The 109291-nt window shown below is 35.8% G+C and overlaps 23 protein-coding genes, 3 long non-coding RNA genes, 5 other non-coding genes and 4 pseudogenes across 44 annotated transcripts; 23 read left to right on the top strand and 12 right to left on the bottom strand.

Annotated features, from left to right (window-relative positions):
- The first annotated feature begins 1319 nt into the window (after positions 1–1319).
- LOC106361354 (GDP-L-galactose phosphorylase 1) lies at positions 1320–3609 on the top strand. The gene is made up of 6 exons (XM_013801091.3): positions 1320–1817; positions 1895–2019; positions 2100–2159; positions 2261–2503; positions 2581–3015; positions 3083–3609. Exons 1-6 carry the CDS (start codon positions 1706–1708, stop codon positions 3431–3433), a joined length of 1326 nt encoding a protein of 441 aa, XP_013656545.2. The 5' UTR covers positions 1320–1705; the 3' UTR covers positions 3434–3609.
- A 115-nt stretch (positions 3610–3724) lies between these two features.
- On the bottom strand, positions 3725–5129 carry LOC106361355 (small ubiquitin-related modifier 1). The gene is made up of 3 exons (XM_013801092.3): positions 4885–5129; positions 4125–4274; positions 3725–4042 (listed from the first exon to the last, which is right to left on the bottom strand). Exons 1-3 carry the CDS (start codon positions 4957–4959, stop codon positions 3962–3964), a joined length of 306 nt encoding a protein of 101 aa, XP_013656546.2. The 5' UTR covers positions 4960–5129; the 3' UTR covers positions 3725–3961.
- Positions 5130–5317: 188 nt separating this feature from the next.
- LOC106359907 (upstream activation factor subunit UAF30) lies at positions 5318–6043 on the top strand. 2 transcript variants are annotated; one of them, XM_013799528.3, is made up of 3 exons: positions 5318–5464; positions 5582–5773; positions 5866–6043. In XM_013799528.3, exons 2-3 carry the CDS (start codon positions 5600–5602, stop codon positions 6037–6039), a joined length of 348 nt encoding a protein of 115 aa, XP_013654982.1. In that variant the 5' UTR covers positions 5318–5464; positions 5582–5599; the 3' UTR covers positions 6040–6043. The 2 variants fall into 2 exon arrangements, with proteins under 2 accessions (XP_013654982.1, XP_013654983.1); XM_013799529.3 differs by having other exon boundaries at positions 5319–5464; positions 5585–5773.
- Positions 6044–6311: 268 nt separating this feature from the next.
- LOC106361353 (grpE protein homolog 2, mitochondrial-like) lies at positions 6312–7887 on the top strand. The gene is made up of 4 exons (XM_048737747.1): positions 6312–6568; positions 6712–7107; positions 7191–7493; positions 7589–7887. Exons 1-4 carry the CDS (start codon positions 6425–6427, stop codon positions 7685–7687), a joined length of 942 nt encoding a protein of 313 aa, XP_048593704.1. The 5' UTR covers positions 6312–6424; the 3' UTR covers positions 7688–7887.
- A 399-nt stretch (positions 7888–8286) lies between these two features.
- LOC106429462 (65-kDa microtubule-associated protein 2) lies at positions 8287–11360 on the top strand. Its single transcript, XM_013870207.3, has 10 exons — positions 8287–8466; positions 8817–8897; positions 8970–9173; positions 9253–9498; positions 9577–9792; positions 9868–10023; positions 10092–10403; positions 10485–10572; positions 10656–10804; positions 10876–11360. Exons 2-10 carry the CDS (start codon positions 8826–8828, stop codon positions 11179–11181), a joined length of 1749 nt encoding a protein of 582 aa, XP_013725661.2. The 5' UTR covers positions 8287–8466; positions 8817–8825; the 3' UTR covers positions 11182–11360.
- A 261-nt stretch (positions 11361–11621) lies between these two features.
- Positions 11622–15365, bottom strand: LOC106359049 (ethylene-responsive transcription factor ERF120). The gene is made up of 2 exons (XM_013798809.3): positions 13154–15365; positions 11622–13037 (listed from the first exon to the last, which is right to left on the bottom strand). Exons 1-2 carry the CDS (start codon positions 13425–13427, stop codon positions 12847–12849), a joined length of 465 nt encoding a protein of 154 aa, XP_013654263.1. The 5' UTR covers positions 13428–15365; the 3' UTR covers positions 11622–12846.
- A 2237-nt stretch (positions 15366–17602) lies between these two features.
- On the top strand, positions 17603–18999 carry LOC106359905 (V-type proton ATPase subunit e2). The gene is made up of 4 exons (XM_013799527.3): positions 17603–17747; positions 17859–17992; positions 18260–18307; positions 18681–18999. Exons 2-4 carry the CDS (start codon positions 17895–17897, stop codon positions 18745–18747), a joined length of 213 nt encoding a protein of 70 aa, XP_013654981.1. The 5' UTR covers positions 17603–17747; positions 17859–17894; the 3' UTR covers positions 18748–18999.
- A 521-nt stretch (positions 19000–19520) lies between these two features.
- Positions 19521–19593, bottom strand: TRNAA-AGC. The gene has a single exon. It is a non-coding gene; the product is annotated as a tRNA-Ala (tRNA).
- Positions 19594–24309: 4716 nt separating this feature from the next.
- On the top strand, positions 24310–27857 carry LOC125577061 (probable WRKY transcription factor 20). Of its 4 annotated transcripts, none has more exons than XM_048737749.1 (6): positions 24310–24687; positions 25681–25830; positions 26025–26496; positions 26609–26753; positions 26846–27001; positions 27184–27857. In XM_048737749.1, the coding sequence occupies exons 1-6, from the start codon at positions 24451–24453 to the stop codon at positions 27629–27631; spliced, it is 1608 nt and encodes a 535-aa protein (XP_048593706.1). In that variant the 5' UTR covers positions 24310–24450; the 3' UTR covers positions 27632–27857. The 4 variants fall into 4 exon arrangements, with proteins under 4 accessions (XP_048593706.1, XP_048593708.1, XP_048593710.1 ...); XM_048737751.1 differs by lacking the exon at positions 24310–24687 and adding an exon at positions 25226–25249; XM_048737753.1 differs by lacking the exon at positions 24310–24687 and adding an exon at positions 25257–25364.
- Positions 27858–28237: 380 nt separating this feature from the next.
- Positions 28238–33122, top strand: LOC106361348 (DEK domain-containing chromatin-associated protein 3). Of its 3 annotated transcripts, none has more exons than XM_013801082.3 (12): positions 28238–28375; positions 28932–29983; positions 30059–30092; positions 30287–30369; positions 30539–30598; positions 30676–30783; positions 30926–31006; positions 31087–31170; positions 31254–31737; positions 31912–32015; positions 32214–32244; positions 32346–33122. In XM_013801082.3, the coding sequence occupies exons 2-12, from the start codon at positions 28982–28984 to the stop codon at positions 32864–32866; spliced, it is 2592 nt and encodes an 863-aa protein (XP_013656536.2). In that variant the 5' UTR covers positions 28238–28375; positions 28932–28981; the 3' UTR covers positions 32867–33122. The 3 variants fall into 3 exon arrangements, with proteins under 3 accessions (XP_013656536.2, XP_013656537.2, XP_013656538.2); XM_013801083.3 differs by having other exon boundaries at positions 31915–32015; XM_013801084.3 differs by having other exon boundaries at positions 31921–32015.
- A 269-nt stretch (positions 33123–33391) lies between these two features.
- On the top strand, positions 33392–36183 carry LOC106361349 (uncharacterized WD repeat-containing protein C2A9.03). 2 transcript variants are annotated; one of them, XM_013801085.3, is made up of 10 exons: positions 33392–33642; positions 33945–34200; positions 34295–34381; positions 34472–34606; positions 34713–34823; positions 34900–34991; positions 35089–35194; positions 35268–35354; positions 35440–35823; positions 35921–36183. In XM_013801085.3, the coding sequence occupies exons 2-10, from the start codon at positions 33955–33957 to the stop codon at positions 35939–35941; spliced, it is 1269 nt and encodes a 422-aa protein (XP_013656539.2). In that variant the 5' UTR covers positions 33392–33642; positions 33945–33954; the 3' UTR covers positions 35942–36183. The 2 variants fall into 2 exon arrangements, with proteins under 2 accessions (XP_013656539.2, XP_013656540.2); XM_013801086.3 differs by having other exon boundaries at positions 33515–33642; positions 33936–34200.
- Positions 36184–40322: 4139 nt separating this feature from the next.
- LOC106429458 (gibberellic acid methyltransferase 1-like) lies at positions 40323–42359 on the top strand. The gene is made up of 3 exons (XM_048737754.1): positions 40323–40898; positions 41168–41452; positions 41762–42359. The coding sequence occupies exons 1-3, from the start codon at positions 40425–40427 to the stop codon at positions 42131–42133; spliced, it is 1131 nt and encodes a 376-aa protein (XP_048593711.1). The 5' UTR covers positions 40323–40424; the 3' UTR covers positions 42134–42359.
- Positions 42360–43704: 1345 nt separating this feature from the next.
- Positions 43705–43790, top strand: LOC125577477. The gene has a single exon (XR_007315891.1). It is a non-coding gene; the product is annotated as a small nucleolar RNA R12 (small nucleolar RNA).
- Positions 43791–44005: 215 nt separating this feature from the next.
- LOC125576950 lies at positions 44006–45637 on the top strand (annotated as a pseudogene).
- Positions 45638–45880: 243 nt separating this feature from the next.
- TRNAI-AAU lies at positions 45881–45954 on the top strand. The gene has a single exon. It is a non-coding gene; the product is annotated as a tRNA-Ile (tRNA).
- Positions 45955–46352: 398 nt separating this feature from the next.
- On the top strand, positions 46353–46439 carry LOC125577476. The gene has a single exon (XR_007315890.1). It is a non-coding gene; the product is annotated as a small nucleolar RNA R12 (small nucleolar RNA).
- A 202-nt stretch (positions 46440–46641) lies between these two features.
- Positions 46642–46736, top strand: LOC125577521 (annotated as a pseudogene).
- An 8912-nt stretch (positions 46737–55648) lies between these two features.
- On the top strand, positions 55649–59180 carry LOC106361347 (arginine--tRNA ligase, chloroplastic/mitochondrial). Its single transcript, XM_013801081.3, has 17 exons — positions 55649–55741; positions 55826–55965; positions 56052–56127; positions 56227–56334; positions 56424–56639; positions 56725–56805; positions 56937–57020; positions 57101–57205; positions 57289–57467; positions 57541–57625; positions 57711–57897; positions 57988–58057; positions 58144–58213; positions 58282–58371; positions 58519–58587; positions 58674–58772; positions 58881–59180. The coding sequence occupies exons 1-17, from the start codon at positions 55733–55735 to the stop codon at positions 58989–58991; spliced, it is 1779 nt and encodes a 592-aa protein (XP_013656535.2). The 5' UTR covers positions 55649–55732; the 3' UTR covers positions 58992–59180.
- Positions 59181–59411: 231 nt separating this feature from the next.
- Positions 59412–60351, bottom strand: LOC106359902 (annotated as a pseudogene).
- Positions 60352–60615: 264 nt separating this feature from the next.
- On the top strand, positions 60616–60687 carry TRNAP-UGG. The gene has a single exon. It is a non-coding gene; the product is annotated as a tRNA-Pro (tRNA).
- Positions 60688–60953: 266 nt separating this feature from the next.
- On the bottom strand, positions 60954–62189 carry LOC106361346. The gene is made up of 3 exons (XM_013801080.3): positions 62059–62189; positions 61561–61774; positions 60954–61354 (listed from the first exon to the last, which is right to left on the bottom strand). The coding sequence occupies exons 2-3, from the start codon at positions 61740–61742 to the stop codon at positions 61168–61170; spliced, it is 369 nt and encodes a 122-aa protein (XP_013656534.2). The 5' UTR covers positions 61743–61774; positions 62059–62189; the 3' UTR covers positions 60954–61167.
- Positions 62190–62784: 595 nt separating this feature from the next.
- Positions 62785–64715, bottom strand: LOC106359899 (galactinol synthase 5-like). The gene is made up of 4 exons (XM_013799525.3): positions 64383–64715; positions 63941–64264; positions 63719–63853; positions 62785–63633 (listed from the first exon to the last, which is right to left on the bottom strand). Exons 1-4 carry the CDS (start codon positions 64713–64715, stop codon positions 63412–63414), a joined length of 1014 nt encoding a protein of 337 aa, XP_013654979.2. The 3' UTR covers positions 62785–63411.
- Positions 64716–65384: 669 nt separating this feature from the next.
- On the bottom strand, positions 65385–68471 carry LOC106359898 (annotated as a pseudogene).
- A 1171-nt stretch (positions 68472–69642) lies between these two features.
- Positions 69643–72907, bottom strand: LOC106361344 (regulatory protein NPR1). 2 transcript variants are annotated; one of them, XM_022690048.2, is made up of 5 exons: positions 72047–72904; positions 71230–71971; positions 70879–71079; positions 70507–70798; positions 69643–70336 (listed from the first exon to the last, which is right to left on the bottom strand). In XM_022690048.2, the coding sequence occupies exons 1-4, from the start codon at positions 72605–72607 to the stop codon at positions 70521–70523; spliced, it is 1782 nt and encodes a 593-aa protein (XP_022545769.2). In that variant the 5' UTR covers positions 72608–72904; the 3' UTR covers positions 69643–70336; positions 70507–70520. The 2 variants fall into 2 exon arrangements, with proteins under 2 accessions (XP_022545769.2, XP_013656532.2); XM_013801078.3 differs by lacking the exon at positions 69643–70336 and having other exon boundaries at positions 70367–70798; positions 72047–72907.
- Positions 72908–74131: 1224 nt separating this feature from the next.
- Positions 74132–75813, top strand: LOC125577063. 3 transcript variants are annotated; one of them, XR_007315386.1, is made up of 4 exons: positions 74132–74322; positions 74418–74680; positions 74776–74923; positions 75009–75813. It is a non-coding gene; the product is annotated as an uncharacterized LOC125577063 (long non-coding RNA). The 3 variants fall into 3 exon arrangements; XR_007315387.1 differs by lacking the exon at positions 74132–74322 and having other exon boundaries at positions 74359–74680; positions 75009–75413; positions 75494–75813; XR_007315385.1 differs by having other exon boundaries at positions 74147–74680.
- Positions 75814–79253: 3440 nt separating this feature from the next.
- LOC125577064 (cytochrome P450 710A1-like) lies at positions 79254–80354 on the bottom strand. Its single transcript, XM_048737756.1, has one exon. It carries the CDS (start codon positions 80352–80354, stop codon positions 79497–79499), a length of 858 nt encoding a protein of 285 aa, XP_048593713.1. The 3' UTR covers positions 79254–79496.
- A 575-nt stretch (positions 80355–80929) lies between these two features.
- LOC125577065 (cyclin-dependent kinase inhibitor 3-like) lies at positions 80930–82602 on the top strand. The gene is made up of 2 exons (XM_048737757.1): positions 80930–81302; positions 81925–82602. The coding sequence occupies exons 1-2, from the start codon at positions 80930–80932 to the stop codon at positions 81966–81968; spliced, it is 417 nt and encodes a 138-aa protein (XP_048593714.1). The 3' UTR covers positions 81969–82602.
- A 2200-nt stretch (positions 82603–84802) lies between these two features.
- Positions 84803–87367, bottom strand: LOC125576951 (zinc finger MYM-type protein 1-like). The gene has a single exon (XM_048737505.1). It carries the CDS (start codon positions 87365–87367, stop codon positions 84803–84805), a length of 2565 nt encoding a protein of 854 aa, XP_048593462.1.
- A 2455-nt stretch (positions 87368–89822) lies between these two features.
- LOC106439642 (protein phosphatase 2C 56-like) lies at positions 89823–92106 on the top strand. Its single transcript, XM_013881137.2, has 4 exons — positions 89823–90893; positions 90976–91266; positions 91363–91468; positions 91531–92106. Exons 1-4 carry the CDS (start codon positions 90378–90380, stop codon positions 91887–91889), a joined length of 1272 nt encoding a protein of 423 aa, XP_013736591.2. The 5' UTR covers positions 89823–90377; the 3' UTR covers positions 91890–92106.
- Positions 92107–93741: 1635 nt separating this feature from the next.
- On the top strand, positions 93742–95492 carry LOC106373936. 3 transcript variants are annotated; one of them, XM_048737759.1, is made up of 6 exons: positions 93742–93947; positions 94122–94187; positions 94560–94664; positions 94759–94873; positions 94961–95078; positions 95173–95492. In XM_048737759.1, exons 2-6 carry the CDS (start codon positions 94178–94180, stop codon positions 95224–95226), a joined length of 402 nt encoding a protein of 133 aa, XP_048593716.1. In that variant the 5' UTR covers positions 93742–93947; positions 94122–94177; the 3' UTR covers positions 95227–95492. The 3 variants fall into 3 exon arrangements, with proteins under 3 accessions (XP_048593716.1, XP_048593717.1, XP_048593718.1); XM_048737760.1 differs by having other exon boundaries at positions 93897–93945; positions 94119–94187; XM_048737761.1 differs by having other exon boundaries at positions 93906–94049.
- Positions 95493–95667: 175 nt separating this feature from the next.
- LOC106373931 lies at positions 95668–96210 on the top strand. Its single transcript, XM_022697222.2, has 2 exons — positions 95668–95861; positions 95945–96210. The coding sequence occupies exons 1-2, from the start codon at positions 95736–95738 to the stop codon at positions 96005–96007; spliced, it is 189 nt and encodes a 62-aa protein (XP_022552943.1). The 5' UTR covers positions 95668–95735; the 3' UTR covers positions 96008–96210.
- Positions 96211–96439: 229 nt separating this feature from the next.
- On the bottom strand, positions 96440–97108 carry LOC106359896. The gene is made up of 2 exons (XR_007315388.1): positions 96960–97108; positions 96440–96882 (listed from the first exon to the last, which is right to left on the bottom strand). It is a non-coding gene; the product is annotated as an uncharacterized LOC106359896 (long non-coding RNA).
- A 244-nt stretch (positions 97109–97352) lies between these two features.
- Positions 97353–103562, top strand: LOC125577068. Its single transcript, XR_007315391.1, has 3 exons — positions 97353–99649; positions 99723–100878; positions 100959–103562. It is a non-coding gene; the product is annotated as an uncharacterized LOC125577068 (long non-coding RNA).
- Positions 103563–104276: 714 nt separating this feature from the next.
- Positions 104277–106549, top strand: LOC106373902 (glycosyltransferase BC10-like). Of its 2 annotated transcripts, none has more exons than XM_013814019.3 (9): positions 104277–104827; positions 105010–105209; positions 105286–105357; positions 105440–105530; positions 105609–105689; positions 105761–105823; positions 105923–106045; positions 106127–106165; positions 106237–106549. In XM_013814019.3, exons 1-9 carry the CDS (start codon positions 104462–104464, stop codon positions 106396–106398), a joined length of 1197 nt encoding a protein of 398 aa, XP_013669473.1. In that variant the 5' UTR covers positions 104277–104461; the 3' UTR covers positions 106399–106549. The 2 variants fall into 2 exon arrangements, with proteins under 2 accessions (XP_013669473.1, XP_013669477.1); XM_013814023.3 differs by having other exon boundaries at positions 104281–104827; positions 106230–106549.
- A 973-nt stretch (positions 106550–107522) lies between these two features.
- Positions 107523–108448, bottom strand: LOC106439633 (pathogenesis-related protein PR-1-like). Its single transcript, XM_013881125.3, has one exon. The coding sequence runs from the start codon at positions 108257–108259 to the stop codon at positions 107699–107701; it is 561 nt and encodes a 186-aa protein (XP_013736579.1). The 5' UTR covers positions 108260–108448; the 3' UTR covers positions 107523–107698.
- Between the last annotated feature and the right edge of the window lie 843 nt (positions 108449–109291).

Consider the following 109291-nt stretch of genomic DNA (forward strand, 5'->3'; position numbering starts at 1 on the left):
CAGTGCCAGTCTGCCCAAAGAGAAGGTGATTTTGATAGTAGGATCCAGATAAATTTCAGACAAAGAACCTGATTCCACACCAAGAAGCTCCTGAGACCAAGACCACCTTCATTCTTCGGGAGACACACAGTAGACCATGCAATCTTTGCAATTCCTTTCTTTTGCAGACTCCCAGACCAGAGGAAGCGAGAGCAGAGAGATTCAATACTCTTTATACAACCTTTGGGGAGGATAAAAGCCGATGTCCAGAAATTAACAATGCCAAATATCACCGTTTTGAGTAGTTGAAGGCGACCGGCGAAGGATAAGAGCTTGGCTGACCAGGAGTGAAAGCACGCAGAAATCCTATTCATGAGGGGAGCGTACTCCGAGATCTTTAATTTACGACTCATGAGAGGAAGGCCCAGATACCTTATAGGTAGCGTACCCGAGGGAAAACCGTAGCTTGCAATGGCTAAAGATTCCGGTTGTTGAAGACCTGCTGTAAAGATTTCCGTTTTTGAAGTGTTCATGTGTAGTCCAGACCAAGAGGCGAAGTCATCAAGGCACTCAGAGATCCCATGAAGGCTGTTACTGCTCCCGTCAAAGAACACCATAACATCGTCCGCAAACATAAGATGAGATAGCTTTAATTGCTCAGTTTTCGGATGATACCCTATGTTTCCTGAATCATAGCGAGACTGAAGTAGCCTAGATAGGCATTCCATTGCTAGGACAAAGAGATAGGGAGATAACGGATCTCCTTGCCGAATCCCTTTAGTGCTTTTGAAAAACCCATCCGAGACACCATTAACCGTTACTGAGAAGGAAGCAGTGGACAAACATTCCGAGATAAGTCTAATAAAGCTCTCAGGAATAGCAATGGCGCGCAGAGATGCGAGAATGAAATCCCAACGAACCGTATCAAAGGCTTTCCTAAGATCAACCTTGAGCATCCCTCGAGGAGTTATTGAGTGAGTGTTGTAGCCATTTACAAGGTCCGTCGCTAGAAGAACGACGTCCCGAGAGAAAAGCAGATTGAGACTTAGAGATCATGAGGGGAAGAATCTCAATTCAATTATTGTCGATTAACTAAGGTAACCTTACCAACAAAAAAAAACAAGATAAGATTAATAAATTTTGTGTACACGATTAGCATGATTTATGCCCATACTGCATAATGCACAAGTAGTACAAGTGTAGGAACCATACGGACAAAATAATTTCAAAGGAAAAAATAGATTTCAATAATAAAATAACGTCTTGACAAAAAACTGACAACCACATAAAAAAAAAAGATTTCTATAAAAATATATGTAATTTGTGTCGTTACTCATCTCCGGTTCACTCATCTCCTATCTATTTAAAGGAACCAATCTCTAAATCGGAACACACAACACATCGAAAGATCTCTCCACCTTTGTGTTCTGTTTTTGAGTGTGTCTGGTTTTATCTTCTCCGGCGAAAATTGGTGAACGGCATCACGGCTATACACGGGATACCAACGGGTGTTAGCTTTCATGTCCATCTTGTACGCAAGGAGGGTTGTTTAATCGAGACTAACCCTTTGCCGCACGGAGGACGTGGAGCTCTGCCGTCTGAAGGCGGCAGCCCTTCCGATCTCCTCTTTCTCGCCGGAGGCGGTTCCTCCTCCTTCTCCTCTTTTCTCTTCCTTTAGCTTTTAGGGTTTAGCTTTGTTTCTTCTTCTTTCTTTTTCTTTGTGAGAATGCTGAAAATCAAGAGAGTTCCGACCGTAGTGTCTAACTACCAAAAGGATGAAGCTTCGGATGAATCTGTCGGCTGTGGACGGAACTGCCTCGGAGCTTGTTGTCTTAACGGTACTTTCTTAAATCTAAAGCTTCCATTTTTTTGTTTTAAATTTTGCATGTTTGATTTAGTCTTTTTCTTTGTTCAGGTGCAAGGCTTCCGTTGTACTCTTGCAAGAAACTGGAAAACTCCGGCACCGGAGAGAAGCTTGTGATCAGCCACGAAGCTAGAGAGCCTCCTGTGGCTTTCCTGGAGTCCCTTGTCCTTGGAGAGGTAAACTCATATAATACATAGAGTTAACTTCAAATTATTTGGTTTGAGTGAGTCTAATCATTTTATAATGTTATGTTTAGTGGGAGGATAGGTTCCAAAGAGGACTCTTTCGCTACGATGTCACTGCCTGCGAAACCAAAGTAACTATCTTTCTTTTATCTTATGGTTGATGATCTCTGAAGGCTATCTTGTGTTTCACATTGTTCCTAAGATTGTCTGTTTTGCTGTTTTGTTGTTTTAGGTGATCCCGGGGAAGTATGGATTCGTTGCTCAGCTTAACGAAGGTCGTCACCTGAAGAAGAGACCCACCGAGTTCCGTGTGGACAAGGTTTTGCAGTCTTTTGATGGAAACAAGTTCAACTTCACTAAAGTTGGTCAAGAAGAGTTGCTCTTCCAGTTTGAAGCTGGTGAAGACTGCGAAGCTCAGTTCTTCCCCTGCATGCCTCTCGACGCTGAGAATTCTCCTAGTGTTGTTGCCATCAATGTAATGAACCTATGCAGAGACCTTGCCTTTTTTTTTGTCTAGCAGAAGAGTAACTCATTTATTGTTTTTAATAACAGGTTAGTCCAATCGAGTATGGTCATGTGCTGCTGATTCCTCGCGTTCTTGACTGCTTACCTCAGAGGATCGACCACAATAGCCTTTTGCTTGCACTTCACATGGCGGCAGAGGCAGCTAATCCTTACTTCAGACTCGGTTACAACAGCTTAGGTGCTTTTGCTACTATCAACCATCTTCACTTTCAGGCTTATTACTTGGCCATGCCTTTCCCATTAGAGAAAGCTCCTTCCAAGAAGATGATAACCACCGTTAGTGGTGTGAAGATCTCAGAGCTTGTGAATTACCCTGTGAGAAGTCTTCTCTTTGAAGGTGGAACTTCTATGCAAGACCTGTCTGATACTGTATCAGACGCCTGTGTTTGCCTCCAGGAGAACAACATCCCTTTCAACATTCTCATATCTGATTCTGGACGGCAGATCTTCTTGATGCCACAGGTACAACAGTTTGATCACTTGGGTTTTGAATCCATGGAATGAACAGTTTGAATGTTGTAAACTGCAGTGTTACGCAGAGAAGCAGGCTCTAGGTGAAGTGAGCCCCGAGTTGTTGGAAACGCAAGTGAACCCAGCTGTGTGGGAGATAAGTGGACACATGGTGCTGAAGAGGAAAGAGGATTACGAAGGAGCTTCTGAGGAGAACGCATGGAGGCTCCTTGCAGAAGCTTCTCTGTCAGAGGAAAGGTTCAAGGAGGTTAATGCTCTCATCTTTGAAGCCATAGGTTGTAGTAACCAAGAGGAGGAGCTTGAAGGAGTCTTAGTTCAACCTAGTGGAAGTGTTAACCAGACAGGCAACCGAACCCTTGGAGGTCCGATCACGAACGGGACTGCCTCTGAGTGCCTTGTTCTTCAGTGAACAACTGTGGCTCGTGGGTTTTTATGTGTAATTAGAGTCTACAATGCATAAATAAGCAAACTCTCTTGGTAGTTGCATTTGAAGCTTCCCAGTACTCTTTTTGTGATGGTTATGGGTGTTTTTATGTCCTAAACTTGGTTGTAAGTTTATGTTATGGATGATCTACGTTTATGGTTAGTCTTGTTTAAATTCGGGTAATTTATAGCCGTGGATGGTTATCTTTTGTTTTCAGCTAATTACTTGACATACAAGAAAGATTGAGATAATTGGATGTTTAAATTAACGCTTAGATTTAGACAATGGGATTAGATAACTTTAAGCGCAAATAGTTTTGGACATTAAGATCCAATATATTCAAATAAATATCAACCAAAGGTTATTTTTTAAAACCTTAATGACCATATTAGTTTTCTAAGGACAATGGTCATGAAGAAAAACAAGTCTGCAAATCCTAATGCTGCCGATTACTTCTTCACCATTCATATCACAACGATCTAATCGTGAAACCACTAAAGCAGGATAAGTGTGTCAGGCCATAGCAGCGCCACTACCACAGCCACCAGTCTGATGGAGCATGGCATCGATCTCATCACCGTCCTCCATGTCAAGCTGCGTAGTACCAAAGATTTAGCATTAGAAAAGCAGAAACTTTCAAGGGAATAATAATAGACCAGTAGATGGAATGTTTTACCTCGTCTGGAGTCTGCTCAGCACGCAGACGACGGCCATCGAACAAGAAGGCAATGGAGTTCATGTCCACTGATTGCCTGTCACAGTAAGCATTCATCAGCTTCTTTAGCTGAGTGCTTCTCTTGATCCTAAAGAACACCTCATTCCCATCCTACACACATAAAAACACACAATTCAAGAAAACAAAACATAGATTCTAATACTGAGCATATAAATAAAATTCCCATAAAGTGAAGCAGCACATACGACCAAACATCAAAACAATCACAAAACAATTTTAAAAAAAACTTAAAATCTGGAGACCACAATACTCATCATCTTCACAATGAAAGTTGCCATATACTCAAAAAAGGATTTAACTTTATTCCCAAATTATGACCAATTTTTAAAAAGATTTCAACTTTACCATTCTTGAACTGTAAAAACCTTCAGACAGCAACAAGCAACAACTCTATAAACAACCCATACCAACGGTTTCAGACATTTGATAAACAGTTCGCAAAAAAAAAGCAAAACACTCTGCTCAGGTCTAACAAACATCAATGGGTTTCGGATCTAAACCCAACAAAAGAATAGAACCCACTAAGACTTAACACTAGTAGAAACTAAACCCTTGAATGTCAAAACCAGAAAGGAGCAAACTTGGAAGCTAAAACCCTAAACACACATACACCTTCGAGACCTTGAAATCAGAAACTCAAACAGACAAAACACATACAAGAGGAAAAAGAAAGAAAGAAAGGAAGAGAGATGATTATTACCTGACCCTTGACCTTGAGATTGATGTGAGCTCCTCCGTCTCCTGGCTTCTTGTCTTCCTCCTGTGTTGCAGACATCTTTGCTTCTCTCCTTCCTCTGAACAACTTCGTGAGTGAGAGAACGCAGAGGAGAGTGAAGGTTCTGAAGATCAAAAGAAGGAAGACTGATGGCTGAGAGATTTATAATTAAAAATTAAAAATTAAAAATTGATTAAACTCCGAAAATTGCTTCGCCGCGCATTTGCACTTCCGCATCGGATTCCATATAAGTAGGGCATCTATCGGACGGTCAATATATTCTCTTTTTAATCCAACGGCTGGGACTGCCTTGAAATCCATTATCGGCCCAATAATCATTACAAGCCCAGCAAACGTATGGACGAAACCCTCTGCTTGGTTAGAAGGTTTTAAAAGATCTCCGCTTCGTCTTTTTTTTTTCTAACTTTCAATCAGACAGCCTGCAGCGTTTCAGACGCGAGGATTCTCCAACGTCACAGCGTTACAACATTCACTGTTACGGTGTAAAAGCTTTAGCTCGTTTGCATTGACTTGCTGCTTTCGAGTTTCACTCACCAATTACAGGGTAAGCTTTTAAGTTAAATTCACTTTCTCATCATTGCACACCAACTGTTCGATGAAATTCCCCAGAGGGAATCAGTGGTTAAATAACGTTTTTTTTTTTATTCTTTTTCCATTTCAGTAGTTGATTGGAATCAAGATGCAGCCTCAGAGGTTGAAGAAAGCAATAGTTGACAACCCTAAGAAGCTTGGGAATTTGATTGACCTCGTGAATCTTCCATCTACTCTACGTGACTTCCTTGGTCAGTCTCAGAGTTCTCGTCTGGGTTGTTTCATGCGTGTCTGGTCGTACATCAAGACCAACAATCTTCAGGTTAGAACATGTGATCAGTTAGTTACTTGCTTTTAGCCTTTTTTTTAATTTGTTTGTGTCATTGAGTGATTGGTTCTTTGTTTCTTTTAAAGGATCCAAAGAACAAGAATGTGGTGAACTGTGATGAAAAGCTGAAGAGCATTTTGCTTGGGAAGCCGCGAGTGGAGCTAGTCGATCTTCCTTCTCTTATCAAGTTGCATTTCACCACCAAAGCACCCAACTCGAATTCTCAAGAAAAAAGAATGCCATCCGTCTTTAAGTATTGAATTACATTGATATACATTTGGTTTATGTTTTGAATCTTTGCCTGTGACATATATTAAGAAAGATTGGTTCTTTTACAACATCCTGAAAAGCTTGCTTTAAAAAAAACAAGCACCCTGACTAATCACTGTGTTCACAAATCAGAAAGTTGCTTGATATAACAAGTAGTTGTCTCGCAAAAACATAGCCGATGATACAGGACATGTGTTTGGTCTAAAGAGGTGGACGAGTGAGTGCCTCTGATTCTAGAGAGTTCTCAAAACCTCGTAGCTGTTATATTGACGATAATACCCTCATAGCCCCAGCCCCACTCTCTTCTCCACGCTACGCATCTCTGTGAACTTTCTCTTCGCTTGAGCGTTGCTCTGTTCCTCTGTGCATTCCCTGATGCTGGCCTCGAGGATTCTCTCGCGAGTTTCCCGCAGCGCGGGCTTACGCTCCTCTCTCTCCGCCGCGGCTCTTCCGGCGAGGAACCAAGCTCCTATGTTCACTAGCCGGTATCACTCCCTGGTTAACAACTTCTCACAAAAGGTTAGATTTTGACCCATAATATTCACGATTCGTAGCGAATTTCGTTTAGGGTTTTGTTAGGGTTTAAGGGTTTATCCAATTGAACCCTAAAGTCAGTGTCTTTAGAAATGATTCTGATAGTGCTTTCTCTGATCTCATGGCAGCTTGTAGCAGCTCAGGTGCCTCTTGATTCGTTTTCACTTCAAAGGTTCTCTCTTTCTTCAACCTCCACCACGCCTGAATCACATGAAAAGGAGAGCAGCAACACTGAGGCCTCGAAGACAGCTGAGGCAAACGAGTCAGGTCCTGACTCAGAATCAAAAGCTTCTGCGGGGAAAGGTGCAGTTTCTGAATCAGATTCCGAGAGTGGTGATGATGGTGAGGAGATGTCAAAGGATGATTTGATGAAGCTCGTAGCTGAGAAGGAGGAGCTACTGTCTGTGAAGGAGGAAGAGATTAAGAAAATGAAAGATAAAGTTCTTCGCACTTACGCAGAGATGGAGAATGTAATGGACAGAACAAGGCGTGATGCTGAAAACACCAAGAAGTATGCCTTACAGGTTTGTCTACAAAAGAACTTGGCTTTCGTCATTATGATGAATGATAGTTCGCTGAGATTGTATATATGTGTGTGTATCTGCAGAATTTTGCAAAGAGCCTTTTGGATGTGGCGGATAACCTTGGAAGAGCTTCTTCTGTTGTCAAAGAAAGCTTCTCAAAGCTTGACGCCACCTCGAAAGATTCTGCTGCTGGAGCTGCTCCACTGTTAAAGACCCTTTTAGAAGGCGTGGAGATGACTGAGAAACAGCTAGCTGAAGTGTTTAAGAAATTTGGTATGGAGAAGTATGATCCTATCAACGAGCCGTTTGATCCAAACAGACATAACGCAATGTTCCAAGTCGCTGATGCTTCTAAGCCAGAAGGCACAGTTGCTCATGTCTTGAAGGTGAAATATATGAAGCTTCTTCTTTGTTTCTCCCCTTATTGCATATACAATATTCTTGTCACTAATTTTGTACTGGCTGGTGTAAAAATATGCAGGCTGGATACACGTTGTATGATCGAGTGATAAGACCAGCTGAGGTTGGTGTTACTCAGGGAGGAGAGAGCGAAGAAAACAAGAAAGAGTCTGATGCTTAAAAAAGAAGTCCATGAGTCTTTTGAGTTGTAGTTTTCTCTTGTCGTTTGTTTATTCATTGGATGAACAAAGATCTCCCATAAGTTGCTGGACATGGCACTTGCAACTTGCAAGGGAAGTTCTGCTTCTGTGTCTGTTTTTTTTTTAAATCTTCTTTCAAACATGATCTGCGCGAGGGAAAGTTACAGTTCTTCTACACACATTTCACCAACTCTCTTCGATAACTTTTTAGACACATGGCCTAATAAATAACACAACCAGAAGGACAGAAACTGAAAACAGAGTGAGATAAACCTACACTCTCTTCTTAAAACCCTCTCTATAGAAGTCTAGGATCATCTGCACTGTAGTCTTGTAAAGAGGCACATACATAATCTATCAGTCTTGTTACCAAAAAAAAAATGGTGTTAGAAACGAATGTATCAAATGATAGAAGAATGGTTCTTACAAAACTGTTTGTGGGTTGGGTCGGAATATTGAAGCCCATGAGGCCTGTCGAAGACATTCAGACATGAACATGAGTCAATGCCTGAAGCTCAGTGTACAGTAGCCACATCAGCACATAATGCGAAAACAGAGGAATCACTTTTTTTTGTTGTTTTCTTAATTCATTATTGAGTTCCGTAAAGTGGGTCCCACTTTTTCCCATTTCCCAACCTCCATAACTATAGTTTGAGACTATATACTAGTATTGAGCTCTATCTCTCTCTGAGCTTCAGATCTACTTGAAGAGAAGTGTAAAAGACCCAAGATAAACCCTTAGCTTCCAGTAACGATCTAGGTAAAGAAAACAATCATCCACTGTTTGATTCTTTTAGTTTGAATGTTGGATTCTTGCTTTGCTTTTCGATATCTATTGTCCTAGCTTGACATCTCCCACCTCTTTTCGAGCTTCTACTTGTGCCTAATCCCTATTTTAGCGTTTACCATGCTCGTTTCATGTGTCTTGCTAACAATGTGGGTTTGAGCTTCTTTAAGTTCAAGATTCTTTTTCTTTCTGAAAGTTACTAGCTTTGAATCTTCCAAGAGAGTGATTAGGTGTTTAGTTTCAGAAAAAAAGATTGCAACTTTGGTTTCTTTTACCTCAGTTCTTCACACAAAAAAAGCTTTTTGTGTGTTTGCTTTCTGCAGGAAACAAGAATGGCAGTGACAGAAGCAGATAATCCTCTTCTTGGAGAGATCACTTGTGGCACCTTACTCCAGAAGTTACAGGTAATTTTCCGGACCGCAGACTTAAAAAGTATGGTTCCATGAACTCATTGGAGAGAAAACTTTTTTTAACAGGAAATATGGGATGAAGTTGGTGAGAGTGATGAGGAACGAGACAAACTACTTCTCCAGATAGAGGAAGAGTGTCTCAACGTTTACAAGCATAAGGTTGAGCTTGCCGCAAAATCTCGCGCTGAGCTTCTTCAGACCTTGTCTGATGCCAATGTTGAACTCTCCAATCTCACAACCGCTCTTGGGGACAAAAGCTACATCGGCATTGTAAGTGTGTGTAGAGTCATTTAGATGTGTTTGTTTTTGAATAGAGTCATTTAGATGTGTGTTTGTTTTTTTATTGCAGCCAGATAAGACTTCAGGAACGATCAAAGAGCAGCTTTCTGCAATAGCACCTGCGCTTGAACAGCTCTGGCAACAGAAAGAGGAAAGGGTCCGGGAGTTTTCTAATGTGCAGTCACAGATTCAGAAGATCTGTGAAGAGATTGCTGGTGGTTTGAGCAATGGTCCACATGTGGTTGACGAGTCTGACTTGTCTCTGAAGAGGCTAGAGGACTACAAGAGCAAACTCCAAGAGCTCCAGAAAGAGAAGGTAAAAATATAAGTTGTGGTTTGGTGATTTTGTTTGTTTTTAGGACAGAATTAAAACTGCTTTTGTATTTTTGGACAGAGTGATCGGTTGAACAAGGTGCTTGAGTTTGTAAGCACAGTGCATGATCTATGTTCCGTCCTTGGTTTAGATTTCTTGAGCACTGTCACTGAAGTTCATCCGAGCTTAGATGAGTCAAATGGTGTTCATGCCAAAAGCATCAGCAATGAGACTCTATCAAGGTTGGCTACTACTGTATTGACTCTTAAAGAGGATAAGAAGCAAAGACTTGAGAAGGTTAGTTCTCTTACATGAGGCTGGTCAGTTTAGTCTGGACATATGTTTCAGTAATGAATCTTGGTTTATGTGCAGCTTCAAGAGCTAGCTACTCAGCTAACTGAACTATGGAATCTGATGGACACTCCTGATGAGGAAAGAGAGCTTTTTGATCATGTTACCTGTCACATTTCAGCTTCAGTTCATGAAGTAACCGTCTTTGGTGCTCTCGCACTTGATCTCATCGAGCAGGTATTGTGAATTTGTTATGCATTGACAATCAACCAATGCTTATAATATGTAACTGCATTTGTTTGAAGGCTGAGGTGGAAGTGGATAGGCTTGATAAGCTCAAAGCTAGCAGGATGAAGGAAATTGCATTCAAGAAACAAACCGAGCTTGAGGAGATATACGCTCGTGCTCACATAGAGATAAAGCCAGAGGTTGTTCGCGAGAGGATCATGTCGTTGATTGACGCTGGAAACACCGAACCTGCTGAGCTGCTAGCTGAGATGGATAGCCAGATAGCAAAGGCCAAGGAAGAAGCGTTTAGTAGGAAAGAGATTTTGGACCGAGTTGAGAAATGGATGTCAGCTTGTGAGGAAGAGAGCTGGCTTGAAGACTATAACCGGGTAAGTGCAATGAGAGGATCATAACAGTGTCAAACACACAAACACTTGTTAAGATATAAATGTGTTGTTTCTTGAAAACAGGATCAGAACAGGTATAGTGCAAGCAGAGGAGCACATTTGAATCTCAAGAGAGCTGAGAAAGCTAGGATCCTTGTCAGCAAGATTACAGGTAACTTGCAAGAGTCTCTCTATCATCTTTTTGGAGTCAAACTGAGACCTGAAGAGTTTATGATCTTTTTGTTTTGTGCAAAGCAATGGTTGACACATTGGTTACTAAAACCCGGGCATGGGAAGAGGATAACAGTATGTCCTTTGAGTACGATGGTGTTCCTCTACTAGCCATGTTAGATGAGTACACTATGCTTAGGCAGGAACGAGAAGAGGAGAAGCGGAGACTGAAGGTGAGTTTTCTTCATACTCTAGTCATCTGATTGTGAAACTGTAACTGACGTAGCTGTTTCCTATTTTACAGGAGCAGAAGAAGCAGCAAGAACAGCCGCACACAGAACAAGACTCAGCCTTTGGGTCAAAACCTAGCCCTGCAAGACCCGTGAGTGCCAAGAAACCGGTGGGAACACGAGCTAATGGAGGAGGAGGAGGAGGGGCTAACGAAACGCCTAGGCGCTTATCAATGAACTCAAACGGAAGCAAGTCCAAAAGAGACAGTCTCAACAAGCTGACTTCGCCTTCGAAACTAGTAGCTATCTCGAAAGAGGAAGCTGCAGCATCATCTCCTCCAGTCTCTTGTCCTGACCCAGTTCCAGCTTCTTCACCATGATAATATTCTCTAGTCATTTTGTTAGTTTGGTATTAACACTTGAGAGTAGAATGTTACGTAGATTTTTATGTCTCTGTATCATTGATCGACTCTTTTTTCTTCTTCTTCTTCCAAGCCTTTGGGAGAATGACTATACATTAAAGTGACCGGCTTAATGAAGAAAAACATTAGGGTTCTAATTGCAATTATATAATTTATATGGGGTCAAATCGTAATATTCTTAAATATGTGTGTAATTGAATAATGTAAGACTAAGACAGATGTTACGACATCGTTTGGCAAATTAGGAACAATTTTTTGTAGATTATAGAATGCAACCTTTTCGGATGTTTCAACGTGGTGTGATCAAAGTCGTTAGTTGTAGTCATGTGCTGCAGAGAAATCATGTCCATCAAGGTTGTTGTACATGTAGAACCGTTCGTCGATCCGAGTGTTATAGAGAGAGTTACTTCGTGGAATCGCTGTCCGTAAGTCTGTTTATCATGTTCGCACATGCTGCAATATAACATTTACTTAGGTCTTAACTGGTTGAAACACGACGGTTGCGGATGCGGTTACGGAAGTTTGCGTATGTGTGTGGTTGCAGTTTATAGCGTTATTATGCAATCTGAACGACTGGTACATCGGTTAGAAATTGTTACGTTCACGGGATATTTGTAACTGGTTGATTATGAGATATTGCATCGGTTTAATAATAAATTGCCAATATTCATATATTATACCATTATAAAAATATCAAAAACATGCTATTGTGATAAAATGTGTAATTATTAATATAATATAATTAATAGGATTATGTTTATTTTTTAACTTAGATCAAAGTTATAATTACAACAAAATTTGTCTTAAAGATTTATATTAAAAACTTTTAAAAGATTATTCTGTCTCGTTTATATATATTAATTTTTAAAAATTATAGTGAATACTCTTAGTTTAAAGTTTTTATAAAATAAATTAAGACACCGTTTGTGAATTTAAATTAAAATATATATATATATATATATATTTATAATATTTCCATTTTTTATTTTAAATTAAAAAATATTTTTATATTTATTTATCTATCTCCAGCCGTGCACAACCGCAAACGCTATCAAAACCAACTTTTGATTTTAAAAGGTTCAGAACAACTTAAACAATTTATAGCATTTTGATTGTTCCAAAACACCAACAAACATTACCAATCAGAAAAGCTGTGTTTGCGGGTGATAGCGGAGAAATCAGCCAGATTCTTAATCATTGTGTTATCATCTAAAATGAAAATGGCCTAAATACCCCTTTCTGCTTCCGCATACACATAATCAAAACTTGAAAATATAAATATAATCAATTTCTTATGTTATTCAAAACATTATAATGGAAAATATCAAATATTATTAAAAGGAAAGACATTTCTTATGATTAAAATAACTTGAAACAAAATAATATGAAAAGAATCATAAACTTAAAAAAAAACACAATATTTGATACATATCAAAATCTGATATATAAAATAAACATTTTCACTTCTCCTCCAACACCTTAAACTTCTTCTTTTTTTTTTGCTAAAAGATAACCTTCAACTTGATATAATAAAATACAGTATAACATAGTTTTTTTTATCAATGATTATATTTAGCTTATCATTTTTTTCTAAGCTAAATAATCAATAATCAAAAAAAAATATTAGTCATCTTCCACCGTCGTTTTGGTGTATGCTTCCTTTCCATTTCTTGTGCCACCTCTTGATGCCTTTCTTCTGACAAACCCAGCCGCCGCGTCATCATAAGCCCCAGCCGCCATTTCGGCTGTTGGAAACGTTCCAAGCCATCTCCTTTCTCTTGCACTCGGATCCCATATCTCCGCTGACCATTTACCTGACCGTTTATGAATGCACGTAAACTGTTAGAATATATTCAACATAACGTGTTGGAACGTAAGTTAATTACCGGCTGGAACATATATAAGTTATTGGATATATAATGTTATTTACCCGATGGCCTTTTCCTCACTCCTCTGTGCTTCTTCTCCTTATTTATCTCTCGGTGTTGTGGGAATGCGCAACCGTAGCAACCGGTGATACCGCAAAGAGAACAAGGGCCAGCATCCAAAGGTTGAAGAGCTTCGAAGGTCGATAATGAAGCAGTGTCACTTCCTGCGTTGGATATCACTTGACGCAGAGCAGAGACCATGATCACATGCTCTTGATCTCTTGTCAAATAAGGAGGTTTTTGATCGTAAGAGGGATCAATTTCTGAATAATCCATTTTCGTGGAGTCGAACTGAAAATGATCCAAAGTGTTCCTGTTTTTGGTTAAAAGGATCCAATAAAGTGTTGTGACGATTTGGAAAAACAGTGGAGAGAGGGCTTTATATAGAATACTAGGAAAGTGAAATATGTGTTTATATTTGAACCTTATCGATGTTTAGACACGCGTCATAGAACTGTTACATCATAAGTCGTTTATTTCTGTAATAAACGCGATTTTCAGAAGAAACATGATTATTTAGATTTATACGATCCACTTATTAATTAGAGTGTTGACTTTCCAGGTCAGCTTTTATGTCTAATAATGTAATCAGTTCGCCGAGTAAACCAATACACTCCTGATATAACACGTCGCATCATGCCATTGTATGCTATGGTTTATCAGTCTGTACTCTTTTTCTTTGCAGTCTGTACTCTATTTTTCAGTCTGTACTTTCCTTGGCGGCATCTGTATTTTTTGTTCAAATAAGGTTGCATTAACAAAATTGAAGTGTTTATTTATCATACATATCTCATAAAAATTCAGTGTTCTTTTTTTGTTGGATTGCAAATGCACAATTGTTTTTTTGAAAAGGATTGTTTTAATGTTAAAAAGTTGGATTTCATTTGTAATGATGATCTACGTACTTTCATTATGTTGAAACTATCAACTTAAAAAGAGAAAATATTTAAATGGTACGCTTCATCGATGTATCTCTTACAGCCAGTCAGCATTTGTGAATGATAGATTATTAGGGAAAAATGCTATTAACAACTGACATCGTTAATTTTTCCAATTAAGGCCCTTTTTCTTTTATGTAAATTGTAAAATAGGAGCTCAAATATTCAAATAGGCCAACCAAGATTAAACATTTTATATTTACTACCAAACCCATGATTATTCTCTCTATAATACTCGAGTTCAAAAAGCAACTAGCGACTGGTTATTGTATTAGAAGCTGGACTAGATCAGAAACCCATAAAGGCCCGATTCAGGGTTTTGTGTGAAATTTACAGATTTAGCATACACAATAAAGTGATCAAGCATGGAAGCAAACGTGTCGTAAGAGTCATGTCAAATGTAAGAAAGAAAACGAGAGAAGAGAAAAGAGTGTTGTCAATACAAGGAATGACATGTCGACCGGTGCATTCGTTTGTGTGCATGTCAGCCACGCACATGAATCATCATTTTTATTAGCTCATTTCGTTCTTATGACTCTAAAACACAACACACGAACACATTGCATTCAATCTAGAGAACAAGAAAAAAGCGAGATGGGTACGGCAACGGAGATAACGAAGAAAGACGCAATGGCTACGGTGGCTCCCTACGCTCCGGTCACTTTTCATTGCCGTGCTCGTGTTGACTTGGATGATAGACTTCCTAAACCATGTAATGAAAACGCCTTTCTCTTACATCCTAATTATTGCCAACATACGGATCTTTATATGTGTATATATTATAGGCTGATATGTGATATATCATATATCATCATCCCCCAAATTTGAAGAGGCACGATTATTTCACACCGACTGCATATCAGCATATTTGGATTCATGTGTGGTGTGTTTGTATGCAATTTATGCACGTGGGAATATTTTTGATGTTCATGATCTTATAGATATAGACCATGTTCGTTTACGTTTCGCGCGACTTGCGACTAAAGATTACGTTTGTTTATATGTTGCGCGACCTGCGACTTGCGACCTGCGACTAAAACTATGTTCGTTTACGACATCAAAACGATAACCGCGACTGGAATCGCACGACATCAAAATGAACAACAACCTGCGACATGCGACTTTGCGTCTAAACACATTTTTCTTAGCACACAAGCAGGCTCGTCGTAATACCTTAATAGAATGAGATGAGAGATTTGTGAATAATATTTTAAAGAATGAAAAGAGAATGTTTGTATTTTTAGACTTTGGGTGTCTCCTATATATATACAGTCGATTTATTTCTCATATTAATGACGCACAATATTTTACACAATAAATAATGAAATCGTTTAAAGGAAGATATTAAATGTGTATTGTCAAAAAAAGATTAGCATATGATATGATTTTAACTTGCGTAAGTAATCCATATTAGAAAGTTAAGTTATTAAAAACAAACAACCTAATTAGAAACATTAAAATATTTTGTAAGCAATGTAATAAATATGATATCAACATGCGCAAGTTTACCGTTTGAATAATAAAGAAAATTTTAAATATTTGTCTTAATTCTAAATCTTGCCCAAGGGTAAACTAAATCGATAAAATTTAATGATTTTAACTTGCGCAAGTAATTTATATTAGAAAGGTAAGTTATTAAAAACAAATTTTGTCAATAAGTTATTTTCATATTTAATGATTTCAACTTACGCAAGTAATTCATATTAGAAAGGTAAGTTATTAAAAACAAACAACCTAATTAGTAGGGGTGGGCACTTTATCCGATATCCAAAGTGGCACCCGAACCCGATTCGAAAAACCCGAACTGAAATCCGAATCGAAGTATCAAAATACCCGGACGAGTATTGAATAAGGAGAGATTGGATACCCAAATCCGAACGGATAATACCCGAACCCGAATGGATATCCAAAGATAACCGAACATATGTATAATTAACTTTATATTTCTAGTTTACATCTCTCATTTTATATAAAATATTTATATTGATACTACACATACTTTAAGTTCATATGATATACATACAATTACGGAAAAAAATGATTTTCTACTCACTTAAAATGCATGTCAAGTTTTTTATTTCAAAAATTAACAAAAAGTTACATCCAATTTTTTTTAAAAAATAACTAAATTAATGCCTTTTTAGTTTTAAAATGTTATATCCAAATCTATTAACCATTCAATCTATTAAAAATAAAAAAAATAGTTAACTGAAATTTATATTTTTAAATATAAGAAACTTGAGAAATGAAAATTTTAATTTTTTTTTTCAAAATCTAAATATCCGAACCTGATCCGAAATGACCGAATCCGAACTAAAAATACCCGCACCTGACCCGAAGTACAGAAATACCCGAACGGGTTCTACACCTCTATACCGAAATACCCGAAAATCCAAAATATCCGACCCGAACCCGAACGGGTACCCAAGGCTAAACTAAATCGATAATTATTATTCCCTAGCTATATATGGGCTTAACGAAATTGACAATAGTTTTGGGCTTGTCTACATAAGCGATTGATTAAAATAAATGAAAGATAAAATTCAAAGAAATCGACCAATAGAATTATAACAATTTTTCTGAGAAGCTCTATATTAATGTCATGTCAATAGAAATCACTAAAGTGACTTCTATTTTAATATATAGGGTAGGGGTGTTCAATCCGGATATCGGTTCGGTTTCGGTTCGGTTTTTTTCGGTTTTCAATATTTCGGTTAGTAAAATATAACTACCATTCTAAATCCATATTTACTTCGGTTCGGTTTATATACCGTCGGTTTTCGGTTTATTCGGTTTTATACCAAAAAACATAATTATTTTGTTTGAGATCATATTATATGAATTTTAGAGTCATATTGTCAACACAGTAATTTATTAAAAATATATTACATGTTCAAATAAATGAACAAAAAAGTGAAAATGCTTCTACCATCAAATAAAATAATCAAATCTATAACTAAAATCAAAGTTTGAAATTTTGAAAATAAAAATATGAAACAAAACAGAAACATGAAGACTAAAATAAATTATTGTTCATTAAAGTCATACTTTTTCAATTGAAAATTTTCTATTAATTATTGTCCATCAAATTTATAATCTTCATATTAATTTAGTGAAGACTAAAATAAATCAATAAAAGACTTAGAAAATAAGATGTCTGAATTGCGATGTATTGTTATTTAGTTATAGTTCAAGTGTTTTACAAATTGGTTTTTTATTACTATAAAATTATGGTAATAGTTATTAACACAAATTTAACTTATGTAACAAATAGATTTTCATGTATTGTTATAAAATAGATATATATTTACATGTTTCTATTTTTAATCGGTTTTGTTCGGTTTATTCGGTTTAATCGGTTATATACCAAACCATATCCAAATCCTACGGTTTTTATAAAATTATATCCATTCGGTTTATAATGTATATGGTATATACCAAAACCAAACCATATTGTCTATTTCAGTTCGGTACGGTTCGGTTTTACCATATTGAACAGCCCTAGAGGTATAGGATGACAAAAACACATACTATTTATCTGCTAGCAACTGACAAAATTGGCCCTCACAAAATCTGGGCCTGGCACGAAACAGAGCATTTGGGTGCGAACAAATATACGATCCTCAATTGACGTCTCCAGGAGCTCCAATTTGATTCTGTGAGATCTCTGACACTTTCTCCTCGTATTGCGATTATTAGCCTCTTTTTTTTTTGAGTCTGATCACATTGAATTCTATAACCTGAAACCACGTGTAATTTCTCGTCGCAGGAATAAGTGTCTTTGGGGGATCAGGATCAATCAGACATGGCTTTTCTTGTAACATCCGTAATATTCGCCGTGGTCGGCATCATTGCTTCGATTTTCACTAGAATCTGCTTCAACCAAGGCCCCTCCACCAATCTGTATGTTTTTTTTTTATCTCATCGCAATCTCTTAAGTAATATCATTGGCCTGTCGCTTTGTGTTTGATCTATTACTACTCCGTCAATGCCTAATGTGGTGGTTCTCCATTATCAATTGAACCGTTATTTTATATTTCTTTTGATAGTTTTCTTCAATGAGAATAATTAATGTCACATCTGGCTGCTTCATGTGTTCTGTTTTCTCCGTCTACTTCTTGGTTGGAGTAAAGATCTCTCAAGTCTTTTTTTTTTTTTTTAATGGAACAGGCTGCATTTTACCTTGGTCATTACAGCCACTGTCTGCTGTTGGATGATGTAAGTTTATTATGTTTCATTCACTCTTTTTTCCTTTTACTTGCTGCTATCCACTGGTTTGCATACTCCTTTGCTTTCACCTTTATCCAACTCTCTATCTCTCTCGTTTGATTTGCTCCTCACCTGAATCAACATTAACCATCAATAGAGACTTCTTCCAATTTTCTTCTGATGTAAACAGTTCTAGTTAGAAACTTGTCTTAAGTCGATGGATTAGGAGGATTAGTGTTTGAGAAAGTTCCACAACATGAACATTATCTATTGGTCTCTGACCAATGTCTTAACTTTTTTTTCTGTCTTGCGCAAATGTTCTTTAAGAAGATTCATTCATTATCTTATATCACTGCATCGTTTTCTTTCTTCATATTGGCAGGTGGGCAATCGTTTACATTGCGCAGATGAAGCCTCTCATTGTCCCAATCCTAAGCGAGGTGGAGTAGACACCCATCTCTACTCAAACAAGAACCTCCGTCTCCTCAAACTAGAGTACCTTACTCTTTCGGTGTATCTTCGTTAAACTTATCGGTTTCCCCTTTTGTAATTCGGTGTTGAACAAACAATACGTTTTTTTCCCCTATGTTAAATCTTGTTTCTCATTCATTTTTTAAACATTCTTCATTGTACTAAAAAAAGTCATGCCAGCGGGGAGTGAGTGTATCATTCTTGATAAAATAAAATAATCTTTGGAAGGATGCTACTCAGCCAATACATAACCCCAGTTCGATAGTCCTTGTAGCATAAGTAAACCTCACCTGAAACAATTGTGTTGTATAGACTTTCATCTGTGCTGCGAGTGTGAGTGTGATTCTAGGATCCATGTAATTGATCTTAGACATGCCCATGGCCACGGTTTTTCAAGTCCTTTGTCTCCAATGTCTCGTTCCATCTTGTTGATTGATATTCATTGTCTGTTGAGCTATCGTCTTCTCCCACCTGCAGGAATTTAACATCACAACATAATCTAGTTTTAAAGTTTTGGTTTAGTGAGAAGAAGTTTTTAATAGTTTGCAAGACTGAAAGTGTAGAGTAGATAGAGTATTTTTTTTTTTTTTTTTTTGTAACGGAGTAGATAGAGTACAGTAAGTAACAAACGTTTTGTAAAATGATACTTTTAGCAGGCCATTCTACGAAACTCATTGGCCCATTGACAAAAAAAATACTGTTTAAAATCTTTAGCACTATGAAGCCCATCAGAATGAGGACGAGTAAAAAATGGAGATGCGGGGTATCGATCCCCGTACCTCTCGCATGCTAAGCGAGCGCTCTACCATCTGAGCTACATCCCCATATTGCTTGAGATGATAAGTTAACCATATTTATGCTAGTCTTATTCTGTCCCAAAAATAATCGGCAGCACCGTCTTCTAGTGTTATTGTTTTGTGTACGTTTGTTTATAAGCTCAGTGCTTCCCTTCCAACGGTAAAAACTAGAAACAGGTACCAGTTTACGTTATTCCCGTGATCTTAGTTTGGTCATTACTACCCCAACTTGTTCCGAGAAGCGTGCGACTTTGTAGTTTCTGTTTCACAAAAATTTAGTCAGAGTGCACACCAACTGTATGATGAAATGTTTTCTGGAGAAAGTTTCTCCTCTTTCCCCATTGTGTCTGGTTTTTGCTTGAATGTTCTTTCTCACGATCATTTTCATCTCATTCATGTTTTACTTGACTAACAGATAAACCTTTGAATATTTGTAGCGAACGAAGCGTTGATTGTTCCATCTGATCTGGGATTAGAGGCATTGAGTATGTCGTTTTGCTATCCATCATCACCAAGAAAACTGGCGATGACGGTTGCTTTCTTTGCCTCAGGGGCAGCTCTTTTCGCCGTTGGAATGCATCTGTCGTATCTCAACGTTGCTCCTCAGCAAGCTCGTACTAAAGCCCGTAATGATTTTGTCAAAGAACGCCTCAGGCAGAAACAAGGCAAGTGATTTTTCAAGATTCAGGTCATGTCCCAGAGCATAAGCATTCTATTGTCTTCCTACTTTCAGCATTTCCAACTCTTTATCTGTATTCTCTCATCTCTTTGCTCTGTAGAGATTAAACAGAAATAAAAAAAGTAGTAAAAGTCTACAAAATCATTGTATTAATACAGCAAACGGTACACCAAGTTTGTCACTTGCAAAACCCGTTTCACAAAAAAAATTTTTTTATCTCACACAGTACATCAAAAGGAGGAAATGATTACAGATCTACAGAGGGTGAGAGAGAGAACCTAAGGCAAAAGAAAAGGAGAATCATTGGAGATTAGATCTTGGGTTTAGCTAAGGACTTGCAGAAAGAAGAGAAGGCTCCTCTGATTTCTTCATGGATGGGGAGAGCGAGAGAGAGTGTTAAAGGACAATGATGATCTTGAAACGACACATGAGGTCATCTGGAAAATGGCTTAGTGAGTTTTTTTAATTTGAAAGAGTCTCTCCACAAATACTATTTCGAGGCCATCGTGAGAAAGGATATGCTCCCAAGCTGTTCGATGCACTGAGTATTTGGATCCTGGTAATTGGCGTTTGACCTACGCGAGCGATACTAGAAGAAATTATCAAAGTATGATATGATCATTGATCTACTCTTTTCGGATAAAGTATATAGTAAGCTTCAGCTAATCATATAGTTTACAAAATAAAAATAATTATAAAAATAATAATTCATTCATACTATATAACCATATATTTCTAAATAAATATTGTTATCTCATTAATGCATCTTACCGATGATAATTCATACCTTCTCATATTTTATTATGAAAATCAAATTTTATATAAAACAAAATAAATCAAGTAAAATAACAGAAAATTAACGATGGTAATTGATGGTAAATATTAATGTGTCAAAACGTAGATTGTATATCATATTGTGAAATCTTATAAGATATTATATTCCAATTTATTTGGTTGTAAATATTTTCTTAACCTATATAAATAAAAATTAAAAACTAAATGACTAAAAATGAAAATTTCTTTGCAACAATATTTGACTAATAAAAAATATACAGAAATGTGTAAAATAAATACATAGTTTACAGTATAAATATATTTAAAATCTCTGCAAACCATGTCAAAGTTTTAGTATTTCGGTAATGAAAATACAATAGTACCAATTCCTACCAATAGGTCTTCCAAATCTTGACAACAAAAAAATCTTGGTAGCTGATTCGAATGGAACATAGAAACAATTATGAATTTCTTCTCCCAGAATTTGTAATCATATGCTTAAGAGTTAAGACCAAGCAAGAAATGGTTTAGAGATGCTCATATTTGTTCCTAACAAATAATAGAGTTTATTTTACTAAAACCAAGTATCACCTAGTAATAAACTTAAGAAATGAGACCAATGAACACCAGGAACAATATTCCCAACCCAGAAACACCATTTCCAATCCAACTGGATGGCTAATCTTTTTGATTGCCAGTTTTTCACCAAAGTTGAGATATTCTTTTTGGAAATTTGCAAAGGCCTTATAGCTGGCGAGAACCTCAAAAAGAGTAATGTATATTAGTTGTTAGATAAAAATTATTCAACTAAGAATTGACATAACAACTCAATCATGGTGATGTCATATAAGCAAAAATTCAAAACAAAAGTTACTTACAAACAAACTAACCAACAACTTAAATTAATAAAATAGTATATTTCATAAACATTTTTTGCAAAGGTAAACCTAAAATACAAATCATAAAATCGTATAAAAAATAATAATCTATATCACAAGTAAAGTACGGACGGGCCGACCCTAGTTACTAGTAAAACTTATCCGTGTAATAAAATCTCTAGTATAACAATTAAATTTCTAGTAAAACTTATCCGTGTAATTAAAACCCATTTGATATGTCTAAACTTTGATATGTCTAAACTTTGACATATAATGAATTGATGATTATGCAAGATACGTGAATATAAAGAAATTAGGTCTTTTAATATTGCAAAGAAGAATCATATGCCCTACAACTACAAGAAAATAAAATACTATTTTCTGTATCAATTTTACTTATTTTTAACATTCTGTTCTATTGGCATTTGATCTTTTCCAATAAGAGAAAATGTCTGCTATGTCGGTTTTTTCATCCTCTCTTAAGTGGGTATATTATAACAAAAAAAAAGCAGGAAAGAATCTATGGACAGCTTGTCGTGTGTGGAGGCAAGAAGTCTACCCAAATGTTCCTTTTGGGCATAATGATGTTTATATCCAACGGCTGCATTATATATATTTACATCCAATAATTAGCCAAGCAATAATCAATATTTAGCATTCGATGATAAATAGTCATTTTTAGTAACCCCTCAGAAGATGTTATCAGCTTTAGAACAGAAGTAAAGGTAGTTTACATGTGAAAATTTGAGTTTATCTCAAAACAGTTTTGTATGATTCTAAATTAAACGAACAGTTTAAACTGTATTTCTTCAGACTTCAAGTCATACTCCTTTCAAAAAAAAACTTACAAATGGCTTGTAATAGTATGATTCGGCTGTTAATTATAGTGTTAGTTTGGGGGGAAACAACGATAGTGCTAATTGGATCCAAATGCTCATGTTTTACAAATTGTTGACATTACTTTGGTTCCGAAAATATATGATCTGATCTTATTATTGTGACAGTAAAAAGTGAACATGTTATGTTTTCATTCTAATTTTCATTTGCAAAAATGACAGATGTTGTACAAAAACCTTTTGCATAAATTTAACATTCATTACAAAATATGAAATTGGTTTTGGTTCTGGTTCTTTCAATTCTTGAATAAAGTATATTTAATTTTATTTTTTCTCAAACTATAACATTTGTTATTTGTTAGCTTACTAAAAAAAAGAAACTTGATTAACTAAAATAAAGGAGGTTAAAAACAAAAAACAAAAAAAAAACGTAAAAAAGAAAAAACAATTGAATTGAAAGAGCGGTCTACAAAACATTGAAAGTTAGGATAACGCTGGTTCTGAGAATGTGTGATCTAATCTTATTATTGTGACAGTAAAAAGTGAATGCAGTTATGTTTTCAGTCTTATTTTCATTTGCAAAAGTGTCAGATGTTGTACAAAGGTTTTTTGAATGAATTTGACATTCATTACAAAATGTGAAATTGGTTTTAGTTCTTTTAATTCTTCAATAAAGTTTGTTTAATTTCATTTTTTTCTCAAACTATAACATTTTTTATTTGTTACCATACAAAGAAAAAAAAAGAAATTTGATTAACTAAAATAAAGGAGGTTAAAAACAAAAAAATAAAAAACAAAAAAAATAAACGTAAAAAGGCAAAACAATTGAACCGAAGAGCGGTCTAGAAATTTTTTAAAACACTAAAAGCTAGGATAATTCTGATTCCGAGAATGTATGATCTGATCTTGTTATTGTGACAGTAAAAAGTGAATGCAATTATGTTTGTAGTCTTATTTTGAGTTGCAAAAGTGACAGATGTTGTACAAATGTTTTTTGAATAAATTTAACATTCATTACAAATGTGAAATTGGTTTTAGTTCTTTTAATTCTTGAATAAAGTGTTTAATTTCATTTTTCTCAACCTATAACATTTGTTATTTGTTACCATGCTAAGAAAAAAAAGAATTCTGATTAAGTAAAATAAAAGAGGTTATAAAAATAAATAAACGTAAAAAGGCAAAAATAATTAAATTGAAAGAGTGGTTTAGAATTTTTTTTTTAAAAACACTGAAAGCTAGGAAAATTTTGGTTCCGAGAATTTGTAATCTGATTTTATTATTGTGACAGTGAAAAATGAATGCAGTTATGTTTTCATTCTAATTTTCATTTGCAAAAGCGACAAATGTTGAACAAATGCTTTTTGAATGAATTTAACATCTATTACAAAAAAGTGAAATTAGTTTTAGTTCTTTTAATTCCTGGACAAACCGTGTTTAATCTATTTTTTTCTGAAACTATAACATCTGTTATTTGTTGCCTTGCTAAGAAAAAAAAAAGAAAGAAATCTGATTAACTAAAATAAAGAAAAGGGGTTAAAGACAAAAACAAAATAAATAAACGTAAAGAGGTGTCTGAAGTCAATATTTTTCTGACAACATCTTCACTAACACACAAGAGAGAAGAAAGAGAACAAAAGCTCTCAATCCTCCGCCGTAGCTGAGCTTCCCTTTTCCTTCTTGCACTCTTCTCTCCCCCTCTCTAGATTTCCCCCCTGAAATGGACCTCCTCCCTCAAGCTAACAATGACCGGGAGGAACTTCAGGTCGATTGCTCGGCGACGGTAGATCCAACGGCGAGACACAATTCAGCCGGAGGAGGAGGAGGAGGAGCTAGGTACAAGCTCATGTCACCGGCAATGCTTCCGATCTCGAGGTCTACTACTAACATCACGATTCCTCCCGGGTTGAGTCCGACGTCGTTTCTTGAATCTCCTGTTTTCATCTCCAACATCAAGGTTAATCAGCAGCAGCTACTCTCTCTCTCTCTTGTCGAAAGCTCTCCGCTTTTCTCATCACTTTGGTGGTTTCGATTGGAAAAAATTAGGTTTTCTGATTGCATTTTTGGGAAATTAGGTTTATAAATTTGGAATTAGATTCAGTCAGCTTTCTCAGTATCCAAAAAAGAAGACAACTTTGTTTGGTTTTCTTGTTGCTTCAGTTCCGATTCGGACCATTGTTTCATGTTCCTAAGATTCTTGTAGTAGTGCTTAGTGGGGGGGGGGGGGAGGTTGTTAGTTGGGTCCGTTCTGTAATTTTGGTGCAGATGCGTCCTGTTTGCCCATAAGGAAATAACATTAGACTTGTGTTTCCATTTTTGTTTCTTACTCTTTTTGCAAGTGCTTTGCCCTTAGGTTAAGTGGCTTTGGCTCAGATTCTGATTCTTCACGTTACTAGACTCTCTGCATTTGTGTCCGTCCACATTGTTCTCTCGAATAAACCCTTTCTTTATATCATCTCACATTGGTACTCACTTGTTTTAATATAATATATACACATTGTTGATCTTCCCTGTGTTTGGTGCTGCTCTTTTTTTTTTTTCTCTTCTTTGTTAATTTTTTTTCCTGTTAGCTGTATAAGGAACTCCATTTTCTTGTTTAAGATATTGAATGATTCTGTTGGTGTGATAGTAAAAGTACTTTATATCATGTTCACCATCTAGAGCTTTAGCTTAATTTATGCACATATATCAAAGTGAAGTGATGATATGCTTAATTACATTTTGGCATCTATTAGTACATCTTCTGATTGAACAAGAGTTTTGCTTGTTACGAGTGGGTCCTTCCATTTGAGTTTTACATAAACATCATCCTTTTTTGATAATGGATCAGGTTCAGGTTTAAAAAAATCCGAATTTTCATACCATTTCAGAAAGAATGATTTTTTTTTTTGTGGTCTTTTGTTTATGTTTTATTCATGTTATTGATATGTGAACTTATTTTAATTTTCAGCCAGAGCCTTCCCCTACTACTGGTTCTCTGTTCAAGCCCCGGCCAGTGCATGTTAGCTCAAGTTCTTATACAGGTAGGGCATTCCATCAGAACACCTTCACCGAGCACAACTCCAGTGAATTTGAATTCAGGCCTCCTGCTTCCAATATGGTATTTTTCCACTTAAGTGCTCTTTGTAATGCTTATTATGGTATGTGTTGTTCATAGATTGGATACAATCTAAACTCCAGCCACTGGCTGATATTTGTTTAGAAAGGAACCTTATATCCACAAGCTGAAAGTTCTTATATTCCTTGCCTTTTGTTGCATGGTGGAGTTGTCTAAATCTATTTATTGATTTCAAGGTGTATTCAGAGCTTGACAAGCATAAAAGGGAGCCACCAGTACAATTTCAAGACCAGGGCCATGGATCCTCACACTCACCTGAGGCTGCAGCTTCCTCAAGTGAGCCAAGCCGGCCAACTCCTCCTGTTCAGACGCCACCAACGAGCTCAGATATCCCGGCCGGATCTGATCAAGAGGAATCAGTCCAGACGTCGCAAAACGAGTCCAGGGGAAGTGCCCCGCCGACGGTATTGGCTGATGATGGTTACAACTGGAGAAAGTATGGTCAAAAGCATGTCAAAGGGAGTGAGTTTCCACGGAGCTATTACAAATGTACACATCCTAACTGTGAAGTGAAGAAGTTATTTGAAACGTCTCATGATGGCCGTATCACCGATATTATCTACAAGGGTACACATGACCATCCTAAACCTCAACCTGGTCGCCGAAACTCTGGTGGTGTTGGTATGGCTGCACAAGAAGAAAGGGTGGGTGAGTATCCTCCAATGACTCGCCGAGATGGTGGTAACGTTATCTAAAACTTGAGAGAAGATTTGCACTTACTCCCCTTGACTATATCTGTTCCTTTTATTTCTGAGTACAGAGAAGGGAGTCTACAGCTTGTCTCAAGCCATTGAGCAAACTGGTAACCCTGAAGTAGCTTCTACAAATAACGATGGTGGAGACGCTGCAGCGTCAAATAGGAACAAAGATGACCCGGAGGACGATGATCCATATACAAAACGGAGGTATTTAGAATTTAAAGAAAGGATTCAGGTGCTTGCTTGCTTTGGAACCGTGATTTGACATGATGGAAACTTTGTTCTACGTTTTAATGCAGGAGGTTGGATGGGAACATAGAAATAACTCCACTAGTGAAACCTATCCGGGAGCCTCGGGTTGTTGTTCAAACCCTGAGTGAGGTTGACATACTTGATGATGGTTATAGGTGGCGTAAGTATGGGCAAAAAGTCGTCAGGGGAAACCCAAATCCAAGGTTCGTAGTTTAAGATGATAGCTAGAACAGTTTACTCTTTGTTTTCAAGGGCTAGTTGTTTGGTTTGAGCACAAAAGTTTTGATTGGTATCTTGGGAATGAGAGATAGTGATGTTGAGAGACTTAACATGTGTGTGATGGAGATGATATGTTTCGTAATGTTTCATCTGACATTTCTTGCAGGAGCTATTACAAGTGCACAGCTCCAGGATGCCCAGTGAGAAAACACGTGGAGAGAGCATCACATGATCCAAAAGCTGTAATAACAACATACGAAGGCAAACACAATCACGATGTTCCCACTTCAAAGTCTGGCAGCAGCAACCATCATGAAATCCAGCCTCGGTTCAGACCACCAGAGGAAACAGACACCATAAGCCTCAATCTCGGAGTTGGGATCTCGTCTAATGGTCCTAACGAGAACCAACAACTCGTCAACCAGACTCACCCAAATGGAGTCGGATTCAGGTTTGTTCATGCAGCTCCCGTTTCAACTTACTATGCTAGTATGAATCAGTATGGCCCTAGAGAAACCCAGAGCGAGACTCAAAACGGTGACATCTCGTCCCTGAACCATTCATCTTACCCGTATCCGCATAACAACATAGGGAGAATACAAACGGGTCCTTAGAAGACAAAAAGGAAACAACACTCTTCTTAGGTTTAGGAATGGAATGAAACATGGTTTCTATATGATTCCTCCATCACTGCAGAGGAGCTGATCTTGATTTATACTTATCTCCCACTATATAATATTTGTATTGTGTGTCACCTGTTTTGAATGTGCTGTAAAAACACACAAGATGTTAATGCTTTTATCAGTATAATACTACTATAAAAAAAAACTCTTTCTTCTTCGTCTTGGTAATGCATATAAGTACATGATAAGGTTATATGATTTCTCCAGATTGAACAAGTCATGATCTTCCACATGTTCAACACCTCTTGTTTTCTGTGCAATTTGTTAAAGACCAAAACCCGTTCCTACGGACAAAAGTCATTACCTTACCCACTGCGTGGTCTTGAAGCAGACAAGTACACAAGTTTTACCCATTTAGATAGGATAGTATGATTTGTCCTTTTTGGTCAAGAATCTATCGTCATCGATCCTCGAGATGCAAACTTTGGTGAAATCCAGACCATTCAACAAGTCTCTTTAAAGCATCGGATCTGGACGGTGATGCTTCCTCAGACATCCATCCGACGTGGCATTTAACTGTATTTAAAATTTGGTTTTGCGTCCGAATCCTTTTCATTTCTCTCTCTCTCTCTCTCTCCGCATAAACAAAGCAAAAAAAAAGCTATTTGGTTCTGTTCCGAAGAAAGGCAAAAGAAAAGTACAGTAAACTCAGTGCCTAGCGTTGAGACAAGTGAGGTGAGATTCCAAAGTCTTGTGCTTTTATAACCTTGTGGTTGCTGACTGTGTGTTTCGTGCTTTGTTTGAAGTCGCATGCTCCTTTGATTGTGTGAGACGAGAAGTTAGGGTTTCGTATGTGCTTCTTTTGATCTGTGAATTTCGATTTTGTGAGAATCTACTGCCTTTATGTTCCTGTTTGACGCTGTAAAGTTACCTGCAAAATGCACGAATTTGACTAATTTTGAGAGATTCAAGTGAAAAGAGATGAGATCTTTGTGTGTGTTTCTTTTTGATCTTCTTGTTCAGATCTAAAGTAGGAATAGGAGATAATTATGGAACACGCATGTGATCTAAACTAGATTTCTCTCACTGTTTCTTTTTGGCTTTTTTTAATTTTTTGTATATATGCCAAGTCAACGCGTTTCACAAGTTTTTAAAAATGGGATTGATGTTCTGTTTTTGCTACTGTTTGGGTGTAGTTTAAGTTCAGCAGATGATGAATTTGTTTATAAGGATCATTTGGTTTCTGCTATCTCACCAAAGTTGATAATCATGAACTTGGTTTCTCTTGCAGCCTTTGATATCACCGGGGAGTGGAAAAAGATCTACTGAACTGTTTTAACAATGGGGGAAGAAGATACAAAGGCAACCGTTGAGCCAACCGCAACAAATACTAGCTCTCTTGAAAAGTCATCAGAGGAGAAGGCTGGCGGTAAGGAAACACATGAAGAGCCGAAGAAGGATGAGGAGAAGGCGGCTGAACCAGAGAAAATGGAGATAGATGCTGAGTTAAAGAAAGATAAAGAGTTAGTGGTTAAGAGCAATGAAGACGATGCTGGGACTGATAAAATTGAAGAGGACGTTACTGTCACCAAAGATGAGGGTCAAGCAGAGGCTAACGAGATGGATGAAGATGCAAATGGACAGAAAGAGCAAACTGGTGATGGTGTTTCTGGAGGTGGTACTGTGGAAGATACTGTGATGAAGAAAAATGTGGAATCTGGAGATACTAACAATGCCACAGATGATGAAAAGCAAGAGAGTAAAGAAGCAGATCAGAAGAAAGCTGGGAAAGAATCAGAGGAGGACGTAATAAATGAAGGTGATAAGGCAAACGGAACAAAAGATGAGAAGGCAGGAGATATCAACGAGAAAGACGAAAAAGTGGAGACCGTTGATGAAAATAACAAGGAGGAGAATGTGAAGGAGCAGAATAAGGAGGATGATTTGGCTGAAGAAGGGAAAGAAGAGGAACATAAGGAAGTTGAAAAGGCAAAGGTGGAAGATGAAGAAAGAAGTGAGGATGAGAATGACAATGAACAAGTGGAGAGTAAACCTGCAAAGGAAGATGAGAAAGAAGAGAGGAATGATGATAAGGAAGATGAAAAAGCTGAGAGCGGTGATGATAAGGAAGAAGAGAAAGAGAAGAACAAGAGTTCTAAAAAGCGTGGGAAAGGAAAGAGTTCTGGTGAAAAGATTCGCAAGAAGACAAAGGATGAGGAAGAAAAAAAGGATTCAGAACCAAAGACTCCTTTCTCTGATCGCCCTGTGCGTGAGCGCAAATCTGTTGAGAGGCTTGTCGCAGTGATTGATACAGACTCTTCCAAAGAATTCCGTATCGAAAAGGTTTGCCAATACTTCCCTAAGCTGAGTAGAACTTCGTTGCTAGATGTGCTCATAATTATCTTTTGGATATTGCAGGGGCCAGGTGCATATCTCAAAGACATTCCCAGCGGTATGTTCATGCTATGTCAATATTCTTTTGAAATGTTTCTCGTTGAGTTTAGCAATTCCGCTGGTTCAGAAGCAAAGTTTCCTGCTAACCAAAATTAAAAATCATAAGCAACATTTAAATACCTTTATTGGTTCCATTTTGTTCATGTAATCTGTAGTTGAAACGAAATAGATAACTTGAACGTTTCTCTGTAGTTGCTTACAAGGTAACTAGGAAGAAGTCTGATGAGACTCTGAAGTTGCTGCACACCATTCTATTTGGTGGGAGGAGAGGGAAGGTGAGTGTCATATTTTTCCGCTCCAATAGTCTTAATTCTAAACTGTCAATCGCATGCATACTCTTGAGGGTTATCAGTAGCTGTTTGAACACAGGTTCTGTAGCTCTTTTGTTAGCATCAAGTCTGCTAATCATGTTTATGTATGGCTCATTACTTAATGTTTTAACAGGCTCCTCAGGTCAAGACAAACATATTGAGCTTCTCAGGTTTTGTATGGCATGGAAATGAGGTGTGCAACATCACACATGAACATTATTTTTATGTATACCTTTGCCTTGTGTATAATTGTGTCTTTGGTATTTGCAGGAAAAGGCAAAAGAAAAAATAAAAGAGAAGTTTGATAAATGTATCAAAGACAAACTGGTGGAGTTTTGCGAAATGTTTGACATACATGTTACCAAGGCTACAACAAAGGTCATTAATCTCTAAGCTCTTGTTCTTGAGATTCATTGTTTTCTTGCGTGAATAGTTAGGCTTCATGTGACCAAGTTATGATAATTCATTTCCCCATTGAATCAAATACGTCAACTTATTGTTGCATGTTTTCTCATCACAGGAAGATATCGTCACGAAACTGTTTGAGTTTTTGGAGAAACCTCATGCGAAAGGCGACGCTCCAGCTAGTGAGAAAGAGAAGGTATTTTTGTGTTGAAAACATTTTTTATTTAGAATTTACTTGTGCCTCTTGCATTCTCATTAAAGATTCTGCTGATACAGTCAAGTAAGGGAGCCAAACGCAAGAGAACTCCCAAGAAAAGCTCGCCTGCAGCTGTGACTTCATCCTCCAAACGATCAGCAAAGGTATGAATGCGTAGCTTAGAGTCTCAGTACTGCTTATCTTTAACTGTCCATCTCTGACTATATTATTTCCACTGCCTTTGCAGAGCCAACGAAAGTCTGAAGAAGGAACAAAGGCTGCCAAAAAGAGTTTAGCTCTTTCTGAAGATGAGTCTGAAGAGGAGAAAGAGGAAGAAAAACAAGAAAAGGAGCAGAAGAGTGCAGAAGAGGAGGAGAATGAAAATGGTATTCCCGATAAATCTGAGGATGAAGCACCTCAGCCTTCTGAAAGCGAGGAGAAAGATGAATCTGAGGAAGAGGAAACGCCGAAGAAGAAGAAGAAACGTGGTTCTAAACTATCAGCTGAGAAGAAAGAATCAGCAGGGAGAGCCAGGAACAAGAAAGCGTCTGTCGCTGCAAAAGCCAGTCCACCCGAGAAAGTTACACAGAAGCGATCATCAGCAAAACGAAAGAAGACAGATGATGACAGTGATACAAGTCCAAAGGCGTCCTCTAAGAGGAAGAAGTCTGAAAAAGCTACCAAGGCCTCCACCTCTACCCCTTCAAAGTCTGCATCAAAAGAGAAGCCAGGTTTGGATACTGTCCTCTTTTTCTTTATCTTCCACTAAGATGATTGCTTAGGTAGAATACATCATGTGTGGGAGAGTGTAGGGTACTTTGTTTGCAGAAGCTAGCCAAAGCTAATATTGCTGTCACTAATGTCTTTTAACACCATCTTAATCTGTGGGTTTGTGCCTATGCTAGAAGTTAAAGGAGCTGGAAAAGGGAAAGAAAAAACCAAAGGGCCAAGTGATAAAGTGCTGAAGAATGCAATCATTAAGATACTGAAAAGGGTCGACTTTAATACGGTGAGTTCATATCTCAGCCTTTAATATTCGAGACAGTTTTAACTACTACTTGGGATTCTTCAGAACAAACTTTTTGGTTGCATAAAAATTCCTGCATTTTCTGAAGGCTGATTAGAGTTTCTTGTAAAATATCTATACAAACTGTGAATTATCTACTTATATAGATAACCTTATAAGATCATTGTTGTTCTTCTACAGGCTACATTCACGGACATCATCAAAGAACTTGGTATGAACAGATTGGTTTCACTCTATCATTATTTTCTTCAGTGTTATCTTGTCAGATTCTGATTATGTATGGTAACACACATTGTTTCACCTATATTTCAGGGAAGGAGTTCAAAGATGATCTCACCCCAAGAAAGTTATCTATAAAGCTGATGATCCAAAGTGAGCTCACCAAATTAGCAGAAGAGGCTGAAGAAGAAAAGATAGAAGATGAGAAAGAAGAGGATGCAGAGAAGAAGAAAGCAGGAGGGTCTACTGGTACTGAGAAAGAGAAAGAAGAGGATGCAGAGAAGGAGAAAGCAGAAGGGTCTGCTGGTAGTGTGAAGGAGAAAGAAGAGGAAACAGTGAAGGAGAAAGCAGGAGGGTCTGCTGGTAGTGTGAAGGAGAAAGAAGAGGAAACAGTGAAGGAGAAAGCAGGAGGGTCTGCTGGTAGTGTGAAGGAGAAAGATGAGGAAACAGTGAAGGAGAAAGCAGGAGGGTCTGCTGGTAGTGTGAAGGAGAAAGATGAGGAAACAGTGAAGGAGAAAGCAGGAGGGTCTGCTGGTAGTGAGAAGGAGAAAGAAGAGGAAGCAGTGAAGGAGAAAGCAGGAGTGTCTGCTGATGGTGAGGAGGTGAAATCCTAAACTCCTTTCTGATCACATGGCACATACTGAGACTCTCTCCCCCTTAGCCTAAATGTTGTTGTATGATGCTTAGTAGACAGTCATCTGGCAAATGTATAAGATAAACCGTGGATGTAATCCTTTCTTGTTTTGTTTAGTCTGGACCAACTTTACTTTTGGTAAGAGACAAGAGGAAGAAGCATAGCCAAAAGAAAGATAGGTTGCTTCTATGTCTATACAATTTAACATAAAGCCTCCTTAGATGTCGTTTGATTTGTAAGGCTCTCCCTTTTCAGACATTGTCCAGTTTTCTCAGTACCCTTCTTCTGGTAGCAGAGGAAGCCAATGGTAATAAACGAATATTATTATCTAGATTCCCTTGCTGTTTTCATGTTTTTATTTGTATATTAAGATGTATATGCAAACTTGACTAAGGCACATCCGATCTAAAGAGACGACAACGTTTTTCAAGGCAAATCTGTTTTAAGCAACTTGGCTTGTGCAAGTAAAGATTGTGCCTGCTGGCTTCAGTTCACCTGTGCCTCTCTCATTCATTTGACTCTGTATGGAGAAGCAAATGCAACAACACGTGTGATGGTTTACCATTAAACAGATGTCTCAAAGGGCTTTTATATGGGCTTTCTTTCTCATGCAAACAAATCTATTTTCTTAGTCTTATCCTTGTACAGTTGGAAGTTAAATTACTTTGAAAGTTTCAAAAGAAAGAAAAACTTAGTGAAGCAAAGGAAGAAGAAGATCAGAACCTGAAACCACCTTCGAAGCATCAAGTCAACGAGGTATGTTTTTAGTTCTCCATCCTTTACCGAGTCTACTCGAATCTGCAGTTAGCTTCCGTGCTTTTGACTTTTCTTTGGAGCTTGACTTTGGTATACTTTAAGTCAAGGGATCCTTGTTAGTCCGTTTCTGCTTGATCCTAGTACTACTACTAACACTTTTTTTCTGCTAATATCATTTGTTGAAAATGGTTTTTGTTGGATCCTACACGACCATATCCTTGTGTTGCGTCTTGGAGACACCACAGATTTGGAACTGAACTGAACTGAACAAGGATTTCTCTTTTGATTCTGAGACTTTTCAGTCCTGTAAACATGTCTGGGCACCATGGTGAAGAAGCTGAAGATGAACATATGGAAGATGATGATACTTTGGGAGCAGATTTTGAGAATCTTATGTGTTCTGCTGATACAATTGCTTCTCATGCTCCTAACAGAAAGGACATTCAGGGAATCTCATGGGATAAACTTAGTCTCACCAGAGAAGAATACAGAAAAAGTAGGCTACAATCCTATAGAAACTATGAAAACATACCAAACTCAGGCGAGGCATCTGGGAAGGTCTGAAGAGTTACACATCATGTTTATCCATTGGTACACATACAAAACTTCTCCTTTGTATTCTCACTCTGATTCTGCACATTTGGAAAACCAGGACTGTCTAGATTCAGAGAAAGGAAGCTCTTTCTATATGTTCAAGAAGAATTTTAGATCTGTAACACCTACTATTCTCCATTTTCAGGTTTGTCAAATGTTACTTCTGCATCTATTCTCCATCTCTGAATATAAAAGATTGGTTGAATGTTTTGTTTTTTACTTTTCCTTTTTGCAGCTGAGGGAGTTGGTGTGGGCTACATCTAACCATGATGTTTACCTGATGTGCAACAACTCTATTACTCATTGGTCTACTTTAACAAGTAGTAGGGATGAGGTTCTTGATCTTGCTGGTCTAGTAACCCCATCTGAGGTGTGAGCTTTACTCATTTTCAGTTTCTACTAACTTGTGTCTCTCTTTTCTTTCTTCTTTCTTGATTTCTCAAAAGCCTATTTTTCTTTATATAACTTTTGTTCAGGAACATCCTGGAAGTTTGTTAGAAGGATTTTCAAAGACACAAGTCAGCAGTCTGGCAGTAAAAGATGGGATGGTTGTTGCTGGTGGGTTTTCTGGTGAACTCATTTGCAAGGTTAGTTTGATCTGTTTCATGCTTAGAAGCTGCTTTGAAATCATGTACTCATGTTTACTTCTTTGTCTGAATCCAGCATCTTGATAGACCTGGTGTGAGCTTCTGCTACCGCTTAACTAGTGAAGAAAACGCCATAACTAATTCTGTTAATATACACAGGAACTCCAGGTATCACTTCTCCTTGCTATATTGAATGTTTGGACCTTCTCAGTTTAGTAATGGACTCTAAACAAAAAAGTACTTCTTAATGAACTTTTGTGTATAGTGGTGCACTTCATTTCATGGCTTCAAGTAATGACGGTGGAGTCAGAAACTTTGATATGGAAACTTATCAGCTTGTCCAGCACTTCCATTATCCCTGGCCAGTGAATGTGAGTTTACGTCTCCTTTACCTTCTCACCATTTGATTGTTTTTTTTTGTGATTGAATTTGAAATTATGGCAGCATTCTTCGGTTAGTCCTGATGGGAAACTAGTAACAATCCTTGGAGATGACCCAGATGGTTTGTTGGTGGACTCCAACAACGGGGAGGTAGGTACTTCAACTTTTTTTGCAGCTACTTACTTTGTCTGAAGCATCAATGGAGTCTCATACTCTGTGTCTTTGAGTTTTCTAGACGGTGGGGAGGTTATATGGTCACTTGGACTATTCATTTGCATCAGCTTGGCATCCTGATGGAATGACCTTTGCCACGGGGAACCAGGACAAGACCTGCCGTGTGTGGGACGTAAGGAATCTGTCTAAATCTGTGGCAGTATTAAAGGGAAACCTCGGAGCCATCCGTTCTATCAAGTTCACTTCCGATGGTCAGTACATGGCCATGGCTGAGGCGGCAGACTTTGTCCACATTTACAACACCAAAACAGGATACATGAAAGAGCAAGAGATTGATTTCTTTGGGGAGATATCAGGAATCTCCTTCAGTCCTGACACTGAGTCTCTCTTCATTGGCGTATATGATAGATCATATGGTAGTCTTATGGAGTTTGCTCGAGAAAGGGTACACAATACGTTTCAGTTTCATATAAGCATCATACAACTTGGTGCATATGGCATGTCTTGTGTTTAAAACGTTGATTCTTCTTCTTCTTCTCCAGGTTTCTGGAATTGCATTGTGATCTCAGAGTTCTTGGAACATCTTCAATAGAGAGTTCTTGGAACATCTTCAATAGATTCTGCCTTGAAGGTTCTATATATGGTAGATTATAGAATCGTCGTTCCAAATAACAGATTACTCATTTCCAGTTCATGACATGTCGATTCTGTTAATGCATTGTGCTAAAAACTGTTCTGAGTTGATTGTATTATATCGTATTAGTATTCCAACAAAGTAAATGAAGAAGTGAGACTTGTGTTTTAATTCTATAAACCAAACTTATAGCCGAAATGTCACGTTGGTAGAGCAATAAAATAAGACTCCGGCATCAACTGAGACAAAATAACCGTTAGCTGCAATATTTACTGTATTATAATGAAGCATGACGTGGTCTTACATGCTCCTTCTTGATGGTTCTAGTGGTTTATGTGCACTCGTTCAGCAGGTGGTTCTTCTTCTTTGAGCTTGTTCAGCGTCTCATTATCTCGATTACTGAACTTTTGAATAGTTAGGTTTAGGGGGCTTTGAGATAAAGTTTTTTGGATTTCTCACTTAAAATTTATTACCTTTAAATTAGAGTGATCCAAATGTTTTATATTTTATTCATGTTCCTTTGAAACTTCCGATAGAGAGTTCAGAACTTCTCCAACGGAAAGTTTTAATAGTTTCTAATGATTTTAGAAAAAGAATAAAAATATAAAATTAGGAGAGAGAATACCCATAAATTTTTAATTAAGTCGACGTCAATTTTTTTTTTTAATTAAGTCTCTGTATGATATTTTATAAAAACTCATTTCTCCATGTGTTAGTATCTAATTAGTTGAACTATTTCATTTTAATTAAAATTTAATTATTTACTTATAATATTTTAAAGTAATAATAGTTTGGTGTTAGTAACCTCTTTTTAAGAATCCATTCGTTAATGTTGCTCTTATATTCACACAAGGTTTACCTAATAAGGCTTATGATCCATTAACTTTTACATAATCTCAATAAATTCAATCTCTTTGTTCAGGGCCGTCCCTGTAATACGTGAGACCCTAGGCAAGAAAAAAAACGGGGGCCTACACATTATTGTAGAACATAAAGCTTAGGATAATTTTTTTTTTTTTTTTAAAAGCTTAAGAGTAATGGAAAAAGAGGAAGAGAGCCAGAGATAAAAAATAGTCAATGAAAAAAGTTAAAAGAATAAATTTTACGTAGGTCCCATTTTAATTTTGTGTTGTTATCTTTTTCTGTTTTTCATTTGTACATTTTCATTATGTAACTGTAAATTGTGATAAAAAAACATTAGCTGCATAATTTTTTTTTTAAATGGAGGCCTTTGAAAAATGGGGGCCCTAGGCCTAGGTTTCATTGTGCTCTGTCCAAGAACGCCCCTGTCTTTGTTCATCGGTTCTTCGTATTTGAATAAATGGTTTCTACAACGGAGGGATGGTAAAAGCTGGTTTGTTTTCAAAAATCTTTTCTCAAGATTTAGGAGCTTAAAACATTACAAGTACAATCTTAACTTAGCTTTTGTCTAAACAAAGCTTCTAGCAAAAAAACAATTTAATAATATTTTTCCTTTATATAGTATTCTAGTTCTTATAAATTTGCATTATTTTATATGTATATCAAATTAGATTTAACTATTAGCTCAAGCGGTAAAGTATTGGTAGTTAGACTAGGGATTGCATCCCTCTGATCTTAGTAGACATGAGTCTAGTTCTCACCGACTTAAATCGCTTTATTTTGGTAGTTAGGCTTTTTTCTTACCTTCTTGTTTTGTTCGGGAATAACTTGAACCGAAATTTTGGTGATATTAATATAAATAACACGAATTAAGAATCTATGAAGTGACATTATACTAAACGCTTTCTCCATCAAAATCATAATTTCGGAAGCATTGATGATTTTGTAAAGCATCAAAGAAATTTTCCGTTTTTTTTTTGTTTTTTTCTAAATGAACACAACAATAAAGTTAATCACATTGCGGATTTCTTGTCGGTAGGTTATTAAAATACATGTATGTATATGTATATATTATATATATGTATGTAATTACATTGTTCTAAAATTTACGGGAAACCCAACCGAAAGTTTCTTAAGTAAAAAATTTTCGGTTGGGTTTCCCGTAAAGCTCAAAACCCTGCAATTACATACACATATATAATATATACATATAAATACATATATTTTAAGAGCCTACAAGTAAGAAACTCCTAAGATCACCCGCAACGGTATAGTTTGAGGGTCCTTAACACATAATCCTAGACTAATTGGAATAAAATAATATTAACAAAGCTCAGTTTGGTAAGGAGCAGTCCTAATCAAGAGGTTTTAAGGAGCAAATCTTTAGTGACGTGGCAAGATCTTTTCCGATCATCACCGGAGCTAACGTCTTCCGATCACTTATAGAAACCACTTTTAAAACTCATTAAAAGATTAGAATTGCTATAGAAACTTGAAATTTTTTTTTAAAAAAAATAACTTATAGAAACCACTTTTAAAATTGATTAAAAGATTAGAATTGCTATAGAAACTTGAAAAGAAAAAAAAAACTTATAGAAACCACTTTTAAAACTCATTAAAAGATTAAAATTGCTATAGAAACTTGAAAAAAAAATAACTTATAGAAACCACTTTTAAAATTGATTAAAAAATTAGAATTGCTATAGAAACTTGAAAAAAAATTAAAAAAAAATAACTTATAGAAACCACTTTTAAAACTCATTAAAAGATTAGAATTGCTATAGAAACTTGAAAAAAAAATAATAAAAAAATAACTTATAGAAACCACTTTTAAAACTAATTAAAAGATTAGAATTGCTATAGAAAATTGAAAAAAAAATTAATAAAATAACTTATAGAAACCACTTTTAAAATTTCTATTAAATCATGTTATAAATAAAAAAAATTAATTTCACTTTTTTAAAAAAAATATAATTTTCTTATTAATAAAGATTCCAAAAGTAAGACCCACTATTGGACTTATATATTGGATTAGGATCCTTAACTATTAAAAAAAAAATAGTAAAATAAGCTTAAGGACTTCATGGTAAGTCTCATCATTGCGGATGCTCTAATAAAGTTGCTGGGCATTCTAAATTTTTAATAAACATGTCATGTCATCCTAGTTGGTATTAAGCTTTGGATTAATCAAAAATATGAAACTGAACCAAAAATCATTATAGTAAACATGCGTATAAACATCATTTGTTTCATTATTTATCTATGTTTACGTTTGTGTTTGCATTAAAATTATTAAAATATGGAAATACAAACATAAGCACACAACATTTTTTTAATGGTGCTATAGTAAAATTGTCTTCACAGTCATTTTTTGGAAAACAAATCATAGTAATTATGATATGAACAAGTTATGATTTGCTTAAGAACTACGGAAAAGACCATCATTTTCCGTGCCATTTTATTCCGATCATCTCAAACTTGATCCACACTCTTGTGCAAATTTTCGGAACATTTTGTTATCTCTTGTGATATTTTATGATTTTATTGGTTGTCAATATATATATCGAAAGAAGAAAATAATCTTAAAGGACAGACAAAGACTGGTTTGTCAATAACCATATCTACTAGTATTTGTAGATACCAAAGGTAAAACGCAACTGCTAGTCTTTTATTCTTTTCTTTTGTCAGCCAACTACTAGTCCCTTTAGATTTAGAGACAGCGACGTATCTTCATTATGAATACTTTTTAATTTTTTGTCAACCTTCATGATGAATACTTAAAAATGTTGTTTGCTTAAGGTAAACATATCTGTTGCACGCTATAACCCATATGTAACCATTTACCAAATTAGCTAATTCTTCGAGATGTAGACTGAAGTAGCTGAACATTACAAAATGAACGGTGGAAAATCTCAGCTCTCAACAGTTTGATTCATTTAATTTATTCTCCTACTTGATTCACACTTTACAAATTTCATTGGTACATTTAAGACTTTTTCATAAGGTTTTCTTGCTTGTAGTATAAAAAGTTTTAAAAAATGTTATAGAAATGTCATAAAAGACCAATAATTACAAATTTAACTCCCGCAAGATTATAATTTGCATAAATGTATAAATCATATATTAGGTCTTACAAAGGTTAATAAAAGTTTAGTTTAGAATAGTTTTTTTTTTTTTTTGAAAAGAGCTTTCTTAGAATAGTTCTTGCGTATGTATAAACTTTATGGAATCATTTTATAAACCTAAAATTTGTGATATTTTAAAATTCATAGGTTTAGTGGTAATTTTTGGAAAAACAAAACAAAATAATGGTAATGTTTGGAATTGACCATATAGGTATATCTATATTTTTAGTGACGTGTATTGGATTAAAGTAAAAACGAATGGAAGCCTATGGTTGCGTAATGTTGCTGGCCGAGTATATATATATAGAGACGTTACGTTTGTTTCTCATGCATTTTCATTAAGACCAAATAGAGATTCCTCCTTCCTACTTAATAGTGGTTATTAACGTCAACAACAAAAACTTCTTAGCCATTTCACCATTAACTATGGATAATTCCATGAGCCTCGAGTCATTGCTCTCCATGCAAGGCGGAGACGGTGACGTCAGCTTCGACAAAAACAGCTTCGGTGCGGCCGCAGCGATAGCCTCGAGCGAACAAATGCTGACGTCAGCCATCCACTCCATGGAGCTCACCCAAGGAGTTCACATACAGATTGCCAATTTAGGCATCGGAGACGGAGGCCACACGTTTTCCATGGTGGACACGGTAGTTGAGGTGTTACGGCGGAAGCTGGCCGTGATTAACGGCGGAACCGAGCCAGAGTTTGAAGTCTACTTCTCCGACCTGCGCCTTTCGAATAGATTCTTCTCGTCGTTTCGACCGTTGGAAGACAGAGTTAACGACTGGGGGAAGAAGTACTACACCTATGGCACTTCCCTCCCGTTCTATATGAGGCTGTTTCCAAAAGGAGAGCTCCATGTTGTTGTGACCACGAGTGCCTTACAATGGCTCTCTCTGGTATATATATCTTTTGATTTAGTTTACTTTACTCTGAATAAAAAAACACATAGTATTTGAGTATCTATATATATATATATGTAATTAAAAATGCTAATAAAACGGAGCTTCTGATTGATTATTTATTATAAATGAAAACATCTAGTTGAAACTTAATATAATATAAAATCCATTAAATGTTAATGAACAATTTATAAAAAACAACAATTTATAAAGTCAGATCATTCCCAACCAAAAAGTGTATCATTATTTGATTTTGGATATGATAGATACCGAGAAAGGTGATGGAGAAAGGATCGAAAACATGGAATAAGGGAAGGGCGTGGATTCAAGGAGCAGAGCGAGAAGTTGTGGAGGCATACGCGGAGCAGTCACACAAAGACTTAGTCGAGTTCTTGAAATGTCGGAAAGAAGAAATTGTGGTAGGAGGAATGTTGTTTATGTTAATGGCTGGTCGACCTTCTGGCTTAGAGAGTCAAGTCAGTGATGACTCCCGTCTCAAGCTTATTTTCACAACTTTGATGGATCAAGCATGGCAAGATCTAGTAGATGAGGTAATAAGTGCACATCCTGGGGTCATAAACCTTTTTAATGCTCTATATTATACTCGCTTTTTTTATGTTTTGGTTAAAATTATAAAAATTAAGAATTTTTTTTTTTCAAAAAATAATTATTAATAATATAAATTTTAAGTGATTTAATCAATTATAAAGAATGCAATAAAATATTGTGTCAACTAATTTTCAATAAAGTCCAAATTATTTTAAAACATCAAATTTGAAACAACAAATCTCTTCTATGGAAAACATATATGTATCAAGTTGACAAATCATTTTATCATCTTTTTGGTGAGTTTGTAAAAGGGTTCAATAGAAGAGGATAGACGGGATGCTTTCAACATTCCGTTGTACCTTAGAAACACTGAGGAAGTCACGGCTGCGATAGAAAGTTGTGGTGGTTTCAAGATAGAGAAGATGGAGTTACTGAAAATAGCTGACCCTATGAATGCTAGACAACAAGAGTTTATTAAAGATCCGGATTCTTACGGTCGAGCCATGGCTAATTTGGTGCAAGCTGCTCAAATAAAGCGAAAGGTTGAGGCCTATCTCGGTCCTGACCTGACCAACACGTTTTACGAACGGTATGCAGTTCGAGCTGCTAACAACAAAGAATTTCTCACGAAGAATTCTTTCTATTCTATGATCGCTGTTTCAGCGATTCGGGTTTGGTATTAATACACATATGCTTATGTCTACAACATCGTTTGACGGATGCTAGCTGAAATAAGTGATTAGTAGACTGAAACCATATTGTATTTCAGATATATTATAGTGTTGTCCTTTACTTTATCACTCTACACTATGCATTGATGCAAACAGCGGGATATGTAATGTAATAAATCGGCAAACCCTCACACTAATTCTAATAATAATCCAACTATCCAATAGTTTCTAATAATAATCGAAACCTGTATAGGCCATATTTTTTGTGTTCGTCGTCGTATATATATCTTCTTTCCCTTCAGTTTTTTTTTGTTTCAACGAAGAACTAAACGGCATCGTATCTCGCCTCATTAATCTGTCTATTCCATCGATTATAGGTTTCTTTGTTCTATTATTTTATTTTCCCTCATGATAAAGGAAAACGTAATCGATGAAAATGAAATGAATAACACTTTGAATTGATGTCATGAAACAATAATTAAACTCTCACATGCCATGAGCTTGGCAGTAGAAAAGCTCAAGAACAGAGATGAGGATCCATGGGAGATTTTTCCGGAAAGTAACAGAGAAAAGAGGAGAAGATAACAAACTTTTACAATTTTCTTGACTAATTTCTAATCGTGGTCATCCCTCTTTCTATATAGCTTGTGCTCCTTTGTTTGCTAGTGCACCATAATACTAGATGTCCTCCACTTAGAGCATCTTTATCCCATATACCCTATTAAGGGTTTCTTATTTTTTTTATTTATTTTTTTAATTTCCGTTTCCTGATTTAAAAAAAAATTAAAAAGCGGACCAATCGCGGACTGCCACGTGTCGGTGGGGTCCGTGAACAGTCCAAAACACACACAGAAGACGTCTCTTATTCTACCTACTTTGCATACGTTTTTGTAAAACCTGGGCCCCCCACCGCTTTAGAGACGGTAAAAAGGACGCGATACAGATGCTCTTACAACCTTAAACGTGGCTTAGTAATTGCTTCACCATATTCCTATATCACCTTAGTCGTAGATTCGTTTATAACTTAGTGACAAAGCCGTGCACGCCATGTATTTAAAAAGGCTTTTGCTTGAAGCCCCCAATAAATATAGTTATTTTAGGGCCCCAATTTTTATAATATATATTGCAGTCTAGTGGTTAAGAGGTTTGTGTTTCTGAGCAGGTGGTCCCAGTCTAGTGGTCAATAAATATATTTTTTCTTTTAAGATTTGCCTTAGAGCATCTCCAATGTAAAACTCCATTTTTTCCTTCAAAATGGAGTAAAAGTGAAAATAGGGTAAAATTGCTCTAATCCTACTCTATTTTCCACTCCATAATGGAGTGATGAACAAACAAAAAAGAGATTACTCCATTTATGGAGTAAATTTCATTATGGAGTGAGATATGAAGTTGGGTTGGAGCATTTCTTACTCCATATTCACTTTTACTTCATTTTAGAGGAAAAAATGGAGTAGGGATGGAGATGCCGTAAGCGAGCTGTATTTTACCTGAGCAAGCCACTGCTTAGTGATATATAACTTAGTAAGTATTCGTTTATTGAAATTTTCGAAATATTTGTGGAGCTGTATGATGGTGGACTGGTGGTAAGGATGATGAAAGAAATCATTCGGATTCCCATTGATTTCCCTACGGGAAAGATGTGATCATAAACCAGCTACTTTTGACTCATCATCATCATCACTCCTATCATAAACCGGAAGCATGTTCTGTCTCAGATTAAAAAGTAAATAAATTAATATGGAATTGAGATAAACTGATGAGAAATCTTAGGTTGAGGAGCACAATCGATGAGCTTATGCTATACATGGATATGTATTCTTTAGGGTCCTACAGAACCCGGGCCAGATTGTGTTAATATGGTTCTTATTCGAAACTAATACCAACATGTCGGTATTTAACTTATTGGGTGTGGAGGAGCTTCTCTTGGATATCAGGTGGAAGGTTGAGAAAAAAAGAAGTTTACATCCTGCTCTCCACGCCAGATCACGCATCATTTTTGCTCTGTTGTGCCTGCACACAAAGACACCAAGTCAAAACAAACAGTTAGAGATTCTGGAATTTGTGTTGTCTCTTTTAGGAAAAGTGATTTGTCACTGACACATACGTATTCGAAAATGGATTTTTCAGTGACAAGAATGAATAAATGATCTTGATGTAGTTGTTGGATAGATTTGAACGATGCTTATCCCACCCAGTCGTATAACTGATACGCCTACATATGAATATATGGCTTAAAACATCTGTCTTATTGCAATTTTCCAGTCAATTGATCTTGAAAACCTAAAAGATTCGGAGATAGAAATAGTATTCGAGAAACTGGTCAAGATCTTCTTAGAACATAAACATATTGAATATAAGCAAAGGTGACTCAGATAGCCAACACCCTATTGAATATAAGCAAAGGGTGACCAAATAGAGATCCTCCTTCGTCCTTAAATAGTAGTAACATTAACAAAAAAAAATTCATATACATAAAATAAATTTCTCATGCTTCATTAAGACCAAACAGAGATCTGATTGGTTACTATAATGGAAATATACATAAATCTAGTTGAAACTATATATAAAATAAAATTCCTAGATCCATCAAATGTTACTGAACAATATATCAAAAGCAACAATTTACAAGTCTGAATATGATATCCTCTTGTGAGATATGTCCGAACCAACTTATTTTCTGTAACGAATTTGACCTTTTCATTTGTCTCCAAGGATCAAAAAGAGTATCATTATTTGATTTTTGGATATATAGATTCCGTAAAAAGTGAATGAGAAAGGATCGAAGACATGGAACAAGGGAATGGTGTGGATCAAGGAGCAGAGAAAGAAGTTGTGGAGGCATACGCGGAGCAGTCAGACAAAGACTTAGTCGAGTTCTTGAAATGTCGCAACGAAGAGATTGTGGTAGGAGGAGTGTTGTTTATGTTGATGGCTGGTCGGCCTTCTGGCTCAGTGAGCCAAGTCAGTGATCATGACTCCCGTCTCAGGCACATTTTCACAACTTTGATGGATCAAGCATGGCAAGATCTAGTAGATGAGGTAATAAGAACCTATCGTGACGTCATGTTTTCAAGTTATGAACCGTTGTAAAGTTATATATATGTATGGCATTGACAAATGAATTTTTCATTTTTTTTTATTAGTTTGTAAAAGGGTTTAATAGAAGAGGAGAAAAGAGATGGTTTCAACATTCCGGTGTACCTGAGAAACACCGAAGAGATAGCGGCTGGGATAGAAAGTTGTGGTGGTTTCAAGATAGAGAAGATGGAGATATTGAAAATAGCTGACCCTATGAATTCTAGACAGCAAGAGGTTATGAAAGATCCGGATTTTTACGGTCGAGCCATGGCTAATTTGGTTCAAGCTGGTCTAAAGCCAATGGTTGAGGCCTATCTCGGTCTTGACCTAACCAGCAAGTTATTCAAACGTTATGCAATTCGAGCTGCTAACAACGAAGAATTTCTCACGAAGAATTATTTCTATCATATGATCGCTGTTTCAGCGATTCGGGTTTGATATTATTTTATCTACACATACGCTTATGTCAAAGTTTATATGTACGGATGCTAGAAGAAATAAGTGATTATTAGACTGAAACCATTGTATTTCAGATATATTACAGTCTCTCTTACGTTATCATTACACGATGCATTGACGCAATCATGCAAACAGAGAAGTGCGCAAGATGAAATAAACCGGCACACCAATTCTAATAACAAAACAGAACTAATACATTTTCACACTATCAGAAAACGTAATGGCCTATTAGCTCAGTTGGTTAGAGCGTCGTGCTAATAACGCGAAGGTCACAGGTTCGAAACCTGTATTGGCCATATATTTTAAGTTTTTGGCTTTTTTTTTTCACAAAACGATTTCGTCATGTCTTAAAACAACTTCGTCCTATCACCTTATGTCACATATTGAAAAAAAGTTGTATTCAGATATCAAGAAGTGGAATAGACTCGGCCCAATGAGCCCTTATTTAATGCGGGACCGTGTTTCATCAAGCGCGAGATTACGGCTCCTACAACGTTTTCGTCGTCGTATATATATATATAGAAGCTCTTTCCTTTCATTATTTTTTCAACGAAAAACTAAACGCCGTATAGTCGTATATCGCTTCATTACTCAGTCTCTATTTTTTCTTAGGCGTAGAATCGAATGATGTGTGATATATAACTTAGTATTCGTTTTTGAAAATTTCTCGAAGTATTAGGGGAGCTATATGGTGGTGAGGATGATGAAAGAAATCATTCGGATTCCCATTGATTTCCCTACGGGGAAAGATGTGATCACAAACCAGCTACTTTTGACTCATCGTCATCAACACTCCTAAGTTCTATTGTCGTGTCATTGCTCTCTGACTTTTGTTCCTTGTCGTCTGCTTAGATTTGCTGTTTTGCTTGATATCTTTATGAAATTTCATATCTGTTTGAATCACAAACCATCTACTTTTGATTCATCATCATTTAAACAATTTGTCCCCTTTTTCACTTTTCAAAATTCGATTTTTTTGAAGTGGCCAGTGATGCTATAAAATATTTGCTACTCTTGATGAAGAACAACACGTTGTTTTTCAATTGATGATTGGTTAACCACCAAGATCTCTGAGGCCTACTCTTCTTACTTTACACTAAGTTTAATTAATCTGTTTTGCCTTATGCAAGCCATTTATTTTTTTGTTTAGGCGGCTTAATTTAATTATTTCTAAATTAGATTTGATCAATATATTAATGAACCGAACCATTGGTTGTGTTCAATTGCGATATCACTAGCTCATGCTAAACTGTTCGACGCTTTTGCACCTGAACAGAACAAAATCATTTAGTTTCTGAAATTTCCTCAGTTTACCAAACGCGAAGTTAACCGAAATAAACTGTTAGAAGAATAATACGGTACTAAGATCAGTTCTTGAAAGTGAACCGAACAATAATGGTTAAAATTAGGCTTCGACATGCAGTCCGTTCGATTAAATATGAAACCACCCTAAAGGTTTGTTGTAAAATACGGTTCAGTTTAAAATCCCTGGAATGGATTGACGATTGGAACCCAAATTTGATAAAAACTTGGTATGCTCACTTTTTCTCCCTGTTTGAAAACTCGCTAGGCGTTATCCGTGCGTTCGGATTAATGAAAACCCAAATTTTAATACTTTTAATGACTATAATACTCTTATCTCTATCTCTCTCTTCTCCCTTTTATGTGTTCTAATCTCTTTATCTCTCCTACAAATTCTTCAAATCATCTTCTAATTCAACACAAATCTTTATTTTTTAATTCTGATTTTTTTGACACTCATAATGTTAATCTTATTATCTCACTCCAATTCCAATGTTTCCAATTTCGAATCACAATCAACTTTTAGATAATATATAAGTTAGTAGGCATTTTATTACTTACCTACTATTATTTAGATTTTAATAGATTCTTAATCGATACATGAAGTGTTAGCTGTTACAAATAGATTTGGAGCTATTTAATAGATAACTAATTAATTGTTAATAGTTTCATTAACTGATATATGATTTGTTAGTCGATTCATTTGTTTGATACATATATTGTTAGATGATACTGAAATTATTAGCGGATATGTTAGTTGGTATGTAGATTATTACCTGCTATGTAAATATTTATCTGATAGATCTAGATTTACTTGTTTTCGACAAAGCATAAGGGCATTTTCGTCCGCACAGTATCAAAAAGTTACACTTTTTTTGGGTTATCCATAATTATGGGTATTCAGCAAATTTAGACCTTAATTAGGGATATTTCACACATTGTCTCTTAAATAAATGCAAGATGACAAAAGTAACCTCATCTTCAATCTTGTGCTCTGCGATTTTGCTAACTGTTTTTACTTTTCTTTTTTTCAGAATTCATGGTTTTTTCTTGTTAATATTGTGGGTATAACACAAATAGACCAGATCTATTGCATCTTTTGCGATTTCGAACTAGAAATCAACAGAAAAGTGAGCTTTTATTTTTTAACCGAGGAATCAACCGAATTGGAGTAAAACACCACGGTGTGCCACCGGCTCACGCTTTTCCTGACGAGTATACGGCCGCCGAGAACGCATTTTCGAACATGGCTTTTTCTTAATTTGGAAAGTCAAGTATAATCAGGGCCAAATGTAAAGATAAACTGTAAGCCTTATGAAAACAAAAAAGGAAGTTGCAAGCCTAATAAATGATAAGAAAAAAAAACACTTGACGTTGGTTACAAGTTTCATCCCAAGAGTTATCTCTCACGGTTGGGTGTTGTATACCATCAGATCTTCACCGAACTATGATTTCATGCTAAATATCCATAATTTAAAATTTATAAATTTATTTCTCCACCAAGTAATAATTTTAAATTTATTTCTCCCTCAACCGAAATTCTAAACTTAATTACATATATACCATGGTTTTGATTGGCTTATCATCAACAATATAATTTAAACCGGTTAAACCAAACCAACATTCATTAAAAATAATTTTTATCAAAAATATTCTTTTTCCCATCATCATCAAAGTTTTAACTGTTATGCAGTCGACACTTTAGTTTTGTGACACATTTTGCACAAATCTCAGACCATCAGACTAACGAGAAGACAGTCGGAAACCCAACCTTGATTATGTTAACGTCTAGCTTTGTATGTCGAGCTTTTCTTTGGAGGTGAGAGTAGCTCCCGGGAGACTGTTCGCCGTCGGGAAGAGTGGTATCTAAGGCTCCGACATAGTTGGGATCAAAAATTCGGTTGGAGAAGCATCTGAGAGGGAACACGAGAGGCGGAGAGATTTGATGCGGATGGAGACGGCTGAGCTGTGATGGGAAACGGAATGAAACAGGTGAGGGTCTTGAAGAGAAGGCGGGAAAAGAAGGAGTATTGATTTTTGATGGTGATGGTGATGAGAGTGTGGGGTTTCTTAGAAGTGAAGACGCCATTGAAGACGAGTGGGAAAGCTAAAGGAGACGAGAGAAGAAGTTTTAATGACTGTAGCTAATTTTTATTATTACTAGTGGTATTCCGACGCTACGCGCCGGGTTCGTATATTTTGTTCCTTAATGATTGGATAATGAGTTTTTGATCCATTTGATAGTGGTAATTAATAGTGTATTACTTTGTTTTATAGTTGTTTAGGACAAAGATGAATAGCATAAATAGATTTTATAAATTAATGAAATAAAATATAATAAATAATTGATAGTTGCACTAAAGTAAATATAGTTTAATAATGTTTCAAAATGAAACACATAAATGTAGTTGTTTGTTTTGTGATCATCTCGTTCGAACGAAGACAACAAATTTGTTCATCCTTTTAAAATACTAATAATCCTCACATACTTTATCCATGTTATGAATGTGACAATTTGTTACGGACTTTACTATGAACGTATTTGTTAAATACCTTGTCTTCAAAATGATATTAAATCCAATAAGTAAATCCTTAATCGTGGTCCAAATGCAATAACTGAATTGATTATTTTCCAAGGATAGTCCAGATATTCTTTTTCCTCTTCGATATTATTTAGTTGTATGTTAAAGTTTTAATTTTCATGGTGGTATATGTGTATGTATTTTTATCTTTGATTATGAGTTCTTATTCAAATCTTGTTACTTAATATTGACAATCACATTGTCTTTAGCTAATCTAGCATTTTATAACTCGTGAGTTTTATTAGTCTTAACTTCAAAAACTATAAGCATATTTTACTAAATATTTTTTTGTAATAGTTTTAATTTATAACTAAGCGTTTATTAGGATTGAAGTCCAAATCAAAATTCAGTGAACCCTAAAAACAAACACACCGGAGCTAATTTATACAAAAAATAGCATGTCATTGAGGTAATAATTTTAATATTATAAAAATTAAGTTTAACTGGTGCAAACTTAAACCATTTTAAAATTAATCGTTCATATTTTATATTATCTCAAAATCATTATCTATATTCTTTGATATTTTTCCATGACTTAAACATAATAAAATGTATTGAAATATGACATAGATTTATATATATATATATATATAGTTGTTGATGGTAAGGTATTCTAATATACACTTCACTACATAGATTTAAAGTGTTCTTTGATATATATTTGGATTTTTCAGAAATCTTCTTGTAAATTAATTTTGATTGATTAAAATATATTAAGATGTGTAAGTTTTGGTTTTATTGGATCAATATTTTATTTGACCGTAGAATATAGAAGTTCAGTTTTCTATTGAAATGGTTAAGCTTATCTTAATATTTCCAGATACTATAGCTACATGTGCTATAGTTTATAAAAAAGCTACATGTGTTATTTTTCTGTTAACTTATCATATATAAAAACTAATTACATAACAAATTAACATTAAAATTTACAGTTTTTCCTCCATTAAGATTCAACTATCGTTAGGAAAGATTATTTACATTATTTGAATTTCTGACAAAAAAAAATCATTTTTATCCAAAAATTTTACATTAAAATAATATATCATAAATTGTCTAAGAACTCTATTTAAAATTCTGCTCCGATAAGGGTATTCTAAGAGCTTTTCCATCGTTAGACACTCAATAATTTAAAGAATTAAGAGAAAATATTGAGAGAGAACACTTTTTTTTGAGCTGAACTATTGTTTAGATACCGTAAGAAGATATACTTTTATGCTATTGGCACTAAAATGTTTTATAAAAATATTTAATTTAACTAAATAAGTATATTCTTATTAAATATTTTTACTTTCATTTTATTTTAACATCCCATTTGGAGAGGAAACTTACAAAAGTGAGAAAAAACTGATATTTTTTCTTTCAAAGGTTGAACACAACCAGTTGGTATTGAGTTTTGATATTGTAGAAACTATAGTGACTTCAAATAAAATCATTAAAGTTTCTATAAAAGTTATAGAAAATTTAATGATTTTAAATAAAAAATTTAAATAAAAACCAGCTTTAATAGGCTTTAGAAAAAATAAGCATCCTTCAGTGAACAAAAAAAAAGGAAAAGTGGTTTTGAGTATTTTTAAAAGGGTTAAAGACTTTTAAATCAATAAATTGGATAATAATAACTTTCAAGACTTTAGGATTTTCTTAAAACCTTTTGAAGCCATATCACCAAAACATGCATTTAATGGCGCTTGCAAACATATCTTTACGTTCCGATTTTCCTGTTTATCTTGGCTGTTTATGTATGTGGAGAGGTAAAAGGAAAAGGCAATACGTTCTATAACATAACATAGTGATCCAAGGGAAAACTCTTATCAGGCGCAGAAAGAACAAAGAGCTCAGTTCTTACAGTAAATGCCATCACAAGCTTCAGAGTGATCTTTAAGTGAGAGGATGCTTGGCTGCAAATTTAAGTAGAAGGAAGACTAAGCATATGAGTTTAGAGCTACTCGGGAAAGGGAACATCATAACGTATCCACTCATAAAGAAGGCAGGAAGTAAGTTTAGCTTGTTTACTGCAACTGTTTATTAGCAACCCTAATTATAAACTACCTTATTACTCGCCAAATATGCATATTATGCAAAAGAGTTGTTCTTAGTCGAAGTAATAGGCAACCTCTGTAATGATTTTCAATTCTAACAAAGACAAACCACAAAAAGACAAAGAAACAATTTTATTTATCTCTGTCCATAAAAGCACAGAGAAGGCAGAAGCACCATCACAACAAAATTATAACCAAAATCAAGAACGTGAGCCACAGCCAAGTATCAAGAGAAAGGCATTGAATCATCTTTCCATAAGCATTGAATCCTACTCTTCTATGACAGTAGAATACAAGTGCTGGAGAGAATGATAAACTACTTGGATGATCCCCTTAACTCTCCAAACTCCATGCTTAAACACAACGATCTGCGGGTCATCAGGATGCAAGTCCTTAAGCTCAAAACAAACATCCTCATTGTAGCATTATGTTCACTCGACAGCTGAATAGCAGAGATCTCACCAGATCCCTTTATTTCCTAAGATAACCCGTTAATCTCAAAGACTCGTCATGAAAAGAGGACTCTGATATATGATATATTATATATCACACCAACAAAAGAGCAAGTGCCAACAGTTGCCAAACTCGGCATTGTACTCCACAGCTTAGAGACATGAGAAGCTAACCCTACTTCTGTAGCATGAAATGCTCTCTGTATCGTCTCTCTTGTCAGAACTCTTTGCGTTTCCGTTGATAGCATAACCATAAAACTGTTAGGTTGACCAGTCACAAAAACTAAAACAATAACAAACAAAGACTAACATATGTGTCTGCAAGGAAAATGGAAACGCCTAATCTAAGCATTGATCCTTACCTGGTCGCGGGAACCCTTGTGGGTAATCTTGAATAGCAAGAAGCCCATCACAAAATCTGCACGCAATGTCGCACGGTTCTTCTGTGGCCATATCTTCCGGGCTGAAAGCATTGGAAGGGATGAGACTATCTGTCCACCTGCATGATGGCATTTATAGAGATGTTAGTTAAACATATATAGCAACAAATAGTCATTCACCCAAAAAAAAAAAACTTTAAAACAGATCAATATTGAAACTAATTTGTCAGGATCAGTTTAAAATAAAAGCAAAGAGACAGAGGTTAAGATTATTGGTAAAAGATCAACGCTTTTTGATGGAATTGAGTAAGATAATTCTAAAAAATCTTGGAATAACAATCTGGGAAGAACACGCTAAAAGATCAACGCTTTTTTGATGGAAGTGAGTAAAATAATTCAATTTTTTTTTTGAATAACAATATGAACAGAGATTAAATCTGGGAAGAACACTTATAGCCTCATCGATGAGCAGCATCTCAATACTCATCAGCTCCTCTCCTTTGTTAATATTTCTGGCCTCCCAGAACTTCAGCAGGTGGACCTCAGCAGTATTAGAGCATCGGCCGGCTCTCAAATTGGTAAGCAGAGTATACGAATTCGCCATCTGAATATGTTGCTTTTAGGAGATCGTATGTTTGAGAAAATTGTTTGAGATGTGCTGTGAATGGAAGTGAGGGCCGATATTTGTGAATGGAGGTCGAGGCGGTTACAGGGTGAACGAAGAGGTAGATCGTAATCATAATGAATGAGGAGTGGATTAATGAATGGAAAAACTGAGAATAAATGTCATAGCAAAGATCTCTGGGACGTTACTTTCTGTGAAAGAGGCAGGGAAGAAGAAGAACGACGGGAAGAAGAAAACCTAATGACATTTGGGCCTAAATTAATGACAGAAGCCCAATCTCTTTGGTTGAACAACCGCGCAGACATAAGCAACGCGCGAGGAGGAAGAGAGAGCGTGAGAGCGCGAATGAAGAGAGAGCGTGAGAAACACGGACACCCTACCGAGACGCCAAGTGTCCAAAAATGCCCTTATCTATCTGATGACGTGGGAGGCTGTACTTAGAGCACAATTCAACTTTATATATAAAGATTTTTCGGAAATAAAAATTGTGTGTTTTTAAAATGAATTTTGGTTTGGTTTAACTTTTTAAAAATTATATGGTTAATGATAAACCAATTAAAACCATAGTCTATGGGTAATTAAGTGTGGACTATCGGTTTGAAAATTATCATATTCAAATTATAAATATTTAGCATGAGGTCGTAGTTCGGTAGAAATCTGATGCAATATTATATTTTTTATGGAAAAATAAATCGTCAACCTCTCATTAATTAAGAGTCTCGTAACATAAGATTTTGTTTATATAGAAAATTATAAATAAGATCCAAGTCTCGTAACATAAGATCTAACCACAACTTGACACTCTCTTCCCATCTTATTTCTTCTTCGTATTAGAGCATGACTGGTTCAAACGCACCGGTTGCAGGAGTTTGCGAATGCGGGTAATTGCGGTTTCTAGAGGTTTTAAGAGATTTGTACGACTGGTTCTGTGGTTAGAAATTAGTGCGTTTGTAGGATACTTATGACTGTTTAACTACTAAATGCAGCAACAGTTAAATAATAAATTAACAATATTTACATTTTATATAATTATAAAAATATCAAAAATCATAATATTATAATAAATATAAAAATTATATTTAGAAAGTTATAGTTTTAAAATTTTAAAATTATAGAAAATATTTTTATTTTAAAATTTTATCATATTAATTAAAATATAATAGATATATTTTAGTATTTTTATAATTCCAATTATTTTTTTTCTTTTTGTATTTATATTGTTTTAAAAAAAAAAATTATCCTCCCGCAACCGTCTGCAACTGCAACCGTAAACGTTAGCTAGAACCAGTTTTTGAATTTATGAGGTTTAGAACGATTTGAAATGATTTAAAGCTGTTTGAATGATTGTTGCAAAACGTCAACAACCAGGGGCGAATCTAGACAATTTTTTTGTGTGGGTGCATCAACAATGAAAAATAAAAATACAAGAAGAATGAGAATCAAACTTGAAGCATTATGGGTGCACATAAGAAGAGTTTACCATTATACCTACATAAACTTTAACATTTCACATACAAAGTCATAAAAATATTTATTTTAGTGGGTGCACAGGCCCCTATAGTCTATGCTGTGGCTTCGCCTCTGTCAACAACCACTATGAACTGCAAAAGCTACGTTTGCAGGTAATAGCGGAAAAAACAGTCATACCCTTAATAATAATATTCATTCAAACTGTTTGCGCGAATCGATATGTTCAACTCACGTCCGCGTTTGAAACATATCGTATTATATTATTATCATAATGGGCTTACTATTCTCCAGCCCAGCACCTAAACTTCTCCACGAGCTTTTCCATTTTTGAAAAAGTAATTAAGAAAGAAAAAGGCAAGGAAGCTATTACATATATAGCGGCAATAAGCGTAAACTCCTTTTCCTGTTACATCTACACAGCCGTCGTCTCTCTTCTCCTTCAATAGCTTCTCCCACTCTCGTCACTTGGCTTATTTGTCTTTTCTTCCTCTTCTCCGTCTGGTAAAAACCTCTATCCAAGCTCTAATCTTTACGTTTCTTTAGTTATATCTCTACGGTTTACGTTTCCTAGCCTACATATCTCCAGTTGCTTCTCGAGCTTTAGGTCATACAGGACCAACCCTGAACCATGCTAGGTAAAACATTCGTAACAGGTCCCCAAAATTTTTTAAAAAGTTACGTTGAGAGTGTCGTCCTCTCTCCAGTCTCCCCAGATGTACCGAAAGGGAACTGGGTCAAAAATCTTATGTGTCTTTAACAAACCCAAACAACAACAAAAAGTGTGCTAAAGTTAATTAGTCCAGTGAGATAAACCGGTTAAAGAAATATCTCAACAATTGCAATTGCAAAGTTTTGTGAGCTTAGATTGTTGTTACTTAGCTGAGTAATCCAATTCTTGCGTAAGATCGTTGTGATTTTGTACTTTAGTGGGTTTTATCTTTGTGATTTTGATTTGAAATTTGAGAAACTCTACTGTGCCTGGTTGGTTCTGTTACAGAACCGAAAACATCTAGATGTTGAAGAAGATAAGCGTTTGTTTGTTTTTGTTATTTATTTCAACATTGTCTGTAGCAAGCAGACTAGCTATTGCTTTAACTTTCTTGTTTGGTAAGAATTCTCGATGAGAATACTGATTCTGCTTGTGTATTTTTTGTAACCTAGACAGGTGTATTGAGAGCAACCAGTAGGAGATTTGCTTCCCAAATCGAATCAAAATCAGTGGCAACTATGGAAGTTGTAAGCATCTTCTTTTTTAATCCAGGAGGCATTGTTTTTTTTTTCCCTGTGTCATGACTGATTTTGTTTTGAGTGGTGTGACAGAACCAAGAATGCCCGGGAAATCTAAAACGCCAGCTCGAGAAGCTCTTTGATGCGTCTCTGAGATCAACGGTTCCTGATAACACCCGTGTTAAGCCCGTGGTTACTACCTCCCCTCTTGATAGATCTGGAGATTACCAATGGTACATATGGAAAAACTAAAGTTCCTGTTAGAGTTGCTTTCTTGTTTTGTTAGTTTAGATTGTTTACATCATACTGTTGTCTGCAGTAACAATGCAATGGGTCTATGGTCCATGATAAAAGGAAAAGATTCTCAGTTCAAGGATCCTCCAGCTGTTGGAGAGGTTGGTGTTTTGTTTAGTTTTTACTTTTTTAGAAATTTGTGGCTTTTGTATGCTCTCTATGTCTATTAACTCTTTTTTTGTTCTTTTTTTTTTACGTAGGCCCTTTTAAATAATCTACCTACTTCTGAGATGGTGGATTCAATCTCTTGCTCTGTTACTGGACCTGGATTTGTTAATGTTGTACTATCAACCGAGTGGATGGCTAAGGTAAGGTGCTCCTGTTGTTAATGCGCACTTGTTTTCTCATTTTCTAGTCTTCTTCTTGGCGTAATTGTTTTTTTTTTTAAAATATGCAGAGTATTGCAAATATGCTTATCGATGGAATTGACACATGGGCTCCTACTCCTCCGGTTAAGAGAGCCTTAGTTGATTTTTCCTCTCCAAACATTGCAAAAGAAATGCATGTTGGTCATCTAAGACCAACTGTCCTCGGTGACACGCTAGCTCGCATGCTCGAGTTCTCAAAGGTTGAAGTTCTTCGCAGAAACCATGTTGGTGACTGGGGAACACAGGTAACTAACTGCTTGAGACCGAGTGCTTTATTGTTGTATTCCAATATTTTATCAAAGAAATAAAAACCGTTTTAACATTATGCAGTTTGGCATGCTCATTGAGTACCTCTTTGAGAAATTTCCTGATACAGAGAGTGTGACCGAGACAGCCATTGGAGATCTTCAGGTCAGCGTCCTTTCATCATATGGCCTTTCACGCTTTACAGTTCTTCTTATGTGCCAATATTGGCGTAACATGCTTTATGTGATGAACTAAAACAGTTTAGTTACTAACTTCATTCAAATGTCATCTGACAGTCGTTTTACAGAAAATCAAAGAGTAAGTTTGATGATGATCCGGACTTTAAGGAAAAAGCACAAAAGGCTGTGGTCCGTCTACAGGTAAATTAACATTTTCTTATTCTGTTTTGGAGTGTGTTAAACTAGTCACTTGGCTATATTATCGTTCTTATTGGGTGCAGGGTGGAGATCCTATCTACCGCAAGGCTTGGGCTAAGATTTGTGAAGTAAGCCGAACCGAGTTTTCCAAGGTTTATCAGCGCCTTCAAATTGAGCTTGAAGAAAAGGTAAAAGCAAAAGATGGACCGATACTGATACAGGATAGAAACAAAAGATGTACACTGATGGGTAATACGTTGATCCATGACAGGGAGAAAGCTTTTACAACCCCTACATCGCTAACGTAATTGGGGAACTGGATAGCAAGGGGTTGATAGAGGAAAGTGAGGGTGCTCGTGTGATTTTCCTCCAAGGCTTCAAGATCCCACTCATTGTTGTCAAGAGTGACGGTGGTTTTAACTATGCCTCAACTGATCTGACTGCTCTTTGGTGTGTTATCTTTTCTTCTACCTGAACTTGCATATTATTGCCTAATGAATTGGCTAAAATCTGCATGTCCCAGGTATCGGCTTAATGAAGAGAAAGCTGATTGGATTATATATGTTACCGATTTTAGCCAGAAGCAGCACTTTGATATGTTTTTCAAAGTAGGGATTGATTAATAATTTTTGTTGTTTTTTTGACGTGTGTCAGGCCTAACTGTTGTTGTCTTGTTACACTATGATGATTCAGGCTGCCAGAAAAGCAGGTTGGCTTCCAGAGAGTGATAAAGCTTACCCTAGAGTTGACCATGTTGATTTTGGTCTCGTCAACGGGGAAGATCGCAAACGATTTAGAACGCGGGCTTCAGATGTAGTCCGCCTAGTTGATTTGTTAGATGAGGCCAAGACTCGCAGTAAAACTGCCCTTATTGAGCGTGGTATCTAACTTTGTGTCAGCGTTATTAACTTTGTTCAGTTATTGGGCGGTCTGGTCTTATTCATCTTTTATATGTTGTTTCTCTGTTTAGGTAAGGACAAAGAATGGACTCCGGAGGAGCTGGACCAAACAGCTGAGGCAGTTGGATATGGTGCGGTGAAGTGAGTATTATTTCTTTTCTCGGTTTAGGGATTTTAATATTATCATGCTACTGCTAACATGCGATTTTGTATAATGTTATTTCAAGGTATGCTGACCTGAAGGGCAACAGAACGACAGGTTATACTTTCGACTTCGATGCCATGCTTAGTGACAAGGTAATGAAATTTGCAATATGCAGTCAGTCACCTACACATGCTCTTATTGATAACATGTGCATGAACAGGGAAATACAGCCGTTTACCTTCTTTATGCTCATGCTCGTATCTGTTCAATCATCCGAAAGTCTGGCAAAGACATAGATGAGCTGAAAAAGGTATTTCATTTGTCTACAGTTTTGGGTTTCCTCCTCTTGTACATTTTCATAGTTACTGGACCTTCAAACAAACACCTACGAAGACTGTTATGAGTTTTACCATAGGCAGTTTGTTCTAACGGTTCAACAACATGTGACTTATTGCAGACAGTAGAGCTAGTATTGGATCATCCAGAAGAACGAGCCCTGGGGCTTCACTTGCTTCGATTTGCTGAGGTAACTCATGCTCATCATTACATACTACTTTCAAAATCTTTCTTCTCTTTTTTTTTTGGGGTAATCCATGTGTGAACGATTTGCAGACGGTTGAGGAAGCTTGCACCACCTTGTTTCCCAACGTGCTGTGTCTGTACCTCTACAGTTTATCTGAACGCTTCACCAGCTTCTACTCCATTCATCAGGTGTGGATTCTCGACGTTCTACGTTTCTATTTAATATTGTGATGTCAGACTACACAATCTTCTACCATATATACTTGGATTTCGATTAAGAGATGAGCTTTGTTACAGGTCAATGGTTCACCGGAGGAGGCAAGCCGTCTCCTACTTTGTGAAGCAACGGCCATAGTGATGCGGAAATGCTTCCACCTTCTTGGAATCACCCCTGTTTACAAGATTTGATCCGTCACTATAACATTTTAATGACTTAAAAGACAAACGGTTTTATTTATTGACAATTTTTCTGAAACAATCAGTTTCTAGCTCTTAACTTGCTTGGCAAAGGTTATTTTGCCATGCCTTTGAACTGATCTTGTGAATCATGAAAGGGTTTGAAGATTAATCTTGAATTTAAATGACTTGGAGATGTTATTGTGAGATTGTGTTAATTTGGCGATGTACTCTTTTTGCCCCCTCTTATTCAAATTGGCTTCCCCAGCTCTTGCATGACTTCATTCTTGATCTTCTCTTTACAAGATCCATCAAGCAATGATATTTGCCTTCATAATACTTGGGAAGTCTTTTCTTGACATGGCTATGAAAAATAAACTGTTTAACAGTTCCCTATGTTTATAGAAATAATATCACTTAATTAAAGAGGCATCAAAGTGAGATGACTCCCAAAGTCCTACAATGAGAAAAAAAATACTTGACAAGGTCTATCGAAACAGTAGGAGGACAAATGACACAAGCCAAGGTCTACTTACTAATCGATTGTAATATATCATTGACCATGGCACAAGGCTGAAATGTTCTCTAGCAACAGTAACAAGGGAGAAGAACTCTTACTTTGCATCTTCATCATCGTTTCTCTTGCGAGCAACTCGGACTCTGATCCTTCTAGGAGGACCTCTGATACCTCTGCTCCAAATCTGCTTGTTCAGCTTCACATCCACTCTCACATCCTTTGTCCCCATTGCCTTCTCTGCAAACATCCTTATCTCCTTGATTGCCTTTGGTGCCTTCTTCTTAAATGTACTGTTTAAGACACAACACGATTCTTACAAGTCAAACCTCCAAGATCAGAGCTTTTCTAAATGGGATATTCATGGCTAACGTGCCTATAAAGTTAAGTGCATATAGTTAAAACTTTGATGTTACATTTTTAAAGTCAACCCCCAAGAATGTCATATTCATAGCTTACGTGCGTATAAAGTTAAGCGTCTATTGCTGAAACTTTGACGTTACAGCTTTTAGTCAAACACCAACATCAAAGCTTTCTAAATGTCACATTCATGGGTAACGTGCCTATAAAGTTAAGTGCCTATAGCTAAAACTTTGATGTTACATTTTTTAAGCCAAACCCCAAGATCAAAGCTTTCTAAATGCCACATTCAAATGTTACATTTCATGGCTAAGAACATTGTAATGAACATTGTAATGGTAAAGCTTTCAAATGTTACATTTCATAGCTAGGCTAGAACATTAATGTTATCTTTTAGTTGGGTTAAGAAGTTACCAGCTATGAAGGCGTCTGTGAAGGTTGATAGGTGTACTCTCTGGTCACCAACTCCTCTTTCCTTCCCTTCGTCTTGTCCGGCATTGTTATGTCATTGAGTATGTCGAAACACAAACTGGTTAAACTCAGATAGATGCTCTGTATAGCTGATCAGCTCACTGTTTGTTCACTACTGTATTTTATTGCTAAGTAGCTTATATCGTATAAGTTGTATGGGGCGCTCAGTAGGTAGATGAACCAACCCTAGTCGATTTAAATGTCTCCCTTTAAGAGTTTTTGAACTAATCTTTTTCACTTGTCACGTCTAACAATAAAACTACAAGGTGTTATCAACAACTTAAACAGCACGGGCGTTTGGTCTAGTGGTATGATTCTCGCTTTGGGTGCGAGAGGTCCCGAGTTCGATTCTCGGAACGCCCCTTTTTTTTAGAATCTAGTGTTTTGCCATTTGCCTAAAGAGTTTTTTCCATATAAGAAATCAGCAAACTTAGAGAAACATACAAAGAGTTGAGTGTTTTTTTGTTGTTATTATAAGAACACATTAGTCTTTTTATTCAAAGAAGACGAACAACAACACTTTGACAAAAGAGCTCAACATAATAATCTGCAAATAATGATATATCCCATAGCCGATCTTTGCCTTATCTCCAGCAAAAGGTCATCCACACTCAAGAAACAAAACCAAAAAGCAAACAAGTTGTCGACTGATATTATTAAGAGCTAGCATGATATGGCCTCAGCTTTAAAAAAAAAACTTGTGTGTATTAATTATCCAAAGACAGAAAATAAAATTTGAAACTTATACTAAAATATCATAGCCATGAGATCCAAAGATAATAAAACCGCCAGTTTCAGCCTTCAATGGTTGTAAGCAAAGGCATTGTCTGTTTGTTTGTTTGTTCAAGGGTAGTAGCCGGTGAAAGTGAAGCCTCTTCCAACGATCTCACCCGCACAGTACCAAGCAAAGCACTCCAGCCCAAAAAGTGCTGCGATCCCAGCATCTTCAACCTTCAAATCCGCCCGGTTCTTCCACAACCCCTTCACGTGATCCACTTCCTTCCAGAACGACTCAGTACGTCCAGGAATGCTGCAAATCCACACAAAACAAGTCAGGCACAGAAACAAAAGAAAAAGTAGAGTTCCTGTAAAAAAACATATCTAGAAACGTTGAAAAGAGAACATTAATTATTCAAGATCCTTACCAAACAAAACCAAGAAGCGGCTACTAGTATTTTACCCTTTACAGTATAATAACAACAGACAGAAATAAAAAAAAAAAATTAGGAAAGGGACCTAGCGAGACGAGTGTAGAGAAGCTGCTTAGACAACTCTTGGCACTTCTCAACAGTGGCTGGCTCCTGGATATAGTGCTTGTTCTTCTCCAGCAACTGTTTGTAGTAAGTTGTGCCGTGCTTTGACACAAACTTCGATGCCTCGCACGCCTTTGATTTCACCTGTATCAACTTTGATGCCATCTCTCTCTCTCTCAAAACTTGTCTTCTTTTTCCTGACAATTTTGAATTTACAAAATTAAAAAAAATCCAATTCCATTTCCAAATGCAATCAAAAAGGATCAAGTTTTTAGAAAGACACGAGGAATCAAAAGCACCATTGGTATAGTCACAACCTATTCAAACCCTAGCTAGACATCGAAAGTTGAGATCTTTTTCCAAATAGCAAAGACCTCATGAGGATTACATTACGAAGGCGCAGATCTATCAGTCAGATTCCCCAAAAGGGGGAAAAGAAAAGATGAAACTTTGAATCAAAAAGGGAAAAAGAGTGTTGAACCTTGCTGATTACAACAGAGATTGTAGGGGTGGTGTCACCGTTATCGGAGAACGAGAGTGCAGAAGCAGCAGCTGGATCAACGGAGTCTCTACACTTGCGACTTTTGTGAGGTTTTATTACAACAATACAACTCCGATTAGTGGTCGGTGCAGAAAAAACATAATATTATGGGCCTGAAATGGGCTTTGACTAACATTTTCATAGCCCAATGGTGGTGAGAGCTCTCTTTATTCAAGCAGCTATTTGATAGCTTACATGACTCTTGTTCTTTTTGTTCAGGTGCCTTTGCATGGTGGAGCTCTCTTCTCATGCTATTGCTCCACTAACTGTAAAATTATATTAATTCTTTTGACTCTTGGTGATAACTGTGAGCTTTTTATTTGTTGATAAACGTGATTGGTAATATTACTCTGTGCATCGCTGCCATATCAAGTTGATGACTTGCAACACACGATTATTCTCATAAGCAGTAGTACTCAGATTATATTATATTAGTGGTTGAGAGCTGAATATCCAAATATCGGTTTTGTGGCCCTCTGTTATCGGTCTTGCAGGTGCTACTTAGTAACAAGGAAACAGTCCCTTTAATTTCTTGTTTTGTTTCTTACGTGCAACTTACGGAGCTGCGGATGATGTTGATGCTTGTAAAACTCCTAGGCTACATATTCTAGTTGGTATTGGTTTAGTCAGCTGTCAACACATAAAGATGTATGTAGTGCTACCATCATTATCATGTTAGATATATAGCCAGAAAAAGGCTAAGACTCACACTTCATTATTGGGAAATCAACTTGAAACCTACACAAGGTGTACTCATACACAAGCACACGTCTAATAATCCCCCAAAGCATAAAGATGCAACAAAGCAGCAGAAGAAAGAGCTGCCGTACTAAATTGATTCGTCCAGCTTAAAACTCATTGAAAGGAAACTTTGGTTACAAAAGAAGAACCAGTCCTAAAAATAAACACCGCAATTGACAACACTGGATTTAAGGTGGCGAGAGACTTGTAATATTATTCATAATTATACTAAAAATCATCTTAGCTTTCGATAAAATATATATCAAATTGTTTTGCAAAAGAATGAACGAATGAAAGCCAAGAGAAAGTTCTTATTATTGATTAATGATAAAACAAAAGAGGCAAAGGTATGCATGGTTGATCAAGGTCGGCATTGACACAAAAGGCTAACCAAAACACAAGACCAACCACCTCTAATCTCACAAACATAACGAGGTCGCTATATATAATTATGATAAAATTATATATATATAGCTAAACCTCTATTAAAACCAAAAAAAAAACAGAAAACAAAAAAAAGGTTGCATAGCATAGCTTCGGCTAAAAGATTGGCTATGCTGCTGAGGGGGCAAGGCTCGTGAGAACATCACCATCAGACTCTTTGGAAGCTAGGACTGCAGTAGCGATCGGATTCAACTTAGGCTCAGTTTCCATAAAGTTCTTGTAGTCCAAACTTGGATCTTCATAAATCTCCCACCACTTCTTCACAAGCATTTTTATGTCTTCACGCTCCATGTGCTCTTCGGTTTCATCATATTTCCATGGCTTTGAGCCCTATAAAATAGATTCAGACATGAGTATATATATCAAAAAATAAGACAAGAAAAAGATTATGGAATTAAAACAAATTAAAAGGTACATTTGCGCAGTAATGGACCACACGGATTTGGTTAAGGTCAATATGTTCCGGGTGACGCCACAACATAGCCAATACAAGGTTGTAGGTGGAAGGAATTGGCTTGTAGGTGTCTCTGAAATACATATTCAGAAAATCCTACAAAAGATAAACAACAATATTATCATCATAAAATAATGAATCCTCAAATTAAATAATGAAATAAAAAGGAAGATAAAACCAAACCTGTTCAGCAAAATACGTTGGAGCGGTGATTTGAACAACACGAAGGAGATCCTCGTACACGACAAGATTTGGTTCAAACAGTAACATACCAGCGTTGAAATAGGTAGGCGGCGGAGAACCGAGAGTTTCCACCGGCCATGTTACCTTTTCGGGTGACTGTTGGCAGTAACCGATCTGGTATTGAGTAGTGTTGCACCATGAAATTTCGCAAAAGCAATCTTTAACCGCGTACAAGTAACCGGAAGGAGTGTCGAAAAGATGGTCAATGTTACCAAACACTTGAATGTCTCCATCTAAATACATCACCTTCTCATATTCCACAAACTGCATTATATATGTTCAAAAGTCGTTAGATCTGCTAGTTATGTTTCGACATGTACAAGATAATAATAATGATAAAAAAATGATATAGTCATATATTATTAGTAAATAAGATTCTAACCTCCCAAATACGAAGTTTGGAGTAGTTGAGAACAAAGTAAGCCATGGAATAACCAATTATGTTTTCTGGTGGAATGACCGGTTCAATCTCACGGATGATGCATCCCTGAGCCACCAAGATTTGACGGTGTTCTTCTGGCACATCCGGAAGACAGGCCACAACGAGTGGATAGACTGATTTCACCTTGCGCAGTCCTTTGGCTAGACCGACCACACCCATCCAATAGTCTTTGTTTCCAGCGAGGAAAGTGACGTAAGCCCTTTTGCCACCATTAGAATTCAAATTCACGTCAGCTTCGATCTTTTTCTCAAGAGCCATGTTCATTGCAGCCATTTCAAACGAATGAATATAACTTTTTTTTCTTCTTGTGTGTAGCTTTTAAGTGTGTGGAAAAAGGAGACGTAGTCATCTTATTATATAGCAAAAGAGAGATATATGAGAATTAAATGAGAGAACTAATAATGGAAATAAATCATTCTTGTATGCCAAGTCGGTATCTTAAAGATTTTTAAATTTATGTATAAGAAATATGAAACTTCCAACTATGGAAATATATATATTATAAATTACTCCAAGATTCTTAAAATTAATTACCGTAATTGTAGAAATTGGATGGATATGCAGACTTGCGAATGTAAAAACAGAATATATACCAGTTTTATCCAAAATGTGTAGGATTTTAAACATCTCGCTCTAAAGTTTTGTTAATAGAAACGTGTGCATCAAGATGGGCTTATGCTGAATTAAAAGCCCATTATCGCCTAAAAGAGATGATAATCTTCTTTCTTTTAACCTAACCACGTTTTGGTTTCACGTATAAGTATATCACATCTCACGTGTATCCCACGTGCAAACATCTAAAAGCTTTCCTATTTGTCCAAGTGTAATTACATACCTTCTTGCTTTTTTTTTTGACATCACATACCTTCTTGCTTGGTTAGAGTATTTGTCATTTCTAATTCATAATCCAAACATGGGTTTGAAGATGTGTTCCTCTAAATAAACAGTGTCAGACTTACAATCCAAAACAATAGTATGTAAGTGTATGTAATTGCTTATAGTTTTTGTCCACTTAAAAACTTTGTGAAAAAACTTAAATGTTACATAAAAACATAACATGTTTGTCCTCTCAAAGATAGCGTGGTGAAGGCAGAAACATAGTAAGGGGGGATGATGTTTTCATTCATTCATAAACACCAAGGTTAAGTCTAAAATCATTCAACAAAAAATAAACACCAAAACAAATGATCAAAACTCCTATGAGAACATCATCAATAAGGAGATGAGTTTCACACTAAAAAAAAAGAACACATGCCTTTTTGTTCAGTAGAGCATCGAGATCACTGTTGCTTGCAGCCTTGTTGACCAACACCAACAATCTGAGATCTGCCTCCCTTCTGCGATAAGAAAAGAAAGAAAGATGGTGATTACTACATGTATCATAATTATCGACACATAATTATACGAATGAAATGAATAAAGTTATTCATGAGAATGATTCTAGGTATATGCACAATATGTATGGTTCAACACAGCCTGTCTCGCAGTCTCTATGTAACAATTACATGCTATTCTATCAGTCTTATGGCATATAAGACTTGAGTTACAGAGTTATAAGTGTCAGTCTCTTATGCATCATTAAATGCTCGGCTACTTTCAGTAATCTCTAGAGCCTATATTTACTAATCTATTCTCTAGGGTCTCAAGACCATGCGCAACCTGAAACTTTTTGATAGGTTTTCTATGACTATATGAGATTTGCTATAGTGTTTGATTTATTTGGAGCACTTCATACCTTCTTTTTAGTCTTGCTATCCTCCTCCATCTCATCATCTTCATCTTCATCTTCATCTTCATCTTCATCTTCATCTTCATCAAACTCCTGTTCTTCCATAGCCTCACCAGTAAACCATGAGACGGCATGCGGAATAATCTTGTTCCGGATAGTAGATCTACAGGAAGCAAGAACAATAATCAACAACAATCAACTCATAACCCAACAGAACAAATTATTTTCAGTAAAGGACGCACCCAATGTCATAATCTAGTTCCATCTGATACTGAAGTTCGTCAGCCTGCATCAAAGAACGGAAGTCATTACTAAATAGGCTTAACTAAAAGTTTGACAAGCTCTTACGACAATCAAAATATCATACTCTGTCATCGTCGATATCTTCATCTTCATCCGGGACTTCTGGAGGATTAAAGAAGTTGAAGAAGCTTTCAGCGTTCGTTGAACCTTTCTTAGGCTTCATCTCAACAATCTTCTGAGTTAGGCACTTTCCAGGATACTAATCAATCTCAGTCCTGACGTAAAGGAACTAATAGTATAAGTGAAGACACATTTCTACAGCTCACTGCAATCATATATGTAAACATTTGTAGGAGAGCATAAGCAGTTTACCCAATAGCCTTCTCAATTAGTGGCTCATCCTCATCAATCACAAGGTAAGACTTTGTCAAGACATTGTTTATGAAAAAGGGATTCGAGTCAAAGAGAAACTCAAGCTTGAATCCTTTAGGCTCTTCGGTCTTGCACCATTTAATATCTTTAAGATACTTGAGAGCCTCTTCGTCATGCTCTGTGACCTGACGTGAAAGAGATTGGTATGTTCACTCTCCACGGTTATGATTGGATTGTTTATAAAAAAATTAAATACCAAAACTACAAGTGGGATACCTCCTCGGAAGTAACTTCATTGTTTTGCAAAGCAGTCAGCCAGAAACTTGGAACTCCTTTCTCTGAGATTGAACACAATAGAACAATGTTAGATTTTGGATTTTTATCTTCCCAAAATATTAAAGGAAGACACTGTGTTTCTGAAGTAACCTTCAGCAGTTTTGTCATCTACTTCGTCCATCTTTGTATCCTCTGGAGTCAGCTCGATTTCAGTAGTTCCATTCACAATCTCATAACGCTGTGCATTACAAGATACCAAGAAGAATTCATGAGAATTTTTTAGATTATATTTTACAAACACTAATGCAGAAGACAAGTAGAGATAAAGCAAATATAGGCTCTCTAGTTCACAGATGAATATTCAAGACGATCTCACAGAAAAATCTGAAATTTTTTTCTTTCTAACAATCACCTTGGCATACAAGGGGTGATACAACTTTTCATACTTGGCTTCAAGAACAGCTCTCTCCTCACGGAACTTAGCCTCAAGTTCATCGTGTTGGCTCTGCGTTGAATTGAAACAAGTCACTGGTTAATCAATAGGCAACACCTTAATTCGAAACTTGACATTCAAGTAAGCAAGGAGAATATACACTCATACAGAAGAAAAAAGGGTTGCACACACAAACATAATAAAGATCGGATCTTTTAAGGTACACAAACTCAATTGAGTAATATAATATCACACACATAGGTAAAGAAAATTCTCTAACCTGTATATCCTTCAAGGCATCGACACGAGCTCTCACTAGAGCAGTCAGATTCTCGAGCATATCTGAACTGTGCCCAGCCAGCTTGTTCTGTGGGATTAACATATAACAAAAACTCAAATATAATTCTCCAAGGAACATATAAACACTCTATCATTCTACTAAAACGATGACACTGAAACTAAAAACAATTAAAAAACAAAAGAGGACGCAGACTCTTAATAGAGACGGTAAAACTCAGAATCCTTTCGACTACAAACAAACATACCTTGTGAGCGTTCAAGAGGCCAGCTCGATCCTCGTCTTTAAGAGCTGTAAACAAAAGCAAGTGAGAGAATAATAGTCAACAACCACACGGGATTAGGGTTTAAGCAGCTCTCGGTTAAGAAGAAGCCTATATTAAGAAAGAGAATTGTAAACGGAGGGTGAGAATTTACAAGCAGTGAGACCGGCGAGGCTGAAATTGTCTTTGTGGTTGTTGCTCATCTTCTGAGGACTCTGGAGACGAAAGGTTTGAAAGTAAGAGGGAGGGTTTTGGGGAGGCAAGAGAGACGATAAAAGAGACGATTGTTTATATACAAATAGAACTTTAATAAATTAATACTCTGATAAATTAATAATCTGTATAAATTAATAAATTTTACTGATTTTAACTTGAATTAGTTTAAAATTTGACATAAATTGATAAAATATTAGATAATAACTTCTTAAAAAATTCTATGTAAATATATAATCTCATTAAAATTATAAATTAATAATTTATATATATACATATTTTATTTAAGTAAGAATCTATTATTATATTGTTTGTTTTATATTCACAATGTGATTATCTTTATATTTATTAACATTTAATATATTATTAATGAGATTTAGTAATATTATATCTAAAACTACATTTAAGTTCTATGTAATATGTATTATATATTCCAAATAATATAATATAATTAATATAAATGTAAATTTTAAAAATAACAATTAAGGTCTATATACTAAAATCAGATATTTTCTTTTTTTTTAGAATAAATATATCTTAAAATAAAAATCTAAATAAACTTTTTTTTTATAAATTAATATCTCTATATATTAATAAACCTAGCCAATTAATTGTCATTTTAATTTATTTTGGTAATATAATTATTTCTCTTTTTTTAAGGGTTTTTTGTTCTTGTTTAAAATACAAATTGAGATTTGAGTTGTCAATGTTCAAAATTTTGATTAGTATAACTTTTAACAGAAATAATCTCTAGCAGAAAAATATTAATTATATTGTTAAAACAAACAAGAGATTATGAAATCTATTACCTAGTTAGATTTTTTGCAATTTTTTGAAAATCGGACCGGACATTGACTCAGCATTGTAGATGGGTCAATAGTCGAACCGGTCCAAGCAGATTTTAAATTTCAATTAAATTTTATATTAAGTAACTATATATATATGTCTGACTATAATTTTATTTTTATAAAATTTTATATTATTGTTAGAATCTTAAAATAAAATGAAGACTTTAAAAATAATATAAAAATAATGAAAAATAATTTATTTAGATAATCATTTAAAAATGAAAATTTCTAAAATTTTGAAGTTTTTTTTAAAAAAAATTGCTTGAATTTAAGAAAATCGGATTTTAATATCGAACCGGTCATCGGTTTTAGTGAATTTCACTGGTTTTTAACTAAGTTTGCCGTTTTAACTAAAATTCAGTTTTTAGTACAATGTTAGAAGGACGAATCACTTCCAACCGATGGGACCTACTGATCCGGTCTAGTTTTCAAAACACTGTTTTTTTTGTTAGTATATAGTTTATTTTATTCTGAATTTATTTAAATCAAAATTGATATTGACAAAAAAAAAATCAAAATAAATATGTAAGCAAAAGATGAATTCGTTTCTGAGCTTTTTGTAGTTTGTACACCTTAGAAATGTCTGTTTTCCTCAGCTAGAAGCTCTAGAATGCGTGCCAGTTTCACAAGGCGCAGTTAAACACTATGCCGTTTAGTCTACTATCTGTTTCAGTAGAGGAACGTTCCATAGCCAGTACCCAAAAGGGCTAAGAACCTTGTCATGGATGCCAACCTGCAGAATATGGAAGAGAGAAAGCTATTTCTGGCTGTATTGTTCCGAAAAGGGTAGAGAGACCAAGGTTGCTGAATCACTAACTCTTGTCTTATGACCAACTTGCTATTGCTAATGTAACAGAGGTTTTGAATTTTCCAAAACCAATCATTGTATTTCAAGAGGGATTAAATGGTTAGAGAAGCAACACTTTATTGAGAGATCAAAGACCTTCCAAGGATTGGTAAGAATTGAAGTAGAGGTTCTGGGAGAAACTCGTGAACCTTCTTGAGATGGTGATGGCTGCAGGCCAAAGAACCACTTGACTTGATCCTTCACCAAATTTTGTATACATGGAGCTTTGAACATTTCTTCCAAGATTTTGGATTCTTGTAGACCTTCAGCTGCAGTGATAGCAAGGGAAACTGAATATGTTTTTCATTCTTGATAGAGGATAACCAGTAGATGAACCATTCTTCATCTTTTCGCACTTTGATTCTTGGTAACTCTGTAACACTATCATGGTTTATTATCGATGTACATAAAAGTATATATCGCTGATTCAAAAAGTTACAGCATTTGTTTGAAACACACCTGCAGCTCGAATACATATAACTGAGCCAACTATAGACAGAGACTCTTAAGAATTGAAAAATATATTAGTACAGCAAATATTACCCCAACAAAGAGTCTCACGGACGACGTCGGTGAGAGGGTTTACCATTAGACCTCTTTGTTGATTTCGATGTGGAAGAAGAGGAACCTGACCGAGACGACTTTCCACGCTCCTCATTGTCTTCATTAAACGCCATTAGCAGACTCTCCTGTATTTCCATGTACTTTTGCCTCTTCTCTAGTCGGTTCTCAGGAGTCTCTTTCTCTACGAAAGCAAGTATACTCAAGGTCTCACAGTCCGCAATCTTATCGAGCAATGTCGAACAGCGTGGGAAGAAGCGTCTCCCGAATTCCACTGATGATACAAAAGTAAATGAAACAAGGTCAGGTATGGGTTTTAGTTTTCTCCTTTGTTTGATGAAAGAGAATCAATACCAGTTTTTGAAAGCGCTTCTAGTCTACTCCGATGCTTTTCTTCGAATACGAAAGGTACCATGTACTGGTCTGGTGCTGACCTCTTTGCACCAGTGCCGTCAAGCTCTTGGCTATCCACGGTAAATTCGCTTGTTCCCTTCATCGGGGCGAGTTCCATTGCAAGTTGTGCTTCCGTTGGAAAGAGACATCGAGCCATTTGAACTAAAAAATAGTATATAAAAATAACAATTATCATTAGATCACTCAGTTTTCTAACAGAACACACGGAAATAACATTTAAACGAGCCCTGAAGAACCTAATCTTATGAACTGACCTTGTAATAAATGAAGTAACGAGAGTTAAAGAGATACCTCTGTTTTCAAAATCAATCAACCTTATCTTCAGTTCATTATCAGGAGCCAGGGCAAGACAGGCAGAAGAAGCGTCTTCAGGAAACCGACCTAGATTCTCTGGTTGCTCTAGTATCTCTACACATAGTCGGCCTTTGGGGGAATCCTTGCCTTCCTCCGTTATACAGTTATACTCACCCGCCTTAGTGACTTGCTTTGCAATCAAGAGAGCAGTTCTACCATCCAAAGCCATATCCGACGCATTTGCCCCTTTTGTCAACAGAAACGCTATCAAACTCGGCTCCTTCCGCATCGCAGCAACGTGAAGCACCGTGTACCCCCTCAGATTCCTACGGTTAACATCCGCAACCTCACGTTTCAGGAGTTCAGTAGCAGTCTCCACAGCGCAGTACGCAACAGCAAAATGGAGAGCATAAGCTTCGTCTAGATTCGTGTAGCCTTCTTTCAAAAGCAAGTCGACAAGCGCAAGATCCTCGCACTCAAGTGCCTTGTGAATATTCGAGACGTGTTTGTTCGGTTCAGGTACTTCCAAGCCAAGCTCTTTACGGATATCAATTACTTGTTTCACAATCTGCTGCGGCAATGACTTGTTGAGAGTGACTGTATCTACATTAGACTTCACAATGATCTCTGTGCATTTATCAAACAGCTTCTTGCATGCTTGGCCACAGATGTTGGCAAGCTTGAGTATAACCAATGCATCCTCTATGATAACTTTGTCTACAACATCCACTAAATGCCTCTGAAAATGCAAATACACAAGTTCTTTTTATTAACTAGGACGTTTCTATGATTCATTGTAACTAACTTTACCTACCTGATACATTGTAACTAACTCGGGAATCTGGAAGACGAAAGCCACGTAGAGAACCTCCACCATGAAATCCAACGCCGGACGGCAAGACACGTGGCGGCAATCCTCGTCTGCGCAATCAGAAACTCCTTTTGGCGGCGGCCTCACTCTGCCGCTGTAAACGTACGCCATAACAGCCGCCACCGAATCGAATCCGACTTCGTAATCCGTCGCGATGTTCTTCAGCTCGAGCTTCGTACCGGCGGTGGATGATTTCTGCGGATCCTTCTCGGCGGCGGCTGCTAACGCGTTTTTGAAGAAGGGACTTCTCGCTGCGACGATGAAGCGGTGGAAGGATACTTCTCGGTCGTCGGCGAGAATCAGCTTGGCGTCGCCGTAGAACGCTTCCGGCGAGTCGAACAGCGACTCGAGGTTGATGGAGAGCAGTTGAAGCGCCGATACATCCACCGGAGAAAGCTCTGGTGGACGAACAGCAGATGATTCGGTGTTATCCGTTGGCTCCGCCGCGGCGGATAAGACAGTGCTGCTTTGGTTGCTGATTTCATACGAATCGACGGTGTCCATCGACGGATTTAAAAAAAAAAATCGAGAGTCAGAGATGGTGAAAGTTCTACGAACAAGGAGCAATCAACGAATAAGCCTTATCGTTATCAACCGAACCGTTTGAGATCGTAGAGAGCCGCACGGCTAAGGTTACCCGTTCATGAGCACAGTAAGGTAGCGAGAGCCAAAGTCAAAGAGAGATAAAGAAGTGGTGGTGAGAGGTGAAGCGTCGACGGTTTGATGAGTACCGGTAAGTTTCCCAAAAAGGCGAACGAGAATGTTAGAAGAGTTTTGGTACGTCCCATTTGGAGAGAGTTTGCTTAACCGATTAATAACCGATGGTGTGTTTAGCTTATAAAACCAGAATACATTTAAGAGACCGATTAATAAGAGAGATTAACATATAAACATACTTTTAGTCTTGGACCTCTAATATCATTTTTTTTTTAATTTATATTATTAAAAAATTAAACTATCACATTAACCATACAATAAAAATTTAAATTTGTTTCTTATATGTTATATTTTGAATTTTTAAAAATTACTAAAACTTTTTAAAGTCTTACCATTAAAATTTTGTGAACAATGTTTAACTTTTTTGGTTATAAAAAGATAAAAATGATCATAAAATCATATGAATATGAAGTATCATTTAACAGATATACAGATTAAATATATATATATATATATATTTAATATTATTAAAATTAAAATATATATCATATAAACTACATAAATATGTGAATTTCAAAATTTGCATGAAAAAGTATTGAAACCTGAATATTTAAATTTCAAAATTTGCATTAAATTTTTTAACAACGATTATAAATTACTAAAACTGTTAAAAATCTCACATTGAAAATTTCGTGATTAATGGTTTAAATTTTTTTGTTGCAGCAAATATACAAATGTTTAATAAAATCATATGAGTAAAACATATTAAATATTTGGTAGTAAATATTTTTGACCGGATTTCGGAAATGTTTTAAAAGGTATTTAGGAAAAGATAATATTAGAGGTTAAGTACATCTAGTTGGTTTTTTGAGAATCTTAAGTTAGTAAAATATGGAACTTCATATTATTTCAAAAAAAAATTTGCAGATATTTGTAGTTATAGTTAGGCTATATTTAAATATGAGTAGTTAGTAAATAGTAATAGTAAAATATAGAAGTTTGTATTATTTCAAAAAAAAATTACAGATATTTGTAGCTATAGGTAAGCTATATTTAAATACGAGTAGTTGGTAATAGTATATGTTAAGAGAAATATATAAAATATAGTTTTAAAAAAGATATTCTGCCTAGAATTAAATTGGATCCAAGTTTGTGATTTTGTTTTAATATATTGTATATATTAAGATATATATATATATATATCTATCTATACTATATTAAAAGGAAGATATCCTCAATAGCTGGGGTGTCCACGTCGGCAATTAAAATCAACCAATAGGGTTGATTCATTCCTCCACGTCAACACGAGATTGGGCTGATCTTGGGCTGTTAATTTTTTTCAACCGTAAAAAGGAAAAAAAACATGTGGGTCATGAACCCAGGTCTGGAAAATCGGATAGTGTCGACATCTCAACTCTTCGATCTTCAGTAACCCTAAAACAGACAGGCCATTAATCTCTTTGACATCACATCTCTTCGCCCTTTCCCCTTCTTCAGCGGATCGTTCAATCAACACCATATTCATGAGTGTGCAATGAATCATCTGGAAATCTCATTAATGGGTTCCTTTCGTCTTCCTCTCAGATTCTTTATATCATTCATATTTTTCCTCACATTTGTGACACACAAAATTCTCTCAAGCCATGAATTCTAACAGCAAATCAACCGTTTCCGGCGATTTTACCACGAAGAAACCGAACGGAAAGGATGTTGTCTCCTCCGCGAGCCGGTCGAACGAGACGGGCAAACCCAAACCTTCATCTCTATTGCTAAATATGTTTCCGGTGATCCTAAGAAGAGATGACAAGAGTAGATGAGCAGTAGGGGTTTCTTTAATTGGTTCAAAGTATATGGCTGCTTCAATCTCAGCAAGACTTATTCGCACTGTTGGATCCTATGCAGCTTTAGGACGCAGCAGCAGTATTATCTCAGTTTCTAAGCTCTTTCTTATATGCAAAATTGTAAATCTTTTTTTTTTGTTGATCTCTAACTGCTTCTCTTTCTCTTTGGCACAGCAAATGCATCTGGAAATTTTTTAAGCTCTCTTCCATGTAATCTAAAGGTTGATGTCTACATCACTTCGATTGCATATACAGACTCACCAAATCGAAGTAGTCTGTTGGCTTATACACAAATATCTTATTGGCGTCAATGTCGTTCTCGGTAACTCTTCGTCCTTTTTTGTTTGATACAAACCAAACTCAAAAACTTAAACCGGTTCATCCATTTTTTTTTATTCTGCTTGCAGGATATGAGGTACCACCATCGTTTCTTTTTTGAAATGCTCTCTTTGTGATTGTATCTATGTTGAGTCTAATCTACAGATGGAGCAAATGCGGTTGGGGAAGACTCTACAAGCAATTTTTTCTTGAGCTATCTGAAGTTTCATCAAGGATTGCGAGGGCCATTTCTTGAGTCAATGAGATCTGCTTCTTAAAGACAAGTTCTGATGTTGTGTTGTTTAATGTTGTGTCTTGATTTGGCAGTTTTGCTTTGTTCTTTTAACATAACCGATGGTTGGGGGTAAGAGATAAAAGGTTCACTCCAGAACTTGAAGTTTTTAGGTATGTTGGTGATAAGGATTGCCGTAGGGATTTGTAGGGATTTGCGTAAGGTAATGCATGATTATGTCAACAAGGGCTCTAAGACGAGAGTAAATTTTTTTGTCTTTCTCAAGAAACTTTGGGTTTATCAGCTGTGTATAATTATATTGTTTTGTTTGTTTTGTTTCAGAAATCTTTGTTACCGTTTGATGTGTTGTTGACAACGTATGATATAGCATTGGTGGATCAAGACTTCCTTTCTCAGGTTCCGTGGTAACTGATGAAGCTCAAATACTCAAGAATCCCAACAGTGTATGTTACCTACCTAGAAAAATTCATCGAGTTGTGAAATGAATGATAGATCACTGGTTAGTTGATACTGTGAATTCAAGATTAACTTCCATTCATTTCACACATCTCTTATGTAGCCGTTTATATGGATTTATTGTATCGGTTTACTTTCCAGCCGAAAGCTCTCCACTTCTATTTTGACTCCTGATTGTACATTCATGATTTACTTTCCCAAAAGACAGGTCATTATGTGAGACAAAGAAATTATGTGAGAGGTTGACTGAGAGTCTGAAAACAAGTATTGTGCGAAAGGTTGCCATGAATGGGCTGATTAATTTATTATTACATGTTGGCTATTCTCCCAGCCAAAGTTTCAACAAACGTGTTATCATTTAAATGTTTGGGTATAACATCAAAATTGGTCCATTACAAACTTGATACAGTCATTTTATAATTGGGCTAGCATTCCATTTTTTGCGAGCTGGTCTTTTGGTGAACTTCGAAATGAAGTATCGTTTTAATAATTATTTCTTCGTTAAATCAGTGCTTAATCATGAGATGGTTAACTAATAAATATCTTATGACATATATTTTTCCTTAGAACATAGTTTATATAATCTTTAATAATTTTAATATATATAAATAAATTGAAAATATGAAAAGTTATTATTCATATTTATTTATGGATATTGTTTGCTCTATATTTCTCACATGTGCAACTGCAAAGTGCTTCTTAACCTCAAGTGTTTTTACATGTGATATACATATTTATCTCTTAGGTTTACCATTTTTGATAACCTAAACCTAATTCCAGACCTTAGACAATGATAATTTTTATATATATCTACCATTTATAAAATTTCAGAAAGCTTTTAAGTTGGGTTTGAAGTTCTCACTCATACCTGTTTTCGAGAGGTCATTCAAGACCATGTTTGAGCAAGTATCTCAGCCTTGCATAATAACTGAGCACACAAACACTATCCAGCAAACAGAAAAAAAGCTAGGACATCAAATAATAGTATTAATATTCAAAATTATTTCCAAAAATCTGATTAATTAAATAATTAAAATAAGAAACTGTAAAATTAATATTACATCAACAACGGTAAGAAAGTAAATCTTCTATAAATTTACAACTAATAATATTTCAAATCATGAAGTAAAATTTTCTTTCTATCACAAACAAACTTAAGAAAAACACAGAAATTAAATAGCAACAATAAATATTAAATTTAAATTTTGGTTAAAAAGGTTGACAAAATTATTTTGGTTAAAACGATAAATTGAAAACAACAAATAAAGAACCGGTATACAAGTCGGTGGTGCTTTCTTTTAAAGACAAGTAACAAAAATAAAACTTTGTAATTTTAAAACCAATCAAAATTTATACAGTACTAATTATAAGCTTTACAATTTTTTACATAAAAATAAATAACCAAGATAAAGAATATATATAGATCTTAAGTTATAATTTAGTTAACTTTTTATTAATCTTACTAATATCCTACATAAAACTCCAATAAAACACAACAAATGATTTCAAATAGTTTTAAATTTACATTTATGTTTATAATTCTATAACAAGTTTCAGTGTATATCATATTTGTTCGTTTTAAAAATATAAATATAAAAATTAAACTAATACTATAGGGAAAAATAATTGTATACCCCAATTGGTTTGGTTGTGTGTGATATCAAAATTTTAAAAACATAAAAAACTAAACACAATTGTAAATAATTAGATTATCTTATATAAAAATACATAATTTTATAATTAAACAAATATCGACCAAAATTTTAAGAGGAAATAAATTTCGTAACCAGGTACTTTTAATTAAACGAATTTATACTTTCCCACCTCACCTACCCCAAAAATAATAATAGAGACATGTTTTATTATACAAAAAAACTGAAATTCTTGCAACCCAGTATTAAGTCATAGAGGGAGAGAGAGAGAGAGAGTACATTCGAGAGGATCAATCATAACAAATACGCTATATGTGAGGCGATTCAAAAAGGTAATAAAACACAAATAGATAATAAATGACAAATTAATTTTTGTGTGTTTATATGTATTATATATTTGATAATTTTCAAATTTATTGAGAAATTTAAAGAATATGATCATTTGCATATGTTATGAATAAATAATGAAAAGTAAATAAAATAAAAAATATGATCCATTGTTTCATCATGTTTAAACATAGATTGGCTTTCTATTCTCCATATCTATGAATGCTTCCATAGATAGACATCAGCCATGTTCTTTTAGAAGTTGCTGCGACACACTCGGACGACTGCAAAACACAAAGGAAAATAAGGAAGTTGCCGCTGTGGGGGGGAAGGTGGTTGTCGCTGAATAGATAATATGTACACTGTACAAGCCACTGTTTTTCAGCGATAAACAATTGTCTCAGGTTCACCGTAATTGTTAACAGCGGCAGCCTCTCCAAATTCGTAGATGACAAACTACTCAGTGTTGACGGCATTTTTCTGTGTAGTTAGCTACCAAGAGCATTTTCCAAAGTAAAATTCCATTTTTTTCAAAATGAAATAAAATTGAATATGAAATTAAAATGTTCCAATCATGATTAAGCAAGGACATGGAATAAGGGGGTGTGGTTTCAGGGTCCAAACATTTTTTTAACAAAAATAATGTTAAAAAAATGGTCCAATTTTTTTTAAAAATAATTAGAAATAAAGGCCAAAAAAAGTTGTTTATTACATGTTAAAAAACCTTTACATTCCGAGTAATACCCAGATACCGTCTTCTATTAGTCTTCTATTAGTCCTTGATACCGATTCTCATCTAATTATCAGTCCAAATTAAGAATATATATGTTCCACTTCAAATCTCACTCTTAATGAAACACTTAAAAGCTTTAGCCAAATCCACGAACTTTGTGTATTTTCCTTAATCTCCCAAAAATATATATTTCTCAGAAGATAATGTTTCGTCGAGTAAACCAAATACAGTGAGACGTATATATATATATATATATATTCTGATTTTATTATAATGCTAACATTATTTAAATCAATTTGGCTGTTGTATTTCAAATCAAAATTTATTGTAAATAAAATGTTGATACAATAAGCAACTTGTTTGAATTTCAACTCCAATTATTTGATTCTAAAGTCAGTGTATTCATAGAATATTTCCAAATCTAGTAGAGAAACAAATAATTCTCTATTAAACTATTATTTCGACGCATTCTGTGATATAGATACGGTATATGACTCTCTTTTTACTTCATTTTACTAGACTGTTTTTACATAGTCATGATAATGGAACGGGTACACGTAGAAGTAAAAAATACAGGACAACTGAACGCAAAATATTTAATCTTTTCTGTGTGTTTTGTGGGTTTGTTTTTTGGTAAAAATGTTTACCACTTTCGTGTTTTTACATAAACTCAAAGGAAACAAGAAGCGGAAGTACAAGAATTAAACTAACAACAACAAAATACAGACCGGACAAACACAGCATTGCCTTAACTGAAAGGAGAGGATATCAAGAGGACGCATGCTGCCGCCGTTGAATGGGGAGAGCTTCGGTTAGTCTCTTGCGCTCAATTATCAGCACATAGAAAAGGATGTCCATGATGCATATAGTAAATCCATTTTAGATAACCGGACACTAGAACACCACTGGGCACTAAGATTTAAATCGACTTAAACATATCTGACCATAAAAATCAAATCCAACATATAAATGCATGCCATAACTTCACGACATGACTTCACACGCCATAACTTAATCCATACAAAGAAAAAGACAAAACAAATTGGTGAACAGTGAACACGATACTGACATCTTCAAATTCAATAATATTTAACGCCACTAGCTTCGAGAGACACACGCCACGAAACAGCAGTAGTAATAAAGACAAGACTCCAAATTAATTCAACGTAAGGTACGGATACGCTGCGACGCGCCTAGACAAGAACACCGTACATCCGTCCTTGGGAGATATTGTGGGACAGTACACGATCTCATCGCAGCCGTCAGATCGAAGCCTCTTGAAATCCAGCAGCGTCGAGAACATGGCGATGAAGAGCACGAGGTGGTTCAGTGCGTAACGCTGACCTACGCACTGGTGAGAGCCCCATCCAAAAGCGAGAAAGTTGCGTTTGAACACCTGGTCTTCTTTCCTGGTCTCGCTAAACCGGTCTGGATCAAACTGGTCCGGTTCAGTGAACCCTTGGAACGATGAGTCGAAGACCGAGGGAAAGACGATGGTTCCTTTAGGTACAGTGTAAGTTTTCGTGAGAGGGAAGTCTACAGCTGCCACGTGTGGGACCATAGTCGCCGGTGGCCTGTATCTCACAACCTCACGCGCCACGTTGAGCGTGTACTTCATCTCCGCGAGCTGATCAACTGTGATCAACGCGTTGGACTCAGGCGTCCATATGCTTCCAACTTCCTCCCTGACTCTCCTCAGCACATCCGGCTTCGACTCGAGCTGCGTCACCGCCCAGAGAAGCGATGACGTGGACGCGTCTTGCGCGGCGAAGAGGAAGTCGAAGAGGAAGCCTCCTATCTCCTCGTCTCTAGAATGAGGCGGAGGCGGATTACCGGATGCAGCCTCCGCGACTATAGGCTGCATCCAGAAGTCTATCAGACACGTCGGCTCTTCTCCGGCCGCCATCCTCGCTTTAGACTTTCCCGCGCATACCGCGAGTATGTTCGCCAGCCTCTTCACCGCCATGCGAGCCTTGTGGAAGGCAGACCCTGGAATGTCAAAAGGGAGCGTCATGGTTCCTAGGTTGAAGATGTTGTAGTCCGTACGGAACCTGATTTTATCTTCCTCGTCAAGGTACGGTCCGACAAAAACCGTCTGAGAAGTTTCCAGGTTTAGATCACGGACAAGGTTTCTATATATATAAAGTTGAATTGTGCTCTGAGCACAGCCCTCCACGACACAAAATAGGGTGGGGCTTTTGCCGACACGTGTCAGCTCGGTAGTGCGTCTGTGTATCCCACGCTCTCTCTTCTTTTCTCGCGCGTCATGGAGTTGTGCATTCTCTCTTCTTTTTGCGCGTTATGGGTTATTTCGATTGGGCTTTAATTTTTTATGGGTTTCATGTTTACTTTAGACTTCAATTAGAATAAATCCCGTGTTTTTTTTCTTCGCCTCTACAGAACCCATGTGGATTAGGTTTTCTAAATTGCTCTTCCATCTTCTTCCTTAGAGTAAGAAATGTTACCAGTTACCAAATTATCATCTTAAACCCTCCATTACTCTCTCACACATGATCTATATTCAATGTGATTTCTGGATCTGAGGCGTTGGAGATTCATCTATAAAAAGATCCGAAAATCAGTCTGAAAATGGGCAAATACATGAAGAAATCGAAGATTACCAACAACGATACGGAGCCCACCGAGCCAACTTTCCTGGGAGTTCGCACCAGGGACGCTAAAACCCTAGCTCTGAAGCGGCTCAATTCCTCCGCCTCTGATTCCGCTCTAGCTGGAGACTCTTCTTGCTACCTTCAGCTCCACAGCCGTCGCCTCGAGAAACCCCCGGCGCTGACGGAGCCAAAACAGCCACCGAGAATTAAGGAGCCTGGCTCGAAGGGTCGGGTTAGCTCCGGTTCGGGTTCGGTTCATGTAGCTCAGAGCTGTAAAGGAGATGATTGGTTTGGAAAGTCTGAAGCTTTTTTTGTGGAGAGAACAGTCCTGATTTTCAATCGATACAAAGGTTCGTGATTTCGTGCCCTAGCGATTCATCTTCTTACCAATTCGATGAGACCCACTTTGTTTTTTTTTTTGGTTTTATTGAAATATGTTTAGTTTGAGTTTGAATCAAGACCCCCGTTCGTGTTTTGTGTCATAGCTTCTTTCGCCCAAACTGTGAAGAGCGTTAGGCTTCTCTTAACCTTTCGTTGTTTGCTCAAATCATGTTTTTTTTTCCTCATGTTCACCTGATTGGTTTGATTTTATATTCGACTTTACTCTCTTCTGGTGTACTGCTGTGTTATTACTGCTCACTCTCGGACTCTTTGTGGTGTGAGATTAGACATTTCAGAGTTATTGTTGTTTGTCTCATGTGTACCACATTGCAGAGGTTATCAATGTGTATCATATTTAATATCTAAGTTGGTGAAAGTATGACCCTTTTTGTGAATATAAGTTTTGAGTCCTCTCCTTGATGAGCTAATGACATTGGAAGTGGTACGCATTAGGGTTTAGAGATAGAGATTCACCGTAATTTTTTCAACATATGTTTTTTTTTTCTAACTAAAGTGGTTGTTGTATGAATGTCAGTAGCTTTTAATATGTAAGATCATATGAAAAAATGGATACTTTCTTCGTAAGTGTAGTGCAAGTACTGTGGTGTGGCGTCATGTTCATGGGACCTAGCTAAGCTGTTGAGAAGAACTACGAGCTACCTGATGGGCAAGTGATGACAATTGGTTCTGAGCGGTTCCATTGTCCTGAGGACCAAAGTTATTTACCAGCCATCTATGATTCGTATGGAGAATACTGGTATCCATGAAACAACTTTAACTCTTTAATGAAGTGTGATGTAGACATCAGAAAGGATGTGTACGGTATAACATCGTGACCAGTGGTGGAAGCACATTTTCTCTGAGATCGCTAACAATTTGAGCTAAGATATCACGTCTTGGTCTACAAGCAGCATGAAGATCATAGTTGCTACTTCTCCTGAGAGAAAATACCATGTCTTGATTAGAGGGTCCATCTTGGCTTCACTCTGTACATGGTGATCAGTGGTGGAAGCATATTTTCCCTGGGATCGCAATGGAATAAGTCAGGCCCATCCATTATTCTCAGGAAATGCTTCTTATTGGAGTTCTCATTTTTTTCAGAAAAGAAGCGTTAATCTACCCTTCTTTTTTTTTTTTTGTTCTTATGTATTTTGAAATTCTGGCCAAAGACATTTTTAAAGATTTATGTTCTTTTTATTTTCAGCTGCCTGTGAGTGAATAATAACACATAACTATTATATAGCATTGTGTTTCATGTTCTCTTTGTTTTGTTTTTTTCTACGTTTGTAAACTTCTATCAGTTCAAATGGTGAACTATAGATACAATACATGATTAAAGAGAAACCAACACGTACCATAAAAGCGAAGTTAGGGAACCCAAAAGTCTAATTAATGTTGGAGTTATTAAATCATACAATCAGCCTAAAACAAAAAAAAAAACTTACATTACATGACGACACAACAAAGACAAGAAGACATCTTAGAAGGTGTTTTCATGGTTTGTATCAGTGTTCAGGGTCGGTCTAATAGCCCCTCTGCCTGCAACCCATAAGCTGTTCCAGAAACTCGGTGAGTCTGATATGTTAGAGGTCCATTGATCAGCAAGTTTCTGGTCTTTGGCCGCTGTGTCTCTCCTTCAACCAGCAGATGTCTTTATACTCTCCTTCTATCTTCTCTCTTGTGATTTTCTGCTCTTCCGAGTTGAAATAATCTCAGTTAAAAAGACTACCACAGACGAGTTGAAATGTTAAATTTAATTGCATATTCCTCGACTATATAAATCGAAACCTTTAGCTAAAATAAAAACACAAATCTTACAAAAATATTTTCACATAATGCACGGAGATCAACCCCTATCAAAACTCGAAGCCCTCCCTCAAGACCTCCAAGGTGATATATTTTCAAAAGTAGCACGGTTATCAAGAACCACCATACGCCATCTAATGCAATCATACCCATTTTGCCGAAGCTGCTAAAGACACACGAGTCTAGAAGCATATGACAGTCAAATCATTGATTATCCATCCACTTGCTTCTCTAATAAGGTATTGCAATCTCATGACAAAATATTTGTCACTGGAAACTTAGAAACAATGCTATTTGTATAACCAAATGAAAAAATCACATACTTCATTTTATATATGGTGAATCACTTCTAATTCCTAAAAGTAAAACATCATATCGCATATCTGTTTTCATGTACTTTAGCAGTAACAATTTTTGTGGGTTTCTGTTGGACACAATATATAAATTTTTTACTTCTCTACGTTTACGTTTAACCACTCATTTTTCTCATGCATATATATTACGTCAAGAAAACGTATACACAATATTTATTAATAATTTCATGTATATTTATTGAATATTTTAACATAATTAACAAACAGTAAACATATAATATCTATTTTAGTATTATTAGTATTTTCACTCTAATATTTTAAACCTCATTTTATAATTTATATTTTGTGAAAGTTGATATATATATGTATTATATATATAAGGAGGTTCTGAAATATATGACTGCTTTAAATATAACTAAAGATGTGAAACAGTAACTCACATACGTGAAAAGAAAATACAAAGAGATAGATATAACATGGTATACTCAGAAGTTTAATATCCAATGAAAATTATTAAAATCAAAATTTTGTTAATGTTTTCTTCAAAATAGTAGACTCACCCGCCCGTAGGGCGGGCCAATCCCTAGATAAACCAAAATTATTTTGAACATATAAATGGTAAATAATTGATTGTTTGGAAAAATCGATGAACACCTTATCTTTCTATATCACATTAAAAATATCACATTATTATTAGTCTGATTTTTTATGTAATTAAAAAAATAAACAACAAAAAGACAAACATAATATACATAATCTCTATACATGTTTTTAAACAAGGAAAAAGATTTACACAATTAATCTTCATGCTTAATTTAAAAGAATAATTATTATAATTGCAGGCCCTGTGTTATTAATATAACTTAATATATAATATTTTGATTGACGTAGTTAAGTTTTAAATACGCGTTGAAGAACCCTACTTCTTCTCTTAACAGCTTCGCCTGCAAGGAAAGCTAAAAGATTAACATAAGTAAGCAAACGGAAACCAACATATCCACTATTCATATTTTTGGCCATCTTCTATATAAATACTGATTTCAACAGCTCTCTCTTTTACACATTTTTTATTATATTTACTGTAGATAGTAGATGATTGATTCATTGAACTTGAGGTCTCTTGGATATTCTGTCTGTTGCCCATTATCCAGAAGGACCAGAACCAACATTCACATTTCCATTCAAACAACATATAATTACACATTGTCCAAGGAATCAGTGCCGTGCGAAGGTTTAATGGAGCTTGGGGCGAGTATAAAAATGGGGCCTCTTATAAAAAAAATTTCCTGTCAAAAGTATAGTATATATTTGAAAACATAAAAAAAAACTAAAACAATAACTTGAAAATACTAAGACATAATTTTTCTTCCTTCTTTTTCAATAAATTGTTTCACCAAAGTTTCATAATCTAGATTCCTAAGTAAATCTCTTTCTATAGATATGATTGCTAAGCCATTTAGCCTTTCTTGTGACATGGTTGATCGTAGATAAGACTTTATTAACTTTAGCTTGGAAAAGCTTCTTTCGGCAGTGGCGACTGAAACCGGAATCGTCAATAATATTTGGTAAGCAATCCATGAGTTTGGATAACACACTTCTCTTCCTTTTAAGAAGTTCAAAACTTCAAGAGGTCTCTTGCAATCTTGTGGCAAAGCCTCTTTTAGAACCAGTAGTTCAAAACACAAATCATCCGCAATAACATCATAATGATTTCCATGCTTTAAAGCAGCTTCAAGATTGGTACAAGATACCATCAAACTATCTTCACTTGCTGACTTCAGTTTCTCCAAATCAAACAAAAATCCAAATGTTTGTTCATACTTCTGAAATTGCTCAAACCTTGTTTCAAGAGAATAAATAGCTCGATCCATGACTTCAAGGAAATAAGAAATTCTGAAGCTCTCTTCTGGAGATAAATCTATAGACTGATCATCAACTAACTCTGATTCCTCATCAAAAAACTTTTTTCTTTTGATGACACGCTTTTTCTTTGATGGGAACATGGCTTCAATCTCCATAGCTTCTGCAATCTGTTTAACATCAGATTTTGCACTCTCAAAGCCTGTTTCTCTATAATTTCGAAAAAAAGAAACAAGTCCTTCTGACTGAGAAACAGCAACTTGAATATTCATGTCTTTTGACTGCACACTCTTGCTTACTGTGTTAACAGCAAATAAAAGTTTGTACCAAATCACCATAGACAACAAGAATTCATAATTTCCAATCCCATGTGTCTCGCTTGTAGCAAGACACTCAGCAGTGCTTTGTGTACTCGGATCATCAGTAGTCTCTGCTATATAAATTAAAGCATCTCTTATCTTTGGAGCTTGAAATCTAATCGCCTTAACACAATTAACATGACTTTCCCACCTAGTCTGTGATAAAGATTTCACTGTCAAACCTCCCACCTTATCTTCTAAAACTTTCCACCGCTTTGTTGAAGATGCAAAGACATTATAAATACGCTGGATTATCCCAAAAAATGAAATGGCTTTTTCAGAAGTGCTTGCCATATCACAAAGAGCAAGATTAAGACTGTGACAACCACATGGCGTATAAAATGCACGTGGATTAACATCAAGGAATCTTTTTTGTACTCCTTTATGTTTTCCCTTCATATTGGATCCATTATCATATCCTTGTCCCCTCACATCATCAATATCTAAATCAAGAGAAACCAATACATTCTGAATCTCACGGAAAAGCCCTTCTCCGGATGTATCGTTAACTATCAAGAATGTGAGAAAAAATTCTTCTATCTTAGCTGAAGCTGCTGAAACATCAACACATCGAAGGATAAGAGTCATTTGTTCATGATGACTTATATCTGGAGTACAATCAACAATGACTGAAAAAAATTTTGCACTTCGAATCTTTTTTATGATAATACCTTTGATCTCATCAGCCATCGTTGCTATCAACTCATTCTGAATTTTGTTGCTGAGATAGTGATAACGAGATTCCCCATCTTCAAACCGTCTAACATGTTCTCTCATTACCGGATCCCACTCAGCCATTGAATCAATAAAGCTTAAAAAATTTCCATTGCCATCTACTCTTAGCTTTTCGTTTCCCCCACGGAATGCTAAATTTTGTTTAGCAAGAGTTTTTACCAGTGAAAAAATTCTGACCATGACATCTTTCCAATGATTTCTCTCTCTGTTGAGTTCTTCTTGAATGTGCTTGTCAATTGTTTGGTTTTTCTGCAGCCTTAGTTCAAGTTCCATCCACTGGTTCATACATTTGATATGCTCATGACTTGTCTCGTGGTACCTTAACCTTTCCAAAATATGTTTCCAGTCATTGAATCCCTTAGATGCCATGTGACTGGGATTGTTGTCGCGAGTGAACAACTTACAACAAAAACAAAAGATTTTATCTAATGTTTTTGAATAAACTAGCCAACGTCTGTCTTGCTTCTTTCCATTACTCAAAGATCTTATATAGTATGCATGAGAAAAATGTCGACCACTTGCCTTCTCTCTTGGAAACACAAAATCATTCGGTAGTCTTTGAGCAGGACCTTTTTCAACCATGACAAGTCTTAATCCAGGTTTGACTTCTCCCCAATTTCCAGGATCATAAATATCTAAGATTCTGCCTATATCTGTACTATCTTGATGATCATTCACATCATGATTCTCCTTTATACTTAGATTCTCATCCTCTTCAATGTCAACGTTAACATTATCTTCATTCTTCTTATCTTCTTCATTAATAGTCTCATCATTTATTTCCTTCTCATCTTCCATTGGATCATCAAGCTCGTCACTACTTCTATCGGATTCATTAAGATTTGCTGGTTGTACAAGAAATCTGTCCATGGAACCTTGTATTGATCTCATCAATGCATCAGCTTTCTCCTTTCTTTGTCTTTTTTGAGCTCTCGATAGATATATTCTCTTTGGTGGCATATTTTCTGAAATTAATAATAAAAATTCATCACTTCAAAAAACTGACAAACAAAGATAGTTACATTAGAATTCTACAAAGAAAACAAATACCTTAATACAGAAGTTGAAGATGTGATGAAATAATAGGAGACAATTGTTGGTATACAGAAAAAAGAGAAAAGACGTGTGTTGGCTTGAAAAATAGATTGATATGAGATTCTATGTAAAATATTTAGGAATCTATAAAGGTTAAAGGATTTACACTTTTTCCTTTTTTTATTAGAAATTTGACATATACAACGATATTTTCTTGTTTGAAATTTGGAAAAGTGACAATAAAGTAAAATTTCTTTTTTGGAAAATATCTACCAGAAATTTAAGAAGATCGAACATGGATTGAATGGGTAAACAATTAAATAAAACTAATATGTTACTAAATATTTTTAGAAATCTGGGGGCCCTAAAAAAATTGTTTATTTTGGGGGTCAGGGGCAAAAGCCCTTTTGGTAACACTTGAGGCACGGCACTGCAAGGAATACGGCACAAGTGGTATAAAACATATGGAACTTGATAAGATACTTTGTATTGTAACGTTTTGCTGCCAACCAATAATATATTACTTTTTTGAGATATATTCAATGAAAAACAGAAAAAGGGAAGATAAAAAAGTTTAAAGAGATATTTACGGAATCTAAATGACTGTCTTTGTCAGTGCAATGAACATTTTCCTCTAATCTCTCCCGCCACCCAACTAACACATCTCAGAACGTACACGTCACCCTCTCTCCTTCACAAAGCCAGACTTTTCTTCGTGTACGTGTCGCTCAGCCATAGGTTAAATGTAAAATATCGTACCCATTATTATTCATATTTATATTATTTATAAATAGGATTGATTCAACATTATTAATTTATTATTCATATTTATTTTCAAAATTCGGAGGACACTCTCATGTTATTGGTTTGTTGCCCAGGTATGTCAGTATATATAAAATACAATTTTTTTAACGTTATACAAAATACTATTTGAATAATGTTTTATTTTATATATTACGAAAATAAAAAATAATTATATGTTTTATAAAAAAATTATTTCTCGCCGATACAGACTTACACTATGGCTATGAATGAAATGAAGAACAAAATATAAAATACATGCAGATTACTTAATTTGCAGTTTGTACTGCATTTGTTACATTCAATATTTAAAATGCAGACCAAAATAAAATTATAAAATAATTAAAAAACTGCATGCAGATACTTTAATGTGTTAATTTTGAACTGCATGGACAAAAAGAAAATGGTTAAGGGTCCGATGCAGGTGGGATGTGAGGACCAATAACATATCTGCATATTTTTTCTTTCTATTTTTTACTTATTAAAAAACTCATTTAACTCATTTCACTAAATTTTAAACTAATCAAAAATCTCTTTAAATGTATGATTTAATATTTTTATTTATCATTTATATAACAATTTATTTTTAGCGGAGTTTACCTTTTATATAATGTTTTTTTTGTTGTAATTGTTTTTACCTTTTATATAATGTATGGTTTTTTTTTGTAATTGTGTTTACCTTTTATATAATGTTTAAACTTTCTTTGTATTTATTAAATTAATAAAAAAATTAATTGATAAGAATTTGTATTTTTATTTTAAATTTTTAATTTACAAAATTATTCTTAACATTTGGTTAAATACACTAATTCGACAAATTAACTTGACGAGTTAGATCTGCATTTGTTCTGCATGATCTGTATTTATTCTGCATGATCTGCATTTGTTCTGCTTGATATGCGTTTTTGATTTGATCTGCGTTTTTTTGATGTGCATACCATTTGAAGCCTATGGTCCGTTCTATTGTTCTATGGTTATATGGATTTTAAATGAACTAAGATTCAAAATGTCAGCTTTTGTTTTTAGCTCTACTTGATACATAAATAATTGATCATTTGTTCAATGTTTTTAGTTTTAAGTTTGACCAAAAATGGTATTCAAGATATATAATTTTAAATAATTAGACGAATAATAAAATGTTTCCCATTAAATTATAACTATTTAGATGTTTTGCCGGTGGTCTTTCATTTTTCTAGAATACAAAACATCCAATTCTTTCCTTGTCTTATTAATATGGATAAAATATTGTTCTTATACTAAAAGTGACCGAATTCTAAACTATTAATGTTTTTTTATATCTAAATTATATATGCATATGATGTCTGGATTTTTTTAGTCCAGTGATTAGAAGTTACAATAAATTCGGATTAAATTGTGTTTATGACAAATAAGTATATTGTAAACTACAAGACTTAGATCAGAACGTGACAAGTACGTCCAACTATTAGTGAACTAATAAAAATCATTAAACTGGAGGACCTAAATCAAACTAGGAAAAGGCAACATATTTCGTTTGACAAATAAATAAAATATTTAGTTGAATACATAAATTAAAAGGTAACAGTGTCTTTTATGGATTTATATTTTCAAGAATGAAACATCTCCCCTTATTACAAAAACAAAAAAAAAGCCTCCACTTTTAGGATAATGTAATAAATAAAGATAAATTATCTATTTACGTTAACCTAATAAATAGTCGCAGATTTGAAGGGATTGTTGCGTTTGCCTACCAAGTTCCTTTTTCGTTCCTTCTTTCTCTTTTTTATGCGAAGAAGGCACACGAGAGTGTTTTAGAAGAAGAAAAGATGAGTCTTCTTTTCAACTCTTTTAGGTAGCTGAATCTAGAAATGGTTTTAGTTGTGAAAATTAATCGAAGAGAGAATATTTTAAGAGGTTGTAATGAGTTACCCACAATACAGGAAACCCTGATTCAAATTCAATACATACATATTTGTTTTCTTTTGCTGTGTGGTGATTTTATCCCAGCGAAAATAACGGTTTCATGTGCTAGTTAAAGTACTTATATTTTTCTTTTGTGGAGAGTCATGGGTTTCTTGTCTGCATAGTGCATAGCTTCTCACAAAGTGGTTCTCTTTAAAAACCAATAAAGAGAACAAAGCTTGAGGTTCCATCAATGGAGGAAGTATCACCGGCGGTTTCTATGCCTTTCATGCCTTTCCCCGAAACCCAGATGGAACTCGCAGGGATCATGTTGGGTAAAGGTTATCACAACGGCCAATACTCAACTCAAGATTCCGACAACAACGGAGATTCTAGACAGGAGACTTCACGCTCTGTTTCTGAATCTAGGAAAGTTTTGTCCTCTCGGATCAACTCTCCGAACTTCAACATGAAGAATCAATCATCATCATCAGATATAGCCGCAGGAGAAGAGATCAACGGTTCAGTTGAGAGATCGACGGAGAAGAAGATGATCAGCACAACAGAGAGCAGGACTCTGTTCGAGTTCAAGAGTGTGCCTTTGTACGGCGTGACTTCCATCTGTGGAAGAAGACCGGAGATGGAAGATGCTGTCTCCGCGATACCAAGATTCCTCCAGTCTCCGACCAATTCGTTGATAGATGGTCGTTTCAATCCTCAGTCCGCCGCTCACTTCTTCGGTGTCTACGACGGCCACGGCGGTTCTCAGGTAACAAAACACAATCAATCTCCTCTGTATATTGCAAAAGTATATGACTTTGAGTCTTTGATTGAGATCTTGTGTTGTGTAGGTAGCGAACTATTGCAGAGAGAGGATGCATTTGGCTTTAGCGGAGGAGATAGAGAAGGGGAAACCGATGCTCTATGACGGTGACACGTGGCAGGAGAAGTGGAAAAGAGCTTTGTTCAACTCGTTCCTCCGCGTTGACTCGGAGATCGAGTCAATGGCCCCGGAGACTGTCGGGTCAACGTCGGTCGTCGCCGTCGTGTTCCCGACTCATATCTTCGTCGCGAACTGCGGCGACTCAAGAGCCGTTCTTTGCCGCGGCAAGACTGCGTTACCTTTATCTACTGATCACAAGGTTAAGCATATGCAGATTCATACATATGTATTGCTTCTCTAGCTTCATAGGTTTTTGATTCTTGATTTGAATCCATTTTGTAATGTATGTGTGTAGCCTGATAGAGAAGACGAGGCGGCGAGGATTGAAGCCGCCGGAGGGAAAGTGATCCGGTGGAACGGAGCTCGTGTGTTCGGTGTTCTCGCCATGTCAAGATCCATTGGTAAGCTTTCTTCTATAAATAGAAACTTTCTTTTGTTCTTACAGTCATGTATTGTGTGACAGGCGATAGATACTTGAAACCATCGATCATTCCTGATCCGGAAGTGACGGCTGTGAGGAGAGTCAAAGAAGATGACTGTCTGATACTAGCGAGTGACGGTGTTTGGGATGTAATGACCGATGAGGAAGCGTGTGAGATGGCGCGGAAGCGTATTCTCTTGTGGCACAAGAAGAACATGGTGGCTGGAGATGCGTCTTTGCTGACGGATGAGCGAAGAGGTGAAGGAGAAGATCCGGCGGCAAAGTCTGCGGCTGAGTACTTGTCAAAACTGGCTTTACAGAGAGGAAGCAAAGACAATATAACTGTGGTGGTGGTTGATCTGAAGCCTCATAGGAAACTCAAGATCAAAGCCTTGAGCTGAAACAGAGGGTCCTTTTTCTATCTTTTATCAATGAATATAGGTCTCTCAAAGAAACAAATTATAATTTTTAAAGTGACATGTTACAATCATGTCAGACAATGTAGCTTAAAATGTTAAGCTCATTGTCTTTACGTCTGAAAAGCCCCTTGTATTTTTCCTCCCGGGCTAATTGTAATATGGTTACAATATACATTAATATATAGACATCTTAGTATCATCCGTTTATATCCAAATGATTTTCAATATTTTTGCATATGAAAATGGAAAGATATTTTACTCTCTATCCAAAGAACTCGCTCAAAAGTCATATATTATTAGAGAACATCTCTGCTAGTGGATAGAAAATATAACTTGGTGGTAAAAGGGGTGTTCAAACTTGGTTCTAGGCTTCTAGCTGATAGCAAGTGGGGGAATCAAAGATCCTGCGTTGGTGAAGTAAGACGAGAGATTCGCATCCGAATCTTCAAACATGTTTACGAACTTGTGTTCCTAAATCACCAGAAATCACAAAAATGACGAAGTTATTCACATGATGAAAGATATACATGAGAGAGACTCTTGTATATGATTACGCGCCAGAAGTTCGTGTTTAATGATCATATTAGTCTATGATTTGTGAATAACTTCGTGCTCAGTGAGTGTTTAATGATCATACTAGTCTATGATCATACTAGTCTTTATGACTAATGTTCTTGGAGGAATGGTCTTCTGGTTGTTAAATCGTTTATTTTAAACAATCAATTTCCATTGCTTGACAGGTTGTGTGATATTAATTAAGAAAACAAACAAGCTACTATATCTAATCTATTAAAAGAAGAGTACAAAATTAGATTATCCCTTAGTTTTCCACTATATTTACAATGACATGCCACTGAAGTTATTATTTAACCTACCTTTTAGGATTTTTGTCTTTTTTCTTCAATTAATGTATTTCCAAAATCAAATTCTAACTAAAAAATCATGGCAACAATAATTAATAAACTAACTTTTAATATTCTTTGTCTTTTCCTTTTTTATTATACATATGTGTGTTTGAAAATAATTAATTTCATATATACATTTCGTAATTACATACATTATACGGTAATTATTTTACTAATTCCACATATACATAATAAATAGTATACAACAATTTTATTATATATAGTCATAAAATTGTGATCCACAAAAACAGTTTATACAACAATTTTATTATATATAATCATAAAATTTTGATCCATAAAAAATAAAAATACATTTGTGTGACTTTACACGTCATATTCTAAATAAATAGATGATATAATTTAGGATTTACATGATAAAATAAAACTATTCAATACAAACTATAAAACTATTGTGTTTAGAAATGTCATATTAAAAAAAAATTAAACGCGTAAATTTTAAAATATATATTATCACTTATACAAATAAATATTCATTTATAAAAAACTAACACCCGCGCGGGTGCGCGGGTCAAGCTCTAGTATACATTTAAATCGTCATGATAATTAGATAAACACCAAATTGAAGAAATCAACAAAAGTTAAACGTGAAGTGTTGGTAAGTGATATCGAGTTGGACATACTTTAATATTTGTTGTATCTATTACGTAATTCTGTTTATTAAAAAAGTTGTATATATTACTAAAAATATTCGTAAACTAACATTTGGAAATAAACTTTCTTTTTTGGGTTTTAAAATAAACTTGATATTTGTTGAAGACGTTTTCAATTTGAGAGAAGAAACACGATTAGTAGCTAAAACTGCAATATATGATGAGATGGTGAATACATACCTAAACCAACAACTAAAAAAAAATGATTAAAGATAATCAAGAATAAATATGCTTATGGAGCTAATCAACTCTTAGAATAAGAGTGTGTAAAATAAGAAAAGAGATTGAACTTTGGGGTTGGGGCAAAAGAAAATTAAAAAGTCTCTCCTTTGAGTCTGACCTCAGACTTGGCTTCTTCTACTCTCTCCGCATTTAACGCTTACGAAGTTGAAGTTGAAGTTGAAGTTGAAGCAGCAGCCGAAGAAGAAGAAGAAGAAGGAAGACGACTCTCTCCTTTCTCTTAGGTAGCTCGAATCTCGATCATCTCCCCCCTCTTCCCTTTGCAATCAATCTCCTCTCGAATTGAGCTGGTTTTCATGGTGTTTGATTGATTGATCGATCGATCTGTGTGTTTTCGAGCCTTAGTTCTAACTTCAGGGGTGTAAAATTCATATTGTTACTGTTTTTTTTTGTTGAAGGCTAAATTTGAAGCAAGAGCTTGACGTTCACCGAGGCTCTTTTTACTGAAGAACATATGGCAGAAAGTAATCATCTTCTTCTTCTTCTTCTTCCCCTTTATGTTCAGATTAGTCATCTAAAGCTTGACGCTTTTTGCATATATGCTTTCTGAGAACACGAACATGGCCTTGAGATGGGACAGCGTTGACTCTATCAAAAGCCTTTAGAACCAAACAACAAGTTAAGATGTCTTTAGGGGTAGTTATGACTCAGTCTCAAATATTTGAAAAGATTAAACCAATAGAAATTGGTTAACCGAGTATTGATACTGGTTTGTGTTGGTTAAGCTCTTTGTAAGATCGTTTGACTCATGCTTTCAAGTGGGGAGTACCTTGAAGGTTGATGAGTTTTTCATCAGTTTGGATTTAATCTATTCTATTGATTTTTATATTTTGTAGATGTTAAAGAGCGTGGGGATGGAAGTGCAGATCTGGTGAAATCCATGGGAGATAAGAATGCTAGTGTTATCAGACCAGCTGCTAGATATTACTCTGCTATTAAAGGTATCATCACCATTCACAACTAGCTCTTTCTCATTGCATTAAGAAACTCTTCCATTGATTCTTTGTGAGCTAATACATTGGGGTTGTGTGATAGATGCTATGGTTTGTGGGAAAGGAAGATATACGCTTGTAAAAGACGTGGATGATGTCGAAAATGGAGCGTATGACAAGCCTCTCCCATGCTTCGGTTGTGGAATAGGATGGTTCTCGTGAGTAGAATCTTTTGTTTTGTTTTTGGTGTTAAACTGTTAAGTCTCCAGTTCTGTTTACCTGATGATATCTCTCTCTCTTTACAGCTTCCTCCTGGGATTTGTGTTCCCTCTCTTGTGGTATTATGCGACATTTCTCTATTTCGGGAACTACTACCGCAAGGATCCTAGAGAAAGAGCCGGTCTTGCTGCTTCCGCAATCACTGTAATGACTCTCTCCTTCTCTCTCTCTCACCCCCTCTCCTCTTTGACTATTTGAGCTTCCATCGAAATGATGATGAGATCTCGTGATGTTGCAGGCGATGGGATTCTCCCTCTTGCTACTGGTGATTGCTGTTTTCAGGTGGTTTTAGTGGCGCTTCTTCTTACGTATACACACCATACTCTTGAGCTATATATATATATATGTACAATCTTGGTCCCTTCCTTGTCAAAGGATTATAGAGGAGGGACTTAGATATATGGCTGTACATTCAATATAAACCCAAAGTGCAGATATTATACCCCTTATATTTACTCAAATCTCTTTGTATCGTGTTCTTCTCATTATCTACGTTTGTATGTACAAAGGAACAGCATAAAAATAAACGAATAAATAGTTGTTTCTTTCTTGAGCTAATGAATGTTTTTTCTTTTTTTGTTGGCTTTGCACCGGTTAAGTAATAAACCACAATATGTGAATTGGTAGAGAAAACCGAGATGAAATTGGAATTACAGTAATGAACTAGCAAACCAAGTAAAAAGGGGAAGTTGACCTTCACGCGCAAAGGACTCGCGTCAAATTAAAAAAAAAACAAAGCTTCGTTATTACCAGTTCAAGTGTACGTGTTAGGTCGCGGTTGTTCAAAGAAGAGACAAAAAGATGAACAAAAGATTTGGGGGGAAGAAGCCGACGGGAACTCCGTCTTTAGCCCTGTCAACCGTCGTCGTTGTAGCCTCATTGCTCGCCGGAGCCTCCGTCGTACACAATTTATACAAGCCAGATCTCGTAAGTTATATTCTTTTACAATGCGTGTAAGGTGTTCGATGTAATGTCCAGATGATGTGACAATCATTTATCTTTCGTTGCAGACATTACCTCAGATGGGAAGTGATGAAGTAGACAAGAAGGAAGAATCTCGAAACAAAGATTAAAATCCTTTTTTTTTTCTGTCGTTTCTTGTCTTTTTATTTCACAATCTCCTCTGGGTTCTGGAGTTTTATGCCCTTTAAGACTTTTTTCTGTTATGTAATGAATAAGTCCCCTCACTGGTCAACTACTTTGTGATCCATCCAAGTATTTGATTGCAACTTTGCATTTACATTGCTAACTGGATGTAGAGAGATTTTTGATTTTATCTCATTTGACAAGTGCTAACATACAGTGTAGACAGTAAAAGTTTTGTGGATAGCTCCATGATGGACATAGCCCTTTCCGCAACATATGGGTCTCCTTACAGTTTTCATACATCATGTCCAGGTAGAAAATCCTACTTTCAACACGTAAGAGTTCCCATGGTTCCGTCAAAATCTCATAGACACCAGTCACCACTATACAAAATCAAAACGAACATGCCAAAAAGAAGGGAAAAAAAAAACATGAAACTGTTCTATGTGACTAGATCTATCGTGTCAAATACATCGAAATATGAAAGAAAGAGGCACCTAGATTTACACTGCACATTCAACTACATTGGCTCTCTAGCACTTGTTTTTTTTTTAAACTTCGGAACAACACAGAGCACAACGATTCATAAATTGTAACTGCTGTAACCATTAACATCGGAAGCTGGCCTATAGTCCGAATCATAAGTTTGCCCACTGCCCAGTCAACGTTGGCGTATAGGTCGAATACATCACATATGATATCAAATCACAAATCTCACTCATGATTAGCTAGGGCATATATTATATATAGATAATAGATATGATGATATAATTAAAAGGATGAATATGAAGAACCTTGCGAAAAGTAACTCCTCTCCTTTCTCATTCTTCCAAGCAGTCACTTGACCTCCATACAAGTACACCTGACATTATACAAGCCACATTAAATCACTAACACGCACGGATCTGGTTGTTCTGTATGATCAGATAAGGAGAATACCCCGAAAGATTGGCAGTGACGATCGCTGATGATGATCTTTTCTAGACCATTGATGCCTTTAGTCCGCTCAAAGAGACGATGCTCCCTGGCCATGGCGACTACTCCAACGAGCATCTTATAACATAAAGAAGAAGGCAACTCTCTTTTTAGGCTGCCAGCGCAACAAATAGATTCAGTACTATTCGCCACGTGTCCAAGCATTTAAACGCAGCGCGTTATTTAGTCCGTGCTTTATATGACGCGTTGTTTTGTTGGGCCTTGCTATTTAGCCCATGCAATACAAGATTGTACGATACACAGTGTTTTGAATTAGGTTTACGGTGGTTGTTTTGTTTCGTCTCCAGATTAAATCGTTTCTCTCCTTGCGCAGCTGACCTTCCATCTCCTCCATCGCAAGACCTCATAAACTGAACGAGTGTCTTTAATCCCTCCATTAATCTATCAACCACGATCTGGATGCAATGCGATATTTGATGTCCGATGCGTTTGAGACGACTATAAGAAGGTATCTTCTGTTCTTCTCAGATACTACATCACTTTCGTTCTAAATTCTTCTGAAAAAAAAAAGCCGGTGCTATGGCTAACGTTTTGGTTCTCCTCTCCGATCTCCAGTCTGGTGGCTCCTCCTCCACCGTCGAAGTGCGCTTGCTTCGCTTCTGGGAGGCTAGAAACGTCTGCCGTGGTGGAGAACTCATGGGCGTCGACATGCTCTTGCTCGACTCTCAGGTTATGTTTTAGATCTGCCATTGGTTTTGTTTTTCCGATAGAATCTGTACACGTACCCGCCCTCTCGAATCCATATTAAAAGCACGGCGATCAAATTTTTAGTTCTTGCTGATTATGATCTAAATATTTAATTAATCGTTTCACAACTTCACTGCCTTGAGTTTACATTTGTTAGATTTATTGATGTAAGATTTGCTAGATAATTATATGAGGTTTGTCAGTTTCTTCACGTCGGCTTTTATTGATAATTTTATAAGATTTGTTGGATAATAATTTTTAGTTTTCGCTGATTATGATTTAAATATTTAATTACTCGGTTCACAACTCCACTGCCTTGAGTTTACATTTGTTAGATTTATAGATGTAATATTTGTTAGATAATTATATGAGGTTTGTCAGTTTCTTCACGTCGGCTTTTATTGATAATTGTATAAGATTTGTTAGATAATTATATGATATTTGTTAGATGTCCTCGCGTCAGATTTGATAGATATTTATATGTTAAATCGATTCTGTGGCGCTTTCGTTCTGCTCACCGTTTTTTTGTTAATCATAGTTGTGTTTTGTTTCATTTTCAGTCAACCATGATGCCGGCTACCGTTAATGTTAACCGATTTTGAAGTCACACGTTGTAACCAGAATTATCGCCTGTCAGACTCTTCTCTACTAATCCGGTTTACCGACTCCACCTCTTTCAAGAAGGTCGCCGAACCAGCCGTTCCGATACCTCTTGAATCATTCCTGTTCCGTAACTACAGTGAGATGCTTGGTCTTGCTAACTCCAACAATCAATTACCGGGTAATGCTCCTCTTATTATCTCTTCTGATTACATATATAAGGATATCTGATAGTCTTTTGCTCACAAATCTTATTGGTGAGATTACTGCTGTCAAGAGTACGGTCACTGACCCTCCTCAGGACAATAATCGTGTCATGGCGACCATTAGGATGGAGAAGTAAGTTTTTATGAGCTTCAGTATCTTCACAGTTGTTTTGTATTTCCTAAATACGTTCATCTTACTGTTCTGCCTTCCAATGATGCAGTGACACATCTGTGACTATGAGCCTCTTTGACGCTCAGGCTGTTAAGATTCATAATCAGCTGGAGCAGATGGGAGTGGATCCAAGGGTTGTCGTTGCAACCAGTGTGAACCCGAAGATTGTGGGAGGTAAGCAACCAGTGTGATACAAACATGTCTAGCCCTGAAATGATGTCGATATCATTCATACTCGACTTATAATGCAGGGCGTCTGTTTTTGAACGCCACATCCGGCACACACATCTATTTCGACAAGCAAACAGATGCAGGGGAACAATTGTTTTACAGGTATCATTTTGCGTGTCATTGCTTTTAAACATCCTGATTATAGTATTTCCGAACTGTGCATGGGAGTGCCTAAGGACATTGTTATCTTCGTAAACAGGTTGGTTGAGCAAGACACTGGGCTCCCGCCAGTAGCTCCGCTGCTAAAGAGTTATGCTAAGGTGGAGAAGCTGAGTATATCTGAGCTCAATGATTTTGTCGTCACTGCTACGTCTCAGGTTCGTTAGCATGATTGTCATGTCCTTTATCAAATGTGATTTATCATTCCTAATCCGACTTTATAACAATGCAGGAAATTGATTTCATTTGTGCCGGAAAGGTGACTGGAGTCAAATTGGACAAGGGGTGGTGCTATGTTTCCTGTTCAAAATGTTTCAAGAAACTCCAACGGTCTGTCTCATCTCTCACGTGTCTGTCTTGCAACACCACCAGTGCAGTTGGTTTTTCGGTATGTACTGACCCTAAGCAGCTTAATCATCTACGTTTAACTAACTGTGTGATTTGAAAATTTTATATGCACTAGATACCGTGTCGAGATGTCAATCGCAGACGAGACTGGTGAGGGTTTGTTTGTTGCCTTTGATGGAGTTATTGCGAAGCTCCATAACATGAGGGCCCATGAAGCTGCCAACCTCTTGGTACGTTATGTTATATTGTGCTTTATTTGTCAGTTGAATATCTACTCAATGAATCGTACCATTGTAAATGCAGGCTGGTGATGATGTCAACCCCGAAGAAACTGATGCTCCTCCGTTTGTTCGAGACATGGAAGGAAAGTCATACACGTTTCAGGTGAAGGTGGGCCCATACAATTTCACAGCAAATCATCAAAGCTTTACCATCTCACGCATTCTCGGCGAGGGTGAACGTGCGCCACAGCCTGAGTTCGTTGAAGATGTATTACTCTTATATTCTCCACTACCGTTTCTGCTTTGTATAAATTTAACGTTTTCATTCGATAGGGTGGTGACGATGACAATGGAGATGACAACAACGGTGCTAGCTTGGTGAGACGTAAGATGGAGGGTGGTGGATGTAGCAAGTCCGCAGGACCATCTGCTAAGTCTAAGAAGGCACGGAAGGCATAAGTGGGAAGGCAGATATCCCTTCTCAATAATAATAAAGTTTTTTTTCTCTTATGGACAAGTATGCATTTGGTATTTCCGTATTTATTATTTCATGTTTTGTGATAGCTTATAATTTTATCTACAATTATTAAAAATCGAATTATTTTGCAAAAATGATATTGTTTATTTTCTTTGGGAATAATCCAGCTAGCATTACATAACATCAACTTACAATATAATATTTTTATTTGCTTATTCGTTTTCATTATGTGAATTTAGTATATTTGTCCACTTATTACCTTCATGGTGATTAGCATGTTCCTATAAAAAAAATCAAACAAATAGATCATTGTTTTGGCGGTGGTTTCTTTGCGTTACTGAGTTCATAAAGTACAAGCGCTCCTGACAATATATATTGTTTATTTTCTCTTTATTGACATTTGAGTTGTTTCTTTGTAACAAGTATCCATTACGAAGTTCCCTTCTACTTCGTATTATTCGATTTTAAGTTATGTGCTATCTTATGGCTTTAGCTATATTTATAAAAGATCTAATTATTTTGGCAGAAATGTTAACATCAATCACTTGGTTGATCACCGAACCGAGATTGATATTGTAAACATATGTTCCTTTTTAATATTATATCTCATGAGTCATCTCTAATCTGACTTTTTTATGATGCAAGAAGTTCTTGGGCTCCTTCTGCAAGGTGTAGTTGCTTCCAAAATTTCTGCTCAACTCTTACCTTGGTCATATGCTGGAGGATATTTGGATATCTTCCTCCATTCATTAAGAAACAGGTCGACATGAGACTTCTCTTTGTTTTACACCAAAGCAAAAAATATGGATGCTTAAAAGATACTCTTTTTTGTTGTTGCAGCTACTTCTCCATCTTCAGCCTCATGATGCTGCTCAGCTATCCCATGTAAGAATAAGAAAAATATGGTATCTGTCATCTTTTTAATGTAGGAGATGACGAGTCCCACATCAAATGGTACTTTAGAAGTTATAGAAAGCAACAAAATTGAGTCAATGCCAAAGTTTTCATGGTGAGTCTAATGAAGGTTGTTATAGCACGGTTGATAAATGGTGGTAGGGTCATGGTGAGGGCAGAGACTGAATGGCAAGGAGCTGGTGTGGTCACGGCTTGGCAGTGATGGCTGTATGACTTAAAAAAAACACAGATCAAAGCAGATGAGAGAAGAGAAGGAATCATAGGTAAGGAAGAGAAGGGAGAAGATAGTTTGAAGATAGGTTTTTGCGTATACATAAAGATAAGTTACTTTTTTGGTTTAGCTGCAATTTGGTTCAGTATTTGTTTTTGTCGACTAATTATTTGATAGTAACGTAGAACTAAAATAAAAGTTCTGCTAGATATGTAACTTTATTATTATAAATGTATTTATTTATGAAAATATTTTTAATTATTATAAGACAAATTTTCAACAGATAAGAGTACATAACAATATTTTATGTTGTGTATGCTTTTTCAAAATATATTATATATATTTAGACCAAAAACTATATATTATATTTTGAATTTTTACAACCTTAACCAGACGCAAGGTCTATGTGCAATGGTACGAGAATGATGGTCATGCTAACATGGTTCTTGAAGCTGAGATCATGACTGGTACAGAGGTTGGTGATTATTGAACCTAAAAACAACAATAAAAACTCGAATAATAATACACTGAAACTGAATAATAAAATTTTATTAAAAATACAGGTACATTCAATATAAACAAAATAAAAATTAATCAATATTTTGATTATTGAACCTAAAAACAACAATAAAAACTCGAATAATACTTACTATGTATAAAAAAATTGAACAAACATTTAATAAATGTATACCATTTCAATCATTAAAATCGTATCATGTTAATACAACTTTATAATCTCTAATAAGAATAATGAAAAAATAAAGAAAAATTTAGACATATGCGAAGATAATGTAAAATGTGTTTACATTATAAAGAAATTTAATAAAAAGAGAAAGATAATAACTAAAATAGTATTATGTAATTAAAATATATTTGAGAACAAATAAAAATACAAAAATAAGCAAACATCAAACATTAACTAAAATAGATATAATATCCTTCATCACTTAAAATGTCATATTCGCCTAAAACACTAAAACACAACCACCAAAACAAAAAAAAATAAATACTATTATACACATCTCTTGCAAATTCAAACTTAAAACACTAACCACCAAATCAAACAAAAAATAAAAATCGAAATCACAAATAAAGTATACCCCGCCCGTAGGGCGGGCCTATCCTAGTAACCCATAAGAGGATTAGATTTCCCTTATCCCCCATTATGTGATTGGGAAATGTAGAGTAAATAAATGGGAAAGAATATAGTAAAAAAGAGAGGAAAAATAAAACTGAGAGGGAGAGTAAACTAGAGTAAATACATTTACTTTTGCTTGAGTTGGAGTAAATTTATTAGTGTGTTTTACTCTCTTTTAAATTTTTAACAGTAACTACAGATAAGAGGAAGAAAGATGTTTTTACTTGATTGGTAAGATTTTGGAGTAAGTAGGAGGAGTAACTGATATTTTCTTTCCATAAATAGTCAAAGGGGTTTAACCAAAAAAAAAAAAGCCCAAGGGGAAGGATCAAGAAAAGTCAACGAGTGCACATATAAACAAGAACGTACTAACTAACGTATGTTAACATTAATTTGACATTTTTCCGTTGAACAAAGAGCGAAGATAACTAGAAGTCCTTTAAAATTCACCCGTGTCCCGTAAACTTTGTTAGTATAATTGGTTGTAAAACTTTTGAAAATATATATCTTCCATTAAAAAGAAAAAAAAAAGATAACTCGATCTCTTTAGTTAAGATGGAAAATAGTGTATTTTCAGCGTTAGTTTGTGCTCTGTGACATGGAAACGACATTGCATTTAACATCATTTATCATATTAGGGCATCTCCATCCTATTTTATTTTTTTCTCTAAAATAGAATAAAAATGAATATGAAATAAGAAATGATCCAACCCAACTTCATATCTCAATTACTTTTTGTTTGTTCATATGGAGTGGAAAATGGAATAAGGTTCCATCAATTTTACTCAATTTTCACTTTTACTCTATTTTGAAAAAAAAAATAGAATTTTACATTAGAGATATATTACATGTTCAAATAAATGAACAAAAAAGTAAAAATGCTTCTACCATCAAATAAAATAATCAAATCTATAACTAAAATCAAAGCTTGAAATTTTGAAAACAAAAATATGAAACAAAACAGAAATATGAAAGAAACGTTTTTTCACTCTTCCCTATTTATTGTTCATTAAAGTCAAGCTTTTTCAATTGAACACAAAACTCTGTTTTGTTTACAAATAAGAAAAAAATTGTAAAAATTTTCCATTAATTATTGTCCATCAAATTTATAATCTTCATATTAATTTAGTGAACACTAAAATAAAACAAAAAGTTCAAAAGAAGACTTAGAAAATAAGATGTCTGAATTGCGATGTATTGTTATTTAATTATAGTTCAAGTGTTTTACAAATTAAGGCTCTTTATTACTATAAAATTATAGTAATAGTTATTAACACAAATTTAACTTATGTAACAAATAGATTTTCATGTATTGTTATAAAATAGATACATATTTACGTGTTTCTACTTTTAATCGGTTTTGTTCGGTTTAATCGGTTATATACCAAACCATATCCAAATCCTACGGTTTTTATAAAATTATATCCATTCGGTTTATATGGTATATACCAAAACCAAACCATATTATCTATTTCGGTTCGGTTCGGTTCGGTACGGTTCGGTTTTACCATATTGAACAGCCCTAGTTCAAAGGCAGATAGTCAGACATTAATGACGTTATGAGTCTTATGACCCATTTTACATCTCATCTTTCTAGTCGAATCTATGATGCATTTGTACATTTAGGGCTCATGATAATCAGTTCCAGAGTCGTGAAGCCAACTCTAATCCAACACAAACTGGAAATATTGATCCTTTAGGGAACTTTTGTGACATTGTTTGATAACAACAAACTTAGAGAAATTATTTGAGAAAATGGAAAACCGTTCTTTAATAACGTTCCTCTCTCTCCCTCTCTTTTTTTTTGGATTCGATCACTGGAGAAGAAGACTTGTTGGTTTCACCAAAAAGTCTCTTCAATTCTTTACTTCAAACCCAACAATTTATAGAGACAGAAACTAATAAGACAAGGGAGTGAGATTAAGTATAAAAGAAACAGAAACGCCTCTGAATCCTCTTGAGACATTAACAACAACTTGTATATAGCTTTTCTTAAAACAAAACCAATATTTGCAAATCTTTATTAGGCAATGCCTATTTAAAAGAGAGAAGGGAGGTGTTTAAGCGTGGTTGGTTTCAATGAGTTATAAGGAGCAGAAGTATTTGCAGAGGCCACGTCACCACACATCTCTGAAGAAGCCCTTATGTGTCGTTCTGACAGTTTCAGTAATCAGCATGCTTCTTGTTTGTACTCACCTGTTCCCACGACATGGCAAGAGCTCTTCCTGTCATGGTCTCTCTAGTTCTAGAGGATGCGAGAATGCTATTTCAGCGTTGCTACCTGCTCATATCAGGAAACTCACTATTAAGGAGATAGCAGCACGAGCAGTGGTCAGAGACATACTTAGAACCCCTTCCCTGGTCACCCAAAACTCCAAAATCGCTTTCTTGTTCTTGACTCACGCTACTTTGCCATTTGAGGAGCTCTGGGATGAGTTCTTCAAGGTAACAAACACCTAGACAAACTCCAACTTTAGTTACTTTTTCTTTTAATTGCTTAAAAACCACTTGTGCACCAGCCGGGAATCGAACCTGGTTCTGTACCGTGGGAGGATACTATTCTACAACTAGACCACTGGTGCTTGTTGTTAACTGTACTTACGTTCATTTTTGCTGGTGTTGTGAAGGGTCATGAAGGGAAGTTCTCCATTTACATCTACACGTTCAAGGAACGTCCAGTTCACATCAGCCCTCATTTTTATGATCGAGAAATCCATAGTGATAAGGTCACTTGGGGAAGAACTTCAATGGTTGATGCTGAGAAGAGGTTACTGGTTAATGCTCTTGAGGATCCTGAGAACCAACACTTTGTTCTTCTTTCAGAGAGGTATTGATTCCAATCTTTATCAAGTATCCGTATATTAAGGTCTTCTCCAGAACTCAAATGTATTTTCCATGTGCAGTTGTATACCGTTGCATACTTTTGACTACACTTATAGATATTTGCTATACTCCAACGTCAGCTTCATTGAGAGGTAAATTAAAAGAAAAAAGGTTTGAGTTCTCCACTAATATTATTCACTAACACAAGCTTCAATTATCTATATGTTTCTCAAGTTTTGTGGATCCTGGTCCACATGGGACTGGTAGACACATGGAACACATGCTACCGGAAATTACCAAGGAAGATTTTAGAAAGGGTGCTCAGGTAATCTCTAAGAGCTTGTCTTGATTGGTATGTTGCTACTTGCTGTTGTATAACTTTTGTGTATACTCTTGTGGCCAGTGGTTCACAATGAAGCGACAGCACGCGGTTATAGTGATGGCTGATAGTCTATACCACTCAAAATTCAGCAAGTATTGTGGTGTAAGTTTTGCAAGTGAAAAGTTTCTCCCTTCTCTTTGTTCTGATTCTGACATTGTATAAATTAATTTCAGCCGGGGCTAGAGGCTAACAAGAGCTGTACTGCAGATGAACATTACTTGCCAACATTCTTTAGTGTGAGGATATGCTTCTTAACACCCTATTTTCTGCAGTATACCAAACCTTAATTTCTTGATGATGAAAAATCTTGTTTATTTGCTGGATCTTCTTTTCAGAAAGTTGATCCCATGGGGATCTCGAACTGGTCAGTGACGTATGTTGATTGGTCTAAACGAAGGCGGCATCCAAAGACTTACAGAGCACATGAGATTTCATTAGAGTTTATGAATAGTGTCTCGGTATGTTTTGATAACGCAGTCTCTTGAAAACTGGTCACATGTAGCATCTTATTCTACTTTTGTCGTTTTTCGCTTGTGCAGTCCGAGGAAATGAGTGTGCACGTCACAAGTTTGGGAGAGGTATGCTCTTGCGACTTTCTCTCTGTCACTCTCTTTATTTATACTCTTACTCGTGGTTTTGAAGCATGAAGAGCTGCATCGGCCCTGCACATGGAACGGGATTAAACGGCCTTGTTATCTGTTTGCAAGGAAATTTCATCCTGATGCTCTCGACACATTGGTCAACCTCTTCCCAAACTACACAAGCCCAGTTGTCTGAGATAGGATTCTTGAGCTGCAAGTCTTTGACCTAATTATGTTCCAGATATTGATTTTTTAGATACTGTAAATTTTCTATTTAAAAAAAATGAAATAATTCTTGGTTTTGTAAGTTGTGTTTCTTGATGAAACTGAGAGCCGGCCGGTTACACGCAACTAGAGAATAAATTTTGGTTTAAAAAGTTACATTTTGTGATTTTCCCCTGGGTCTATCAATAAGCCTGGAATCTTAATATGGGTTCTTGTTACTTATTTTTTTTCTGCCAACACGTTATTTATTTAACTCGCGGCCTATTCATTCCTGCCTATCTAGCTAGCGTTTCTCAGGGTACAAACATACCGAAGAGAAAACCATTTTGTTAGTTAATCTAGAGAAATATCTCTTGCAGCGAATATATATGTTTCCAACTTCACAGCTTTAGCTTCGCTGGAAACGCAGAGTGCTTTGTTGCTTCTAATTTTCATTTTTGTAATGGCCATGTAAAGAAATGAAAAGTTGTAAAGGTATACAGGGACATTCCATAAAAATCTCTTAGAACATATGCTACTACTACAATTTGTTTGACCTATTTTGGGGCTTGGTGTGTACCCACATCAGTCTTGGATTCAATTTTCACTGAGAACTAAATTATCATCACTTAGCCCGTCTGGGCTTGGACTTCGACTCAAATGGTTTACATGGTAGATCGTAACAGATGATCGATTCACCCATTGGCATTAGTCGGAAAATATTTCAAACTCGGATTAGACAGTGTGCTAGCCAGTCGAGTATACCACTAAGTGTGTTCCTCTCGAGCATGATCGGATCAGCCAATAGGGTTTACCAAAAAAAAAAAATTATTGGACCTATGTAAATTATCTTCAAGTAATATCTTGCACTCATTCTTGGATATATTGCTAGGGTAGAAGAAAAGATAACCACATATATATATTGAATAAAGATCATTGATTAATGTTTTATACAAAATGAAACTTGTTTAAAAAAATATATATATTAGGTCTGCTTCAAATAATTTTTAAATTTTGATGGACTAGTTTTCATCAGAAAATTCTGACAATTCTTGTTTTTCAACGACTCTGAATCATTGAAATCCGTTAGACATGAAAGATATAATCTTCTTTATATGTTGTATATTGGGCATTCTAACGGACCTATATATAAGTAACCGTAAATGCAATTACATAACGTGAACAAAAAATCACGTATAGAGATACAAACGTATTCAATACCACAAACTCCACAACACACATCTATTTCTAGTAAAATACATAATACATCCACCTAACTTCCATTAAAAAGTCATAATAACTTCTAAAAATAAGATGAATGATCGATCAATAGGGTTTCTGGCCGATGTAGTTACCGGGAGGATCATAGTTACAAGTCATGAAGATCCCACCATTGTCGCACACCACACGTGCGCAACCGATCCTCCTCGTGTTCTTCCACACGAGCTGCGTGTAATGCCCACACATCTGTCCAGAGTCGCACGAGTTGGAGCCATAATGATAAAACCTCTTCTCGCTAGCCCACGCGACCACAGCGTCGGCCGGAGACCAGTTGGCTCCGTATCCCCAGAAAATATTCTCGCCGAGAGTAAACTCTCCGTCTTGAAAGGAGTGTTGTAAAGCACAATCTGACTTTCTTTGATTAGCCCAGTTTTGAGCGTAGTTCTCGAGTGTTTGATCCCATATCAAAGGAGGTTCGAATCTCGCGGCACGGACCAAGTTGTGTCGGAACAAGAACTGTAACGAGTCGTGGTCACATCCTGGACATAAACTCCTACAGATTTCGAATACTTGACCGAGTGTTGCAGCTTTGGTTGTTGATATTGAAATGAAGAGGTTAATGGCACCTAAGAGTAATATTGCTCGCAAAAAGGATGAGTTCATCATCCTTTTTTGTCGAGATTTTATTGTCTTTTGGGTGCTAATGGTTTCATGAGAAGTATGGTATTTAAATATAAAACGAGAAAAGGAACAGAAATCAAATGTATGGATATAAATTTGAGCTATTTTTAGCGGCTCTATCTATTTTTTTAACCGCGTAACTTGCATTACAAATGTGATCATTGTAAATTTGGCAGATTGCAAATTTGAGAAAGAAAAAAGTGTCTGAGGATGGGGTTGTATTATTTATTATTTATTTTTTGCTAGGGATATGGTTGTATTATTGGAGGGATGATATGATGATATGATTTTGTTTATGTATGTGTTGTCCCGTGAATGCTAAAGTTGTCTGTATTAGATAGGCTGATTTGGGAAGATAGTGGGTCGTTACTGGAACACTTCAATAAGTCAACATGCCAGCCCATTTTTGCACCCACAAATCACTACATTAAATCTATACGAAATCTACACGCCTATATTTGTGTGTTTATAATTTAAATGGCGCTATCTTTTGTGCATTAGTTCATTTTTCTTGTTTGCTGTTCACTCTATCTATCACACATTTCACCATTGATTGCGATAGAGTTGAAAAGTTAGCATTGGGCATTTACCCTCGTGAAATGCCTCAATTGATCTCTGTTTGTTTGACGAATGGACATGTTTTCCCAAATTTCTTAACATAAATAATAGGTTATAATTCACGTTACAGTGAGGACTCAATTTTTAAAAATAATTTTGAACTTGGAATTGAGAATTTGAATTCAAATCATGGATTTGATAGATGTATTGGGGACGTATACGTACGCGGTATCTGGTTTGTTAAGAAACTTGAGAATGTTGCTATGTTTCTTGAGATGCCAAGTTCTTAGGTTTCCACTTAAATCAGCCTGAAATGTTTAGTTCATGTTGTTAATGTAGGTATCACTTCTCACATTTAGTGACGACTTCTTAACATACCTCTATGCTCATTCATCTTGTACCGAATCCTATTTTCTTTTTGAACCTCTACCAAATACTGTGAGAACCGTGAACTATAAA

Source organism: Brassica napus, chromosome A8, assembly GCF_020379485.1.
Source record: "Brassica napus cultivar Da-Ae chromosome A8, Da-Ae, whole genome shotgun sequence".
Taxonomy (NCBI): Eukaryota; Viridiplantae; Streptophyta; class Magnoliopsida; order Brassicales; family Brassicaceae; genus Brassica; species Brassica napus.

Coding starts and splice junctions, on each gene's coding strand:
- LOC106439633 (XM_013881125.3), bottom strand. CDS start 108,259: ATGATGAACTCATCCTTTTTGCGAGCAATATTACTCTTAGGTGCCATT.
- LOC106359905 (XM_013799527.3), top strand. CDS start 17,895: ATGGCTTTTCTTGTAACATCCGTAATATTCGCCGTGGTCGGCATCATT. Junction 17,993..18,259: donor CAAGGCCCCTCCACCAATCT/GTATGTTTTTTT, acceptor TTAATGGAACAG/GCTGCATTTTACCTTGGTCA. Junction 18,308..18,680: donor ACTGTCTGCTGTTGGATGAT/GTAAGTTTATTA, acceptor TCATATTGGCAG/GTGGGCAATCGTTTACATTG.
- LOC106439642 (XM_013881137.2), top strand. CDS start 90,378: ATGGAGGAAGTATCACCGGCGGTTTCTATGCCTTTCATGCCTTTCCCC. Junction 90,894..90,975: donor ACGGCCACGGCGGTTCTCAG/GTAACAAAACAC, acceptor TGTGTTGTGTAG/GTAGCGAACTATTGCAGAGA. Junction 91,267..91,362: donor CTTTATCTACTGATCACAAG/GTTAAGCATATG, acceptor GTATGTGTGTAG/CCTGATAGAGAAGACGAGGC.
- LOC125577065 (XM_048737757.1), top strand. CDS start 80,930: ATGGGCAAATACATGAAGAAATCGAAGATTACCAACAACGATACGGAG. Junction 81,303..81,924: donor GATTTTCAATCGATACAAAG/GTTCGTGATTTC, acceptor TCGTAAGTGTAG/TGCAAGTACTGTGGTGTGGC.
- LOC106359907 (XM_013799528.3), top strand. CDS start 5,600: ATGCAGCCTCAGAGGTTGAAGAAAGCAATAGTTGACAACCCTAAGAAG. Junction 5,774..5,865: donor TCAAGACCAACAATCTTCAG/GTTAGAACATGT, acceptor TTTCTTTTAAAG/GATCCAAAGAACAAGAATGT.
- LOC125577061 (XM_048737749.1), top strand. CDS start 24,451: ATGGACCTCCTCCCTCAAGCTAACAATGACCGGGAGGAACTTCAGGTC. Junction 26,497..26,608: donor TGCACAAGAAGAAAGGGTGG/GTGAGTATCCTC, acceptor TTCTGAGTACAG/AGAAGGGAGTCTACAGCTTG. Junction 27,002..27,183: donor AGGGGAAACCCAAATCCAAG/GTTCGTAGTTTA, acceptor CATTTCTTGCAG/GAGCTATTACAAGTGCACAG.
- LOC106361355 (XM_013801092.3), bottom strand. CDS start 4,959: ATGTCTGCAACACAGGAGGAAGACAAGAAGCCAGGAGACGGAGGAGCT. Junction 4,275..4,884: donor ATCTCAAGGTCAAGGGTCAG/GTAATAATCATC, acceptor TTATGTGTGTAG/GATGGGAATGAGGTGTTCTT. Junction 4,043..4,124: donor CTGAGCAGACTCCAGACGAG/GTAAAACATTCC, acceptor GGTACTACGCAG/CTTGACATGGAGGACGGTGA.
- LOC106361344 (XM_022690048.2), bottom strand. CDS start 72,607: ATGGACACCGTCGATTCGTATGAAATCAGCAACCAAAGCAGCACTGTC. Junction 71,972..72,046: donor AGTTAGTTACAATGTATCAG/GTAGGTAAAGTT, acceptor TTGCATTTTCAG/AGGCATTTAGTGGATGTTGT. Junction 70,799..70,878: donor AGAAGCGCTTTCAAAAACTG/GTATTGATTCTC, acceptor TTGTATCATCAG/TGGAATTCGGGAGACGCTTC.
- LOC106359049 (XM_013798809.3), bottom strand. CDS start 13,427: ATGGATTATTCAGAAATTGATCCCTCTTACGATCAAAAACCTCCTTAT. Junction 13,038..13,153: donor AGTGAGGAAAAGGCCATCGG/GTAAATAACATT, acceptor ATAAACGGTCAG/GTAAATGGTCAGCGGAGATA.
- LOC125576951 (XM_048737505.1), bottom strand. CDS start 87,367: ATGCCACCAAAGAGAATATATCTATCGAGAGCTCAAAAAAGACAAAGA.
- LOC106361353 (XM_048737747.1), top strand. CDS start 6,425: ATGCTGGCCTCGAGGATTCTCTCGCGAGTTTCCCGCAGCGCGGGCTTA. Junction 6,569..6,711: donor TTAACAACTTCTCACAAAAG/GTTAGATTTTGA, acceptor ATCTCATGGCAG/CTTGTAGCAGCTCAGGTGCC. Junction 7,108..7,190: donor CCAAGAAGTATGCCTTACAG/GTTTGTCTACAA, acceptor GTGTATCTGCAG/AATTTTGCAAAGAGCCTTTT.
- LOC106361354 (XM_013801091.3), top strand. CDS start 1,706: ATGCTGAAAATCAAGAGAGTTCCGACCGTAGTGTCTAACTACCAAAAG. Junction 1,818..1,894: donor CGGAGCTTGTTGTCTTAACG/GTACTTTCTTAA, acceptor TTCTTTGTTCAG/GTGCAAGGCTTCCGTTGTAC. Junction 2,504..2,580: donor CTAGTGTTGTTGCCATCAAT/GTAATGAACCTA, acceptor TTTTAATAACAG/GTTAGTCCAATCGAGTATGG.
- LOC106359899 (XM_013799525.3), bottom strand. CDS start 64,715: ATGGCTGCAATGAACATGGCTCTTGAGAAAAAGATCGAAGCTGACGTG. Junction 63,854..63,940: donor CAACGTATTTTGCTGAACAG/GTTTGGTTTTAT, acceptor TATCTTTTGTAG/GATTTTCTGAATATGTATTT. Junction 63,634..63,718: donor TGGTCCATTACTGCGCAAAT/GTACCTTTTAAT, acceptor TCTATTTTATAG/GGCTCAAAGCCATGGAAATA.
- LOC106429458 (XM_048737754.1), top strand. CDS start 40,425: ATGGATAATTCCATGAGCCTCGAGTCATTGCTCTCCATGCAAGGCGGA. Junction 40,899..41,167: donor CCTTACAATGGCTCTCTCTG/GTATATATATCT, acceptor TGGATATGATAG/ATACCGAGAAAGGTGATGGA. Junction 41,453..41,761: donor GGCAAGATCTAGTAGATGAG/GTAATAAGTGCA, acceptor AGTTTGTAAAAG/GGTTCAATAGAAGAGGATAG.
- LOC106361349 (XM_013801085.3), top strand. CDS start 33,955: ATGTCTGGGCACCATGGTGAAGAAGCTGAAGATGAACATATGGAAGAT. Junction 34,201..34,294: donor CAGGCGAGGCATCTGGGAAG/GTCTGAAGAGTT, acceptor TTGGAAAACCAG/GACTGTCTAGATTCAGAGAA. Junction 34,382..34,471: donor CTACTATTCTCCATTTTCAG/GTTTGTCAAATG, acceptor TCCTTTTTGCAG/CTGAGGGAGTTGGTGTGGGC.
- LOC106361348 (XM_013801082.3), top strand. CDS start 28,982: ATGGGGGAAGAAGATACAAAGGCAACCGTTGAGCCAACCGCAACAAAT. Junction 30,599..30,675: donor TTGTATGGCATGGAAATGAG/GTGTGCAACATC, acceptor TGGTATTTGCAG/GAAAAGGCAAAAGAAAAAAT. Junction 32,016..32,213: donor AAAGGGTCGACTTTAATACG/GTGAGTTCATAT, acceptor GTTCTTCTACAG/GCTACATTCACGGACATCAT.
- LOC106373902 (XM_013814019.3), top strand. CDS start 104,462: ATGAGTTATAAGGAGCAGAAGTATTTGCAGAGGCCACGTCACCACACA. Junction 104,828..105,009: donor TCTGGGATGAGTTCTTCAAG/GTAACAAACACC, acceptor GGTGTTGTGAAG/GGTCATGAAGGGAAGTTCTC. Junction 105,358..105,439: donor AACGTCAGCTTCATTGAGAG/GTAAATTAAAAG, acceptor ATGTTTCTCAAG/TTTTGTGGATCCTGGTCCAC.
- LOC106373931 (XM_022697222.2), top strand. CDS start 95,736: ATGAACAAAAGATTTGGGGGGAAGAAGCCGACGGGAACTCCGTCTTTA. Junction 95,862..95,944: donor ATTTATACAAGCCAGATCTC/GTAAGTTATATT, acceptor CTTTCGTTGCAG/ACATTACCTCAGATGGGAAG.
- LOC106361346 (XM_013801080.3), bottom strand. CDS start 61,742: ATGGCATCAAAGTTGATACAGGTGAAATCAAAGGCGTGCGAGGCATCG. Junction 61,355..61,560: donor CTCTACACTCGTCTCGCTAG/GTCCCTTTCCTA, acceptor GTGGATTTGCAG/CATTCCTGGACGTACTGAGT.
- LOC106429462 (XM_013870207.3), top strand. CDS start 8,826: ATGGCAGTGACAGAAGCAGATAATCCTCTTCTTGGAGAGATCACTTGT. Junction 10,404..10,484: donor GGCTTGAAGACTATAACCGG/GTAAGTGCAATG, acceptor TCTTGAAAACAG/GATCAGAACAGGTATAGTGC. Junction 10,573..10,655: donor CCTTGTCAGCAAGATTACAG/GTAACTTGCAAG, acceptor TTTTGTGCAAAG/CAATGGTTGACACATTGGTT.
- LOC106361347 (XM_013801081.3), top strand. Junction 56,335..56,423: donor CAACCGAGTGGATGGCTAAG/GTAAGGTGCTCC, acceptor TAAAATATGCAG/AGTATTGCAAATATGCTTAT. Junction 57,626..57,710: donor ACTTTGATATGTTTTTCAAA/GTAGGGATTGAT, acceptor ATGATGATTCAG/GCTGCCAGAAAAGCAGGTTG.
- LOC125577064 (XM_048737756.1), bottom strand. CDS start 80,354: ATGACGCTCCCTTTTGACATTCCAGGGTCTGCCTTCCACAAGGCTCGC.
- LOC106373936 (XM_048737759.1), top strand. Junction 94,874..94,960: donor TGTGGAATAGGATGGTTCTC/GTGAGTAGAATC, acceptor CTCTCTTTACAG/CTTCCTCCTGGGATTTGTGT. Junction 95,079..95,172: donor TTGCTGCTTCCGCAATCACT/GTAATGACTCTC, acceptor GTGATGTTGCAG/GCGATGGGATTCTCCCTCTT.